General features: G+C 37.8%; 7 protein-coding genes across 7 annotated transcripts; 6 read left to right on the top strand and 1 right to left on the bottom strand.

The window, feature by feature from the left end:
• Positions 1-4,076: 4,076 nt before the first annotated feature.
• On the top strand, positions 4,077-12,539 carry LOC143881488 (binding protein). The gene is made up of 9 exons (XM_077384573.1): positions 4,077-5,712; positions 6,732-7,463; positions 8,439-8,933; positions 9,054-9,145; positions 9,568-9,655; positions 9,835-9,949; positions 10,038-10,164; positions 10,759-10,933; positions 11,676-12,539. Exons 1-9 carry the CDS (start codon positions 4,147-4,149, stop codon positions 12,405-12,407), a joined length of 4,122 nt encoding a protein of 1,373 aa, XP_077240688.1. The 5' UTR covers positions 4,077-4,146; the 3' UTR covers positions 12,408-12,539.
• Positions 12,540-18,220: 5,681 nt separating this feature from the next.
• EDA35 (temperature sensing protein-like protein) lies at positions 18,221-19,681 on the top strand. Its single transcript, XM_077384572.1, has one exon. It carries the CDS (start codon positions 18,325-18,327, stop codon positions 19,354-19,356), a length of 1,032 nt encoding a protein of 343 aa, XP_077240687.1. The 5' UTR covers positions 18,221-18,324; the 3' UTR covers positions 19,357-19,681.
• A 13,111-nt stretch (positions 19,682-32,792) lies between these two features.
• On the top strand, positions 32,793-73,633 carry LOC143881486 (zinc finger (CCCH type) helicase family protein). Its single transcript, XM_077384571.1, has 14 exons — positions 32,793-33,058; positions 38,058-38,235; positions 38,804-38,980; positions 39,231-39,378; positions 40,997-41,308; positions 54,200-54,346; positions 54,427-54,607; positions 63,465-63,748; positions 63,849-63,971; positions 67,288-67,432; positions 67,512-67,777; positions 68,172-68,366; positions 71,816-72,343; positions 73,056-73,633. Exons 1-14 carry the CDS (start codon positions 32,923-32,925, stop codon positions 73,275-73,277), a joined length of 3,042 nt encoding a protein of 1,013 aa, XP_077240686.1. The 5' UTR covers positions 32,793-32,922; the 3' UTR covers positions 73,278-73,633.
• A 1,033-nt stretch (positions 73,634-74,666) lies between these two features.
• LOC143880814 (mitochondrial zinc maintenance protein 1, mitochondrial-like) lies at positions 74,667-76,769 on the top strand. The gene is made up of 2 exons (XM_077383793.1): positions 74,667-74,956; positions 76,246-76,769. Exons 1-2 carry the CDS (start codon positions 74,713-74,715, stop codon positions 76,320-76,322), a joined length of 321 nt encoding a protein of 106 aa, XP_077239908.1. The 5' UTR covers positions 74,667-74,712; the 3' UTR covers positions 76,323-76,769.
• A 2,681-nt stretch (positions 76,770-79,450) lies between these two features.
• Positions 79,451-87,249, bottom strand: LOC143881485 (Small nuclear ribonucleoprotein family protein). The gene is made up of 6 exons (XM_077384570.1): positions 87,195-87,249; positions 87,007-87,084; positions 84,075-84,099; positions 80,522-80,599; positions 79,889-79,993; positions 79,451-79,806 (listed from the first exon to the last, which is right to left on the bottom strand). The coding sequence occupies exons 2-6, from the start codon at positions 87,009-87,011 to the stop codon at positions 79,690-79,692; spliced, it is 330 nt and encodes a 109-aa protein (XP_077240685.1). The 5' UTR covers positions 87,012-87,084; positions 87,195-87,249; the 3' UTR covers positions 79,451-79,689.
• A 2,775-nt stretch (positions 87,250-90,024) lies between these two features.
• LOC143881257 (protein FAR1-RELATED SEQUENCE 5-like) lies at positions 90,025-91,659 on the top strand. The gene has a single exon (XM_077384244.1). The coding sequence runs from the start codon at positions 90,025-90,027 to the stop codon at positions 91,657-91,659; it is 1,635 nt and encodes a 544-aa protein (XP_077240359.1).
• A 2,390-nt stretch (positions 91,660-94,049) lies between these two features.
• Positions 94,050-106,079, top strand: LOC143881484 (uncharacterized). Its single transcript, XM_077384568.1, has 9 exons — positions 94,050-94,194; positions 98,106-98,241; positions 100,914-100,975; positions 101,659-101,771; positions 101,857-101,959; positions 102,869-103,096; positions 103,204-103,422; positions 104,089-104,349; positions 105,393-106,079. Exons 2-9 carry the CDS (start codon positions 98,136-98,138, stop codon positions 105,693-105,695), a joined length of 1,395 nt encoding a protein of 464 aa, XP_077240683.1. The 5' UTR covers positions 94,050-94,194; positions 98,106-98,135; the 3' UTR covers positions 105,696-106,079.
• The last annotated feature ends 863 nt before the right edge of the window (positions 106,080-106,942 follow it).

Below are 106,942 nucleotides of genomic sequence, written 5' to 3'. Positions count from 1 at the left end.
TATCATGCTTCTTTTGTCGGATGTTATTCAGATCAAACCCTAAAAAGGTTCGGGGTGTAGTGCAGTAGGCCCAGGCACGGTTTTAAATTTAGGCCGAAATCCAAAATTTCGGATTTCCATGAGGACCGAAATAGAAATTTCAGAAATTTACCAAATTTCTTTCAAAATTTCGGAAATTTCATCGAATTCGTAAAAAAATATTTATTTTTTTCCGTTAAGGAATTTCAAACGAAATTAGTCTAGATTTCATCCAAACAAACAGAATTTTGTTAGCCATATGGAATTTCGCCCGAAATTTTGGGATTTTGGCTAAAATTTCGGTTTCGGATAAATCCCCAAACTGAAATTTAAAACCATGGCTCAGAGTACATTGGGAAGCTCATCCGCCCGTGACTTCTTAGCTTCCGCCAGTCACTTCTTGAAGCTCTGTAAGAGATTTTGTTTGTGAGTAACCATAAAAATCGATAGTAAACATTAGAATTTGAAAATTATAGACCAAGACTCTGTATTTCTAAGATTTCCAATTGCCATGATAAAAGTGTAGATTTACATGTTCCACTAGTAAAGAGGACTCTTGATTAAATTCCACATAGATCTAGATGAGTATTGCTAGCAACATGAAAAATCAACAAAATTGATGAATTTTGAAGGTAGTATCATACAGGGGCACATTATCAGTTTTTTAGTAACCTCTCTATATGAGTGATCACCCAAAAAAATGTAATCGAAGTGCTCCAGTAATTTTGTTCTCAAATTTCAAATATCTAATCCATTTTCACAACTGATGACTAAGCTTAAGAACGCAACAATACACTCAGTATGCAAGCTACTCTCCAGTAGTATAGATATGACCCATTCCCTTTTTATCATCCACTTAGAATTCTCTGACAATATAAAGTGAAATCAGATGTTATTCCTACCTCTCCTTCCTTCAAGATTATTGGTGACATTGTTTGGGATAAGCAAGGGATCACATTGCTCCTCGAGAAGGGATCAAATTTGTTCATGATAATGTTATTGAAGAGAGGAAGTCTCAACTGAAGGGAGCCCTTGCGAAAAAGAGGTGAAAGGGCTCCCCCATTGGCTGCACATCACCATCATGCATTAATGTGTAATGCAGACATGTAATAATGTATCAAAAATGAGGCAATGGGTATGCTACAGGCCTTTTGAGTTTTGAGATAACAGCAACTATTACAAACAAACCTAAGCATAACACAAAAATACCAACTTAGAGGTAATTCGATAGTTTATACAAAGAGACTCACTAACTCACCTGCGTTTGACCAGGTTGCTTTCCTCGTAGAGTCGTCACTGTCGCCGCTGCTGCCCGGAGTGGGGAGAACAAGATCATCCCTTGTCCCTCCTTCATGTCTCTCCCTTCAGTAGTTTATACGAAGAGACTCTCTAACTCGGGTGCATATTGAAGAATTATCTAGTGTAATAATTGAATTTTATACAGCAAAAAACAATAAAATTCCTCAAATTTGAAGGTAGAAGAAGGCTAGCGCTTTGTCATTTGTTCCTTAGATCGTCTTCACCGCTTCATTTTTTTAAAGAGGAATGAAATACACTTAGATTTATATTTATTCTCCCTCTATTATATGATGTTCAAATACCTCCTAGAAGGAAGGAGAAATTAAATTTTCTTGTATATTTTATTGTTTTGAATGCCTTATATAGGTCTCAAATTTCGAGATTGAGAGTTTTAGTCGACGTGGGACCTAACATTCCACCCATTTTTTAAAAATGAAGAAACTTGAAAAGTGACACAATTCCAACTCAATTTTTATTTTGTATAGTTTACTGTAACTTACGATTACAAATGCCCAGATTTTGCGAACGCGCGGGTGAGAGAGGGGCACGATCGTCGATTCTAGTATATTTGAATAAAAGGTTTTAAAGTTAGTTTGAAATTGTTGTGAAGTGGTTTGAAATGTCGACCTTAAAATTTCAGATATTGTATGTTTTCATAGACATACATTCTGAATCTCCAAGATTCAACCAGTGAGCTAAAAGTGTAGATTCACATGATCAGCTGACACTCAAAATGAACTCTCAAAATCCCCCCACTCCCCAGAAAAGAAGTTGAGCAGTGATGGCAATATGTTCAACAAATCTATGCATTGTCAAGGGAATATCAAACAGAGTCAAATTAATAGTCATTTAGTATCAACATCGCACATAAATGTGTCGTCTTAAGTAATCGATGATCACAGTTCATTTGATTGGTTCAAGGAACTTGAAAAATCAAATGAATACTCTATGCCACGAAATCACATAATTCAACTCAAATTGATCTCAAAAGTCCATGTCAAATGCCTTCATTTAGACCCATCTAGTTCAAAATAGCAAAATTCATGCATTATTAATGTCCAACAATGTATATTTTTTGTTGATGGTATATAAAAAATTGTACATAGACAAAACTTCACATTAAACATCACTAAAATTACATAATTTAATAGGAAACTCACCAAACAGCCTGCAGATTTATTTACTAAACCTCTCGGGGCTGCACAATCTTATAACTCCTTCGCAAGTTAGGTGTTCTTAACATTCACACTCCAACTCGAGGGGGAGTACTAGGAAATAATTAATATCACATATTCTGCCAATAAAAAATTAGGAAGGCTTGGATCAACATTATTGCCTAACTTTCCATGTATATTGTATTTCCTTTCTACCACCCAATTAGGATCCCAATCATCTTCTATTGGTATCCCAAAAATATACAGCTGTTTTCAATTACTACCCGAAACATGCGATATGTGTTCTTCTCTCTGTATATAAATGCACCATTAGAATCAATGTCAAATAAAAGGTTAATCAAATTAATATGGGAATTGCTAGCGTCCATCGCGAAAGGCATTTTGCGGCAGGTCTGTCACATGTCAAACCAACCACCTCATGAATGGAGACAACAGCCGAGCAAATCCCAATTAATATTATTACTATATCAAATGTTAATCAAATCAAAATTATTTCTGCAGCTTTGTCATAATTTGATGCCAGGAATTCAAAATTGGCGTATTTTTGTGCCATAGGTGATCCAAACCAAGGCCTATAATATGCACAATTCAGATCAATCTAAGGTGGGATCCACTATGCCATAGTATGCGTGTCTCGTTGTATTGCAATGAGGTCCCGCTCCACTTAAACACTAGTTGCTCTGTTTGGTTACAGGTATATTCCTTGTAGATCAGTGGTGTAAGCAGTCTACGGGGAGGAGACAATAACTTACCTCATATAATAGTAGTGAGTAGTGTTTGGTTATCAACTTTTGGGGTGTGGGTGTCATTACCAATATAGAGAGAATGAGAAAAGAGAGAATGCATCACTTCAAGAAATCCAAGCAAATTCAATATATATATATATATATATATATATATATATATATATATATATGAGGAAAAGGATTGTGAGCTTGAGCGTTGGAACATATTCGTGAGCTTGAGCTCAAAAACCATTGAGGCCCACATTGTTAGGATGATCCAAAGCATTAAGTAGAAAGGGCCTTACATAGATAGGGTGTGTACAAAAAACCACCTCCATAGGATCATCCTAACCCATCCATTTGTGGAGGTCAAAATGGACAGACCACAAATCTGCCCATTTTTGCCCTCCACTTTTGGAGGGGTTAGGATGATTCAATGGAGCTCATTTTTGGTACATACCCTATCTATGATAAGCCCTTGCAAATGAATGGTTTGGATCCTCACAGAAATTGTGGGACCCATGTGATTGGTGCACTCAAGCGCACCATTCCTTATTAGAGCTTGAGCGCACGAACATATTCCTCTATATATATATATATATATATATATTTTTTTTTTTTATTTTTTATTTTTGTAAATTTTGGCTTGGATTTCACAGGGCTATATGCCTGTATCGACTTTGGTCGTCCAAAGAGGCCTGTTTGACTGTTTGTTTTGGATTTGAGAATCAATTCTAAGTCCAAAACCGATTATACGACTTTACAAGATTTTAAACAATCGATTTCAAAATCTAAAACAAACAGGCCGACTACAAAACAAACCCTTGCGTTCTCAGAAGGCGGGACGCCCAATTCAAAAACCAGAGCGAGAGAGAGAGAGAGAGAGAGAGAGAGAGAGAGAGAGAGAGAGAGAGAGAGAGAGACAGGTCATGGAAGAACCTGTGTCGAGGATAATTTCCGAGCTTGAAACCCACACTCAAAATCCCCACCAACCCATTTCAGAATCCTCACTCCAAGATCTCCAAACCCTCTTCTCCAACCAAACCGATCCCGAAGACCTAAACCTTCTATGGGAAGAACTCTCCTCCAAAACCCTTTCCCATTCCACTCTTGTCAATTCCATCACTTCCTCCATTGATTCACCTATCCCTTCTCTCTCCCTCTTAGCTTCCCACATTTATCTCCTAATCCTCCTCTCCCCAACCTCCCCCATTTACACCCTCTTCAATCCCATCTCATTCCAATTCCTCCTCCGCTCTCTCCGCCGCTCTTTCAAACAAAATCCAACCTCTTCCCCACCTAGGGCATCCGAAAAGAACAAGAACAAGAAAAGAAAAGGCAATCTTAAGAAGAATTCTCGCAAAACCCATGACGAAGACGAGGAAGAGAACAAGAGAAGAAAAGGCGGTCTTAAGAAGAATTCTCGCGAAACCCATGATGAAGAAGAGGAGGTAGATGGAGATCTTGATGAGGAAAGTAATAGAGGTACTCAAATTGATGTTAAAATCCTTTTTTCTATATTGAAAAATTTAGAGTCTGTTTTAGGTCGAATCCGTTTAGATGGGTTTCCTGATAGTCTGAAATCTTTAGTAGAAACTGTTTCTGAAATTCCGGTCATAGCGGTTGAATCAATCCAGAATGTTGCCAATTACAATAGATTATGTGATATGTGTTTTTGTATACTGAAAGGAGTCTTAAAACCCGAGCATGGGGATCTTACAATTAGTACTGGTGAGGTTTTGAAGTCACTTACACCGGCGGTTCTTCAGATGAAGTCGCCGGTGAGAAACTCTGTATTGAAATTTGTAACTGATCAGATAATAGATTTGGCCAAGGAATGTGATGCGGTTAGGAAAGCGGTTGTTTACCTTCCTAGGTTTTTGGTTAGTAAGGCGCCCGAGAAATCTGACCATAGGGCTATGGTGGTTGATTCAATTATGAAGGTGGTTGGGGCAATGGAGTTTGATGATCAAATAGGTTTTGCTGATTATGTTGTGAAGATGAGTGGAGGGAAGGCGAGGTTCAGACTGATGGCGGTGGATCTGATTACAATGCTTTTGATATCATTACCCAATCCTTTAGGGTTAGATTTTGGTAGTGGAATTGGAGGGGAGGGTGAGAATTGGTGGGGTTTGAGATGTTTGGAAGCGATAATTCAGCGGTGTTCTGATGTGACTGGAGGGATCCGTGCGCGGGCTCTGTCGAACTTGGCTCAGGTGGTGGGATTTCTATCAGATGATGTTAATAACCAGGCCCAATTAATGGAGGTAATGGGGTTTGGGAATGTCAATGTGAAGGGAGGATTGAATGAGCTTTTGAGGAAGAGGTGTATGGATGAGAAGGCGGCTGTGAGAAAGGCGGCTCTTCATCTCATTATGAAATCAACAGCTCTTCTTGGTAGCACTGTTGATGAATCCATGCTTAAGACACTCGGGATTGCTTGCTCTGACCCGCTTGTAAGCATTCGGAAAGCTGGTCTCTTGGCTCTATCAGAGGTACTGTTTTCACTGTTCAGTTCTATTTGATTTCTTCACTGTTTGTCTTTCTATCTTAGATGTGGTTAATGCTGGGTTTTATATCAAACAACTGTTTGTTCTGATATGTGATTCTTGTGGTTCTCGGTGGAACTTCTGATTCTTTCTTTGTTTGTCAAGAATTTTCCACAATGCAATCTATATCTGGTTATAAGCTTTATACAAGGATTTAAATGCCTATTTCGGTGGAAATGTCAGCCAAAATCATGTAAAACCTAGATAAAAATTTTGGTTTTTTTTTTTAAATTTCAACTGAAATGTAAAAAATTTCTGCGGAAATCTTTAACATTTAGGTGGAAATTTTGTAAATAAGGGTGAAAAACGAAATTTTGGCAAATTTCGGAATTTCGAGGAAATGTTGGTGAAATCCTGTAGTTTTCCGATTCAGTGTACTTTTGGTTTCGGTCCGAACCGACACCTATGGTTTTACATGCCGGATATTATTTATTTGATGTACTCATTTATGTATGCACGTTAGGGTGCATTTTTTCGGTTGAATCTCCCTCTGGTTTGCAGGTTATCTTATTCTTCTCTTGAAACAACCAATTACTCCAAAAGCTAATGCAGTTAGAAAAGGTGTTATTTAATCATTTATACTTCAACACTCCCTCTCACGTGTGGCCCCTTTTTCCAGGCTGGCCGTACATGTGGATTTTTAATATCAAGGAGTTGTTGTGGATTTTGAACCCATGATCTGTCGTGAGGTAATAACTATGATGCCATGTGAAACAATCAATTACTCTAAAACCTTAAGCTGTTATAGTTGGTGCCGTGTTACTCAATCATTTATACTTCAGCATTCTCCTATTTTTCATTTCATTTTATTATAACAAAATCCGATTCTTTTCTTGCTATCAGAAACATTTCTTTATTTGTTACAAGTAATTCATTTGCTATCCCTTTTTTTTTGTTTCATCTGTCATGAGCTTCTCAGTTTGCAATTCTTGTCTTTATTGCTGGATTCTGCGTTGGATCTGCAGCTACTAAGAAAATTCCCAGATGGCAGAGTTGTCACTGAGTGGCTTCATGCTGTTCCACGGCTAATCACGGATAACGAGTCAAGCATTCAGGCGGAATGTGAGAATTTGTTTAAGGAATTGGTGTTGGATCATGTGTCTAGATCTGGATGCTTGAGCTCATTCAATATCACATCAAGTCATTTCAGTTTAGACACCTTTGAAACAGAGTTAGAGTCAGTTTTACCCAAAGGAGTGCTGGTTTTGTTGAAAGGGATCTGTGATGGAGAGGTTGCACCATGTGTGAGGAAAATTTGTGCAAGCCTTGGCAAAAAGCAGCAGCTCAAGCCTGCCATTGCTACCTCACTTCAAAACATAATAAGAACCTCTGAATCTCTCTGGTTGAGCCATTCCATGCCAATAGAAAAATGGACCGCTCCTCCTGGTGCTTGGTTTCTTCTTTCCGAGGTTTCTTCGTTTATGCCAAAAGTGGTGGGATGGAAATTCCTTCACCATCATTGGAAGCTTCTAGACAATACCAAGTCAGAGAGTGAGGTTCGTAGCCCCCTTGTGCAAGAAGAGATGGGTGGACGGGTCGATTGCAGTGAATCGAATTCCATTGCCTGGGCCGGAGATCGAGTTTTCCTTTTACAGACTATTTCCAATGTTTCAGTGGAGCTGCCCCCAGAGCCTGCTGCAGAGTTGGCTCACAACTTGCTTACACGGATCGGGGAGTTCAATATGCACCCAACTGAGGTATTCCTCCCACGGATAATTGAATTCTACCACATTTTTTTGGTAATTGAATTCTACCACATTCCACACCAATGCTACTGTTTTTCTGCCTTTCATATGCATCTTTTTTGTTGATTTCTGGCGATGTTAGTCAGTTAAGGTTTCAATTTGTAATGAGCTCAAGGGTACATGTAAATTATCGACATCCTGGAATATGCCAAGTATATATGAATGATCACTTTATCTAACATATTCACTAATAATAAATGCACCCTTAGGGCACCTTTGGTTAGCATTATTTTTTTCCTGGACTATTGGGTTACCCAATTGTGAGAGACGGTGGGAGAGGGATAGATATGAGAGGACTGAGTGGGGAGAGGGCAAGAAAAGCCTGAAAAACCATGAAACAAAAAACTCCACTCAAAATAGGATCCAATTTTTCCTGATTTTTAACCCACTTCTTACCCTCAACTCATTCGTGCCCTCTCAAGTCTCTCCTTCTCGCACCCGCCCTACCCCTCTCTCACCACTTGGAGACACCCATTTATCATGGACGAGTGTACACAATACACATGTCAAACATGCATGCGTGATCACCTAATCTCACATATTCACTAATAATAAATGCACCATTTAGTGGAGTGGAAGGCATTCACATTCATGGACAATGGTACAAGTTATGCATGCACAACATATGCCCAACTTTGAACAATTTTGAAGGGAACGTGATGCTTTAGAAGAATGAATGGTACTCTTCTCTTCTCAATTAACTAGTCCACCCTTTTTCATTTGCGAAGTTGATCCCATGCCCGGAATGATGAGATCCATCCATTTTTTGTGTATTGATATCCACCAATGGAAAGGTCTAACTAGTCATCTGAGGTGTACTAAACCGGAGCTGTATGCTCTATTCAGTACTTCTGATAACATCAAAATGCTACTTCTTTCAGCGTCATGCTTTCTATTTTGAACCTTATTTTTTGTATATGACGATAGGTGGATGCTCATGTGAAAGCTCTTAGAACTTTATGCAAGAGAAAAGCTATGACTTCTAAGGAGGGTGATGACCTTGTATCAGTATGGGTCCATCAGTTAGTCTCTAAAGCTCTGCGAATTCTCAACAACCATGTATTCGAGGTCCCAGAAACCAGCAAAAACAATAGCTTTCTGACACCACCTCAAAGTGGCAGTAGGAAGGGTAAGAGGGAAGCAACAATATATGAGTCATTGTCCCAAGCAGTGAACGCAGTCTTTACTGTTGGGTCTATGGTTCTGGTTTACCCTTCTGCAGATGTAAAGGACATTGTTCCTCTATTACACACTATCATCACTTCGGGGGGTTCTGAACCAAAGCCGAAAGAACTTTCTGGCTTGACACTTCCTATAAAAAAGGTGGGCCCTTCTTTGTATGTCCAATCCTGGCTAACAATGGGAAAGATTTGCCTTGCAGACGACAAACTAGCAAAGCGTTATATCCCTCTGTTTGTGCAGGTTTGAATCTTACTTATACCATGTGTGGTCCTCATCTTCTTTGACAGGCTTACATTAATTTTTTTTTGAATGGTAAATTGAAAACCCTTACATTAATTAACTTGTTGGGTGTCGCTTTAGGAGCTTGGAAGGAGTGACTTTGCTGCCCTTCGCAACAATATTGTACAATTGATAGCAGATTTTTGTGTTCGTTATACTGCTTTAGTTGATTGGTAAGGATCTTATGACTGCAACTAAGAATCCATCCCTTGCAACCTATGTCGCAATTATCTCCAATATTTTCAAAATATCTCATTTTTATCACGACATTCTGATACAACCACAAAATCTCGAAATAAGCCCGATAATTTAAAAATATAGCGATATTTTCATTTTTACCATAAATTGTCGCTATAATATCACGATATTATCCCGATATTTTTATTTTATATTTTTCTTAAATTTTATATATTTATATATTTTTAAAATAATTTTATTTTTACCTTTTTTCCGGACATAAACCCAAAAAATAAGAAATTAATACCCGAGATTTTCGCTTGCCAAGAAATTCCTGAGGATATTTGTGATATAGCTTGCAACTTCTTTTTAATTTAGTTCTTCATTCTTTCTGACTAGTTGTTGCTTGAATTCACAGTTATATTCCCAAGATCACCAATTCTTTGTGTGATCCCTGTGAGGTTGTGAGAAGGCAGACATTTATCTTGCTCTCAAGATTATTACAGGTGTGTTTCTGTGTTGCAACCATGACTAGGAGAAAAAGATTAAACATCTGAAGCAGGATAGTACTGTTGCATAAGATAATTCGTATATTTAGTGTGTAAAAGATTTGTGTGATGGAAAACTTCTATTCCTTTACTAGTATTTCATTATCATTCAACTTGGTTTTTTTACTTTGATCCAGAGGGACTATGTAAAGTGGAGAGGTGTGTTGTTCCTTCGATTTCTCTTATCTCTTGTTGATGAATCGGAAAAGATCAGACAATTAGCGGATTTCCTTTTCGGGAACATCTTAAAAGGTGAGGCTCTCTTGCATCATCAATGAGATAATTTTGAAGCTGAAGTAATCTGTTTGCTATTGGATTTGTGTTTGGCGGCATTTGACAGCCAAGGCACCACTTCTAGCATATAACAGTTTTGTGGAAGCCATTTTTGTTCTGAATGATTGCCATGCCCATGCTGGGCACAGCGAGTCGCATGCTTCGAAAACTGGGCGGCAGTTTTTCTCAATCAGGTAACTGTTTTTGTCACAAATATCATTCTTGGGAATTTCTCGGCAGGGGGAAATCTCGGAATATATTATTTTTTTTATTTTTTATTTTGGATTTAAATCGGGAAAATTATAAAAATAATATTATTTAAAAATATATAAATATATGAAATTCAAGAAAATAACTCAACTCAACAAAGCCTTTTTCCCAAACTAGTTGGGGTCGGCTAAACGAATCCTTTAGAAAAAATTCATGAAGAAGGTAAAAGGAATCTACCGGCTCTAATCCTGATTCTTGTTGGGTTCTTCTACGTGGATCATTTTCTTCCATGCTATCCTATCCAAGGTATGAAATCTAAGAAAATATATAAAATAAAAATGTAGGAATAATATCATGGTATTATCGCGACCTTTTATGACAAAAATGAAAATATCGCTACATTTTTAAAGTCCAGGATTATTTCGGGATTTTGTCGTTTTATCAAATGTTGCGATAAAAACGCTATATTTTGAAAATATCTGAGATGTTTTTGACATATCTGTTTAGAAGACACAAAGCTATATTGGAGAACTGCTAAGTAAATGTAACATTGATTATCCATATATTGTTTGTTGCAGAGGCACTGATGAAAAATCAAGGTCAAAGAGGATGCACATCTATGTTGCTTTACTTAAACAAATGGCACCAGAGCACCTTTTGGCCACTTCTGCAAAGCTTTGCGCGGAGATTTTGGCGGCCGCATCTGATGGCTTGCTCAATATTGATGATGTGACTGGGCAGTCTGTATTGCAGGTATGTATATTATATTCATTCTGTTCTATGTCACAAATATCGTTCTCATGAATTTCTCGGCAAGGGAAAATCTCGGGATATATTATTATTATTATTATTATTATTATTATTTTGGGTTTATATCGGGACAAAAATGATAAAAATAAAATTATTTAAAAATGTATTGAGGGAAATGATATCAAAACAACCATATTTTGATATATTTACAAACCATCTTGTCTTTTAGTATTTAAAGAGCTGTCAAAAGGTTTTTACATTTCCCAAAAAGCTCTCACGAGCCAATTACAGAAGAAAAGACAGCTGGGTTTGTGCAAATATCAAATGATGGTTGTGCTGATAGCCTTTCCCTATATAAATTAAGGAAAAAAATATTTAATAAAAAAATATCATGATATTATCACGACAAATGAAAGGGAAATGATATCACTCCCCCTCCCCCCCAACACACACACACACAGTGAGAATGGTTCACTACTTGAGAATAAATTCACACCCTTTAACGTTTTTCTTTGCCTATAAAACTTAACGAATAACATGTTTTTTTTTTTTGGGATATCATTTCCCTAAATGAAAATACCGCTATATTTTTTAAATTTTGTCGGTATTATTTCAGGTTTTTGGCGTTTTCTCAAAATATTGCAATAAAATCTCTATATTTTGAAAATATCAGAAATATTTGTGACATAGATCATGTTGCCATGGATTATCGTTTTTGGAACTTGAGAATAGTTGGCATTAACAGGATGCACTACAAATACTTGCCTGCAAAGAGATGCGAATCCAATCCAATCGTGGGGCGGCAGCAGCCGACGTGACAGAAATGGACGAAGAAGGTGGGGATGGTGGAGGAGGTCTCACGGCCGCTAGAGGGAGGGTGGTCAGTCATGTAGCTAAGAAGAACCTGATTCAAAACGCAGTTCCCATTTTTATAGAGTTAAAACGTTTGTTGGAGAGTAAGAACAGCCCTCTCACAGGTTCCCTTATGGAGTGTCTCCGTGTGCTACTTAAGGACTTTAAGAACGAGTTCGATGAAATATTGGTTGCAGACAAGCAGCTCCAAAAAGAGCTCATCTATGATATGCAAAAGTACGAAGCCGCGAAGGCAAAGTCGACAGTTAAGGAGGCTGTTGGTACTAAACAGACATCAGCGAACTATAGTTCTCCCCCACCCCATGGTGTTGGTGGTGGTTCTAGTGGGACTAGACTAGGTAGTGGTGCTAGTGTTCATCATCGGTTAGCGAAGTTGGGAACTGCTGATAGAATTGCATCTGCTGTAGCAGATGCCGCTGCTGCGGCCACTGTTAGATCAGTGCTCAAGGAAGTGAACAGAGGTACACCCACTCCACCACTTCAATCCATGGGTCTGCCCAAGCTCAAGTCTTCCACTGGTAATGTTTCTAGAAGTGATCGCCCACTAGAAGTATTGGAATCTTTAAGGAGAAGACAGTCTTTTGACTCTGATGATGAAAACTAGTTGTTTGGCTTGTATACGTCGAATGTCTTAATACAAAAGGATATGCAGCAATTTTTCACTATGCTTTTTATGAGCATCACTTGGACACTTCATTTTAGGCTATTGAAATCATTCTCCCTCCCCTTTTCACCATTTGAAATCTCTTGCTGTGGCCAAGTTAGTTGCAGGAGCATACTCAACAGCCAGGTGGTTATTCAACAAATAGGAGTAAAAATATGTGGTTACTCAGCAGTTACTTGTGGTTAGGTCCTGTTGTTTGAAAAGCAAAAGCCAAGAATTTATGAACCAGTTATTTCAGTAATTCTCTATGTAAGAGAACAGACTGGCAGTTAAATTCCGTTTAAAAAATCAGGAGACACTGGCATTCTCGAATTCGCCATTCCCCCTTCAATTTTCTCTTGCTATAATTACTTAAAATCCTTCAGTATTTCGATGTTTTCAAAGGAAAGGTCTATAGAATCACTGGTTCTATCATTTGGTATAGACCCATCCTTGTGAATCATCAACCCATCAGTGTTCTGCAAGGCATTGCGATCAAACAAAGGTTGTGTCTTCTCGCCAAACACTGACATCAACCATAATATACCACTGAATCTATACTTAACAATTTTCTTACCATCTTTACGATGACATCAGACGGTCAAAGCACTCAATTACAGAAAATAGATTCGGAGATCAAGATCCTCGAAGACACCCTTACACACATAACACAAGAATGTCAATAACTCATGTCAAAAGGTGTCTGCAACCAATGCCAAGTATGAGTATTTATCCAGAGCCATACATCAATTACTAGAAGGTACAATGGTAGCAGTGGCTGAGAACTGTGGGACAACCTTCATGGAAGGAATTTTTCGATGCACTATGTGCTTGGTTCGGTCCTCCGAATTTGAAGACGTTGCCGGCATTCTCTCTAAACTATGACATACCTCTACATTTCATTTTTTTTAATGAAAACCTCTATACTCAACTCAACTCAACTCAACAAAGCCTTCGCCCCAAACTAGTTGGGGTTGGCTAAATGAATCCTTTAGAAAAATTTCATGAAGAAGGTGAAAGGAATCTACCAGGCTCTAATCCCGGCTCTAGTTGGGTTCTTCTACATGGATCATTTTCTTTCATTCTATCCTATCCAAGGCCATGTTTCTGAGCTATCAAGTCGTTCCTCACTGTTTCTACGCAAGTTGTTTTCGGTCTGCCTCTACCTCCTTTTTACTCCATCAATTTGGCACGAGTGGCCTCTTCTCATCAGAGCATCCAAAGGCCTATGTTGGATATGTCCAAACCATCGTAAGCGGTGCTCTCTCATCTTCTCCTCAATTGACGCCACCCCCCACCTTTTTACGAATGTCTTCATTTTTAATTCTATCTAACCTTGTGTGGCCGCACATCCATCTAAGCATTCGCATCTCCGCTTCACTCATCTTATGCACATGCTGCTTCTTGGTGGCCCGAGCCAAACAACATGGCTGGCCTCACAGCTGTCTTATAAAACTTTCCCTTCAACTTGGTAGGGATTTTACAGTCGCACAGAACTCTTAAGGCAAGCTTTCACTTCAACCAGCCTGCTATTATTCTATGGTTAACATACTATTCAATCTCTCCTTCCTTATGTAGAATTGAACCAAGATATCGAAAGATATCCCTCTTAGGTACCTCATGTCCAGTCATGTTTACTACATCCTCGTCCCGCCTCCTTACATTACTAAAGTTGCACTCCATATACCGTCTTAGTCCTGCTTTTAATGACAACCTCTATATTTCATTAAAATCAAGAACAATTTGAAGGCTGGGATTACTGCACTATTAAACTTCCTGAAGGTTTATTATCAGCTTTTCGTATGCGGGCTTAAAAACGACCTCCGATTCAACATGCAAATGTTCCAGCTATGGGTCTGGCTTGTTTACAAGATGAGTGACTCATTACTTAGAAACAATACCAGGTTCATTCAACCCGAACTGATCACCTAACCCAACCACCCTTCTGCAACCCCAACATCCTCCATTTCCTCCAACCATTAAAATGGTTACCACAATGGAAATGAAAGAAAGAAGGTATATGGGAATATGCTACAATTGTTATGTGATGAGAAGTTTGCACCATAGAACCATTTTCGCATTCTTGTTTGATGGTGATTGGCCTGATCAAATCGATGATGCTGATCCTAATCTTGCGGATTATCCTTCACATGAGTTTCACCAAGATATGGAAGGTATAAATTCAAAAATTTCTATGTATGCTATACATGGCTTGTGAAACTACCAATTACTCCAAAAGCTTAAGCTGTTGGAGAAGGCGTTATTTATTCTTTTATACTTTAACACTCCCCCTCACATGTGGCCCCCTTCTTTCTTTGGGTTGGCCTACACGTGGCACATCTGGCCCCTCTTTTAGGAGTATGGCCATTGCATGTGGATTTTTCTATCAAGGAGATTTGAACTCAAGACCTTTTGCTCTGATACCATGTGAAACTACCAATTACTCCAAAAGCTTAAGCTGTTGGAGAAGGCGTTATTGATTCTTTTATACTAACATGGATCAGTAGCTCCCAAACTATGGGTATCCGTATTCCTGGATTCCTTATGCGTCAACCCGTTATTGTTCTGATCGATTCAGGTAGCACTCACGAGTTTATTGATCGGGCCATAGCCAAAAGAACCAGTTGCAGAATTGAATGTGATAAGGCGTTTGATGTTATGATGACTAATGGTGACCGGTTGTCTTCAAATGGGATGCTGCTGACTACCATGTTTTAATAATTGCACTAACTCATCTTGTCTTTTATTATTTAAACATTTGTCAAAAGTTACTCTAAGAAGCCAAAACAGAAAAGGCAAGCTGAATTTGTGCAATTATTAAAACAAAGAAGTGCCAGTATCAGTAGCCCTTTTGTTTTATTTTCTCTTTCTTATTGCCATGCCATTTTAGAGGTACTTCATCCAATGTAATGCAAATGGAGCCTTCTTCTTCGCCGTGTTTTGTCCAGTTAATTTGCTTTTTAAACAGCCCCACCCTCCACCCCCCAAGATGCATTAGTACGAAGATGAATCTCAAGGGCGAATATATGAGCTTAAATTACAAGTTACAACTAGATTTGCTAGGCAATTTTGCAAAAAGCCATTTCACAGCTAACTTTTGCATTAAATGAGTAAGACAAAATCTGCTACAAGGTGGCTGTTCATTTGTCTTATTCGTTTAACGCATCTGAGGTGGCTGTTCTCCCCTGCAAAAGTAATGCTCAAAATAGCATTTTGCAAAATTACATAGCAAATAACATGGGAATTTGCTATGCAATTTTGGGGAAAGCCATTTCGGGGCTCATTATTGTAGAGGAGAACAGCCACAGGGCTCACTTTTCTTCACCTCCGGTGGATGAACAACGCCTTTATATTTTCTTTCCTTTGCAACATAACAATTTTTACTACTGATACTGACACTGCTATATTTTAATAATTGCACTAACTCTTCTTGTCTTTTATTATTTAAACAGTTGCCAAAGGTTATTACCCATCCCAAAAAACTCCCGAAGCCAATTTAAACAGAAAATACAAGCTGAGTTTGTGCAATTATTGAACGTAGTACTGACATTATCAGTAGCCTTTTTATTTCATTTTCATTTTCACTTTCCTATTCACATGTCATTTTTTTGAGATATTTCATCCTGCTGGGACCCAGGTATAACTCGCCCTTAAAAGCTAGCCGCTAAGGGGAGGGTGCCCAAACCCTCATAAGCCCATCCACATCCTTTCACAATTCACATATCCGATGTGGGATTATTGCTTTCACATGGAACTGCCAACAATCTCCCCCTCTACGTGGAAGCAATGTGGACAATCTTGTCCATCCATGCGGGTGCAACATGGGAACACTACGAGATCTTCCCCGAGGGATTTTTCCGTCCCCGGAGGGTAATACGGCTCTGATACCATTTATTGGGACCTGGGTAGAACTGGCCCTTAAAAGCTAGCCATTAAGGGAGGGTGCCCAAATCCTTGTAAGCCCATCCACATCCTTTCACATATCCGATGTGGGATTATTGCTTTCACATGGAACCCCAACACATCCCACCCCCAAGATGCATAATTACGAGGATAAATCTTGGGAAAGCGATATCAACACACCCATGTTTTAATAATTGCAAGAACCAGCTCACCTTTTCTTTTTTAATTGCCTTTTGGGAGCTTTTTTTCATTTTTGAGAACTATAATATATTGATAACCTTTTTACAGCTCTTTAAATGCTAAAAGATAAGATATGTTAGTGAAAATATCAAAATATGGTTGTGCTGATACCACTTCCATAATGATAAGTTTAGAATATCCACTAATTCTTAAATGCTATTACAAGAGGATCATTGTGTGCTTTTATAGAGCACTAACATGATAAACATAGAATCAAATCAAGATAACTATAAAGGGAAAGAATCCTAATCAAATCTACTTTATAATCTCTCTTTCTTGTCTCTTATATCCGTTGCCTAATTCATCTAGTTGCTTCATTTAGCCAACTTACCTAATCTACCTCCAAGATGGTCAACGGTGAGATCTTAACCCAATCCAACTGTTGGATCCCACATATTCTAACACATAAATCTTGTGGGCGAATATACCAACTGAGCTTCCTTTATAACGGGATCTCTACTGCAAAAGTAGGGGTGTAACTCGGGTCAGGGTGGATCGGGTTGAGGCCAACCCTGACCTAACCCAAGATAGCATTCCCTCAACCCTAACCTAGCCCAAACCGAGCCTCGGGTTGAGGATGGTCAACCCTAACCCAACCCGCCTCTAAATCTCTCAAGCCTAACCCAACCCATCTAACTGAAATCGGGTTGGTTCAGGTTCACATTGGGCCAAACAAAAAAATACAATAATCCAAAAAAAATTGAGATAAATTTAGAGGACAGACATCGGGTTCCCTGGTGTCATGGATCCAGACGGTCCGATGGATCGTCCGAATCCGAATGTTAATGAACGGGATCTAAACATATGAATAGGATCCATGGGCATATTTCGGATCATCAAATCTGGGATCCGAAAAAATTCTGATTGGGTATGGGCACGCCACATATGCCCATTGGATAGTTACGATCCGAAATGTTTTACAAAAATACCCTTCAAATTTTGTTAATGCTAACCGTTCTATGAAGGGTATTTTGGTCAAAACCTCTCTTATCACTTAATGAATCAGATGAGAATGTAGTTTCACTCATTTCAGTCGTTTCACTCATTTCAGTCGTTTCATTTCATACTTTCACAAAGGAAAAGAGAGAGTGGTTTTAGGGTAATTTATTCTTTGATAATAGTTATACATTATACTCGTGTATGTAATTTTGATTAGTTTTATTGTTTACAAGCATTACTTTACACATACATTAAACATAGTTAAATTTTTAATTTAGTTGAAGAAAATGCATAGAGACATACTAATAGTGGACTGCCATTCTAATTTTTTTTTTAAAAAGTTAATTGTTTACTTAGCTTAGTGGGACATAATAGGACACTCCGATGGATGGTTCGAATTAAAATGGATCATGATCATAACGGGGAAAGTAGGATCCAAAGAACAATCCGACTGATAAGGAATTTGAATGGATCGCCCTACCAGGCATACCTGGGTTACCCTCAACAAAGATATTTTCATATGTATCCATGGAAAATACGTGCATCCATCGTATAGGAACCCATGCTTTGATTAGTTACCGAAATTTTGGTTTTTTGTGGGGTCCGAAACGGTTACCGAAACCGAAATTTTAAACCTTGACCATAACACAAAGGAAGTAAATTTATTACATTAACCACAGCATATTTTATGTTTTTAGCAGCTTAGAACTTTCTAGGAAAAACTTAATCCCGATTTGATCCCAATCTGGGCAGGGAAAGACTTGTAGAAGGAATTCAGTTCTACCAGAGACAGAAGATGAAGGAAGAAGAAGTAAAGCGGTGCCAAATCCAAGAATGGTACCCACGCTTTAAACCTCACTCCATTAAAACCCTAATCCACGAACTCCCTGAATCCTTCATCCAATACCTTCTCCAAGATTCCGGCCCATTCCTCCTCCCCCTTTCCATCTCCGGCGAAGACGCCCTCCCCCGCCGCAAAATCAACAACCTCGATTCCGATTCAATCATCCCATCAGACTCAGAATCAGAATCAAACTCAGACTCAGACTCAGACTCAGAATCTCCCACCGCCCCTTCCTTTCCCGATCTAGAATCTGAAATCAAATCGTCCATCGAAACCCTAGGCGGTGCAATCTTTCCCAAACTAAACTGGAGCGCTCCAAAAGATGCAGCTTGGATCTCCACCACCGGAACCCTCCGGTGTACTTCCTTCGCGGATATTTGCCTCCTTCTCCGATCCTCCGATAGCGCAGTTCATGATCTCTGCCACGCTTTCGATTCCTGCTCCGATAAATCCACCTCCCGTCCTTCTAAATTCTTCATCGCCCTTCGAAAATGGTACCCTTCCCTCCGCCCGGAAATGGAATTCCGCTGTTTTGTTCGCCTCCGCCGTCTAGTTGGAATATCCCAGCGCGAGGTCACCATATTCTACCCTGCCCTAATTGAAAAGAAGCTTGATCTTGAGTTGTCTATTGGGGAATTCTTTGAGGTGAATGTGAAGTCAGAGTTTGAATTGGAAGACTATGTGTTTGATGTTTATGTTACTAAGGACGGGCGGGTGAAGGTTATAGATTTTAATCCTTGGGGTGGGTTTACTTTGCCATTGATGTTCAGTTGGGAGGAATTGGAGGAAAATTTTAGGAATGGAGGAGAGGGGGGTGTTGAGTTTAGGATTGTTGAGAGCCGGTGTGGGGTTCGCCCTGGGTTGAAATCCGCGGTTCCTTATGATTACTTGGATATGAGCCCGGGGAGCGGATGGGATCAGTTCTTGAGGGGTGCTGATGAGGAATTCCGGAGGCAGGCAAAGTCTCCAGAAGCAGGAGGTTGAGGATTCATCTGTTCACTTTAGTGCTCTAGGTACGCTTTATGATTGATTTCTCATCTTTGTTTCCTTAAGCTGAAAACTGAAGAGAGTTAATTGTGCTTCAATGTGGAATTTGGACTTGTAATGTTATTATAAATGTTTTCCCTGTTCTCACATTTTCGAACTGAGATTGATTCAACAAAGAAATGGATGGGGCATGAGTAGGTTGATGGGGTTAAGTTTGGGAGAAGCCAAGGTGTGGTTATCTTTTCTTATGCTTAAACTGTAGAGCTCAATGATTGTGTAGAATGGTCCAAGTAAAGAGTATTAAACTTTTTGATTGCTATGATGCACGGAGAGATAAGGGTGAAAATTGAGTAGGAAATCAGGATTTTGGTTTGAGCTTTTACCATGTAATTGGGATGTGTTATAGTTGATCTAATTCACCTTTTGGCCATACCTTGGCCTTGCCCATCTAGAAGGGGTGCGAATTCATCATCTTCCCTATTTATAAGAGAAAAACGTGAATCTCTCTCTGTGTACGCAGCCTTTTCTTCTAGGTTTTTTCCTTACTGCTTCTTGCCTTTCTTCTTCTTCTTCCTAAGAGGAAGTCCTCCTTCACGTCCTTGATTTTATTAACGTGTGAAAACCTTAGGTTTTTACTGATTGATTCTACAAAGAACGAGAGATAGTCATTGTTAAGACTAACTGTCATTGATAAGACTAACCGAAGTAGTAGAAGTAGCAGGTTGAGAAGTGTTGCTTTGTCCGATGATGTGCTCATTGATATCATATCTCGATTGCCCAACACCTCTCTCCTTCTATTCCAATGCGTTTCCAAAGAATTTGCCGTCTCATTTCCGAAATCTCTCTCTCTTCGGAGAGGAAATCACTCCTACCCATGTCTGGCCTCTTCTATGAACGCAGATGTTACGCTCATGTGCAAGGCACATGTTTCCCTATAATAAATCCAACACTTAGTTTCTTGCCATGCCATTCTACTTGTAGGGTTAACCGCTCTTGCAACGGATTGCTCCTCAGCAGGGATGATTTTCAAACACAACTCTATGTCTGAAATCCCAGTACCAAACAATTCGTCACTCTTCCTCATGCTCATAAATTCCATTCTACCCGTGCCATTGCATTGGCTTTCGAACCCCTCCAGTCCCCTCAATGTAGAGTTTTTCACCCTGGAGGGGTTCGAAAGCCAATTCATTATACAATAATCAAATCGTGACCTACTTGGCAACCTATTGCTTTTGTGAGAATGGATGATTTGCATGATTTTTACGCTAGAGTAGATCCAAATCAAGGATTCTCAAAGTTATATCTATCAACGCACTCTAATATAATAGTCACGCTTTAGGGAAATGATATATTCACACTTTTTTTACTTCAATCAGCCCCTCTAGTGTAAAAGAGTAGTCATAAATACACTAGAGGGGTCTGACTCACAAGTAATAAAAGGGGGTGAATATATCACTTCCCACAAAAGCATTAGGTCGCCATGTATGTCACGATTTGATTATTGTATAATAAATTGACTTTCGAACCCCTCCAAGGTGAAAAACTCTACAGTGAGGGGATTGGAGGGGTTCGAAAGCCAATACAATGAAACAAGTAGAATGGAATTTAGGAGGGTGAGGAAGAGTGACAAATTGTTTGGTGATGTTGCGAAGGGTTTCAACCAAAAATATGGACTTGACTACAATGAGACATTCAACTCAGTTGTTTAAGGCATATATTCTTTTTGATTAATCGTTGCACTTGCAAATATCTATGAATGGCCTCTTCATCAATTGGATGTGAAAAATGCATTCTTGTTTTGGGACGTTGAAATAGAATTATTTATTAAGCAGCCGCTAGGTTTTTAGATAGTCGAGAATATGTTGGTAAATTGAAGAAAGGTTTCATTGGGTTGAAGCAAGTCTCAAAGTTTTGGTTTGGCTAATTTTGCAAAGACTAGTGTCAAGGAGACACTCTTTAGTAAAAATGGAACATCACAAATGGCTGCGTCTCATTTTGTCTTCAAAAGTATGTTGGGAGAGCACGTTTCATGGGCACTCCTGTCTAAGCGTTTGGTTGGTCCAATCCTTGGTGGTTTGCTCTCGTGGCATGCTACCAGGCCTAGCAAGCTATGGGTTGGAACCTTGGTGGTTTGCTGAAGGGTTGTACGAAGACCTTGCTTGTGCATGTGAGGCACATCGGGAAATCGACTTGCAGTTCGTAGGCTTTCTCTAATGTGCGGACTGTGAGTTTTCCAAAAGGATGCTCCAGTTTCTTTTGTTGAGGCACGGGGGCCAAAGAAACTGCGGGATGCAGATAGTAGGCCAAATAAGTGGCATGTTTGCCCATTAGTATTTATTTACATGTTTTTAGTTTTCCATTTTATTTAGTTTCTAGGATTTTATTTTTCATGTTATTTTTAGAGATTTTATTTTCCATGGAATTTTAGTTCCATTGCCTATATATAGGCCTTATGCAGTAGAGATTTTAAGTTTGGATGATTAATTGAATGGATTGGCTACTCCCCTCTACATGTTTCTTTTTCTTTCTCTTCCTCCCTCTCTTCTCTTCGTCTTCTCTTTTTCTCCCCTTTCTTCTATTTCTCTTCCTAGTCCTACATCAGTTGGGCCTTGCAAGGCCAAGATTAGTAGCTTGATGAATGGCTTGGTAGTCGTGATAAAGGTTTTTAATTTCGACCGAAATTTGAAATTTCGGGTTTCGGTCAACCCTGAAACCGAAATTGCGTAAACTCGAACGTTACAAAATTTCTTTTCCCTGAAATTTCTGTCTGAAATTTAAGGAAAATCTCCAAAAAAAACTGGATTTTATTCTTTATTTAATATTTTCCCAAAATTTCAGCCAAAATTACCGAAATTTCTCTGTAATTCTGTTCGAAATTTTGTACGAGATAAAATATTATTTTATTTGGTTTCGTTAGATTTCGTCCGAAATTTTGACTGAAATTTCGGTTTCGATGAGGAATGAAACGCATTCCGAAACCGAAATTTGAAACCTTGGCCGTGATCAAAGTATCAAAAGGTACATAGCAGGAACTAGCCTAGTAGCTTGTTGAACAGTTTGGAGATTGTTAGCACAAGTGAAGCATCAAGAGGTGTAGAGGGTGTAGGGCCTTTCGGGGGCCTTGCGTGGAGAAGCCTGGCCTTAGCATACGCTTATGTTGGGGCACCGCACGTGTTTGTCAGCATGAAAAAGAAAAGGCCCGTGACACTAGGTTACAAAAGAGTGCATCGAACAACTCCTTGTTTGTGAAGGTATCTAAGTTCATTGTGATGGACCTCATCTCGCTTCCTTTTTTTCTTGGGTTAGTTGTAAAGAACAACATGAGAAATGTTTTTTTATCCAGCAAAAGTATGCTTCCGATTTACTTGATAAAGTTAGGGGATTGATATCTCCACTCTCCGTCATCATTTGAGAGAAAAACTACATCTTGAACTTCCGTACTCATGCCAATACATGTTTTTTTCTATTATCCTGTGGTCTGGGATGGTAATAGTTGCCCTTGCTGGTTTTTGTTATCTATGACTGGCCTCTTCATCAATTGGATGTGAAAATTGCATTCCTACATTGGGACGTTGGAATAGAATTATTATTTTTTTTTTTTTGTTAATATTGAAATAGAATTATTTATTAAGCAGCCACCAGGTTTTTATACTGCAGATAGTCGAGAATATGTTGGTAAACTGAAGAAAGCTTTCTTTGGATTGATGCAAATCTCAAAGTTTTGGTTGGACCGATTTTCTAAAGCCTAGGTTTCAAAAGAGTGCATTGAACAACTCCTTGTTTGTGAAGATATCTAAGTCCATTGTGATGTAAAGAACATCACCATGGACAACTCCTTTTTTCTTGGGATAGATGTAAAGAACATCATGAGAAATGTCTTTTCATCCAGCAAAAGTATGCTTCTGATTTACTTGATAAATTTAGTTGATTGATATCTCCATTCTAGAAAAAAAGATATCTCCATGTTCAGTGCTCAATATTTGGCATGTGCCGAACATGTTTTTGTCTATTATCCTGTGGGCTGGGGAAGTAATAGTTGCCCTTGTTGGTTATATTGAAAAATCTTGGAAGAAAAAAGAAAGAAGACATAATATCACAAAAGGAATGGGGCCCACCTTTACTATTTCAAAAACTTGTGCAACGATGAGCAGAGAGGGGAGATGAAGAGGAGGAGAAGATCATCCTTGTACCTGTAGTCCTTTAATGGTGGCTATTACGAGTGATCAATGGTGAAGCTTCTTTGCCCATTTTGAGCTGCGATACCCTTCAATAGATTGGGACAAATGACATCTTTTGGAGCTCTTCACCTTTCAAGTCTCGCTTGATAGTTTTCCATCCATTGAATTTCTACCCTCTGTTTCCACGGTCAACTAAAGGCATGGGCTTTTCATCCGATCACAGGTTGTCGCTTATACAGTTATAAAAGCTCAGAGGTGGGCATGTGGATTGGCTGGTGTTAAAGTATAAAAGAAAAGGAGGGGCTACATGTTCCATGTGTACGACCAGCCCAAAAAAGAGGGGCCAGAGGTGAGGGGCGTGTTAAAGTATAAATGATTAAATAACACCATCTCTAACAGCTTAAGCTTTTAGAGTAATTGGTTGTTTCACAGCTGGTAACATTTAGATTGTGTTTCAATGGAACCCAAATGAAATTTGTATCAAGAATTCCAATGAGGCATAGGTGACGGCTATTTTAGATGGCATTAGGCTCACATGTAATGGTGACTTGGATTGTTTGATTGTGGAAGGAGACTATTTGAACGTGATTAGATGGATGGGTCATAGGAATCCATTTCCTTGGAGGTTTTCAAAAGCCATGGAAGAAATCCAGGATCGACTGACATAACTTTTCAACATGTTAGGAGGTTGGTTAATAGCGACACAGATCGGCTGGATCGGGTTGGAGTCGAGAGAACCCACTTTGAGTTGTTTGATTTCCTTTGTCCTTGACTTTTCTAGTGTTTGTTGTCAGTAGACAAGGCTTTTGATCTTGGTTTTCTCTTGTATTGACCACCTCGGTCCCTGGGGCTTTTCACTTTATTAATAAAATCTTTCACCTTTCTCATCAAAAGATAAGAGTCCATGTACGGGGAGAATAAGAGTCGTAATAGTAGGGTGTCAAATTAAAGGGGTTTGAGTTAGTCAATGCCATGTGATTTAATCTTTTATTTTTTTTGAATGGCAGCCATGTGATTTAATTTTTCACATTTAAAGATATTATTTAATCTTTTTTACTTTAACAGGGCTTTTATTATCATTAGACAATTAGGACTATGTTTTTACTCCCACTTAGAATTTCGTGGGAAGTACTTTGCCTATAAATTGTAAAGGCCTATGGCCTTAATTATGATGGTATGGTTGAACAAAATTGAGTTTATACTCCCATGTCTGGTTGCCAACCATTGCTCTCTGTATATCTATCTTCTCTCTTCCCTTGAGCATCAGTCCTCCGTTATCGTTCCCTTTCTTTCTTCCCATACAATTAATTTGTGAACCCCAAATTCACATCAGCATTGCAAAAGGGTATGGTTTTAGATACCCCAATGCCAAACCTGGTTATTTGTTTGTGGTTCAGAATGGACTTTTCAAATTCGTTTGGATGGAAAGTAGGGGCTCTCTTGACCGTACAGATGCTGGACCTGCAAGAGCTTATGAAGAAAAGCGAAAAAGAGCAAACAAGCTTGCAAATTCCACTGTAGGTACAAGGATGGTCCCTTCCTCTCCCTCTTATGTTCTCTGCTCTTCATTGTAGAGTTTTCGAAATAGGAAAGGTAGGCTCCTATCCATTTCTGATAGTATACTTTTTCTTCCAAGTATTGTTTTTTTTTTTCAAGAGAACTGGCTGGGGAAACTATATCGTCGCACCATGCAGGATATTAGACAATGACAAGTATTGGCATACGATATTAAAGGGGCATGGAGTTTCAATCCCCTAAATTTAATATGACTAATTATAATCTCATCACTACTCTTGCTAATATAAGGTTCAGTGAAAACAAACTTGCTTGGAAGAAGTGGCACATGAGGGTGTTCGATTGTAAGGCTAGACCCCGTAGGGCCATCTGTAGTTGGGGTTTTGGTCTCATCATCCGGTGGGCTCTAGGGCACAAGCCATTCATGTAAGTCTCTTGTTAGGATCTCAGGAGGTCTCGGGACATTTCTGGGCTGTCACATCATTAGAGAGTCAGCGATGATTTCCCCCTCCACTCGGTTCCATCAAATTCAACTTTGAAAGATCTAGTATTGTGAAACTGGGTTTGGTAGGTGTCAGTGGCATTATCCAGTGATCATGTTGGGATGGTTTCTTTGGCTTTCTTGGGTCCCATTGCCATATGGACTAGAATGAGGTAGAGTTGCTTGCTCTCATATGGGGCACTATGTTATGAGCTTAGAAGAAGATCACCCCATTTCTTTTCGAGGGAGATTTGAGGAACGTTATCAATTGGATGTTGGCCAAGGAATTCCTCTGTAGGTTTGCTGATGTGTTGGACTCTTTTGACCTTATTGGAGGATGTGTGCTTCCTTTTCAGAATGTTCAGAGGCTGGCCATTAACACTGTTGATGAGCTGACTAGGGCGAGCGTTGATAGAGCCTCCTTTGCAATTGTCAAATCCTTTTGCATCCCCTAATATTGAGTGATTATGTTTTGTTTTTTGTTGATCTTGCTTATAAAAACCACTCAGTCTTTCTCTTTTAATAAAGGTCATTATTAAAAAAAAAAAAAAAAAGGAAAGAGAGGGGGGCGGGGGGGTTGGAATTGTCATAGATTGTATGATATTGAAGCCTCTGGTTGGAGCCCGTCAACGCCCGACTTCCATTGGACTTGCCATTATGTTTGTTGTAAATTTGTAAGTTGTAACTCATGTCTGCCTGTTCTTGCATGATCCTTGGGAGGAACATTTTCAATTTGCCAAATATGTTGCCTTTTTTAAGAGGCGCTACATCTAATGGAACTGTATATGTGGTTGCTGTGTCATGAATGGTTGCCTCGTTTCATGGAGTAGCAAAATATAGAGAATTGTTACAAGGTCTGTTACAAAGGTCAAATATTGATCAAGGGTTGTTTTGTACTTCTGAGTTGACATGGATTCATCTTTTGATTAAAGCTTTCACTTCATTTACGCACTAATCATATTGAAATTGATTAGCAATTTGTGTGTGAAAGGATAGAGGTTGATGATTCAGTACCAAAATACATCTCGTCTTGATCAATAGGCTTATATTTTTACCAAATTTGATGAGATCATCCTTAGTTTTTAGTTGGAAGGCTACTTATGCTTCTAAAGAGTAATACCTTGAGGGGAGCTATTAGAAAGTAAATGCATTTTCTTAAATGGTGAGAATGTAGTATTCATGTGCGTGAGGGTATTTTAGTCATTTTATATATGACTTGATGGTTCTTAACTTCTTATACAATGCATCCGCATATTGTTTCCAAGGAAAAAATATGAGCAGACAAAGGTACAATTGGGGCTTTATCAATGATCGAAACCATTGATTTCCTAGGCCTTGCTATAGATGAGCCATGGAACAATGGATGTGGATTTTGTTCCATAGCTTATCCATAACTAGGCCTAGGAAATAAATGGTTTCGATCATTGAACAAGTTACCCCCACTTCTACTTCCGCCTACTCATATCTATCCATGGAAAATATGTGCATCCATCCTTTGATTAGTTATAGGCCCCCCCACTTAATAATCTACATGGTTTCTTGTTGCCTGGCCTTTTCATGTTTTTATCTCGATTGCTTCTGGTCTCTGCTTTCCTTTCAAGAGTTCTTATCCACCGGAAATGATAGTAAGCAACACATGAGGCAAGCCCTCACAAGGATTTTGGTTATGCTGTATTAAAGCTTCCCAAGACAAACATACCGTATGTTCAAAGCAGAGGGGGGCGGGGGTGTGTAAATGTAATTTTCCAAAATAAAAATAAAAATGGATATCAACCCCATTTATCACTTCTCTCAAAACGACACCAGTGACAGAAGATGAAGGAAGTGACAGAAGATCAAGGAAGAATAAGTAAAGCGGTGCCAAATCCAAGAATGGTATCCACGCTTTAAACCCCACTCTTCTTGTCTTTTATTATTTAAACAGTTGCCAAAGGTATTACAGTTCCCAAAAAACTCCCAGAAGCCGAGTTAAACAGAAAATACAAGCTGAGTTTGTGCAATTATTGAAACGTAGTACTGACAATATCAGTAGCCTTTTTATTTCATTTTCATTTTCACTTTCCCATTCCCATGTCATTTTTTTGAGATATTTCATCCTGCTGGGACCCAGGTATAACTCGCCCTTAAAAGCTAGCCGCTGAGGGGAGGGTGCCCAAACCCTTATAAGCCCATCCACATCCTTTCACAATTCACATATCCGATTTGGGATTATTGCTTTCACATGGAACACTGCGAGATCTTCCCCGAGGGATTTTTCCGTCCCCAAGCTCTGATACCATTTATTGGGACCTGGGTAGAACTGGCCCTTAAAAGCTAGCCATTAAGGGAGGGTGCCCAAATCCTTGTAAGCCCATCCACATCCTTTCACATATCCGATGTGGGATTATTGCTTTCACATGGAACCCCAACACATCCCACCCCCAAAATGCATAATTATGAGGATAAATCTTGGGAAAACGATATCAACACACCCATGTTTTAATAATTGCAAGGACCAGCTTGCCTTTTATTTTTTAATTGCCTTTTGGGAGCTTTTTTTCATTTTTGAGAACTATAATATATTGATAACCTTTTAACTCTTTAAATGCTAGTAGACAAGATATGTTAGTGAAAATATCAAATATGGTTGTGCTGATACCACTTCCATAATGATAAGTGATGAACACATTTATGTGAAAATGACAGTGATAGGAAATATGCATATTTTGTCATTTAAAGCGGTGCTATGAAGGTATTTTTCTTGTTTTTGGTGTTTCTGGTTATTTCTGGATTTTCAAGGTGATATAAGCTTAGAAATGGAATTGCAAAGAGAATTCAAGGATTTATATGGCTTGCAAAGACGAAGTGTGTGTGATTTGGATCTCTATCTTCTCACTGCCGGTTACAAATTTGGGAAAACAATTGATTTGTATTTTGGTATTAAAATGAATGGTTCGGATTACACCACACTGAAATTCCATGTTGCTGGAATCGAATTAAAGCTGCTGGAATCAAGTTGCTGAAATGGAATCAGGTTGCTGAAAAATTGCTGGAAAAGAAGCGGAATTGGAATTGGAAGTGTGCTGAAATCAGGGAATTGGAATCAGTTACTAGAATCAGGCTACTGGAATTAGCATTGCTGCTAGAATTGAAAAGAATCTGGAATGGAATGAAGAAGCTGGAATCAGTGGCTGGAATTAAAACTGCGGGAATAGAAAAAAAGCTGCTGGAATGGGAATTATGACTGGAATTGAAAATTGCTGAATTGTAGGACCCACCAATAGAAATAATATTTCGATGCAACTTCTGTGAATTCAACAAATGGACGGTTTGGATCAGCTTGTGAGAATGGATTAGAAGTGACGACCATTTGTATGGAATTAAATGAACGGTTTAGATCAGTCAAACAGGTTGCATTATGGCCAATTAAATGAACGGTTTAGATCAATCAAACAGGTTGCATTATGGCCAATACAATGAGTTGGATGCTTTGTTTTCTTTCTATTTAAAGTCCAACTTTCCAGAAAGCCACTCATATAAATTCAATATACAAACCCTCTGTGGCATAATTTTTGGCATGTTGGTAGAAGTGTTTTTCTTCGACTTAAATCAAGAACCGACCTTTGATTTCTCACCTTTGAAATTCTCGCCCAAGTCTTCAGAAGGAAGGCATTCCCATGTTAATAGTAACTATCTATGATGTACAGAAGGCAATGGCAAATTTTCTGGCGTCACTTGGCTGCAAAATTTTGGGCATGCGGATTCATCTCGAATCTATTTTGGAATGGTCTAATTCGGCAATGGAAAGATGTTGTGATTGAACAACTAAAAAGAGGATATATAGATGAAGATTTAGAAGGAGGTTGTGCATGTTTTGGAAACATGCCCCAATCAATTTTCTAAAAAAGAAAGAGTGGATAGAGATAGCAAGCGGGTAAAATTAGCAATACTCTCAATACAAGAGGGACAAAACACAACGGATCTCTCTCCCATTTTAATGCTCCCAACTCTTCTCTTCCCCAAGTCTCTTTTCGGCCATTACTTTTCTCTCTTTTTAATGTCCATTCGTTTATACATGAGTAGCTAAACTCCCTTACTTGGGGTTTAGATGAACCTATGGGAAAGGGGAAGGATATTGATTAAAAAATATTTTTTTGCAAATATAACGTACGTTGTACGTACACACAATATATATGTGTGTGTGTGTGTGTGTGTTATTTGCTCTGTCCCTATCAATCATGCCATCGGCTTTTCCCTTTCGTATGATTGATTGTTGATGGGTAAATTATATACCATATATATATAAGATACAATTTGATTGTATAATTAATGAACTCTCATGGGGAATGACATCCTTCGATCTCATCCTCTATCGACCATGTTTATTGGTTATATAACAAGCCAAAGCAATATTTTCAATTTAATCAACAATCTAACCCACAACCCATGGTGGATTCCAGCCCCTAAGTAAGTTTTTAATCTATCTTTTATCTCTTAAACAAATTTTGGTTTTAGTTGTCTTTTAATTCTAGGTTTCAAGTTTGATTTCAAATCTGATTTTTTCGTTTTAATGTTGTTAGTCAATTTTCGAAGACAATCTTGGACAGGTAAAGACCAAATCAGGAAAATCATAATCATAAAAGTTGTAGATCTTTCAAAATCCTTCAAAATGAGTACTTATGGGTTAAAATCCGAGTTCAAATGAGTGAGATATGACTATTCTGGTAAACAGTGTTTTTAATTCCAGATTATAAAATTTCGGTTCTAGTTTTTTATTTTCTAACTATAATAGTTTTAATTTGTTTGTTAATTATAACTGATTTCTCTCATTAATTAGAATTAATTTTCCTTATCTAATAGGTACTTAATAGAATCATTAAATCTCTGGTTCACTTTGCCCAGATATAGGATATAAAGTAATAATCAAATTAAAGTTAGTTTCTATCTTTGTTTTGTTTAATGAGTAAATTTATAGTAAGTTGTTGGCTCCAAGGTAAATCCACAGAAATTCTGAGACCCATGCCATGCAATAACTTATTATACTTTTATTTTCTAAATAATATAAAGATAGAAAGTCTACATCTTCTTTCCTGAGATCGACCCGCGACTGCATATGATCCGTGCACTTGCGGTTATTTAATATCACAATCAATAAATTTAGAATATCCACTAATTCTTAAATGCTATTACAAGAGGATCATTGTGTGCTTTTATAGAGCACTAACATGATAAATCAAGATAACTATGAAGGGAAAGAATCCTAATCAAATATTCTTTCTAATCTCTCTTGCTTGTCTCTTCTATCTGTTGCCTAATTCATCTAGTTGCTTCATTTAGCCAACTTACCCAATCTACCTCCAAGATGGTCAACGGTGAGATCTCAACCCAATCCAACTGTTGGATCTCACATATTCTAACACATAAATCTTGTGGGCAAATATACCAACTGAGCTTCCTTTATAACGGGATCTCTACTGCAAAAGTAAGGGTGTAACTCGGGTCGGGGTGGATCGGGTTGAGGCCAACCCTGACCCAACCCAAGATAGCATTCCCTCAACCCTAACCCAACCCAAACCGAGCCTCGGGTTGAGGATGGTCAACCCTAACCCAACCCGCCTCTAAATCTCTCAACCCAAACCCAACCCATCTAACTGAAATCGGCTTGGTTCAGGTCCACATTGGGCCAAACAGAAAAATACAATAATCCAAAAAAAAATCGAGATAAATTTAGAGGACAGACGTTGGGTTCCCTGGTGTCAATGGATCCAAACGATCCGATGGATCGTCCGAATCCGAACGTTAATGGACGGGAACTAAACATATGAATAGGATCCATGGGCATATTTCAGATCATCAAATTTGGGATCCGAAAAATTTCAGATTGGGCATGGGCACGCCACATATGCCCATTGGTTAGTCACGATCCGAAATGTTTTACAAAAATACCTTTCAAATTTTGTTATTGCTCACCGTTCTATGAAGGGTGTTTTGGTCAAAACCTCTCTTATCACTTAATGAATCAGATGGGAATGCGGTTTCACTCATTTCAATCGTTTCATTTCATACTTTGACGAAGGAAAAGAGAGAGTGGTTTTAGGGTAATTTATTCTTTGATAATAGTTATACATTATATTCGTGTATGTAATTTTGATTAGTTTTATTGTTTACAAGCATTATTTTACACATAGATTAAACGTAGATAATATTTTAATTTAGTTGAAGAAAATGCATAGAGACACACTAATAGTGGACTGGCATTCTAACCTTTTTTTTTAAAAAAATAAAATTGTTTACTTAGCTTAGTGGAACATAATAGGACACTCTGATGGACGGTTCGAATTAAAATGGATCGTGATCATAACAGGGAAAGTAGGATCCGAAGAACAATCCGACTTATAAGGAATTTGAATGGATCCCCCTACGAGGCATACCGGGGTTACCCCCAACAAAGATATTTTCATCCTCGGAGGCTAAACCGGGTTACTGAGATCTTCTTCGAGGGATATTTTCACCTTCGGAGGCTAAACCGGTGTTACCACGTGCCCGGCTCTGATACCACTGTTGGGACCCAGGTAGAACTTGCCCTCAAAAGCTAGCTGTTAAGGGGAGGGAACCCATTCCCTTATAAGCCCATCCACATCGTTACACTTTTCCAATGTGGGACTATTTTGCTTTCATGTGAAACCCCCAACAATTTGCACCCCTAACAAAAGTGAGGCGCGAAATGGGGTTGGATTGGTATTATTACGGCAAAAAAATTCTAGTAGATCTAATGTACTTATTCAATATAATAAGTACCTTGTGTCGAATTGAGAAATTATACGGCTCGAATCTTTAGTATCATCTTATTTATCATCTGTGTCTACTATTTAGGTAGATTACCTTCGCCACAGGATTATTAATAATTCGTTGGATTTCCTTGAGACATTTCTCGTTAAGTGATTTATATGAATCATTAATGTTCCTTTCGTAGAGTTTCTCCATTATTCATATGGTTCTTAAAGTGTGGAACCATAAAAACATGTGTCAACTAACGTTCATTCCCGGTCTTCGGTGGGAAAGTAAGAGAAGTAATACAGTCCCCACCTTTTCTTCCCTGGTACAGCCAGATATAATGTATTTAACTATTTATGACTACTCCTACTACACTACAAGGGTCTGTCCAGTGAGGAAAAGGGGGTGAATATATCATTCCCCTCTGAAAATAATAGAAAGCGGTGAGAAAGTGGAAAGTGGAAGTTCTCACGTCACACTCAACAACAAAAGGTATTCCTCAAACCCCAAAAGCGAAAAAATATAAGGAAAGAGTATTTTATATGACGAAAGGCCTTACCGTCCATTATATTTTTTCACGAAGAAGGGTTTCTTAATAAGGAAACATTCTCTAACCCTCTTCTTTTTTCTTCTTCAATGGCTTCTCCTTCTACCTCCTCTTACCCCCTTCCCAATCTCTCTACGATCCTTCCAGTAATGAAACTTCGAGACAAGATCGTCGAGAAAATACAAGAGAATCGCGTCACACTGATTGTTGGCGATACCGGATGCGGTAATTTTTATTCTCTTTCTTCATTTTTCATGGATTCCATACTTTTTTGGGTTTAAATTCGTGTAAATTAGTAATCTTACTCATTTCTGTTTCTAGTTTTATTTTTTCACACTTTCGAGTCGAATGCTGTGAAACAATCAATTAATCCAAAAGCTTAAGATTTTAGAATCGGTATTATTTAATCATTTTTATACTTCAACACTCCCCCCTCACCTGTGGCCCCTCTTTTGAGTTTTGAACCCAAGACCTGCCCTGAGGCAATAGCTCTAATACCATGCGAAAGAACCATTTTTTCAAAAAGCTTAAGCTGTTAGAGTTGGTGTTATTTAACTATTTATGCTTCAGCAGACGTTGCGTATGTGCAATGCTGTAAAAGGAATTATAGGGAATTTGTGTGATAATTCAATGTGAAGGAAGGGTTTTGAGATGGAAGCATGTAATCTACCAAATTGGTGAATTGGAGTGAAGAAAATGCATGAAATGGTTTTTTACTCTGTAGTATGTACTCTGTACACATGATGCTCTTTTTTTTTTTTTTTTTTTCCATGACAGGACTTTCGTCACTTTTGTCTTTGTCAGTAACTCCACTTGCTTCAAAGGAACTTTAGTTGCTGTGATTCGAGTCCATTGTTTGAGTTCTTCAAGAGCAATATCCTCTGATATGAATAATAATATACTATTGTACTTTTCAATAGAATCACATTCTTATTGCACCCGATGCGATTCTTGCAATTACGAGATTTTTAGTACAGGCTTCTAATGTTCGATCGAAGTTTGTTCTTGATATCGGGCTATTTCCTTGAGATAGTCCTCTTAGAATCCTTGGTAAATGTAACGTGGACCCTCTTTGTGATGTAGCACAAATCACAAAAATTGAAAGAAGAAGGTTGATCTTTTAAGAATGAAATATTCGAAAATTTTGCGATTGTTATTTGATACTTTGGAATATTTTTTGTCGGGATTTTGTTGGAAAGTTTCTATTTTAGAAATAGGTGAGCTATTAGAGGGTTTTAGATTTTCTATTCAAATTGAGGTGGTTTATGTAGAAATAGGAAGGTTGAATTAGGATTGGTATATGCTTAGAAACATTTTGAGTTAGGAATTTTATTTTTAGAGGAGATTTAGGTTAGCTTTATTTAGAAATTTTTTGTTTTTGTTCTAAGAGGATTTTGACTTATGTAAGGATTGTTTTAAAAGCATTTAAAGTTAGCAAGTGGGTAGGAAAGGTCTAGGTTGTTTATGTTTAGGGTGCAAGGTATGTTTAGGTAAAAAGATTCTATTTATATGAATCTGACTTATCCTTAAAAAAAGGATTATGACATATTGATTTAAGGGAAAACTACTAAAAACCTCCTAAATCAAGACGTATCTACAAAAAACCCCCAAAATTTTCTTAAGTACTAATAGAATATTCTCGTGCCTTAAAAAGGGCGGCCTAGTGCACGAGGCTCCCGCCATTGCGGGGTGTGGGGAGGGCTAGATGTACGCAGCCTTACACCTGCTTAGCAGAGAGGCTATTTCCATGACTCGAACCCGCCCTCTCGTGCCTTAAATATCTTTTAATTTTTCCTGTACCAATTTTACCCTTAATTATATTACTTTAGTTATAGATAATGTAAAAATCTCTCAAATTTCTCCCTTCATTAATTAAGGCAACATTAATAGTTTGAATTCTCTCTTCATCTTTCTCTGAATTTAATCCATCTCCCTCCAACTATAACCATACAAATCTCCTTTTTTGGTAACCCTCTCTCTCTCTCTCTTAATTGAATAGATCATATTTCCCACCCACCTAGTAAAATCTGGTATGAGATATGGTGTGAGTGAGATGGATTCAATTGAGAGAGAGAGAGAGAGAGAGAGAGAGAGAGAGAGAGAGAGAGAGAGAGAGAGAGAGAGAGGATGTATTTACGTAAATGTAGAGAGAGCCTTTTCAAACGATTAATGCTATCTTTATTGATGGAGTGAGAGATTTTAGGGGTTTGTCCATTGCAACCTTAATATCTCTTCTAATCAAAAGTAAACATTCTCCATAACGAAAGGAAATATAATTAAGGATAAAATGGGTGGAGAAAAAAATTAAAAGCAATTTAAGGCACAAGCCGATGCTATTGGTAATTAATATTTTCTTTGGGGCGGGGGTTGGGGGGGGGGGGGGGGGGGGGAGTGGGGTAGGTTTTCTTGTTGATACGTTTTGATTTAGTAGTTTTCCCTTAATTTAATGTAACAGTTAAAGGTTAAAGGGTGCCATACTGCCATGTGTCTATCTCTCATTAAAGGCGAGCACCCAAGTAGTCATACCCATATCTTTTCTTCTGTTGCTGTTTGTCATCTAAGTAGTTGTACTATACCTGTCTCTCATCTTTTGTTTCAATGTATCACCCAAGTAATTATACTCTTGTCTCCTCCTATTGCCATTTGTCACCTATTCTCTTGCCATGCGTCACCCAAGTAGTTATGCCCATATCTTCTCTTATATTGCGACTTGTCACCCAGGTAGTTATGCCCATCTTACTTCTTCTCTTGCTATGTGTCACCCAGGTATTTATACCTATCTCTCCTTTTTCCTTGCTTTGTTTTACTCAGGTAGTTATAACCATCTCTCCAATTATCTTAAAAGAGGGTTCTTTGTACATTATTATGGCAATAAACAAATGACTAATTGATGAATGAATAAAAAAAATTAAAGCCTTGTGCAAGTGGAAGTGATTTCCTCCCCTTCTGGTCGCGAGTGTGATGCTTTAGATCTAACCTCTGAGTGATTCTTTGGCAACAAATGGTGCGGTGCACTAGTGTCTATCCCTATCCGAAGTAAGATCATATTTCTCTCATTATTATCCTTCTTTTATCTTCTCTTCTTTCTTATACTTCTCTCCTCAAACCACAATTTTCGTCTTTCTTGAGTTCGTGAGGTTGAAACCCTAAGTTCTGGATTAATTTCAACTATTTTAGATACAATACCCTTGGTAGTGATTTCTAAAGAGTTTTGAACCCTAGATCTAGTCCTTAGATTAGTACCATTCCCTTTTCTTCTCCAATCTCCTCTCTCTTAGGTTGTTCTACATCAGATTGGTATCGGAGCTATGACGAGCATATTGTCTTATGGAAGTGGGATTTCTATGGAAGAAATCACGTGGGATTTCTATAGAAGAAATCATGAAGGACAATATTTGTTCAGAAGAATGAAACTTTGTTTCTGCTTCGACGATAATTCTGAGGTTTCATTTTTGGAGAAGTGTGACTCTTTTCTTGCTTGATATTGTGACTCCATTGAGTACCTATCTAGATTGGTGATACACTCTTCTAGTTGGGATTTAACTTGGGCTGTTTTGGGATGATAATACAAAGCATACGGATCTTTGAGGATCGGATGAGCAATTGTTCGAGGATACATTGTTCTTTTGCCATGTGTTATCTTTCCATGTGTCACGCAAGTATTTTTGCCCATATCTTCTCTTCTCTTGCCACATGTCACCCAGGTAGTTATGCCCATCTCACCCCTTCTCTTTCGATGTGTCACCTAGGTACTTGTACCCATCTCTCCTTTCCTCTTGCCAATTGTCACTCAGGTAGTTATACCCATCTCTCCCATTCTCTTAAAAGAGGGTACTTGGTACATTATTAGGGCAATAAACAAATGAGTAATTGATGAATGAATAAAAAATTGAAGCCTTGTTCAAGTGGAAATGAATTCCTCCCCTAAGGGTGATGCTTTAGATCTAACCTTTGAGTGATTTCTTGGCAACTAATGATGTGATGCCCTAGCATCTATCCCTATCCTAAGTAAGATCATATTAGTGGCTAGGTTTTAAATTTCCGGTTCGATCACCATGGAAACCGAAACATTTCAGTTTTGGTTAGAAATTTCGGTGGAAATCCTATAAATCATGGAAACGTATGGAAAAATATGCAGATGATAGAATATTAAGATTAAACTTCAGAAAATGCTAGAATAAGCACAAATACACAATTGGAAACTATCACATAAGCGAAACAACCATCCATAATAATTTAACACCTAGTGACATGCACTGTCACGAGTCTGATAAGCCAGTACGACTTACACATTTCATATGTAATTCATATAGATGTTTATACATAATACATACACCATATTTCAAATGCAATTCAATAAAAATAATTATATAACACATATCGTTATATACCACTACCATACTTACGGTTTTGATTTCGATATGCGCTTTGCTTTCGGTATCGTTTCGGTGGGGAGGGAAATGGAAATGGAAACATTTTGGTTTGTATTTAGACACGTGCGACTGCACATGTTACTTGGTGTTTGATATTGTTTGACCATTATGGGTATTTTTGTGATGATTGTGGAGTGTGTATTTATGCTTATTCTGACACTTCATGATGTTTTATCTTAAATTTCCATCATTTTTACATGTTTCCCTAATTTTACAAGATTTCCACCAAAATTTCCATCAAAATTTTGCATTTTCCATTTCCATCACTACCAAAACACATAATGAAACTGAAACCTAAAACCTTGTCTGCAATATGCGTGCAACATGTTGAGAAAGGCCATACTTCTATGTCTTTGCATTTTGAGTGGGTTGGTATTGGATATAAGTGTCCTCTTACTTTCTCATGTGATTGAAATCTTCCTTTTTTGGGTCACTAATGACAATTACTTTGAAAAAAACTCCTGAGCTGTTTAAACTATAGAGGTGGTGTCAGAAATAATCACATCTTCAAGGCTGGTTTATCCTTTTTATCTACAGCTTCAGACAAATAGAGATTTTTTTCCCTTGCTACTGGTCTTTGCTTCATATTCTCTCTGCCTTTTATTGCTCAAATATTCCATATGTTATGCAAGAAAACTTTTTTTTTTCTATTTATATATTTAGATCATCAGAGATGTAGTCTGAACACCTTCATGAACTATGATTTTTTCCCAACTATCTGTTATTTGCACACGTGTGTTTTGATTTACTGATACATATTGCCTTTTGTTTTCTGTTTTCTCACATGAAAGGGAAGAGCTCCCAAGTTCCGCAATTCCTTCTAGAAGAAAACATGGAACCCATATTATGTACACAACCTAGAAGATTTGCTGTGGTTTCTATTGCTAAGATGGTAGCTAAAGCTCGCAATTGTGAGGTAGGAGACGAGGTTGGATATCATATTGGTCATTCAAAGGTCTCAACAGAAAGGTATGTTGATGATTGTTCTCGGGCTTAGTTAGGGCCTTCAGAAAATTTTCTCCTTCTGACATGTTCATTGTTTCAGAAAGCTACACCTAGACTATTCCTCTCTTGGTTGTCCTTGATCTAACCCTCATCATCTAGGTTAAAATGAGTCCTGAGATCATTTCTTATCTCATTGGTGTAATTCTAATTACATTTTTTGTTATGTTGTGTTTTTCTGCTATGAAGTTCTTTTTGTTTCTATAAGTGCTTTTTGACGATACTTACCCATATGTTTCTCCTATGTTAGTTATGAAGCTCTTAATGTTTCTATTTATTCTTCGGGATTGTTAGCATTATATTTCTCTTATGCTGTTTTAATGCATTGGAATTTACATTGACTGCTTTATGCTTTTTTATTTTATCTTATATTAGTTATATCTTCCTTAGTCCCTGTATTTTGTCCATCTTTTCATAGTTTGCTTATTGTTCCATTGTCTTTTGCTGTAATTATTTGTTCAGCTTGTGTTTTTGTACAATTCACCGTATTGAACTGTCATCATACTTGAAAATTTTCATTTTTTTTTTGTCTCAGGTCAAGGATTGTATTCAAAACTGCTGGAGTTTTGTTTGAAGAAATGCTTGATAAGGGGGTCGCAGCACTACTTGCATATAAGGTTATCATTCTGGATGAAGTGCATGAAAGATCTGTTGAATCAGATCTTGTTCTTGCCTGTGTCAAGCAATTTATGTTGAGAAAGAACAATGTGAGGTTAGGACAAATCTTGATGTCCTATATTTTTGTGTCTTTCTGTTGGTCATTCATTAGTTTTCCGATATGAAATTTGTGTTTTCTCAGGTACCATTATTTCTACTTGATTTGTTGATTTTAAGTTTCATAGACATGAAGCAAATGCTATTTTATGTATTCTCATTTAAAATTAACTGCTTTCTCCTGCATATTTGAAATGAGTTTTTTGGCCGAATTTTCTTGAGGGATTGATGTTTCTATTTGCACCTAGGGTGGTATTGATGTCTGCTACAGCAGATATTGCAAGATACAGGGACTACTTCAAGGATCTTGGTAGGGATGAAAGGGTAGAGGTGCTTGCGATTCCTAGCTTAGCACAACAAACAATATTCCAACGGAAAGTTTTATATCTTGAGCAGGTAATCATATATATATATATATATATATATATATATATATATATATATATATATATATAATTGTAGTTGTAAATCCCATTTTCTTCTAGAGTGGAAAACACTGGAATTCAAGTGTTCTGATGTTCCATTTTGGAAAGGCACATTACATTTTTTCTAAACGTTAAAGAAAATCAGAAAATAGGAACGTTCTGAAGTTTAAACAGCCTAAAAACATATATGCATTCAGTTTACTATACAAACCATCCATTACTGTTTATAATTCCATTAAAAAGTTGAGTAATGTCAAGTTAGCATCCACCTAGTATCCAGAATCTAACTATTCCCAAAATTAGGGATTAGTACTTTAAGAGCCTAAGGCGTTAACAAACATAGAATATAGTTGTGCAGAACTCAAAGTTTTCAAATGTTCTCTCGTATTTACCATCTCAATCGCGGTATTCTCCTTTCTCTCTTTTAACAACAGCTTTCTATCATTCCAGATTTATTTTTTCAAATGTTAGACCCAAAAAAGAAAAGAAAAGGTGAAAATCGAAAAAAAAGAACTGGATGTGCCCTGCACAGATCTGATTCTAGAGGAAAGTGTAAGGGTGCTAATAGCTCCATATCGTTAGTAAAATAGAAACAACAAAAAAAATAATTCAGAAATGGATTGTCTTTAACCTTCAATTATTGTTCAGGCGAGGAAACTCTATTTTTGGCAAAAAAGATAGTTTTGACACGTTTCAACCCGCATTGGACTTCAGATGGTAAAATATCCTAAATGACCTTCAGTCACCTATTATGATTTACTAAATTGCTTAGAGCCAAAAAGATAAATTGCTTAAAGCTAAAAAGAAAAAGAAAAATGACGGAACAGTTGGTTAATTTTCCAATATGTTCCATCTGGAGCATCTTGTTTCCAGGTGGTTAATTTTCCAATATGTTCCATCTGGAGTATCTTGTTCCAGCCAGAATTGGCAAACAAAATATACCCGTTTTCTTGGAACAACAAAATTTGACTTGTAAATTGGTTGGTTGATTTTGAAAGGCTGGCAACTTCTTCCTGGCTTGAATGTTGTATTCTGCTCATTCTGTTTGGAATGGAATGGAATTGACAACTTTTTTTGGAATGGAATGGAATTTCAATACGGTTTGGAATTCATGTCAATGACAATTGTTATTTCATTTGGTTCACTTATTAATAAATTGTTTACATGATCAACCTATTATTTATCAAATTTTTGGATATGTAACATATTACTCTGTTTAATGCACCTATTGGATTATATATCGCAAGCTTTAGTCGATCTGAATGATTTGATTATGAGTGCTGCTACAGAAACCGAGAATGGAACCGGACAAATCCCTCCACGCCACATGGCATAGGAGGGTTAGTTTTTGCCATTTTAAGGAAACAAAAAAGCCAAAAAGGAAAAATTGCTAACGTGGGAAAATGCGATTTGTTCGGTTCCACTCTCAGTTACCATATCATTATTCATTGTTTGTTATTACTCAACTCAACTCAACTCAACAAAGCCTTTGTCCCAAACTAGTTGGGGTCGGCTAAATGAATCCTTTAGAAAATTTTCTTGAAGAATGTGATATTGTTTGTTATTATAACCGATTAATTTTCATCCAGGTTACTGATCTTCTTGGAAGTAATACCGAATCCTTCTCGGCCGGATACTGTTATGGGATGAGCCCCTCTTCTGTTGATGCTGATATCAGTCATGAAGTGCACAAGCTTATTCATGATTTGGTGTTGCACATTCATGAAAATGAACCTGATATTGAAAAGAGTATTTTGGTTTTCCTTCCAACATACTCTGCATTGGAGCAACAATGGACGCTTCTAAAGCCCCTGTTTCCTTTCAAAGTTTATATATTGCATAGCAGCATTGACACCGAAAAGGCACTCGCGGCCTTGAAAATCTGGAAGTCTCACCGTAAGGTACTCCGCTGTTTGATTTTTTATGTGCCTGGGTTCATGATTTAGTTGTAAATTCATGGATTATTGCGATCTTTAGTTTTTTATTTATCTACTGTCAGATGTTTCTTCATTTTCTAATAGAATGTGCAATTTGGCATTTGTGAGGCTTCAGAAACCACAGTAGAGAACCTCAACAGAAACCGATCTAATGGAATATGGAATCTGGATAGCTCCAACTAGGAATAGATAAGGACCTCTCACAATTTGGAGGACAAGTCCTGTGAGAAAGAAGTTTAGTACATGTATCGCTTAAGGGACATTGTAAATGAACCTCACATATATTTTTTAGTTTTTACTATTACTAGGCAGAGTGAAGGTGCATTGTTCTTCTGCAATGGGAAGCCTAAAGGCTGACACACTTATGTGAAGTGAGGAAATTGAAAGCTATAAAAATGGAGCATGATAATTGTAAATTCTCACTACCTATTTGGGAATAAAAAAAATTGATGTTAGGTGTGATTGTTGAACATATTTAGGAAATCGTTCGGAGGTCTAATTGCCCTTATAGACGCCGAACAGAAATGCAGTTTCATTAGAAATGACAGCAATTCCAAACGCTATCTATAATCTTCTTGAATTAGACTTAGGAAAAAAGCATGGGAACACTGTACACAAGCATTTGAATTCACAATTGGTGGCTTAAAAAGTGTGAAAGCTTGTAAAATTGAATCTGCTTGAGCTTCCATGTGGACTTCATGAAACCAGTTCATTTCACGTCTTGGCCATGCCCATTCCACTTTCCTTCTCAGCATTCAAACTGGTTCCGACTGGAATTCTAAAAATTGTTTGGTAACCTTTATGAGAAGCGAGATCTTGTATCATTTTCGATGTTGGCCCCATTATAGCAATCCATTTGATCACTCTATCACCACCCTATTCTACCCATATTTCATCTTTTGACAATCAAACTAATTGTAAGACATTGAAAAGAATTGGTTTCCAGAATTTGCATTCGAATTTACCATTCAAAAAAAAAAAAGGATTTTGGGTTCGGATTTATGTGCATTTCTGTTCTGATGAACAGAAGCGGTGATTTGTAATTTCTTCCTTTTGTGCACTTTCAATCTTTCTGTGTGTTTGATGTGTATGAAAGTTTTCCCATGCCGACGCAGTTCAAGAACTCAAAGCATCAACAGGATCTTCCAATCCAAAGGGAGTTCATTCTAAGTGTTGAGGTACATAAACGAGGAAAGCAAATTGAACAGAAGAGATGCAGAGTTTTTTTTTTTTTTAAATTTGTGAGTTCCCCTTGGTTATTCGGCAATTTGCTGGAAGTCGAACACGATTTACTGCCACTCTTAGTTGATGTGCTTCATTGGTTGGCATGAAGGCTTAACTTCCAATCAAATCAAAGATGTGTATCAAGATGATGAGCTTTTTCAGCTCATTTTGGCCATCAAATCATGCAAGACCACAAGATGCATACATATTGCAATGGTTATCTCTTTTAATTGTAATCATTTGCTTATACCTGATTGTTCCCTGCAAGAGACCATTTCTTTGGAGATGCATGACAGGTTTAGATTGACATGTTGGATATAATTAGACAATTGCTCCGATCGAAGCAATACTGTGGCCAAATCGTTATTTTGTTGTTATTCAAATCATTGAAAAGTGTTGGATTTGTCACACTCAAGGGCCATGGCAGAATACTGGGTTTTGTATTTCTTTGCTTATACCACAAAGATTATGGGATGATGTTAGATGGACTTTGTGTGGGGGCTGCCTGAAATCCAATGGAGGTGCAGGTTCCATTTTGCCATTGGTTATAGTTTTGGTATCTGCCCCAAATCCAATGAGGTGTAGATTCCATCTTTTCCATTAGTTATAAATTTTCTAAGTTGGTTTACTTCTTCTTGCATTATGACTATGGATGCCATCAGCATTACCACAATTAGGTGAGTGCCAAAATCAATTATTTTGAACTAAAAGGCCAAAATTTTGGGCCACTTTTGGAAGACTTTGTGGAAGTGGCTTTCTAGGAACAAACAACATAGTATTAATTACAATGCATAAATGGACGAGTAAAATGAAGTATTCAATCAAAGGCAATTTTCAGGAAATCTCTTGCAAAGCTTATTGGTCAACAATGAGGCACAATAGGTCATAATCCTTCTCAAACTGAGTTTGTATACAAGAATTCCAAGAATTCTTCAGTATTTGATATTGCTTCAAGGTACACTCCTGATCGATCATTTGATTTGGTACCGTAGCCAAGTATCAAGAAAGTCGGTGATGATGCCAATGTTATGGTCAAATGATTAGTGATATTATATTATGCAATTTTAAAGAATCGTAAGGAAAACAACACCTAATACAAGGAAAGTTCTGCCTCAAAACTGTATAATGTAGTGGTTATGATGTATTTATTCAGTAGAGGTTTTGCATGGGACATAGAATTGGATGGGAAGGAAGAAGATTGATCCTTGCTGAAGAAAGTTAATAATAATGCTTATGAAGTTGACCTTTGAGAGTGGCTTGATATCGTGACTACATTCAACTTCTCAATACTTGTATGATTATCACAGTGGTGGCGATAGTGATCTAGAGTATGGGTCGATGAATGTCTAATGAAACAAGTTGAACAAGTGGGTAAAATATTGGATAAATAGACAAGTACTACTTCTAATGGATTTCCATTTCACTATCAAGCAGAGTGGATTAATAAACTGATTGTTGGGAGGACATGGTTTTCGAAGAGAAATGTGGAATCTTGATGAATTGAAGATGATGGAGTTTGGCGGTTCTAACTCAAGGATTAGGGTTTCGTAATTACTCCTGATGGCATGATTATAAATCCCGACCGAAATTGACATGAAACGACTTACATAACCGAAGCAAAATCCTTCGGTTGACATGTATAGATTTCGGTAATGTTTCCCTACCTCTCTAGCATGTAAATTATAGAACTTCGGTTGACATGACAAAATTTTGTCCAAAGGTCATCGAGTAGCTTGGGTTTTCACATTTTTGCTTGGTAACTGGTAAGTACTTATTTTATGTTTTTTTGCCTGTCTTCAGTTATGGTACAGATGCACCAACTACTTGTTGATTTGATGCATTTGCACATGGGAGGACATGGTTTTCGAAGAGAAACGTGGAAGATTGATGAATCCAAGATGGTGGAGTTTGACGGTTCCAATAGAAGGACAAGGGCCTCCTAATTCCACATGATGGCATGGTTTTAAATGTCGGCTGAAACCGACATGTCTTCGTTTCTATCCCCAATATTACGAAATCCTTTGGTAGACTTGTATAGATTTTGGTAATGTTCCGGGCTTGTAGACCAAAGAACTACCACTTTAGCATGGAAATTACAAAACTTCGGCTGACATGTCAAAATTTCGACCAAAGTTCATAGTGAAGCTTGGGAACATTTTTGCTTGGTAAGTGTTTATTTTATGTTGTCATTGAAAAGACGATTATTTATGTCGTTGCTTTTCTTCAAATATGGTGCAAATGCTTCAATTAATTGTTGATTTGGTGCATTTGCACATGGATTAGTGTATGAATTTTCATTTTTCATGGATTTTTGATTTTAAAAATTGGTAAAAAGTACATTTTCAATTTTTTTTTTGTGAAAAACCGAAAAAGTATATTCAAATAGAGATTCATCATATATGCATGTTAGCTTTTAATTTATATTTTTATTATATGAGTTCTTGCTACATTTACTAATTGACGGAGTTGTTTTTTTTTTCATTTCAAAAATATAATATATATATATATATATATATATATATATATATATATATATATATATATAGAGAGAGAGAGAGAGAGAGAGAGAGAGAGAGAGAGAGAGAGAGAGAGAGAGAAACACTTCCTACACATGTGTAGAGAGTTCTCTACACACTAGCTTAAAATACAGTTGGGGCCCACATTGTTTGGGTGATCCAAGCCATCCATTTTAAAGGCCCTCACATAGATAGGGTGTCTACAAAAAATCAGATCCATAGGATCATCCCAACCCTACGATTTGTGGAGGTAAAATGGATGTCTTTAAACCTTCACAAATTAGTCCATTTTTTGCCTCCACAGTTCGAATGGTTAGGATGATCCTATGGATCTGATTTTTTGTGGACACCCTATCTATGTGGGGGCCTTAAAAATGAATGGTTTGGATCACCCAAATAATGTGGCCCCCATTGTATTTTAAGGTAGTGCGTAGGTAACTTACCTGCACAAGTGTGTAGGAAATGTTCTCTCTCTCTCTCTCTCTCTCTCTCTATATATATATATATATATATATATATATATGAGAAAACGGTTCCTACACATATGTGTAGATAAGTTATCTACACACTAGCTTAAAATACAGTGGGGGCCCACATTGTTTGGGTGATCCAAACAATTCATTTGAATGGTCCTCACATAGATAGGGTGTCCACAAAAAATCAAATCCATAGGATCATCCCAACCCTACGATTTGTGGAGGTAAAATGGACGTGTATAAACCTTCACAAATTAGTCCATTTTTTGCCTCCATAGTTTGAATGGTTAGGATGATCCTATGGATCTGATTTTTTGTGGACACCCTATCTATGTGAGGGCCATTCAAATGAATTGTTTGGATCACCCAAACAATGTGGGCCCCCACTGTATTTTAAGGTAGTGCATAGGTAACTTACCTACACAAGTGTGTAGGAAATGTTCTCTCATATATATATATATATATATATATGAGTTAAGTGAAGCTACACATACGTGTAGCTAACTTAGCTACACCGACGGCTTAAAATACAGTGGGCCCACATTGTTTAGGTGATCCAAACCATTCATTTGATAGGCCCTCACATTGATAGGGTGTGCCCAAAAAATCAGCTCCATTGAATGATCCCAACCCTTCAAACTATGGAGTAAAAAATGGACAGATTTGTGAAGGTTTTTACACGTCCATTTTTGCCTCAACAAATCGTAGGGTTGGGATGATCCTATGGAGCTGATTTTTTAGGCGCACCCTATCTATGTGAGGGCCAATCAAATGAATGGGTTGCATCACCGAAACAATGTGGGGCCCATTGTATTTTAAGGCGTCGGTGTAGCTAAGTTAGCTACACGTATGTGTAGCTACACTTTTCTCTCTCTCTCTCTCTCTCTCTCTATATATATATATATAATTTTTTTTTTTTTTGTTATAGGGATTTACTAGGGACCATCGCTGAAGGCATTTCTCAGAACGGCTGTTGCATGAGAGAGCAGCCACATTGCCTCAGATTTTGGCTTATTCATCTAATTCATCTGATGTGGCTGCTCTCTCATGCAACAACTGTTCCGAGAAATGCCTTCTGCGACGGTCCCTAGCAAATCCCTTTGTTATAACATCTTTTAAAACAAAAAGGAACTATATTTCCAAGAAAATTATTTTCAATGCATGTCAACTTCTATTTTTTTATATGCAAGTCATTCTTGCATGATCTACCAATTAACGGAGTTAATTATTTCTATTTTGAAAATTAATTAATTAACTAATTATTTTCCTATATTATATGTTTTTAAGCTTGCACACACACACACACACACACACACACACACACACACACACACACACATATATATATATATATATATATATATATATATATATGTCGTTGTATACAATTTCAATTTAGAATAGACCTTACTGTTTCAGGCATGTGCGGCAACACATGTCATTAGGTGTTTGATCTTGTTAAACCATTATGAGTTGTTTTCTTATGCAATGGTTTATAATTGTGTATGTGTGTCTTTGTACTTATTTTAGCGCTTCCTAAAGTTTCATCTTAAATTTTCATCATTTGCATGCATTTTCATAAACTTCTATGATTTAAAGGATATTCACCAAACAATGGCCGAAACTGACATGTTGCCATTTTCGTGGCAACTGACATGGGTACAAAATTGACATTTAAAACTTTGCCTGATGATTCTCCACTTACCCTATCTGGTAGATCAAAGACTACCGAGCTTAGATTGGTTTCCTAAGAAGAGAATGCAAAATCTTGATAAGTCAAAGATGGTGGAGTTTGATAATTGCAACTCAAGAATGAGTGTTCTCATGTAGGAGGATCTAATGCGACAAACGAGTCTTTTTAACTAGGAGGTATTGATGCTGTCGAAGAACTCAAGCAACAACAAGAGTTCAACCTAGAAGGCTGAACAGAATCATCGAAAGGGATCAAAAGGAGGCCTACAATGATGTCAGAATAATATTAGTAAAAGAGGTGTGGAGCATTGTTTTAAGAGGTGGATGTGTAGGCCATGGTTACCGGAAATGCCACCGGAAGGTGGGTTCGCTTTTGGGGAATCACGTTTGGAAGCAGAAAAGGGTGTGTTCTTTAACCATTCTCGTGATTCTCATTCTGGAAGCTAGAATCGATTCTTATTCTTTGGAGTGCTTCCAGAATTAGAATCACCTTTTTTAACTCAAAAAAAAGAAAAAAAAGAATCACTTTTTCTATTTATTTGGAATATAAGTTCTCCTGTCGTATAAAAAATTAATTCTAAAGTCCTAATTTGTGTGATAATACATGACAAAATACCTACCTAATACACATGTGAGGCCTATTTAAATTACTTATTAGGATGATCCAAACCGTTTATTTGACACCCCGTAAATGGACCGTGGTAACCTGTACATCATTTCCATGAGATGATTCTAACTCTCCCATCTGAAAAGGGACTGCACATAATAGAAACATCTACACATTGGAGCGGTAGGATCTTCTTGTAGGAGCATCCCATAGATATGATTTTACGGGGTGCAGGGTATCCCCACCAAAGCTCTGTCTGGTTGCCTCGTAGATTAAAGAACATGGTACTGAAAATGCCGTGGGATGCAGGAGCATCTCATACATTGTCCTATTGGGAGAGAACAGATGATGCTCTGATACCATCTTATTTTAGATAAAATCAAATGTGTACAGTTCTGTAAGTGCTATTATGGAATGAAGGCTCAGAAACAAACTCTACTTCACTTACAATTTAGACTAGAACTAGTTCGATTGAAGAGCCTTCTATCTATGATAATAAAATTTGCAATTGCATTTTATTTGGTCTGAAAAGAGAATGGAATCTGGTTGTTTGCTATCTATGAGGTTGAAATCCCCAAAACCAATGCATATTATGTGAGCTATAGCATGTAATCTGTTGGATATAGTTGGATATATGTAATAAGCCTGAGGGCATAAATGTAATTATGCTTCTTCATTATCAATAAATATATTAGTGAGAGGGAGATTATCTCTCTAACTCACTTTCTCTTTTCTAATTCTTTCTCTCAACATGGTATCAGAGCCAAAGGTCTCGAGTTCAAACCTCCGGGATAGCAAAAATCCACATGAGATGGTCGGCCCAAAGTGGGACCACATGTGCCACGTGTTTGCCAAGTGGGCCACACGTGCAGGGGAGTGTTAAAAGTATAAAAGATAAATAATGCATTTCTTTAACAGCTTAAGCTTTTGGAGAAGTTGGTAAGTTAACATGGTATCAGAGCCAGGTTCGATCCTGGGACCTGTGGGTTATTGTACCCACCACGCTTCCGTTCCGCCGACGTAACATTATTTGAATCAGAACCCTTTTTTGGGCCTTCGACTCCTCCTGCTCCTAGTTCCGTCCCGGATGAGATACCATTGTTTCTTCCTTCCCTTGCTGACCCTGTATAGGTACCACTCCAGCTTGCGCCACACTTAGAACCGGCACCCTCTTCTTCAGTTTCAGTGGTTCGCCCACGCATTACAAAAGAATATCAGCGACGAGTGCATAAGACCAGGCCTCCACCTCCTTCTCATCATCCATCGTCTGCTACAGTCGAGGTCCCACTCATGCCTACTGAGGTATCTTCTTTACCATCATCTGCCATTACTTCTGATTCTTCCATTGTTTCTCGTACTAGGTCTCATGCTACAACCCATCCTATTTCTCAGTTTGTTTCTTATGATAGACTAACGCCTTCTTTTCAACCCTTTGTTTCTTCCTTGTCTTCTGTAGAGTTACCAAAATCATTACAGGAGGCTCTTGAACATCCTGGCTGGCGAGCTTCTATGGATCTGAAAATGGGGGCACTTCGATCCAACCAAACATGGGAACTTGTTTCTCTTCCAGCTGGGGCTCGACCAGTTGGTTTTCGTTGGGTCTTCTCCATTAAGTATTTACCTGATGGAAAGGTTGAACGGTTAAAAGCTCGTCTGGTTGCTAAGGGGTACACTCATACCTGTGGGGTTGACTATCATGAGACTTTCTCCCCTGTAGCCAAGATTCCTTCAGTTCGTGTCATTTTATCCATGGCAGCTAATCATGGTTGGCCTCTACATCAACTTGATGTGAAGAATGCCTTTCTGCATGGCTATCTACAGGAGGAGGTTTACATGGAGCAGCCTTCAGGGTATGTTGCTTAGGGGGAGATGTCCTCCTTTGTTTGTCGCCTTAAGAAATCCTTATATGGCTTGAAACAATCTCCAAGAGCATGGTTTGGTCGATTCAGTGAGGCCGTTATTCGCTTTGGTCTTAGACAGTATGCAGTAGACCATTCAGTATTCAGTCATAAATCCTTTGCAGGGTGCATCCTTCTGATTGTGTATGTTGATGACATCATTATTACAGGAAACAACTCAAGAGGAATTCAAAGGTTGAAGAGTTTCTTACAGACAGAGTTTGCTACAAAGGATTTGGGTCGACTTAGATACTTTCTAGGGATAGAGGTGGCCGATTCCTCTCAAGGAATATCTCTATCACAGAGAAAGTATGTGTTAGACCTACTGGAAGAAACAAGAAATCTTAGAGTAAAGCCTATATCTGTGCCTATGGATCCTAGTGTGAAGCTTATTCCAGAGGAAGGAGATCTGTTGGAAGACCCTGGCAGATATATACGACTAGTTGGCAAGCTCATATATCTCAAAGTTACTCGCCCAGATATCTCCTATGCAGTTGGAGTAGTCAATCAGTTCATGAGTGCTCTTCGTACTTCTCACTGGGCTGCGGTAGTTTAGATTCTCCGTTATTTGAAAGGAGCACCAGAGAAAGGACTACTATTCAAGAAAAATGGACATGTCAGAATAGAAGGCTATTGTGATGCAGATTGGGCAGGATCTCCAGCAGATAGGAGATCAACCACTGGTTACTGTACATTTGTTGGGGGTAATCTGGTGTCTTGGAAAAGTAAAAAGCAAGAAGTTGTTTCGAAGTCAAGTGTTGAGGCAGAATATCGAGCTATGTTCTATACTGGTGGGGAGCTCCTTTGGTTACGTTCCCTCATGGCGGAGATTGATTTTTCTTGTTCTTCTTCAGCTCAACTTTATTGTGATAATAAAGCTGCAATTCACATAGCCACCAATCCTGTTTTCCATGAGAGAACCAAGCATATAGAGGTGGATTGCCACTTTTTTCGTCAGAAAATTCATAAAGGAGAGATACAGGTTTCTTTTACTCGATCTGTGGACCAGTTAGCTGACATATTTACAAAACCCTTGCCTAAGCCGGCGGAGGGATCCTTATTTCTTTCGTTTTTCGTTTCGAATTTCTCATCGGACAAATATGGGAATTTCAATTACTTCAACTAGTATCGATTGATGGGGGAGAGACATATGTAGAGTGATCGGCGGTATCGTATCACCCTATTCAGGATTCCAAGAATAGAGACCATACCGGTCTTAGGTTCAGCCACTATAGCTGTTCGGAACCCACAAACCATTCCAACTAACAGTCAGAATTTCTTCGAATATGTACTTGAATTCATTCGAGACTTGAGCAAAACTCAGATTGGAGAAGATTATGGTCCTTGGGTTCCTTTTATTGGAACTATGTTCCTATTTATTTTTGTTTCTAACTGGTCAGGTGCTCTTTTACCTCGGAAAATCATACAGTTACCTCATGGGGAGTTAGCTGCACCCACGAATGATATAAATACTACTGTTGCTTTAGCTTTACCAGAGCCTATTACTCACTACATCAAACAATTTCCATTAATGAAAGATGTAAATTCATTGGAAAATAAAAAAGACGCATGTCCGATGAAATGGTTCTTGCTATCTGCTCCAATAACGAATCATTGGTTTAACTGAATAACTAAATAAAATAGATAGACCTTTCTCTTCGTCTCAGGTCGATGGATCTTCTCAATTGGAAGATCTCCTATATGGAGAATACACATTCCAGTTGACCGAGCCTAATTCGAATTGTTTTGTTCCGAAGCAAAGATATCCACGGGGGCCGGTTCGTCCTAAGTTGAATGATATTTGTAGCAAGCTAGGAATGTACAATATCTACATTCCAGCTTGAGGGGGAGTGTTGGATATAGTTGGATATATGTAATAAGCCTGAGGGCATAGATGTAATTATGCTTCTTCATTATTAATAAATATGAGTGAGGTGGAGATTATCTCTCTAACTCACTTTCTCTTTTCTAATTCTTTCTCTCAACATAATCAAAAGGAACAATAAGTGCTTTCATATTGAGATTTGGAATCTGTGCTCCAATTCGTGTGAACCATAGGAGGCCAAATAGGGATCAATGAAATTGCAACATCTATTCCTAGAACTAAAATTCAGCACTTGGCCTCTGCTACTTCGAAAGAAATGGATCTGACAAAAAAGAAAGGGTTAGGGTTTTATCCTGTGATGCTGTAGAAAAATAAATTTCAAGGCCGACGATCTAGCGTTAGGCCTTCTCCTTCTCTGAAACGTCTACCATGTTTTGCAATCTGGAGCCTCTGAATCTCAGATTCTAGGGTTTCAACTTCCTGAAAAGGGTTTTTGAAAGCTTCAGAGAGAGAGAGAGAGAGAGAGAGTTATTGTAAAACTACAGGAATGGTGCGGGAGGGCAAGAGTGGCCCCTACAAATGCTTTCAGGCCACCAATAGTTTGGAGGGAGTCATCTTCTTTGGAGTAAGAGCACTGGAGAAGAAAACGAGAAAGGAGTGGGAAGATAGTTTTTTTTTTTTTTTTTTTGCAGGGAGGATGTGCGAGTGTGAACCCGACGAATGCTTTCTTTTTTTTGGAAGCGACAAAAAGTCGCTCCAAATATAAGTGCCGAAAAATTAGTTTGTATCTTTAAGAATGGTGGACATGTGGTTAAAAGAACATGATTCTTTTTTCTTTTAATTTCTTTAGAGTGAAAAATTGAAAAAATCATTCCATTGGTAGGTTAAAGAACGCACCCTTAGCTTCCCAAAAACTAGGGAAGCGTGTTTCCTATTCGGAGGAAGCACGTTTTCCAATTTTGGGAAGTGAATTACCTGTTTTTGGGAAGCACGTTTCCCGATTTCGGAAGCATTTTTCCCAATATTTTATTTTCATTTTTTGTCTGTGTGGAATATTACTTCTTTTCTTCTCTTTTCTGCCTTTTCTTTTCTCTTCATTTTCCCCTATTCTCTTTTTAAAATTTTACAAAATCATAAATATTCATTTGTGGAAATTATTTAATTATAAGAGGAAGAAGAAAAAGTGTGTATTTAAAGTTTCCTTTTGTATTTTCCTCATATTCTCTATTTTTTTCTAATTATCCAATTCAGTAAAAGCTTATCCATTTGTCCCACTTCGTTTTAGTGTACGAGTAATGTTGATTTGTATATTTAGTTATACTCAATTGACAAAAAAGTGATGTCAGTTAGTTTCTCCATTGAAGCGATTAATCATTTGAATGGATTAATCATTTAATTGTTCATTACATACTTGATAGAATTTTGTATTAACTTTGATACTTGCTATTTTAATTAATGGTTGGGAATTGGTTTGCATGTAAATTGGTTATTTTGATTGGAATTAATATTTAATGTTGGTTGAAATTTTGATTCGTTTATGGCAGTTGGATTTTATTTGCTTATCTTGCTTGGAAACTTAATTTCAATTGTATTTAAATTTTATAAATATTTATTTTTTCTTATTGTCACTATTTTTATAATTATTTTATTTTTTATTATTTTGTTATCTGCGCTTCCTGTTCGCTTTCCTACACTTCCCTTTATGCTTATGTGTCGTTTCCCATGACACTTCCTCAAACCCTGACGTTTCCCGCTTCTTCCCTTAGAGCCCTCACTTTCCGCTTTGGCTTCCTGCTTCGGCTTTACGCATTGGCAACTAAGGTGTAGGCCCCATTTACCTTTTTTTTTAAAATAAAAATTTAAAATAATCACTAATAGAAAAATATAAAAATACTAAAAGTTTTTTGTAAATCATCATTCAATCATCCACTCAAGTAAGCAAAGAAAGGTTAAATCTCATATAAAAGATTTTGTAATTTCAGATAATCTATTAATGGCTTAGGGGCCTTGGTTTTGTAAATAGCTAACAGCCTAACACTATCAAAGAATGCTGTACTTAATATTGTGTGGGTTGTGATCTAGTGAGCTTAACTGTTACCATTAAAAAATTGCTAAAGATGTGCTCTCTCTCTCTCTCTCTCTCTCTCTCTCTCTCTCTCTCTCTCTGTCTATTTCTTTCACTGGCTAAGCTATTTTTTTTTTCTCTTCAAGGTCCTCTATGGTATATTAGATATATCTTGTTGATTGGGATTTTAATGATCTTATAAACTTGGCATCCTTATGGTAACATTTTTATTTTAACAATGATTACAAGGTTTTGTTGTTTTTGACAGATAAAATGGGTGGGATCTATTACCTCAAGGTTGAGGTACAAAGCCTCAAAAAATTGAGCTACAGGCCCAACCCCATGATTGCAAGGGATGCTATTAATTTTTCCAATTGTTATGTAGTAATACCTGTAATATACTTATTATTGAACTTTACATTTGTTTAGTATTATTTTGGCAGTGTGAATGATAATTAATGTTGGAGACATTTCAGATGTTGTTGAATGCTTACACTGAATTCTATATCTTAAGAATTATTGTGGTTGTTTGAAACTTTGTTTGTATTGTAGGTGATATTGGCTACAAATATTGCAGAATCATCCGTCACGATACCTGGAGTAGCCTTTGTCATCGATTCATGCCGATCATTACAGGTCTTTTGGGACTACGATAGGAAAAAAGACACATCAGAGCTTGTGTGGGTGTCCAAGTCCCAGGTACTACTGGGTGATTTATTGGTTGGATTTAACTTTTGCTACTAAGATCTGATTTAATCTTTTGCAAGGATTGGTTGTAGGCTGAGCAACGTAAAGGAAGGACAGGCCGGACCTGTGATGGTCAGATCTATCGATTGGTTACAAGGTCATTTTTCAATAGCTTGAGCGAGCACGAGCGCCCTTCTATATTGAGATTATCACTCTGGCAGCAAGTTCTAATGATTTGTTGTGCTGAATCTAAAGCCATTAATGATCCAAAAGGTACGGTGTCTTTTTTTATACTGATTAGAATTATTCTTGTAACCTTTTCACTTCATGTCTGCCTCTTTTTTTCTGTTATACTTTTTTCTTTGAATGGTAACTAGTATCATTATAAAAGACCAAGATGGTCAAAATACAAGGAGAACTTACAAGAAAGCATAAAATACAGAAAAATAAAGAGATAATCAAGGAGGCATAAAATCAAAAAGCTCTGAATCATTCTTCTCAACTCCTACTTTAGCAAGCCTATCTGCCACTCCATCAGCAGATTGTCTCACATGTTGAAAGACAATTGATGTGGCCCCGTGATGGCTTTTAAGCCAATGGATCACATTAAGGGAGTCTCCTTCAACGATCACTTTATCAAGTCTAGTTTTTTTCTATTATACTGCATTGAATGTATACTCTAAAATTCTACATAGACGACATCCTATGCATAAATTGTATCAGCTAAATTTTCTTTGGTCCACAGAGCATCAAGTACGTTTACGCCCAAAAGATGGCTAGCACATACTTATAATAACACACTCGGCCTTTTGAATTATTTACATCTGGCATTGCTCTTTTGATATTAATTGTTGACAATCTATTGAACATTATTGATGGCTGCTGCGCTTTTAAGCTTAAAGTTTAGCTCTGGGGTGAAATGTGCATCTTCTAAAGCAAGTTTTTTTTTTTTTTTTTTTTTTTTTTTTGAAAAATGACAATTTATTTTAATATGGTTGGGACAAGGCGTCCCCATAAGCTTCCAAATACTATTTATAGTCATTGCCCTGAATCGGGCTTACAAAAAAGTAACAATTTCTATTTCTTCCCTTTGAGCTCCGGCCTTTGCTAGGCTATCAGCCACTTCATTCGCCGATCTCCTACGGTGTTCAATCCTTGGATCAAGACACCTTATCAAGTCCAGTGTTTCCGCAATCAATTCTTGCAATTTCCAAGGTCCTTTTGAGAAACCAGAGGCCCATGCCACGACATTTGTAGAGTCACCCTCAACAATTAAGGGACGCTGACTGTTTTCGTATGCCCACCACAATCCGAAAAGGAGTGCCCTGATTTCTGCTTCGTTTGAGTCACAGATGCCAGCCGGGCCGGAGAATGTCATAACTGAGGATGCGCTATCATTTCTAATGATTCCCCCTATACCAGCCTTTACTGGGTTATCGAGAGAGCAGCCGTCAAAGTTAAGTTTCAACCACCCAAGTGGTGGTGCTGCCCATTTGGGTTTGGGCTTGGTTTTGATTGTTCTGTCCAATATAACTGACTACCAATTCCTTATGAGATCTCCCATCCCATAAGGAATTTGTTTCTTAACCTTTGCCCATGAGACTAATTCCACCTTAATATCTGATGCCAGCCGACCACAAGTTTTGCTTTTTTCCTCAAATATCCGTCTATTTCGTTCTTTCCAAATGTTCCAAATTATGGCGTAGGGAAAGGTCGACCATAATGCTCTGCATGTATCACTAAAGGGCCCACGTTGCCATCCAAGAAGAAGAGAGCTGATGGAATCAGGAAATACCCAGCATATGCCAAAGACTGCTACCGCTCTTACCCACAAATGGTATGAATATGGGTAGTGCTGCATAAGATGGTCCAACGTTTCCTCATGCTGCCGGCAAAGGACACACATGCTTGCTAAACTGAAGTGTCTTTTCTCCAGACGATCACAAGTATTAATTTTCCTGTGAACCAACGTGCACCCAAAGGCAACCACTCTCGAAGGGGCTAGGGATTTCCAAATTCGATGAATCGGTGTTGGTTGGCCAGCATTTAAAACCGCAAAGAACTTGCTTTGAATTCTCCGTTGGATTCCGGAGCACATATCTGCTCATCTTCCCTAAACTGTGAGCAATATGTTGACTCCAATACAGATAGGAGCCTCTGAAATTCATGAATTTCCTGGTCCTTGAGATTCCAGCGTAAGCGTATATCTCAGAAGCCTCTACCTCCTTGCCTTTCTCTAACTAAATAGTCTGATACCGTAGCGTCAGATCTTACTGCAATTTTGAATATTCGTGGGAATTCCGTACTCAGTAGTGTTTTACCGCACCAGAGATCTAACCAGAATCTCACATTTGTGCGTTTGCCCACTTTGTAATGTATTTCCTTTTCAATTCCTTAACCGAACAGATAGATTTCCATGTTCCCGATCCCTTCCCTCCCGATGGTTTTTTAATGTTCCAATCCCCCTATTCCGATCCATATTTCGACCCAGCTACCCGATGCCACAGTGGCATTTTCTCCAGACCATATCTCCATAACCACTAACCACTTCTCAAGTAAGGATTTATTTCATAGTCTTAGCTTCCCAATCCCCAGGCCTCCTTGTCTTTTGGATTTGGTCACCTTTTCCCAGTTGATTAGATGTCTTAGCTTCTTTGATTGGCCATCTCCACCCCACAAAAAATTCCGCTGTAGTCTTTCAATTGTCAATGCGACCTTCACCTGGATTTTGAAGAGAGACATAAAATATACCGACATGTTTGAGAGTGCTGCTTTTATTAATGTGATTCTTCCCCCAAGAGATATGTACCTTTTCTTCCATGTTGCTAATCTCCTTTCTATTCTCCACCACCGGATCCCATTGAGCAACCAATTGTATACCAAACACCAAAGGTAAACCCAAATAGGTCACAGGGAAGGTCCTGCTACTGCAACCAATTATCTGTGCCAAACTTTGAACCTCTCGTTGATCCGTGTTGATTCCCAAAAGCATACTTTTGCTGAAATTGATTTTAAGACCAGATGTGACCTCAAACCATTTAAATATCTTCATGATGTTAGGGATGGCTTGAGCATTGTTTTGCAAGAAGAGTAGCGTATCGTCAGCAAATTGGAGATGTGTTATTTCTTCACAAGAGAGCCCAACTTGCAGTCCACGAATCAAGCCCGACCTATTCGCCTTCATCATCATCTGACTGAGAGCCTCAACCACCATTATGAATAGGTAAGGGGCTGAAGGGTCCTCCTGTAGGATACCCCTTCTGACCTTGAAAAAACCTTCCGTTGAACCATTGATGATAACCAAGGAAGAGTTGAAAGATATGAGCGACCAAGGCCACATCCTCCATTTTGGGCCAAAGCCCATCCTGTCTTATATAAAGTCAAGGACATCCCAGTCTACATGATTGTAGGCTTTCTCAATGTCTATCTTAAACACTAAGCCTGGACGTCCACTTCTTCTCACCAAGTCAATAAGTTCATTAGCAATGAGGACCCCATCCAGGATTTGCCTTGATTCAACGAAGGCTCCTTGAAACTGAGATATGATACCCCCCATAGTATTTTTCACTCTTCTAGCCAGCAGCTTAGATTTGATCTTTGGAATGCTGTGCATGAGGCTAATTGGGCGGAAATCCTTGATCCCAATAACCCCTTCTTTTTTAGGGATTAGTGCAATGAAGGTGGCTTTTGCTGCCTCACTAGTGATTCCCCTCTCCTGGAATTCTTGAAGAAGGCCATAATGTCTCTTTTTAGGATGCTCCAAAATTGTTGAAAAAAGGCCATTAGGAAACCATCCGGACCCAGGGCCTTGTCCCCAGCCATTGAGAAGATGGTCTGTTCGACCTCTTCTTCAGAGAAATTTCGATCCAGCGTTAATCTTTTATCAAGAGTAAGGCTTCTGAACTGAATTTCAGCCAACTTCGATCGCCATTCCCGTAGACCCGGAGTATAACACCGAGTAGAATTACACAATTTTTGCTTTAATCAGATTTTGATATTCAATTACTGAATCCACATCCTTCAAGTAATTGATTGAGTTCATTCGCCTTCTTGAATTTGCAACTCAGTGAAAGAACTTTGAATTCATAATCTCCTGCTCAACGCAAGGCTCAAGATTTTTGTCTCCACCGGATTTCTTCTCTTTGTAAAATTGCCTCATTTTCCTCTAGAAATTTTAGACGATCCATTCTTTCCTCGACTGAAAGCGGGCCACCACCCTCTCTACTTTCTAAAAGAGCCAAGCTGGTAGAGATCTCCTTTTTCCTTCGTGTGGTCTCTTTCATCAACAACCTTTTGCCACTCTTTAATTTCCAGTTTTAATACCTTCAAATTTTTATAGAGGGCATACCCTTTCTAGCCTCTGATCTCAATTTCTTCCCACCACTGCTTGACCTTGTCGCCAAACCCCGTAACCTCCAGAAGATCCAGATTAAACCTGAAAGGCCGGGGTCCCCCAGTGAAATTAGAGAGTTCTAGCACAATGGCATTATGATCGGACACAGATCTTGGGTATGCCTTTTGAGAGATTAGGGGGAAACACTCCTCTCATTCTCGTGTTATAAGAATCCGATCTATTCTGCTCATTATAAATCGTTCCTGATTGTTGGACCAGGTAAACCTTGCTCATTCAATGGGAGATCAATCAATTCGTGATCTTGGATAAATTTTGAGAAGTTTCTCATGCTGGTTGTGATTCTGGTGTGTGTGTGTGTGTTCTTTTCTGATGGGAATCGAATTGTGTTAAAATCACCACTGAGGAGCCATGCACCCTGCCAGGATTCTCGAATATTCATCAAGTCAAGCCATAATTCTCGTTTCTATGCGGCCTTGACCGGTCCATAAATAACCGTAAGCATCCATTTTTCAGTCCAATCAATGGAGGAGAAGATGATCGATATCGAGAACCTCCCCATGCGAACTTCCTCTCTATGAAATCTTCCTTCTTTCCAAATTACAATGATCCCTCCTGTTGTACCCACTGCATCTTTTGCGACCCATTCTCGATGATTTCTACCGCATGTTTTATTAATGATCTTGTCTGTTATCCCCATTAGCTTGGATTCGATGACAGCCATCAAATATAGCTTACGTTGATAAATAAAATCCTTCACCGCATGTGTCTTTCTATCTTCCCTCAATCCCCTAATGTTCCAAAAACCTAGCTTCATTGGGAGCAAGGATTGGAACTCCCAATGGCTTCTCTGTCCTCTCAGGCGAGGACTCCATGCAGACGGTAGTTCGTGAGAGGGGGACCCTCCTCCCCAAGGGTATAGGCAGCCTCATTATATTTCCAGGTTGTGGCTGACCTTCCTTCGTTGTAGCGTACCTTCGTTTGTTTGTTTTTTCCCCCTAGAACTTCCTTCAAGTGATCCTCCCCAAAGGCTTGACTGAGTAATTTCCCCCGTTTTGCAGTATTCCAGCTGATACTTCGGTCCTTCACAATCAATCCTAAGGTTACATATTGTTTCGACCCTTTTTTTAGAACGCCTAGGGCCTTGGCGACTTTTTCCTGTAATCTTGACGAGATGAGGGGCAAATGGGTCTTTTTTCGTCCCCTTAGGTTACACGCTGAATCATCACGTGCTTCAGCAAGGACGTCCATCGGATGTCCACTAGGGGTGGGCCTGCCAGCTTGGCTGGGAAGGACAGCTCTGAACTGTCGGAAGCCTTTGAAATTTGAAATTTGAATTCTCCCTCTGGATCCTTCTTTGAGTCTTGGGACTAAGGTCGCACCGTTCCCGAACACGTGGTTGCCACGTGGTAGAAGGGCCAACGGTCATCCCACCGGCAATCATTGTGTTGCCGGAAAAAAACCGACCCAGGCTCAGGTATCTTCCCTCATCTTCTCCCGGCTAGACCTTGTTCAGAAAGAAGCCCCTCCGACCACCGGTCAGTTGCCATTTTTCTTTCCAGTAAAGGACATGAGGTTTGAGGTATTTCTTCGGGAGTCCTAATGAACCCTCAATCCGCCGCCCTTCCCGCTATCTGGGGATCAAAGACTTCAACACTTATTCTGAGGTAGCTATTTTGGATTCGTAGATCAACGTGAGGTCCTGAAAGTTTCCACTCTGGAGCAAAAAATTTTGCCGAAGCAAAACTCATGCAATCTTTATGATTCCCTTGGGGCACCATCATTGTTATGAACTCTAACGCTTAAAAGGTCGAGGTTTTCAGACACCTTTGCCAATTGAAAAGCATGAAATGTAATGATAGAGTTGTCTGAGTTGGTCATAAAGTTATACTTAATTATTCAAAATCAACATATATTGTCAATATTAAACAAACTAATAATGAAAATATACACGCATTCTAGATTGCTTAATATTTCCTTGAAGTGATAGTTTGTAACTAACTTATACATGCATTGGATGGAAAGGTTACGAAACCGATTAGAACAAAACCATATGTAATTATGTATATCCATATATGATATATGCTTATCTCCTTGTGCGTGTGTATTGTTCGAGGTTTCATGCGAAAAAGAGAAAGATGAGAGAAGTATCCTGTCCCCCTCACATAATATTGTTTTTTGAATGGTAGCCAAATTTTATTGCAAAGGGAAGACCGAGATGGCCAATACAGGAAAAAATGGAAATAAAAGAAAGCGAGGCTAAAACAACAATAAAACGACAAGATCTCAAGGCGGAAGAGTCAAACAACGCCAAAGCTTACTTAGAGACTCATTCTCTAGCTAGACTATTCGCCTCCTTATTTGCAGAATGACGCACATGTTGAAACACCATAGAAGAAGAGCCAATCCAATCAAATATCTCATCAAAAAGCCTATCAAACCTCCGAGGGGGTCTTTGCGAGCCTTTGAGCTAACGGATGACATTCATTGAGTCCCCTTCAATCACCACGTTCTCCAGGCAATCTCTAACCAACCACTTTATCCCTTGGTGCACTACACACACCTTTGCTTCCATGGCATCTGCCACACCAATGGGACCGGCGAAGGCCCAGATCACTTCCCCGAGCGTGTTTCTCAGGATCCTACTAACCCCGCAGGGCCGCGATTCCCCAAGCTAGAACCGTCAAAATCGAGCTTCATGAAGCCCCACGCAGGGGGCACCCACCCTTGCACGACTTTTTGTTTAATCTCCATACTACAACATACTTCCCATAGGTTGTAGGAGGATACAAATTTGAAGCTAGAGAGAGACTTAACCCATGAGATCGTCAAAGCGATTACTTTGATAAAAAGTAAAGCCGGGCTTTTTTAGACCTCTTTAAAAACTCTTGCATTTCTTTCTTTCCAAAGCACCCAAATGGTTGCTAAAAAGGTATCTGTCCATAATATATAGTAAGCAGCTTTCTTTCTATTTGTCATTTGCTTTCTTTCCAGGAATTTTTTATAAATATTTCTCTTGAAAAGTCAGCTGGCTCTACTTTTGCAACACATTTACACCTTCATGAAAGAGAGGGGGTGGTTTTAGAGAGAGAGAGAGATGTGGTGTGTTGAGGTAACGGTTTTAGAGATGGGTAAATTTAGAGAGAGAGAGAGAGAGAGAGAGAGAAAGAGAGAGAGAGAGAGAGGTGGTGTCATAATTTCACTCGTCTCTTGCTGCATGGGTCCCACCATCTCCACCCAAACCATGCATAAGCTAAGTCCTACCGTTTTACACCTAATTTTTTTATGGAGAGGGGCCCATCAGTTCACAACTCATATTTGAGTGGGTGGGGGCTACCATTTTGCATGTCAAATATTGACCGTATGGGCCCACCATTTTACATCCATGCATAGCATGGGTCAGGAATGCTATATATATATATATATATATATATATATATATATATATATATATATATATATGAGTCACTGGGGTTATACATGAAAGGACTAGAATACCCTAGTTGGGTATATAAATTACACTACTCCTCTAACACCCCCAAGCTGAAGTGTATATATCATGCAACCCCAGCTTGTTGCACATTTCATTCAACTTTGCTCTTCCTAGTGGTTTTATAAATATATCCGCTACCTGGTCTCCTGATATAGTAAAAAACAGTAAGTATTTCCCCTTTCTGAATCTTTCACGAATAAAATGTCAATCCACCTCAATGTGCTTTGTCCTCTCATGGAAGATTGGGTTTGAAGCGATCTGAACCACACCTTTATTTTCACAATACAATGTTGCTGGAGACGAGGAAGGGAAGCCAATCTCAGACAGAAAAGACCTCATCTAGGTGAACTCCCCACACTTATAAGCTATAGCTCGATACTCCTGCACTAGATCTAGCCACCACATCCTGCTTCTTGCTTCTCCATGACACTAAATTTCCTCCAACAAAGGTACAATACCCTATAGTCGACCTTCTATCTGCAGGAGATCCGGCCCAGTTTGCATCAGTGAACCCTTCCTAGTTCATGTGATTATGCCTTTTGAAGAATAAGCCTTTACCAGGGGCCCTCTTCAAGTACCTAATTATTTGGGTAACTGTTGCCCAATGAGAGGTACGTGGGGAGCTCATGAATTGACTCACCACACCCATTGCAAAGGAAATATCCAAACAGGTCACCGTCATGTAAATCAATTTGCCAACTAATCTTCTGCACGTGTCTGGTCCTCTAATAAATCCCCTTTATCGGGATAAAGCTTGACATTAGGGTCCATGGAAACCTCAGCCGATTTCACTCCCAAAGATCTTGTCTCTTTCAATATGTCCAGTACATATTTCCTTAGGCTACCTAAACTACAAGGAAGTATTTGAGGTGACCAAGGTCATTGGTGCAGAATTCTATATGAAGGAAGACCTTTAGTTTTTGTATATCTTCTGTATTACTTGCAGTGATAACAATCAAGAAAATGTACCCACCAGCATACTGTGAGATTAAAACTGAATGGTCAACTGTGCACTGCTTCATGCCGAAGCGCCTAACCGCCTCACTAAATATTCCAAACCGAGCTCTAGGAGACTGTTTAAGTCCATAGAGTGCTTTACGCAGATGGCGTACAGATACCATTCATTTTGAGCAATATTTATGTGTTGAACTAGTTTTGGATAATATTTTCACTTTCTGCTCCAAAATTAATTCGTTTCATACATTGGTGATGACTGATGGTTGTTTTTTTTATGTGTAATCAAAATTTGATGCTGTGCCTAACTTTTGGAAATTTATGTTCACAAGTCCTGTTGCAGAAGGCTCTGGATCCACCAGATGCTGGAATTGTTGAAGATGCATTGAGTTTACTCGTCCAAATTCATGCCTTGGACAAACCAGTCTCTCACCGGGGTCGGTATGAGCCAACATTTTATGGCCGGCTACTCACCACTCTGAGATTGTCTTTTGACGCGTCAGTTCTTATACTCAAATTTGGTGAAGTTGGACTACTTCGGGATGGCATTCTGATCGGTATCTTAGCAGATATACAACCCCTACCTATTCTTCATCCTTTCGGCCAGCAAATTTTGGTATTGCCTATTGCACTATTAACTTTGCAGTTTTTGACACACAAATGCGTAGTCCACTTCCCTTCTGTTTCTGTTTCTGATGTTTTTCTGTCTCCCACAGTTTATGCAGTACCTAGACAACTACTTTGAAGGAAATTCTGACAGCATAGAGCATATTGGCAGAAAGGAAGGGATATTAATGGGAAATCTATGTGCTTTTCAGTTTTGGCAACGTGTTTTTAAGGTAAAGTTTTAAGGACATCTCTAGCTAGGTCATCATCACCTAAGAGAAATATCTCAATTTTAGTTGAATAATAATACTCTCAGTGAAGGATAGTTGTTAAAGTATAAAAGATTAAATAACGCCATCTCCAACAGCTTAAGCTTTGGAGTAACTGGTCGTTTCACAATAGTATTCTACCCTTTGCACCTGCTGTTCAAGCTCTGAGTAATTATGATTGTTCTGTAACAGATTTTACCGATTCCTTTTCATTGCAAAATGTTCGTCTGAAATATTAGTTCGAGGCACCCAAAATGTTAATTTGCCATTGAAAAAAAAATCTGAAATATTTATCTTTCAAAAGGCTTATTTTTTGTTAGGATCAGCCTGACTAATTTGACGGTGGCTTGCTATTAATTTCACTAGCTGGCAAATATTCCAGTGATTTGGAAGCTCATCTTTTCTTTCAATTGTGTATGTGATGTTGCATTCTTTTGAGACTTTGTTTACTCCTGATGCCATTTTAAGTGGTGCTGCCCACATTTCTGTGCCCTTCTGAGTTCATTTAAGTCAAATCATCATGGCTTTTGGGTGTGCTATGATCATTTTGAGAGTGCATTTAAAAAGATATTTATACACCCAGAATAATTGTGATTGTTATTGTAGTGAATTAATGTGTCAGTATTCTAGCTTGGCAATATAAAACCACTCAGACCTGGCGGATTCAATTTATGTAGAACACTTGCAAACACATTGAACAATCAATATTCCGCAGTTGGAAGTGAGTCTCTTACATGTTGCTAACAGTGAAGAAACTTTGGAAGTGAGTCTCTTACTGGTTCTAGTTGGGAAGGGATAGTTGGCCTAGTACATGTGTGAAAATTGCTAATGAATGCGTAATTTTATTGTAGAGTTTGAACCCATTGTATTATCTACTGCAAGAATTTGATACAGTTATTGTCTTCAGGTCTGGTTTTTCAGAATGCCTTGACTGTTTTTTTCAGAATGTTTCAGCTTTCTTCGTCATTTATCTATTCATTTTGGTCAGACAAACTGGACTTTACTTTTTATTTTGTCTGAATTACTTTTTTCAAATATTATTTATACTTCATGAGAAAAAGCTATAGTAGGGTCTGATAAGATTTGAGTAGGCTATTTTAGCTAAAATAATCATTTTAGGTTAGAAGGAAGATATGACTGAATCGAACACTGAATTTACTATTTATGTCTTTTTTGGGTTGTTGAAATAATTTATGTTGCTTTGAGGATGAATATAGTATATTCAAGGGCCCTTTAATTGAAAAACGTAAGTGTGCCAAAATGTTTATCAATTCTCAGTCTTATTGCCAACTGCTATGTAATTTAGATAAAGCATGCAGTATGAATTTTTTGTAAACGTTCTTTTGTTTATTTAGCTGCTAAGTATGAAAAAAATGACAGGAAATGACACTCAAAAACAGTAGAAACAGCTAAAATGAATTAAGATGCATTTGGATGCAAAGGGAGATGATTTAGGATGCACTTCAGCCAATGAGATCATTGATTCAGTTAGATCCTCTGGTTAGAAGGGATGATACTCAAAATGGTCCCAGAGAAAGCTTAGGTTAGGTCACCATTCAAAAAAAAAGAAGCTTAGGTTAGGTTGGACTGGTCCACTCTTATGTGGACCCTCCAAAAAATGGGATTTGGGCTGAAAAGGAGAAAATGGATCATTTGCTGCATTTCATTGGTCATTTTTTCCATCCTTATAAATGGCAGCCAAGTTGCTCACTTCTCGCCATCCATAGGGTTGAAAAAGGAGGATCCTATTGCTGTCATGTGTCATATGTACAATTATTATGCGTGAGTTATGTATTTGTATTCTTCTTCTTTATTCTTTGCCCCTCATTAAGGGTATTTTAGTCATTGTAACAATGCATCCTATGTGGGTTAATTTAGGCTAAGAGGCACCTATTTTCCATCTACTTCTCCTTGGAGGAAAGCAACCAGATGGAGCCATATTGAAAATCGCCTACGTGTGGCAATCCTAACCTCGTATTTGCGTATATTGTTTTTGTATTGTTGTTGAAGTTTCTGAACTTTCCATTTGCATGCCGCAAGTTAAGAGTAAGGACAACCAATGAGGATGATTTTAAAGCATGGTTTATCTACCTTGTCTAGTATCGGGCACCTTTGTGTTGATACATAGCATGTGACCTTCTGCAGGTTACATGGCTCCAACCCTCAAACCTATGACTGATACAAGATAGAACACCATTGCTATCTTCATTGTTCACCTTGTAAGATAAAAATGGCATAGTTTTGCTAACAATAGTTATTATGGTTGTATTTTGTATGGGTAATTGCCAAAACTTCTAAAAGTTAAAAAAAAAAATTAGTGATACTCAAAGTTCAAGTTATTCGTATTTTCCTGTAAATGAGTCAAGGATACTATGTTGTCGTTCTTTGATATATGATCAATTCTTCTGGTCAGAAACTGAAATTAGTAGTTGCACCAATTAGTTACCAACTTACCATAGTGGGAAGTGAGTGTGAGAAGTGATGCAGGAAACAATAGTGGGAAGTGAAGGGTCTAGAAAAGAGACAATGCAGGAAGTGAAAATCTCTAAAGAAATCTCTAAAGAAAGTCAAGAGGAAACTCGTGGGAAGCGTCATTGAAAGTCAACATGAAGCATGTCATAAGCCTCAGTAGAAGCGAACAAGAAGTGTATAGAGAGAGTAGGGTTATAGTAGGTTAGGGAGGAAGGGTTACAAGTAGTAAAGAAGTCTTTGTTGTTGAATAGAGTTACAAGTTTTTCGTCATTAAAAAAAAGCGTTACAAGTTTTAGGGATCTATAGATTCACATTTTTTATTCATATAGATTTAACGTTATGTTTTTGGAACAAAGATACCCTTCCAAAAACAAAAACAAAAAGATCTACCAGTTCCATTTGGAACTTAAGATGAGTTTTTAAGTTTTGAATACACTTTTTTTTTAAAAAGGCTCCTTTGGCATTATCAAAAGGTGAAAACACTCTTATAGGGAAAATAATCACTCATATACAAAGTATACTCTTATGCCCTGTTCGTTTAAGATTATGCCAACTAATTGTAAGTGCACTTCCCCTAAATGTGGGAGGCGTGAACAACTTTACTTCAGAGGCGAGCTTCTGTAGAAGTGAGATTCCCATCCAATTAGTAAGTTTCTGGTAACTATGTCCAAGACTCTAGCAAGGCAGGGGACATATCATTAATTTTGAGCGTTCTCTTTTTTTTTCATAAGCTGATTAAAAACATTTTGAATAATAGATTATCTGACATATTTTGATTACCTTACCTTCTTGCATATTGTGTGTGAAGGATAAGCAACGTCTAGAACGGCTAAAACAAGTTGTTAAGGTTGATGATCCAGACACTACTAAATCTTTGATCCCTATGCTTGAAGAGGAGTGGTGCCATTTTCATAATCTTATGGAGACATCACTAAATCGTGTCTCTGAAATATGTAAGGTTTCTCAACATTATCAAATATAAAATATTCTTGTTATAGTTAATCTGCAACATTTCATTGTCTTGCTGGGCAGATGACGAAGTACTCAATGCAATGCACCGGTTCCGACCCAAATTTTTGGTTAAAACAGATGCACTGCCCTCTTACTATGAACCTTATGAATTTAAGCACACATGCCTCCTTCAATCTCTCCCGGCTGGGGATATCAATTCCCTTTCTACAGATGAGCACCTCGATCCCGATATTGAAACAAGACAATGTCTTGCTTCACCATTTGTTTCTTCCAAAGACTTCCAAGCTGATAATGTGGTTGCAAACTTGGTTTCAGTTGTCAAAGAGGTATTATTTTTCTGTCACAAATATCTCTGATATTTTGAAAATATCACATTTTTACCGTGCCATTTTGATAAAACGACAAAATCCCGAAATAATCCCGAGATTTAAAAACAATAGTGATATTTTTATTTTTTTTATCATAAAATATCGCGATAAAATCACGATATTATCCCGATATTTTTATTTTATATATTTTCTTAAATTTTATTTATTTATATAGTTTTTAAATAAATTTTTTATCTACATAAACCCTATATATATATATATATATATATATCCTGAGATGTTCCCTTGCTGAGAAATTCCCGAGAATGATATTTGTGACTGTTATTTTTTGTGCATGTGTTGTGCGTTATTTTCACCGTCAGTGATCCATTTCTCTTATCTTGTTTGACAGATAAGAATTCAATGTACAAAAGACAATTCTTTGGATCAGGATCAATCTGCAAATGAAGTTGTTTCTCATGTCGTGCCGGATGCGGCTCTATGCAAATTCTTCATGAATGGGACATGCAACAAAGGCAGCCAATGCTGCTTTTCCCATTCCCTTGAAGCCAAAAGGCCTGTATGCAAGTTCTTCTTTTCATTTCAGGTATCTCATTTGTCTGATTATTCAATATATTATAGTTGATGTGTTATCTGTAGAAGTAAGCCTCAGTTACTTTCCATAGTTTAACATCACTGCAAACTATTTTAAAATTGTTCTTATCATATGATTGGAAATATCATAGTACTCTTACTAATGGTCAATTGGCAAGACAAAGTTCACACAAGGAATTTTGTCAGACAATTGGTTCACATGAACTGACTTGCAAACAACACTGTCCACACATTTGCACACAACAATTCGCACTCAATGAGAAATCCATACACATGTCACAACACAGGATGGCACTAACATATCACCAATCAGAAAACATACTTCCAACCAAGATTGATATCGCAAATCACAATACCACGAATAGAATGTGTTGCAAGATCCAAAAAAACATCCCAGACGAGCGCCAATCTCTATTCACCACATAAAGATGATAAAACACAAAGACAATACCCACACACTGTCTGCACAGCTTAAGGAGGGCATAGAACATGCTGTAAATACAACAGCTTACAGATTGTGGTTCTAATGAACTGCCACAAACAAGAAGCTCATAAACCCTAGGCTGCGATTAGCACTTAGGAATTTCTATTTAACTTGTGGATTTGGATGAAGATAAAAAGAAGAAAAGGAGAGAGAAACCTAGACTATTTCCTCCGATTTCATGTTTGAGCCTAGGGTGCAAAGGAGAGAAGAGAAGAGAGGTGGAACTCGTAAGAGGAGAGAGAATCTTGTCTCTCCTTCTCTCACAAAAACAATATATGTGTGTGTGTGTGTGTGTGTGTGTGTGTGTATTTATATTAATTACATGTGAAGTGTGGTGTATGTATTATGTATAAATATTTATATGAATTAAATGTGAAATATTGCGTACTGAATTATTTGACATATTTGACCGTGCACTAGTTGTTCGATGTTGTTAAACCACTATGGTGGGTTTTTTTTACTTATGTGATGTTTTTTTTTGTGTATATTTTTTTCTTGTTCCAGCACTTGCTGAAGTTTCATATTAAATGTCTATCATTTGCCTAAGTTTCCATGTGTTTCCATAATTTTATAGGATTTCCACCAAAATTTCCATCCAAAACTCACATGTTTCCATTTCCGTCATGACCCATTCACATACTGAAACCTGAAATCTTGGATAGCTATCTCTGGAATAGTTGATGACCGCCAGTTGTCAATTGATTACAGAGATTGAAACCCACAGGAGCTTGGGGAGTTGAATTATGTGCTCATCTTGGGAGATTTGTGGTCATTGAATCCGGATCTTCCCACACGATGTCTTCTCGGACATTTATTGTATTGTTTTCATGATGCGATGATTTAAAATATGAGCTTAATATGGATCAGTGTTGGGAATCAGAAATTTCTCCCAACAATACGAACTTACTACGAGACAAAGCTTTCCAAGAAATACGACATGAGCTATTTGCAAATGTTGCATCTCAGGAGATTTATGGTCGTGCTATCTCTTGTCCATCTCTGTCAGTTTTTCGGTCACACGAGGAGTAGTAGTAGTAGTAGTAGTAGTAGTAGGAGGAGGAGGAGGAGGAGGAGGAGGAGGAGGAGGAGCAGCAGCAGCAGTAGGAGTAGGAGTAGGAGTAGCAGTGGCAGTAGTAGTAGGAGGAGGAGTAGTAGTAGTAGCGGCCACATTGGTTGAAACTCACCACAGAGCATTTATAATGGCACTGAAAATGTAAAAGTCAAACTACTACTACTACTACTAGTAGTAGTAGTAAGCACTCACCACAGAGCATTTATAATGGCACTGAAAATGTAAATGTCAAGAGGCATTAAATGCACTCTGACAACTTTCAACCAATGGGGGCACCCTTTCACCTTATTTATGCATGGGCGCCCTTCAGTTTAGACTTTCTCTTATTATTATTATTAATATTATTATTATTATTTGTGTGTGTGTGTGTGTGTGTGTGTGTGTGTGTGTGTGAGAGAGAGAGAGAGAGAGAGAGAGAGAGAGAGAGAGAGAGAGAGGGGTGTTCTAACATCCTTTAGGAGCTAAGTAGAAAATTGTAACTTGAAGAGAGGAGTGTCATTATCAAATATAGGAGTGCAGATATCATCATGGTTTCAAATTTCGACGGATTTCGGTGAAGTCCAAAACCGAAATGTACCAAAACTGAAATTCCCCAAATTTGGCAAATGTCGGGGCTGAAATTTCGATCAAATGCTTATTATTTATTTTTTTACCGAATTTCGGACGAAATTTCGGTAATTTCTGCCGAAATTTTCAGCCTAAAAAACTGAAATTCTGAATCTTTGTACAAAATTTTGGTATTTCGGCCGAAATTTCAGTTTCTGATGAGTCCAAAACTGAAACCGAAACCAAAATTTAAAACCATGGATATCATTTCCATACTTGATTATGTTTCTCTTCCATACAAGCATTGTGCATCACAGTATAGTATTATAGTATTCATACATATTTTAATTGATGCAAGGGAAACTGCATCTTTGCTCTCAAAAATTTCCAAGATGAATCCATCATTCAAAAAAAAAAAAACCCATACTTAGAAAGGTCTGAGTTTTAAATCAAATAAATACGGAATACCCCTCTGATTGATGTTAAATCCAGCGGAGGATGATGTGGATTCTTTCTTATAAAAACTTCTATAAAGGAAATCTCTGTAATATTGGAGGCTTCATTTGGATTTGTTTGTACTATTTCTTTTCATTTTCCTTTGTTCTTTTTCTTTTTTTCAGGCTTTTTTTTTCTATTTTACTTGACATATTCCAGGGGCATATTATGTTTTTTGTGCTGCTCCTTGATGTGGCTTCTGTTTGTGGGCCGGAAGAAGAGATGTTCGCTTCTTTGGTAGCCGTTGATTAAAAGCCTTAGCAGAAAATTTCTCTAACTTGACAGGAATCGCTGTAGTGTAGAGACTGGATTTCCCAAACTCGGTTGGCAAAATTATGGCGAATGAGGAATTCTATGGTATTGTGAGCGAGTTAATTGTTGTACTCGTCTATAGCGCAGTCATAGCTGTGGAAAGAGGAGGATTTGTGCTTTTTATCTGTTATTATCATCATTGTTATTAGTATTTGTATTATTGATAGGCAGGATCATTGTTAACTTGAGAAATTTCAAGCAATGATTCAAAGGACTGAAAACCTCATCAAGAGATACAAACCTCTAAAGTTGTGGATAACAACTGCATCTAAGTTGCTTTTTAACTTTTTATGACTGGATTTAGACTATGATGCTGTATTCGTGTATTTTTCTCTTTGCTATTTTTATGATGTATTCTTCTCTTTTCTTTGTACTTTGACCATCTCGGGCCTTCTTTTCTATATAATTGGTTGCCATTTCAAAAAAAAAAAAAGACTGGATTTAGACTACTTGTCATATGGGAGAAATTGTTGTCTTATTTTTCACAGAATGGACATATTTCCTCTAATATGTGATGGATATTGGTGAACAGGGATGTCGTAATGGAGAATCATGTTTCTTCTCACATGACCATGAGCCAATTGTTGCTACATTTAACGGTCCAAGCTTTTGTTCGCCGGAAGATGAAATTGCCGATGCCACTTCTCTTTTGAACTTGTTACCGACAACAGCAGATGAAAGCATTCTTTTGTTAGACGATACCAATCTGCATTTTTCATCCAACATCTCTCTTCATTGTAATCCAACTGAGATAATTGCCACCACATCTCAGCCATATGGCTCTATATCTGATGCTTCATCCACCGGTGTTACGGTAGTGTGGGACGTGAGTCACCCCGACCAGTCAATCATCCCCAATGCAGGAAAACCTTCCATCTGTTGGAAGAAAGTCAAGTGTGTATTATGGTTTGTTGAGTTCAGAAACAATGATGAAGATTTCAATGTAAAAAACCGCCTTCAGAAATTTTTCGAGTTACTTGCGATCAGGATTTTGGCCGATGCCTTGTATGATGTGCGGGTGATCCTAACCATGAACAATATCATATTTGCCAAGCTAGAGGTACGAAACTATTGATATTCTTCTTCCTACTATATTATGCATTGTAAATACATGTGTTATCCATGGCCTATGTTGCATGAGTACGGGTCTGAGTGTCGGAACCCGACATGGTACTGTGTTGGATTCAGCTAACCTAAAAAAAAAGGATCCATGGATTCACTAATATATTTTAATCTATTATAATTTTATTTCTTCACATGATAATACGGTTATAATAGGTAATATATTTCAAATTTTAGTAGGTTAAGTAAATGTAATGTTTTATTCCCTATAAAAAGCATACTTATTAAAGTAGATAAAGGCTACTGATATTTGCACTACCATGTTTTGATAATGAGACAAATTTACCTTGTCTTTTCATTTAAATTGGTTTCTGATAGCTTTTTGGGAATTGTAATAGCTTCTGATAAGTGTTTAAATAATAAAAGACAAGGTGAGTTTGTCTCGTTATCAAAACATGGTAGCGGGAATATCAGTCGTCTAGATACAACTCAAAACATGTGATAATTATAAATTTGTTATAGTAGTATTATGGGGAAAAAAAGGTAAAAGAGATCTAGAAGCGCCACAGTGAATCCTAAAGTATTGGAATCCGACATGTATCCTGACACGAGTACCTCACCTATTAACATAGTCCATCACAGTTCAACTCCATGATAAAGGCATGCTATTGGTAGACCATCATACTATGTCAATGTTTCGCTTGTTTCAGGTGGAAAGATTGGGAAGGGAGTGCTTCTTCTTCCTTTCAGAGTCATTTCCTTATGATGAATATACTTTTGGAGAGTTCAATGACAGAAAAATCTCGACGAAGCCTATGGGGGTGTCGAGGCCCATCTCTTATGTTTTTTATCTGCACCCACCAAGTGACAGAGAGTTTGGAGATTACTCAGTTGCATTTTCTGAGGGTCTAAACAATTACAGTGACATATAGAGAACATTTTCACCTCTCTATATTGGAAGTTAGAAATGCATGGAAGTATAGAAGACCATTGGTGAAGTAGCCTTCTCCAAAAAGCAAAGTATTATATATAGTGAAATAGTGGCAGAACACTAGTTGTAAAGCTTGATGGTAAAGGTGGCTAGAACACAGTCTGATTTTTGGCATGGGTAGACAAACTAATGGGCATATGTTGGTATGACAAACTAATGGAAATATTTAAGTATGAAATACAGGGGTCTTGAAGGACTGTTGGGATATCAGTTTCCTGTCATTTGTGGTTCTCCAAAGTTACAGGAAAGGGTTCATAAACTTGCAAGAAAAGTAAATCTCATCTTTTTTTTCTCTAATATTTTTTTATATTGAGCACACTACCTTATTTTGATATTAGCACTTTTTTTTAACTTCTCTGATTATCTGTTGGTAACTTTCTAGCAACTGTGATAGGGTAGGGGTGCAACTCGGGTCGAGTTGAGGCCAACTTGAACCCGACCCGAGGAACCCTTTTTGCCAACCCGAACCCGACCCAACCGGAGATTTTAGGCTTAAAAAATTTAAAAAAATTATTAAAATTGTCGGGTTGACTTGGTCGGGTTGCCCAAGCCCTCAACCCGAACTCAACCCAACCCAACCCGACTTTTTTCCAGGTTGAATAATCATCTTAGGGAAATGATTTCTGAGCTCTGTTTTGATAGTGACACCCCTCTTTATTAATAACTTCTCTGATTGTCTATTGAGAGCATCTCTGGAATTAAAAGGGCTTTTAAAAGCAAATTAGAAAAGTGTAAGGTAAAGATTAGAGTGCGAATATTGAATTAAGGGAGGGCCGATATCAATTCCTTAAACATATAATACTACAAGAATAATACTAAATTACTGTTCAAATATCTTATAGGGAAATGATATCACCACTACCCCATTTTGATGATTGCACTCCTCACATTATTAAAAAAGTTCGGTATGGCCCGCACCATAGGATGATCCAAACCGCCCATTAAATGGGCCACAACCTAAATAGGTTGTGCCCCAAAAATCATTTCCATAGGTTGATCTGTATGTTAGATCGGACTACATACAGATCAACCTCTACCCCATTTTGATGATTGCACTCCTCACTTTATTAAAAAGTACGGTATGGCCGCACCATAGGATGATCCAAACTGTCCATTAAATGGGCCACAGTCCTAACATACAGCTCAACCTATGGAAATGCTTTTTGGGGCCACAACCTATTTAGGCTGTGGCCCATTGATAGACGGTTTGGATCATCCTATGTTGGGGGGGCCATACCGTACTTTAATAAAGTGAGGAGTGTCCCCATCAAAATACAGTAGTGCAGATCACATTTCCCTAAATCAACATCCAAACAAATGACCAAATGACTAGTCCTTCGAGAGAGAGAGAACACAATAGAGAGAGAGAGAGAGAAATGGGGAGAGAAGCGGTTTTGGGTGCGTACAGAGCCCTGCTGAGAGCGAGTCGGAAATCGTTCGCGGGCGATAATCTGATGGTAACGGGATCGGCCTCCGAGATACGCAGAAAATTCGAGGAGAACCGAAACATTTCTCCTGATACCACCGATATCCAAAAGCTCATAGACGAAGCCCTTGAAGCTTCTCATTTCATCTCCACCATGATCGTTCAAGCCAAACTCAGCCCTAGTGGTGGATACGGTATAACTATCCTTCATTAATTTGACAAAAAAAGGCAATTGAGTTTGTTACACCTTCGGAGTGGTGAATTCTATGTTAGTTTATTTGGCTAATTTGAGATCTGATCACCCTGTCATCTAAATTTCGGCCGAAACATTTCGTTTCGGACGAAATATTTCGATTTTGGTAGAAAATTCAGGATTTCATCCGAGATATTCGAGACATGAAAATTTTCTAATAAAAAAAAAAAGCAAAATTTTTGTCGACATTTCGATAGAAACCCTGACAAAAATCAACTTCACTTGCAGAAAAGAGAAGAACAACGAGATCCCTTCAAGATATTTATAAAAAATAACATTAAATAGAAAGAAAAACAAATCATGAAGAATCTTACCTGGACCTCGGCCGTGATTTCGTACCGAAATGCTTACGTGATTTTACGAGATTTTGGCTGAAATTTCGTACCGAAGCCGAATTGTTTCTATTTCGTTGATGACAGAAACTGAAGTCTGAAACCTTGCTCGTCTTAGGATTTTAGAAGCAACCGAGTTTGTTATTGCTCAAAACGCTACTGTGAAAAATCCCGCAACAGGTATCTCAATCCAAATGCAGTTATTAGAGGTGAATTCTATGTCAGGTTATTTGGCTAATTTGGGATCTGATCGCCTTGTGATCTTTTCCCAATCCAAATGTATAATGGCTTGAGCTCAGAAGCTCGAATGATAATACTCTACCATTTACACAAACAGGTAGGACTGCAGTATTTTACATCTGTTATCATCATTTATACTAATCTCGTGGTGGGATTTAGAAGCAATCGAACTTGTTATTGCTTGGGTTATGATTGTCCTAATCTATCACACCTTCAGAGAGATGAATTCTGTCTGATTATTTGGCTAATTTGGAATATGATCGCCTTGTATCTTGTTTCTTTGCAATATCTTGTTTGATTTATAATACCACAAATAGTAAAAGGTATGCTGGGACTACGAAATTGAGCATCTCTCAGCAAGTGTGTTTGCCAGAGAAGAAATCAGGCATAGCCCACAGTTACAAGAACAAATGCCATATTAAGTAGCAACAGTTTACGTGTTTCTCTTTGTGTTTGAGGAGAAAAACCTATTTCCTAAATCGATATTAGCTTGAAATTGACTGGTCTAGCAGCATGACTTATTTTGTCAACAACTAGCCTCGATGTTTATATCTATCTGCGTGATTTCTTTGCTCCTGTATTTTTTCGTTCAATTTGAACATTTTTATGGCTGTATCTCTTCCTTTCCCATATAACTGTGAGCCCATCCATGTTGCAGAAGTGAAGCCCAGCAAAGAGCACGCGGGAGCAACACTTGAGATTCCCTCTGAAGAGATTCTTCCAAAGTCCGTATAGGGAGAGAGTGCATGGTTGCTCACTGCAATCAGACAGTTGCTCAGCATTGATCATTGAGGTGTGGAAGTTTTAACAGTTTGGTATTTTTAGTAGGCTGTTGTATGGGTTTTGTTCTGTTGAGAAGCTTCTTGGAGTATTGACTCGTGCATTTTGAATTTTAGTAGGAACATCCGTGGCAGAAGAATATTGTTAGGAAGTAAAATTATCTCATTCATAAGTGATGGAAGTGCCTAATAAGGGTTGTACTACAATTTTTTAAAGTGGTTAGTATTGCAAAGAAGTTCTGGTTAGGACAATGGAGTTTCAGAGCTGTACTTTGTCAGAATTGTAAGCCATCAGTTGTTTTTTTATTTTTTAAAAAAGAATAAGCCATTAGTTGTTTGAAAGAAACAGTTAGCATCTGTTTCATTTTCCAATAGAATTCCATCACGAACTGTTATGCTAAAACTTAAGGTTGATATTTATTAATTTTTAAATTAGAAGATACCAGTTACACAATAGACAGAAGTAAAATGGTTTAAATGGTGAGAAAACAAGAATTTATTATTTATGTATTTGCCCTTGTTAAGTTCATGTGAGCAGATGAAATTCATGTCAAATACCCAACGCAGTTGAAAGATGAGTAATCCAACATGTAGTTCTTTCATTATGTTGCATGACCAAGTGGATCATGCTCATGGTTTGTTGGTGCTGAAATGATAGCACTACATGTCTAAGCTACGCCTTTCTTTACATAAAGTACCTAAGTTTCCAGGTGACTGATTGGTTATTTGCGGTGGACCTAGTTAGATATTGGCGATGGGTACAACAGCCAAAAGAAGGTCATATTTAGGATACCATCATGATGTCATCCTGACATCAGTAGATGCCACTTAGATCCCGATCGCCAGGAAACTTAGGCTTATTTGCCATTTTAGTATATGAATATTTATTAGAGATCATTTCAATATGAAGACAATGTTTGAGTTGGCTGTTAGGTTGCTTTTTTCTGTTTCATTGTCCATGATCATCTCAGTTGGGGCTTTCTTGTTCTTTGCCTTTCAATATAGTTTCACATCATTAAGGAAAAAGATGTATCGATTCTAACCCTTAAATATTGGATATGTGCCTAAAAGACTGTGATTGATATAGCTCTACTCAACAAAGACTGTGATGGCAATAGCAACAGCTGGTATCCAAACATTTCTTTTTTTGAATGATAGTGGCCAAATATTTCTAGGACACATAAATTTACAGTCAAGGTGTAAAATGGTTGCACATTGCATGTTAGGGGGATTATGAGTTTGAGCTAGAGGGTCATTGATGCCATGGTTCCAATCTTTCTTGTCTTTCTTACCTTTAATAAGGTTGATTCTTTGGATCGAGGGGCTATGATCATTACCATTCAAACTAGCTTTCCTACTTTTCTTGTTTATTTCCCATTCAGGTTGATTCACCAGTGAAGTTGTTATCTGTGCTCTCCATATGGTGTAAGTAGCTCACATGGCTCATTACTTATGAGGCAGAAGACAACTGCAATGTGAGCAGAAGAATCCATAGTCAGACTAGAAACCCATCCACTCTACTTCAACCACCTAAAATTTCCTACATATTTTCTTTTTTCATTTCCTTTTGAAAGGTAAAACATGAAAATTAAATCTCTGACATCTATCTTATACACTTAGGCTCATCACCACTGGGGAAATGCCCAACACAAGGCATCCCCCATCATAAACAACAGTGCAGGATTATCCTCTATTTTATTTTGTTTTCACTGTTGGAAGCTTGTAACTTGTAAAAGAGAAGTGAAGAACAGGAACTTATGCTATGAGTCTTTCAGAGGAAAATTCATAAAGTAATATGTTGTGTGAAATACATTGCTCTTTTATATTTACCTCTGCAGTACAGTTACATGGTCCCAGTTCTGCAACATTCCAATGTACCATTGTGATTAACTTATTTGGAAAAGAAAACCTTTACCATGGATTTTGCTTTCTATGCTAGCTGACGCTATTTAAATGAAGGTATGAATTGATCGAGTGCAAAATTGATCATTAGGCTCAAAATTAAATGCAATCTTGAGTCTAATAATCAGTTTTGGACTCAAAAATCAATTCTCAAAATCTAAATCAAACGGGGCCTGATTGATTAGTGTGGAGATGGATTGCCCCCACCCTATTACAGCTTTGGTTGTTAACAGATGATTTCATTTTTAGAAATTCTTCTGATGCTAAAAAGTAAACCTGTGTCTATTCTCACATGCAAAAACCGTCCGTGTTGCCTAGCAAATCCTTATTTATATTTATTGTTTCTGTAATCTGCATTTTTTTTTCTTGGGCATTGAAGACACTGCTCCCTCAATTTCCCTGCCATGAATGCCTTAGCAGTGCTCTTTTTTCGTTTGCTTTCTACATTTCTCATCCTCCTCAAGGCAATTGATGCTAATAATTTTCTCTGTGGATCGGTGAATCCTCTTTTACGTGTGTTGGAAAGAAGCCACACAGGATGAGGTAAAAGGGTTCAGTACAAAAAAAGGATGGATGAGGCTTGGGACATGCTTCCCATTTCAGATAAGTCCAGAGTTTGGATTGCCATAATCAGAATCGGCATCCCATAATGGACAAAAAATTAATTAAAATTCCAATAAAAATTTCATTCTAGACAGGCAGAATCGGAATACTTTTGGGCTGGGAAACAGATTCCAGTATCCTGATTTCATAATTTCATTCCTTTTTTCCAACCAAATGTCGGAATCAGGTAGAATCAGAATAAGATGTTGTTCCAACACTTCATTCTGGCAATACAAGTCATGGTTTGCAAATGGATCTAAAAAATTCATTCCAACCGGGGTGGAATCAGAACACCACCTATTGGAGTGGGAAACAGATCTCAACATTTTTTCCCCATTTAATTCCGCTCCAGTGCCATTTCCGCCCCTTAGTTTCGTTACTGATTCCAGCTCTGAATCCTGCAATCCAAATACACCACACCCTGAATGTTGGTGTATTTCTACAACCCTGGAAACCCAAACCTCAAGACTTGGATAAGATCCTGGCCATAGAAGCAAAGAGAAGTGGAATCCCAATCACACCGCAAACAAAAAAGTCGACCTAATCTGCATTTTCTTTTTTATCGACACATTTATCATCTATCAAAAAACACACTCTATATTATCACCTGTGCTATATCTAGCTTTCAATAAAATATGTAAAGGAAAAACAATTTCTAAATTAAGCTGATCACTATAAAACAGATCAAAACAAGCTTAAGAGACTCAGGGTATCAGTATCTATGGTGATCAGACTAGATGATTGACAACTGAAAGCAAATCCATGCAGTCCTAACAGGAAAATCCCTTTAGTTGATGAATGCCACAAAATCTTAAGGCTCACTTCGGATTCCTCAGAACAATGATAACAGAGTCTCCGCGAAGGAACATCTTACTTATGAATCTGTCCTTGTTAACCGGATGAGCTTTCTTCTTGCCCTTTCCCGTTTTGGGTACCTGAACATAGTAAAATGTTAATTAAAATGGAATAGTATGGACTGAAGAAATAGAGGAAAAGTTTCTATTTAAAGGAACAGACCTCAGTCCACATCTCCCTGACATTCTCAAGAACCATGTTGCAGTGTCGATCGAAGGCTCTCACACGGCCGAGAAGCTTCTTGTTGTTGCGGCAATTGATGAGCACCTACGATGGCAAAAGTTAGTAAGATGGAATTGTCTTGAAGTTCCGTCAGTTTCTGAAGTGGCAATTATTTTGCTCCGAAATTTAAAACAACAATTATTTCACTGCAAAATTAAAAACAGCCTCCACAGACAAATCCATGAACATATAAATTAACAGTTTCCAATCAAGACATTTTGCTTGATTTGACAAAGAACCAGGAAACTATAGCAAAAACAATTGTGCTAGCATCACCAGCCTTTTGGATTTTCAGTTTTTCTTAGAACCAATTAAACTATAGAAGCTAAGAGAAGGATTCCAGAACTCAGATGCCACTCTGGATTTTCAGTTTTTCTTGGATCCAATTAAACTATAGCAGCTCAGAGAAACAAAGGATTAGAACTCACACGCCACTCTTTCAAGATCTCAATCTTAAAACCTGAACGCTCATCAGAAAAACAAAGAATGAAGTTCTTGCCATTTTTCATTCGGTTTTTCTATTACCTTTCTAACTCCTCTTTGAAAAATGAGAACAAAGAAAAGGCATCTTACCTGAGTGTTATTTTTAACGCTCATCATCAAAACAGAAAGTGGGCCTGTGTTAAATTCCTCCTCTTCATTCTTGCCACCCTGTCACAAAGAGAGGCATCATTTTTAAGCTGTTTGAATTTTAATATTTTGACAAGAATGTTGTACAAGTTCCACTTTGAAATTAATAGAAGCAAGTACAGAACTCCCACACAAATTCCATCAACAACCAAATTACGTTCCCATATTGATAGAAAGAGAAAATATAGGTATAAACCAAGAATTGAAACAACATGTTCAAACAAGATCAAATATTGGAAAAGCAGATATTCAAGTGGGCTGAGACTAACTAGTTGTGCCAGTTTGAGTCAAAATATCACAATAAAGCAAAGAAAAGTACAGTCGATTTACAAATACTAAGATACATGTGCAAGCTACTCAATGGAAGAATATACCTTTTGAAAAGTATGAGGTAGGCACAATGGAAGAATCAAATAGCACGAGCTAATTACCATTCAAATAAAATACGACAAACTAATTTATGAACACAAGGATGGGTTACTGTGCCATCTGGTTTTTGAAGGAGAGGCTCATGAAGTAAACCAACTCAAGTCTTACTCAGGATTAATAACAATAAACATTATTAAGAATGAACAGTAACTGGAGAACTATAACAACTAGTTATCATCCCCCACTTGTATGGATACAATGCCACATGGATGTATCATATTCCTATCCTTCTAGTGTTATCATGCACTTGGGGCCTACCTTGATTGATATGAACCACTCACGTGGCGGGTTCCACCATGGCCCATGGTCCAAAAAAATCAACCCCAACAGCAGCTAACCTAGTCATCCTATGACTTTGACCGGCAGGGATAATTCTCTAGTTCCATTGAATGTATATGCCTATTGTGAAACAACCAATTACTCCAAAAGCTTAAGCTGTTGGAGTTGGTGTTTATTTAATCTTTTACACTTTAACACTCCCCCTCACGTGTGGCCCCTCTTTTTTAGGGTTGGCCTACACGTGGCACATATGGCCCCTCTTTTTTGGGTTTGGCCATTACATGTGTAATTTTAATATCACGGAGTTTTGAACCCAAGGCAATTGCTCTGATACCATGTGAAGCAACCAATTACTCCAAAAGCTTAAGCCATTGGAGTTGGCGTTATTTAATCTTTTATACCTTAACACCTATTAACTGAAAAAACTTCTAACACTCGCCAACACCATAAATTGACAAACGACAATTGCCTCTAGAATTAGTTTCAAGTATCTGACAGTTATTGCAAGCAAAAACTAAAAAACCTCCCCATAAATAGTTAGAAACAACATCCATGCAAATCTAGCTATGCTGTGAAACTAAGGAAACAGAAAATGAAAAAGACATGCATACTCATAGCAACTCTAAAGCTTTATGCAATAGTAAAGATAATGAATGACAGTAATAGGACACTAAACTACGCTACATATATAATGAAACTATGAGGCTTGAGGGAATGTGAAGTCAAGTTGACATAAAATAGGTTAAGGGGTTTCAAGAGCACTTGAAATTGCATATGGTCCATTATGAGAGTTCAATTTTGTGGAAATACCGATGGCAGCAAATAACGGGAACAGTTAAAACAAACTATTACTGCACAATGAAAAGGAAATGCCTATGTGCAGGAAATTATACCTACCCATAGCCTTGTCCAAAATTGTTGAAGATGATATGCCTATGTGCAGGAAATTATACCTACCCATAGCCTTGTCCACTAATCCTCATTCAGTTCAGTTATATACTATAGAAACAAAACAGTATATAACAAGAACGCCCCAACTAGACACATACAAGACAAGATGGAAAAATTCTCTCTTGAGTCTTGACAGATAACAAAAGTTTATTATAGGAGAAGAAGAAAGCTGATATTGCCCCCACATACAAGGAAGGTCTATTTAAGCAGTCTGGGGTAAGGAATTGGTCATCTTATTGGCTTCCGTTACAACATACAAGAATGAGATATCCTATCAAAATACATAGGTCTTTTTTTGTTTTGCTTTTTGAACAGATAAGGGAAATTTTATTAAGACAGAAAAGGAAGCAAATTTACAACGGGGCTAGAGTTTGCCCTGAACATGATTCTAAATTTCCACCAAAACTGACACGAAAAGACCAAACTATTTCTATTTCCATCCCCACCGAAATGCATACTGAAACCAAAACTCACAGCAAAACCAAAACCATAAGTGTATTAGTGGTATACTAAATCAGTATGTGTTAAATAATTATATTTATACGAATTGTAAGTGAAATGTGGTGTATTATGTATAAATATTTTGATGAATTACATGAGAAAAGTGATATATACTGAATTATCAAATATGCACGATAGTGCATGTCATTGAACGATCGATGGTGTTAAATCATTATGGATGGCTATATTGCTTTTGTGATGGTTTCTAAGTGTGTATTTGTACTTATTCTAGCATTTCCTGAAGTTTCACTATAAAGGTCTATCATTCGCCGATGTTTCCATATGTTTAAGTGATTTTACATTCCACCGAAATTTCCAACCAAATCCGAAACATTTCCATTTTTGTGGTGATAGAAACCGAAACCAAAATTTAAAACCACGGTCCCTTCTCAACACCATCCCCCCCCCCCCCGCCCCAAAATAAATAAAATCTCTCTAGATTATCATTAGGTCTGCAATCTCTTCGTGATGGAGTTCGAGGAATCATCCTCTACGGCTCTACCCACAATTTCCCATCAAGATCCATGAGGAAGGTGTGAATGGCAACAAAAAAGCACTTGCATCCACTTCATTGAATCCCCTGACACCTAAAGATCTATAAAAGGCTAAAAAAAATTTCCATTTATCATTTCTAAAGACACCCCTTACCCCTATGAGTCACAAATTACTTAATAAGATACCATCGAATTTAGTTTAGTCATACCTAACAGGGGGAGATCCACAAAGCCAACCTTTTCTCCTTACATGTCCTGTCAAAAATACCATTTCCTCAAATGGTATGCCTTTCCTCCCAGACATTCCATAGAAATTGTTTTTGAATGCTTTACATTCGATCCAATATAGGGAAGAAAAAACAAGTAGTAGATGGGGAGACTTGCAAGTGTTGATGTTATCAATGCTATTCTTCCCCTTCCAAGTGTTGACTTGCAAATGAGATCCCTTTCCTCCCATGGTGACCAAACAAGGTAACCTTGATAACAAACCACCAGATTATTTTGACTTATCAATCCTCAGCTACTTTTCTTGCGAATGGACCAAATGAAAATCATAAATAGCGAGTAATTTGTGATATAATTATGATAAGCATTTCATACATAGTTTGCCTTGAATGCAACTGACAGAGGGAATACAAATTGAAAATGATTAAACTGCCAAATCATTATTACAACTCATGAAACACAGCGGAGAGATGATACGAACAACATAGCATCAAGATGAAAAAAATATCAAAATAAATTATGAGAAAAATCCAATAAAAGATAAGAAAACTGTTGTTGAATTAGTAGGGAGCTTCAAAACATATCAACTTAAAAAGTAAAATGCTAAGATAACTTACATTGGCCTCCTCCTCCATAGGCCTACTGCAAAAAGAGAATAGACACTCACATTAGTACTATTCTTCATTAAAACTAAATGATGTCCAAAAAAAATTGTCATGAGAGTAAATCACATGAAACAGTACAGAGTCCTGCTATTGCATTAGTATTGAATTTCCAAATCACATACCATCGAATGAGAAATAAATGTTGAAGAGCAGAACCTAAACCAATTGAGCTAGAGGCTCAAACCCTAGTAGTTGGGATTTGAACTCAAAGGTTGTCGCAGTATGTAATGGGGTCAAACAGCAAGACCAAAACCAATGAGAATTTTTGGATGGCTTGATTAGAAAATCAAGCAGATAATTAGAGACACAACAAAGGTAGTGGTCAAGAACACAAATAAGGAGGAAGAGCTCTCAATTCTTCAATTCTTAAAGCATAACGATACAACAACTAGAACTCCCTCTAAACACAACACAGATACTCTCTAAGCAGTAGTGACCCCACTTTTAATCTTAACCCTTCATTCATATCCATACCTACCTCTTCATTATAAACCTAATAATCCTTCCCTAAAAACACAAGGACTTCTAGAACTGAAATTAGATAACTAAAACATTTAAAACTCTAATTTGAGGACTAATCATGTCCCTATATTCTGGGTTAGTTTTTAAGATTCTCTATGGTTCAAGCACAGGGAATCTTCGACCCAGGGGAATTGGAGGCAATGCATTATACAGGATAATGAAAGAGTATAATTAGGTTGTGATAGTGTGGACAGATGGTGAGGACTCAAACAAAGTAGAAATGTTAGCTTTAAGGGAAAGGTCGGTATTCTCTGGACACTTTTCGTTTTTTTTTTTTCATGCTAACACTTTGGGACACTTGGACATGAAAAGACATGTGTGGGTAAATTGTCTTGGTGACATACTGAAAAAACTTATGTATTTATTGACAAGGTAAAATGAAATGATTATTTCTTAATTTATTTATTTTCAATTGGAAACAATGGAATTGAATTGATGTTTTCAAAAGGCTATTGATATTCCCACTACCATGCTTTTCATCTCAATTCACACCCACAATTCCGTACAAGATTACCCATAATTTGGTAATATAAAAGGAGCGGCCCAGGGCAAGATGCTCCCGCCATAATATTCCCGATAGATGTGCATGAAGGAGATCTTCCGATAGTCGTCTAGCATCCTTTTTATGTCACTTGAGGACACTTGGCAGTGGCACCCATGTCAAATGTCTACGTAACACTGTATGAAATGATAGTATCTTGGAAAATATGTAAAAATAGCAATCGCATGTATTGAATAGATCTTCAAAACAAGATACAAATCGTTTAAAATTGATGTTCAATCTCAAAAGTATGCCCTATACTCAGAAGGTCGGGATATCTAAACTCATCTTGACTTGTGCTTTGCCCTGTATCCCTTCAATGCATATATAAACTCAGCTTGACGTGTATTATACCTGTATCCATTCAAGTAATGTTTAGGATCAAGCATAACTTGCTTAACATCGTCAGGTGTCCCAAAGGTACTATCCTCCATTGTGGTAGCTAGAATCTAGGTTTTCAAAAGCCTGTAGATTTTTTTTTTTTTGAAAGATAGTCAATTTTATTGCAATCAAGGGGGACGGAGATGGTCGAAATACAGACAGAAACATATAGAACGAAAGCTAAAATCTAGTACAGGAAGGAGAAATCACGGTGGAAGAGAATCGAACAAGGCCAGAGCTACCTTAGATACTCCTTCTCTAGCGAGGCTATCTGCCACCTTGATGGCGGAACGGCGAACATGCTTGAATACAATGGAAGAGGATGCCACCCAATCTAACATCTCATCAAATAACCTATCAAATCTCCAAGGGTGATTCTGCGAACCTATCAAAAGCCCATAGATTCTTAATTTTATTTTTTGAAAAGGCTATGACATATCTACCAAGGGCCCATTTGGTTGAACAATCGAATTGAAACTTCTGTATATGAAACACACCCAAAGAAACCAACATCAAAGGCGATAAACTTATAAACCCCTTGGATGGGAGCGGAAGCAGCAACACGAAAGGTAAAAAAATACCCAAATTGCAATCTGGGTGTACATCATCAACGAACCCACATTAACAATGACAAACTTGTAAGCTTCAACCAATAGTTGGGGTAGAGAGAAAGAGAGGCAGCCGCAGCAAAAGAAAAGGTAGAAAATGCACTATTTTATGACTCGTGTTTGGTTGCACAGAAGACTGAATAGCTTAGGGGTTTTGCTTGGCATTTGGGTGCCATGTTAGCAAAACCCCTTGTTTGGTTGCCAATATAGCATTGACATCCCAGGAGACTGCCGAGGATGTCTCGTGGTTAATCATTACATGTCTACTGATGTATTACCCCTGTCTCGTCCCTATGAAATTCATGCCAAAATCCACAAAAAAGGTGGAATTTTGCATGGATTACTTGGGAAAGATGTTTTTTCTCTCGTTCTCTTTCTTCTTTCTCTATATTGGTAATGACACCCTATACCACAACTCTACAAGGTTGACAACCAACCACTACTTACCACTATTCTACAAGGTAAGTTCCAGGTAAATCCAATGCTTGTCTACTCCTGTTGACTACTTACACCACTAATTTGCAACGTAAATACTTGCAAACAAACAGAGAAGAGGTTGTAGGAATTGCAAACACACTACTTAGAAGATTCCTTTAACCAATTTAGCTCCCTAATAGCTTGTCTTTAGGGCATGTTTGAAAAAGTTTGGAAAATAAAATTATTTCTAAAATTTCTTACTTTTTAATACTTATGAAAGAAGATAACTTCAACCAACCCTAATCAATTTTTACTTAGAGGAACCTTCAAGTTATGAGAATATTCCTCTAAATTAACCATAATCATATCAATTCCCTCTAAATTGTGTAGCTATGCTTGTAATAATAATGCATACCTCATCTCGGAGAATGAAGAAAATGGGTGAAATGCAAAGGAGTCGAGCTCTTCTTTTTAATCTTTCCGCCGAACAAATCTGCATAAAAGGGAAACAAAAGGGGGGAAAACGAGATTGTGTGTCAAAAATAGATAAAATCAAAGCAAAAACAAACCCTAAAATGTTGGTTATTTGAATTTTGCTCGTACCCGCTTCTCTTCAAGTACTGGAGGTTTGGCCTCTCTTTACCCTTTCTTCTACACTGCTTGGGAGCGGTAGTTTATATAATGGGTACAAAAGTAGAGCGAGGGGATATTAGTATTAACACGCCCTAGGTTCTGTTATGTACACCCCTCTTTATTTTAAGAACACTCATTAATCATTATAATCAGCACCATATGCACTCATTTTACCAAGGAGCCGATATGGTGGATTTTATATGGTGTAAGCCCTTATAGTCGCTTATTTTTCAAAAAGTACTATACGGACCATACTATAGGATGATCCAAACCGTCAATATGATGGGCCATAACATAAATAGATTGTGCCCAAAAAATCATTTCCATAGGATGATGATCCTAGCCCTCCGATCTATAGATGAACTGCATATTATGGAAACCTCTATAGATCGGAGGTCTAGGATCATCCTATGGAAATGATTTTTTGGGCACAACCTATTTACTTTTTGGCCCAACATATTGACGGTTTGGATCATCCTATAGTGTGGTCCGTACAGTACTTTTTGAAAAATAAGGACTATAAGGGCTTACGCCGATATGATATTTTGTGGTATGCATCATTAATGTTTTCTTAAGGTGTTTTGGAAGTGAAGTTTGAGTTCCGCTTTCACAGTTGAAGATAACCAGTTGCGCTAAAGGCCCAACCCCTATGTGATGAATGTGTAATGTATCGAAACCGATTGTGGAGTCCCCAAACGATTTATTGGGCTCAAATTTAGTGCAATTTTCAGTCCAATAATCAGTTGGGGCTCCACAATGGGTTGTCATAATCTAAAACAAACAGGGCCTTAGTGGTTGCAGCATGAGCAAATGGTTGGATTGCGTGGAAATGGCTCTTACTGATACACCTTGCATGAGACGATTAATTTTCAAGGGGATATCTGTGTTGGGGCTGCCACGATGTCATGAAAGTAATTTAGGTTGTGTTTGGCAACTATTCTCAACCCTATTTAAAAACTCTTCTTTAAGACAGTTTATTTAGAAGTAATATGAGCATAGAAGAAATTTTACACCTATTTAAGTTAAAATTTGGGCGCTGATATTCTCGATCCCCCTACAGTCGCTATTCGCTCCCCTTGACGCTGCTTTAACGTAAAACGTTAAAGAGTACAGTAGATAGCACGTTTCCATTCCTTTTAACAGGCATCTCTCTTGGTATTTTACCTAATGCCCTAAATGGCCTCTCTCTCTCTCTCTCTCTCTCTCTCTCTCTCTCTCTTTATTTTACCTAATGCCCTAAATAGCCTCTCTCTCTCTCTCTCTCTCTCTCTCTCTCTCGCCCTCCTGCTCTCTCTCTTTTCCCCGCCATAGATAGCAGCTTTCTCTTCTTTTATCACCTACTGGCAGATTTAGGGATTTTAAGAGATTTGTTAGGGTTGTTTGGGTTTTGGAAAAGAAAGAGCCTGGAAAAAGGGGGAAAAGGAAAGGAGAAGAAATTGTTTGGTCCCTTGTGAAGAGACTCTTCTGGATTTGTTCCTGTGCTGGATTTGCATCTAAATCCCTCATAGAAGAAGGTCGCCGCAAGACTTAATATTCCTTTGCTAGCTATTGTTGCCGACTCGTTAGGGTTTGTTTCCTTCTTTCTGATTTCTTAATTTCTAATAAGGTCTGCTAGCTCTAATTTGTATTCTTATATAGCATTCATGGTATTTATCTCATCTGGCATTCTTTTGCTATTTTTTCAATTCATGAAAGCATGAGTATTTAATCGATCACAAAAAGGAGGCTGACATTTATATTCTCCACTTACTGAATTAAATTGTAAGAAGCATATTACATAATAAGAATGTGAGTTCACTTACAGATCTGTAATAAACATAGGAAATGCTTTAGATTGGTGAAATAAATGAATGCCACACTAAGTGTATCAACCTATGTAACTTCCTTCAATAATTTATACCACACCAAGTGTATTAGACTTAACCGAAAGATGTTAGTTGGCTTTGAAAATATTAGGTGCTGCAGAATTTTATCTTACAGAAAACATTAGACAAATGCAATAAATCCTCTAGGAAGGATCTTATGGTACGCAAATTTGATTGTTTTTATACATTTGAGAACTAGAGGAAGATGGGAAGCTAGATGGGCTGTCATTTTTCTTGCAGGAAAGTTACTAAAATTCCTTTTGTTCTTTTGTTTCAAGTGAAATACATTTCATTTGTAGGAAATGCTCTAGTAGATCTTTTGACTAGTCATGATGATCGTATTTCTTGTTTTGGTTTGTTAAACAATTCACATTTATGTATCTAATATGGATCTTTGAGGAACATCTTTCAGGGAATATATTAGTTTGAACTTTGTGTTCACATTTTCTTGATGGATTCTTGGTTAACAATTATAATCTGACATTTTTGTGTCTTTCGATGGGTCATGCAGTTTTACACCTCTAATGGACATCCAAAGTCAAGAAGAATTCCTTGAGCAAGAGAAAATGCTTCCACCGCCAATTACTCATTTTCAAAGTCGAGAAGAGCTTATTGAGCAGGTTAGTGGCTTTGCAAGGTCCCAAGGATACATAATAAATATTAGGAAATCAGAAAAAGACAGGAAAGTTATCCTTAAGTGTGACAGGGGAGGTGTTTACAAAGATACTCGTAAGGCCACCACCAGTCATGGTAAGAAGGAAACATGCTCACGTCTTATAAATTGTCCATTTAGAATTGACGGTAAAATGAAAGTTAGTGGTTCATGGATATTGAAGATAAAAAATCTAGACCACAATCATAAAGCTTCCGAAGACATATCTGGTCATCCCTCTAGTCGCCGTTTTTCAAAGGAAGATATTTTACGGATTAAAGAAATGACTATTGCTGGTATACAACCACATCAAATTCTTACTTCTCTGAGGCAAGGCAACCCTCAACTTTTAGCTATATCGAGAGATGTCTACAATTGCATATCCAAGATTCGTAGAGACATCCTTGCAGGTCGCACCGCAATCCAAGCTTTATTAGATGAACTTGCTGATGGTGGATTCCACTATAATGCTAAAAATGATGAAGAAGGTCGTTTGACACATCTATTCTTCGCTCATCCTAAGTCGATCACATTAAGCAAGAACTATTCGAATGTTTTTGTGATGGATTGCACTTATAAGACTAATAAGTACAAGATGCCATTACTTGATATTGTTGGAGTGACAAGCTTTAACTCTTCTTTCTATTCATGCTTTGCTTTTTTACAAAAAGAGGAAAGAGAAGATTATGTATGGGCATTGACAATGTTCAATGACATGTTGGACAATGTTTCCAGACCTACAGTAATCGTAACTGACAGAGAGCTGGCCCTAATGGGAGCTATAAAGATTGTCTTTCCAGGGGCCATGAATCTTTTGTGTGTATGGCATATTGAGAAGAATATTTTATCCAAATGCAAATGTCATTTTCAAGATGAGGACGATTGGCATAGATTCTTTTCTACTTGGAGTACTTTGATAGAATCTCCAACTGAAATGGCATATCATAAAGCTTGGCAAGATTTCAATGATGAGTTTGAAGAGAAGGGGATTGCTCTTAATTACATCTTCAATACTTGGCTTTCTTTTAAAGAACGCTTCATAAAGGCATGGACAGAGAAGTATCTTCACTTTGGGAATCGTGTTACATCAAGAGCAGAAGGTGCGCATTCCAATCTTAAAATATACTTGCAACTTTCAACTGGTGATTTTTATTTGGTTAAAAACAAAATATGCCTGGCAATTGAAAACCAATTTGAAGAAATCAAGACCAAGCTTTCTGCTGAAAAAATCAAGGTTCCTTCCGACTTGCGTATCTCCTTCTTTGATAAACTTATTAATCGCATATCAGTTTTTGCATTAAAAGAGCTTTTCAAGCAATATAACTTGGCCACAAGCAATCCAAATTTAACTACTTGCAAGAGTCACTTTACTGCAACTATGGGACTTCCGTGTGCACACAAGATGAGATGTTTGTTGGATGAAGGCAAGGTGTTGCATTTAGGTGATGTTCACTCACAATGGAGGATCGATGATCGAATGATTGGTGATATTGGAATTGTGAAAAACAATCAAGATAAAATGAAAGAGATACTTGGTGACTTTCATAAGGAATATACAAAATGGCCTCCTTCTCAACAAGAAGTTGCTTTAAATCAACTTTCTCATCTAGTGGGAACTTCGACGCCTATGCTTCGTGAACCTAGTGTTCAAAATCCTAGAGGACGTCCACCAACATCCAAGAATAAAAAATCAAAGAGTAGCACATCAAGAGAACCTTCAGAATTTGAGATTGTGGAAGCAACAAGAAGGTGTAGTACATGCAATGGCGTCGGCCACAATAGGCGAACTTGTCCACGAAAAGATGTTGTCACCATGTCAACATCTCAAATTTCTCCTCTCATCCCCACTGGTGTTAGTGATGAAATTGACATTTCAGACTTATATGTTTATCGTAATGGTGCTAATAGCTTTTGGTAGAGCTAGCAAAACACTGATGTGCATTGTTTGTGGCTGACATAGTTTTTTGCAAGTATAGGTGGCAAGTGAGACTTCTGATATGACTTTTTGTTGGTATAGAAGGAAAGTGAGACTTCTGACACTTTTGATATCCTCCTAAATTTTTGTTATATCGTGTTCTTTATGATGTTTCCAGCTAGTATAGTTGTGAAAGGTAAGAATTTGTTATCGTGAACTTTCATCGAGTTTTATTTCCAATTCTTCTCAAGCCCTATTCTTCATAAGATATTGATTTGCTTCTCTTGATTTCTTTTACAGGAATGGTTCGTCAAAGTTATCATTCGCACCATAGGACTCCTTCGTATATGTCATTTGTTTTTTGTTATGAAGTAACAAGACACATTTTGGACCATTAGAATGAAACTTTTGTACTGAAAGTCTTACTCACAAATAGAATGGAATTTCCGATCAATTAGATTGACTAATTTTGTTCACTGAACGTTGGAAGTTCAAAGTGACATCTATTTCAAGGAAGCAACTTAAGCTCTGTTTTTATGTTGGAAGAAAATATCTCACTGATCAATGCTTGCTTTGTTTTTATGTTTCTCAAATTTCCTTTTACATAGAAGGTACATATTTGAAATGCAGGCACTTGATTCACATATAGGACTTGATTCATCTAATGGCATGGTCATCATTAGCTTGCCTTTAACACCATTTGCCCAACATCTTATGAGACATCGAATTTAGGGTTTTAGGGTATTATGGTCACTATAAGTTTTATTAAAAATTGCTTGGGTACCTCAGTGTAGCAGAATGCAATTTTGTTGTAATTGCAATGGGTAATAAAAAAATCCCAACCGAACAGTGCCTAATGGCTTTGGAACTAACTTCAGATTAAAGGGCATTTATGTAATTTAATAATATTAGATCATCCAACAGGAGGCTTTTTTGGGGAGCTTTTGGTAATATTCTTTGACAAGGAGTGTAGTTGTTGGGGTGTCTTTTTGGCAGAGAGAGAGAGAGAGAGAGAGAGAGAGAGAGAGAGGGCTTTTGGTAAATATTCCAGCCAGTTAGGGCCTTTGGTAAATACCCCAGCCGGTAAAGCAACCTACTGTACTCTTTAACGTTTTACGTTAAAGCAGCGTCAAGGGGAGCGAATAGCGACTGTAGGGGGAGCGAGAATATCAGCGCCCTAAAAATTTGGCCTAAAGTATGTTTTACAATCATTTTTCATCGACATAAAAGAGATTTCATATGCATCATCCTACGGACGTACAATACTTCTTGAAAGTAAGGACTATACTGCCACACACAGCATAAGATCCCTGACCAATTGTTGGGCAACAACATAAATAGCTGGGGCCCCAAAAATCATCACCACATGATGATCCTATCCCTCCAATCTATAGAGAGACTGCACATTATGGAAGCCTCTATATAGATCATAAGGTTAGGATCATCCTATGGAAATGATTTTGGGGCACAGCCTATTTACATTGTAGCCCATCAAATGCATGGTTTGGACTATACGGCCACTACCATATAAAATCTCCGAAAGAGAGTGCCTTAGCTCGGAGCACAAGGCTAAAGATAGTTATAAATAAATTCTGCCGCCATTAAAAAAAATCATTTATAAAATCTCGAAGAAAGAAACATATGAAAAATGGGAAAGAAGGCGACCTTACTGTGGACCCCGATCCGAGTCAAAATGGGGTGTCTACACTTACCAACTTTAATTGCAAAAACAAATAGGGATAAATACATTTACACCCCCTCTAATTTTTGACACATCCACTTCGACCCCTGTAGTTTAAAAAGTGACAAAGAGATCCCCTTTAGTTTCAATCTGTTTAAGGTTTGCCCCCTCGGCTGAAGGTTCGTCCATGGATTGAAGGGTTAGGATGATCCAATGGAGCTGATTTTTTAGGCATACCCCTATCTATGTCAGGACCCATCAAATGAACGCTTTGGATCATCCAAATAATGTGGGCCCATACTCGAATCCAAACACTACCAAACGCTTTGGATTCGGGTATGGGCTCATTTGATGGGTCCTGACATAGATAGGGTGTGCCTAAAAAATTAGCTCCATCGGATCATCCTAACCCTTTAATCTATGGATGAACCTTCAGCTGAGGGGGCAAACCTTAAACAAATTGAAACTACATGGGATGTCTTTGTCACTTTTTAAACTACAGGGGTCGAAGTGGATGTGCCAGAAACTAGAAGGAGTGTAAATGTATTTATCCCAAACAAATAAGACCGGGTCATCAAAACCGTTCAATCGCTAATTTTAATACAAGAGTTTTTAACGGTGTAAGTGTAAGCCCGTATAATTCAGGGGGGTTATATATTAGTCCCCCTTTCTTAGCCCAGGCCACCCCCTTTAGTGTAAAAAGGATAATTAAAAGCGGAGTGGCACGTGCGAGAGAAGCTTCTGATAAAAGGAGAGCCTCCGCTTCTTATTTTCTCTCACTCTCGCCTCTTCATTCTCTTCGTTTTGCAGGTCTAAGAAGAGCTCCAAAAATCGCCCCTCTCTTGCCCTAGGTTTTGGTATGTTGATTTCTTCAACTAATATTTCAATACCTATGTGGATTTGTTTCTGTATTTTCATAATCTCGTCGATTAATCTCAGACAAAGCTTGAATTTATTTTTTCTTTTTGAAATGCATTTGGATTTCTCTTCTTGCGAGAACAATCCTATCAATCTTATTCTAGTTCTCATTGTTTGATTTTTTTAGATTGGAGAATGTTGTCGATTTCAACTTAATTTTCAATCCTTACGCGATCTCTATTTTTTATTTTCTTTCTTAGGCTCCTGTAGTTTTTTATTTTCTTGTTTTTCTATGTTTAGGTGTTTTTTTTTTCATTTTTTCTCGAGTCCTATTCGGTCTTGGTGTATCTCTTGCTGTTTAAATGGGTATTTATCTGTCATTCAAAAAAAGATGATGGATCTCATTATGTCTGTAGATGTCTTAAACCCTTGAGATTTTTTCATGAATGTCAATTTGTTAAAATTGAGAAAAGGCCCTCTACAAGCCATACAAAAGAGAAACTACAAGATTACAAATGAATAGTGACCAAGAGCTCTATCCCCAGACTATCTACTCCAATGTGAGCCAATCTATTTGCCTCGCTATTAGATGTTCTCCTTATGTGTTGGAACATTACGGGGCTGTTTGGATACGTGGATTTTAGAATCTTGGATTTCCTCAAAATCCTGGATGGGAGACGAGAAGGAGACTGTATTGTCCGTTTCTCTTTTCTTTAAAATCTTGGATTTTAAGTAAGAAATCCGGGTTTTAGAAATCTCTCCCCCATCCTTAGATTTCTAAAACCTGGAAACATGGGAACACTCCTACTCCCTTGCTGACAGAAAGAAGGGCGATAAATCAGAAAACGAGGGCTGGTCTCCTCTCGTATCCCATCTACAATGTTGAGGAAATCCAAGATTATAAAATCCGCGTATCCAAACGGCCCCTACAAGATATCCTGAACCCGGACTAAAATTTTCCTCTAGAATCTCTAAGCATACCCACTCCTCGAGTGTTCCAAACAAATCTAAGATTTTCATCTAGAATCCCTAAGGATACCTAGTCCTTTAGTGTTCCAAATGAATCATGTTTCGTGAGTCTCCTTACACAATAAGTTATCTATATCTCTCATCTCTACAATGCAAATGCTCTTCAAAAGAGCTTGCACATCAGCATCTGTCTCATCTGTTACTCATAACAGTCCGTAGTAGGCTTTCTTTGTGATGCCTTTCAATGTATGTTGTACGAAAAGACCTCCCAGTCATGTTGGCCCTGGGTTTCTGAACATGGTTCCATCAGAGTAAAGGTTAATAATGCTTGGTGGGGGGATTCCACTTGGGTGTGGTCTTGCTCCTGTGCATGAAGCTCTTCGCGACCTCCGTCCAAGATCTTGGCATAGTGTATTCAGAAACCTCTCTGAATTCAGGGACGACCCTTGCCCAGTGAACAATTAGGGAGAAGATTTAATGCTGGAGGGATTTTGATTTCCTAGACCTGCCTTCGAATATGTGATTGTTTCTATCTTTCCATAGCACTCATATCATTGCCAATATGGATATGGACCACAAGATATGGCCTATCTTAGTCCACGGTCTGAAAGACCACACCTTGAACAACGCTAGAACAAATGAACAGAGCCACCATGCGGTGAATGAAAACATGCTTAACTGTCTCACCTGTCTCCAAGGCACAGGGCACAATGATCAACGATTATTCTCCCCCGACTACGTAAATGATCATCTGTTTGGATTTTGTCGAGGCAAGCCGTCCATGCAGAGGGGCTGAATTCTACCATATTATACCCGGTTACTTGTGTAAGCTCAATTTATTGTATCTAACACAGTCGAAAAGTAATATTCATATGGGATACTTAATGTCTACTTCTGTTGGTCCAAATAACTATCATGTTTCAAGCATATGTCATTGCCTCCGAGTCAATTATCATGTTTTTTTTTTCTTTTTAATGTAGCACTTTTGTTTGTCCAAATAACTGTCACTTTGCAACAATATGTCACTGCCTCCGAATCAATTATCATGCGCTTTTCTTTTTAGTGCAGCATATATTCAATTATAATTTTGAGTATGGGATTTATCTCAACTCAACTCAACAAAGCCTTTGTCCCAAACTAGTTGGGGTCGGCTAGATGAATCCTTTAGAAAAATTTCATGAAGAAGGAATCTGAGTATGGGATTTATATAGTTGCTAATCTAATATTCCATCTTTTAAGATAAATATAGTTTAATTTTATGGTGGTTTACTTAAATTTGTCTTGTTTCTTGTGGTAACGAGATACCCGTATCCGTTTCCAAGATTTTGGAAAACATTGTCTCTATAACTGTAAAAAAAAAAAAAACTGTGTATGTGTCTTTAGGTTACAATATTTATTGTGCTGGTCACAAGCGAGCACCTAGTGATGCATTTTTCTTGGTATAATGGAATACTATTTGGGAGCGTTTAAGCTAATCTGGTCATGTCATGCTTTTTATGATAAATAACCCACCCTTGGTGTTGATACAACTTGTTTGGCCCTGTGATTACTCTTAAATATGACATATCCTATGCATTTAGTATATCTATAACATTTTTATAGAAACCTACTTCCTAGTAGGATCATATAATATTGGTGTTATGGATTATGTAGATCTTTTGCTAATTATCATGCTTGGCATTAGTTCAATAGATTTGTAAATGTGTAGAGATATCATGGCAAATGCTTGGTTATCGCATAATCTTAGTAATTTACTTGATGACCATATATTACAATAAATTTAGGGAAATGTTATCAGCACTACTGTATTTTGATGAGGGCACTCCTCGCTTTATTAAAAGTACTGTATGGCCCACACCATAGGATGATCCAAACCGTCCATTAGTTGGGCCACAACCTAAATAGGCTGTGCCCCAAAAATCATTTCCATAGATTGATCCTAACCCTCTTATCTGAATGTTAGAGGGTTGATCCTAGGCCTCTATAGATCTGAGGGTTAGGATCAACCTATGGAAATGATTTTTGGGCACAACCTATTTACTTATTTAGGCTGTGACCCATCTAATGGACAATTTGGATCATCCTATGGTGCTGGCCATACCGTACTTTTAATAAAGTGAGGAGTGCCCTCATCAAAATACAGTAGGGCTGAAAACATTTCCCTAAATTTAATCATATGTGCTTGTAGAAAAATAGAATATTGAACTAGAAGATTGAATAGTGATCTTGTTGCTAGAACTAGAAGATGTTTATCAAATCATGATTGTGATGGGTGGTCAAAATTTGAAACTAGTCTTGATGATGTGATTCAACTATGTTAGTTAGGATGTAATAGGGATGTTTCTCATAGCAATGTCAAGATTGTGTTGTGTGTCACTAGAATCATTTTCCTTAAACTCACAAAGTCAAATCATTGTCAAAATTTGAAGCTAGTCTTGATGATGTGATTCAACTACTTTAGTTAGGTTGTAATAGGCATTTTTCTCATGGAAATGTCTAGATTTGATGTAGTGTTATTAGAATCATTTTCCTAAAAACTCACAAAGTAAATCATTGAACTTTTCCATGTCGACTCGATTTTGTCCCTACAAAGTCAATCAAAACCTCTTTTGACTCAACCTTGTTAATAAAACCTTGTTGTGTTAGTCTAAGACTCTCCCTAGTCGTCTCAATTTTACCTTTAGCGAGTTCTTGTCCAAGTATGGGTTTCTAAACATCTTTATTCATACGTTTATATATGTTTGTCAGCCGGGCTTTGTACAAGGTTACAATGATTTTTATTCCAACTATTCTTATTTTTGACAAAGCGTGAATTTTGAAACATATAATATATGTCAAAGTTTATTAAACAAGATTGTGAAGATTTGTTCTCATGCAATACTATATTTTTGAATGTTCAATACATATGTTATAACAGCAAATATTTTTTCATTTATGGCAGGATTAACAGTGCCTAGTAGCTAAGATAAAAATGTCTCGAAAAGGTTTAATGGAGCAAGACCTAAATAAACTAGATGTAGCAAAGCTACATCCACTCTCTCCAGAAGTCATTTCTCGTCAGGCTACAATTAATATTGGTAAGTTTTTTTATTTTTTTGAGTTTTTTTATGTTCATTTTAATTTGAAGTTTACATGATATCACTAATTATATTGTTTTTAGCACCATTGTTTTTGGATTACATAACAACTTTGGTTCTAGTGCAAGTAAGATTCAAAGGTGTGAAAATCTTATATTCTCTTTTATTGGAGAGGAAGATTTGTGGGAGAGTTGGTGGTGGAATAAGGACTGCGGATAGTCAACAGAGAATTAGGCTAGCAAAGGGGGTTTTCGTTCATTTAGAGAGGAGGTACTTTCATAGTTACATTCAGTGGGGGGAATTGTATGGAAAAGATAGAATGTGTAATAAAGGGACAAGAGGAGGGACTTTGCGATTTCAGATTGCCAAAATGATGAGAATCATTGTAAAGAATGCTAGTTCTTGATGAAAATTCATAAAACTGAATTAGCAGTATGGTGGACGAAGCGACACACAACAAGGAGAGTGCATTGCTATTGCATTGGGTGAAACATTCAAAGTGAAATTGAAAGGTAAAATGAAGGTTGGCTAAAGCCTCACCACACAATGGTGTTGTATCTTTAAGCCCATGATCCCTTTTTCTTTTCTCTCTGTTGTTGTATTAGTGGTGCATAGTACAGTTATCAATATGGCAGTTGTTCTGCACGCTGGGTGGGGGGGATATTACAAAAAATTCTTGCGAGTTTGATTTACAAGAAAGTGTGATTCTTCGTCTCCTATCTTGCTTCCTCCTTAATCATGCAATTTGAAGAAGTCCATATAGAACCCTATGGGTGATACTTGAAATATAAGTAGGAAGACTTGCCCATTGGAAAGCATCTCTCTCCTAGTGGTCGTATCACTCACAGTCTCACGCCATAGCCACTCTTTCAAGCATCTCATTTACTTCATTTATTTTTCACATTCCAACAGCAACAATGAAGATGTTGGAGGATATCCTCCATAGAGATGTTCATTGAATTGGTAAGGTGATGAGAGTAGGTTCCATTTGGTTAGTGCATGTATTAAAAACGCTTGATGCTCACAAGTAGCGCTTGATAATAATGTGTTGGTTTTTTTTTAAATTAATACTACAAAAGGTTGTGTATAATTTCATCACCTTGTCATTTGCAGATTATTGTATGGACATCTTGTGCAAATTATTATAGTCAATAGACACTTTTTAGGATGGATCTTTGGGTTGTAAGGTCAGGATTGCCATTTGCGGTATAATATAGCGTTTTCACTTATTTGTGGCTCCTTGGCTCATTGTAGCCATATAATTGTTACATGGGTTGTGCGGTTGTGCATGTGATTGAATATGATTTAGTTTTACCATTAAAGAACAACCAATCTAGATGGTGCAGGATCCTGTTGTGTCTTCCATATCGCATAATTCTGCGACCAAGTAATCATGATTCATGAGCAGCTTTCTTATGAAGCCTAACTTACATGAAGTTAAAGCTATCCCTGCAACTTGCTCAGTGGGTTCTCCCACAACGAGTCATTTTTTTTTTGACAGATAAACACAACGAGTCATTGTAAAAAGGTAATTAATCTGGATGGCCATTGCATTCTAAAAATTAGAACCCAAGGTGGTTTAAGTGCTTGCTTATGCTTCCGGCCATGGAATATGGGTTTGACGCATGGACGACTTGGGTTTGTGGGGGTGGCGTTGGGGCCAGGGTGGGGGGGGGGGAGGGTTGTTTACAAGGAAACAAGACTAGTATTGCACTATTGCCGTTGGAGTCAAACACACACACACACACACACACATATTACTTCAGTTACACAATGGGAGTTTTTTTTTTTTTGAAAGGATTTACACAATGGGAGTTGATATTGGCACTTCATTGTTTTGATATTTTCAGCCCTGATAAATTTTAAACTCTTCTCGTTGGTTGTTACAATACTCAACAAGCTATCAACAGCCAATCAGAGAAGTCTAAAATAAAGAGGGGACTTCCAATATCAAAGCAAGGGAGTGAGAATATATTCTCCTTTTACAATGTATAGTTGTAAATATGGCATAAACTACCAGACATGGTTTTTTTTAGTTGCACTAATGCAAATAGACTACATAAAATTACATACTATGGTTATATTATATAGAAATACAAAAATAAATGTAACTTTTTTGCCCGAATCTGTCTGGTCAGTTGCCTTTTGCATCTGGGGGTGCCTTTCCTCTTCCACTATTATTATTATTATTATTATTATTATTTTGATTGATTTTTCTCCTTTGGCTCTTGGTTTGTCTTTATGCACAATACTCCTGACAAAGCACAATGTTGTATAGAACTAAACAATACTCAGTAATCTACTTGTACCATCCTCATAGGATTAATCCTTTTTTGCTGGAGGAATAGCCAATCAACAGAACAATTGTTGTCTTGTTACAATATATCTAATAATTCTTGTTCCCAGAAAAAGTGAAGAAATGTTGTACCTTTTCCTTTTGAAAAGTTAAACTTCTCATCCAAGTTTTCATATTATATCTTTCACATCTTAGTTTAGTCTTCGATCACCAGATGCAAGTATTCTGCAGTTATTATCGTTTAGTATATTCTTCACATCTTCATTCAGACATTGGCATCCGAGTAAATATTTTCCGTTTAATGCTTTGAACAAAATTCCTTTCCTTACATTACGGTTGAAATTTTGATGTGCTTCTGATAAATTATTTGTCCCAGGTACTATTGGTCATGTGGCACATGGGAAATCAACTGTTGTAAAAGCAATATCTGGTGTTCAGGTAACTGACACCGACACCTGTATGTGTGGAGTCCGTAATTTCAATATAGATAGTCAAAGGCTTTCTTATTAGCTGAATCTTATGAAGCTAATAATGATGGTATTTCAAAGAACTGAAAAAAGAGAAGCAAGATAGAGAGGGCCAGTTTAAGCTTGTTTCTAAATTAGTTGAATATCTATAACCAATGCTTGAACATGTTTAATGAAGAAATTATTATTTTTTCACATAGTCATGGTTTTAAATTTCAGCCGAAATACTGAAATTTCGGATTTCAGTTAGGACCGACACCAAAATGTCAAAATTTCAGATTTAGGTTGTGATCGACATCGAAATCACCTAAATCCGAAATTTCGTCCCAAATCCAAAATTTCAGCCGAATTAATATCTGCTGGAATTTTCTGAAATTTACTTCTTTTTTTTCCAAAATTTCAGCACAAGTTTGTATTTTTTTTCTTAACGAATTTCAGCCAAAATTTCGAGGCCGAAACCGAAATTTCGAGGCCGAAACCGAAATTTCGAGGCCTGGTAACAATAATGTGTTCACTGTAGCTCGAGTGTAGGAACTAGAAAGCAGACGCCCTACCGTACTGGTATCTTGACCAGTACATACTAGTGGTTCCTAACATTGATTGAAATACAAAAAAACTAAAACATATGCTTCATCTTCTTTTCCTTTTCTGCAGACGGTCCGTTTTAAGAATGAGTTGGAGCGTAACATTACTATCAAGCTGGGGTATGCTAATGCAAAAATATACAAATGTGAAGATGAACGATGCCCTAGACCATTGTGCTACAAGTATGGTGATATCATAGAAATTCTGTTCTTGTTTTTCATTCTCATGTGGAACTTTATGTGACTTCTCTTCAAATTATGTGTGCAGGGCCTATGGAAGTGGAAAAGAAGACAGTCCTCTATGTGATGTTCCAGGATTTGAGAATGCTCGGATGAAGCTCTTGAGGCATGTTTCTTTTGTGGACTGCCCGGTGAGATGACCTCTCTCTCTCTCTCTCTCTGCAGAGAAATTTCCTATTTTGCTTAACAATGTTGCAACTCCATTCTAATTTGTCAAGGTAAAGAAAAAGAAATAATGGACCGATTTGTGTGCTTAATCGCAAATGTTGGCCTAAAAAAGCTGTGGGTGGGTGTTAGAGATTCTGTATTGTTTTATGCCGGTCCACTAAAATTTCATGCTACTGGTCTTATCAGAACCACTGATGTGGTTCTGATAAAACAGTGCTATGATTATGATTCTGTGATAAAATTCATTAACCTCTAATCGTAATTTATTCTATATCAGATAAAGATCACATAGCAGTTCACTTTCAAAAAAAATAAAAAAAAATCACATAGCAGTTCTCTAGGATGAATGGATTGTAGCAGTTATGACAATAATTCGTTGAAACCATGGTTGCATGTCTGGCGAACAGATATGGGTGACCATTAGGCAAACAGAGACAAGAAACACTCCTTTTTCCGAGGAGTGCAAATGGGAAATGGGGAATGAGTCAGAGGAAACAATTTTCATTTATGAGAATTTGCCTCCCATAAAAGGAAACACATCTTGGAAAAAGGAGGTCCATGATCCTTAAATATCTCATTTATTGTCTATTTAGCAGCAACCTGCCAGTCTGTAGTGCTTGGTAGTAGTAAAAGTCAGAAGCTGTCCTACGTGAGTATTAGTTGCTGTTTGTTTTTACCTATTTAGTAGAAATACTCTTGTTTGAATTGACAACTAGACTTTGTAATGGGGACTCCTGTTTGGAAGTTGACTGCTATCAATTAGAGGAAGAATCGAATATTTTCATTTTATCATGATATTAACGTGTCAAGGTCGGCTGCATTTGTTTCTTTTTTCTCCTCTGACCTTTGTTGTTTTGTTTCCTCCTCCAAAGGGTCATGATATTCTTATGGCTACAATGCTTAACGGAGCAGCAATCATGGATGGAGCATTGCTTTTGATAGCTAGTAATGAAAGCTGCCCCCAACCTCAGACTTCTGAGCATCTTGCTGCGGTTGAAATTATGCGTCTCCAGCATATAATTATTTTACAAAATAAAATTGATCTTGTTCAAGAAAGTGTAGCTATCAACCAGCATGAAGCAATTCAAAAGTTTATTCAGGTCATTTTATTTCACCTTATCATGCATAATTCTTTTGAGTGTTTCACAAAGCCGATTCCTGTGTCAACTTCATTTAGGTGGATTTAATTCTGAACTTTACTATGCAGGGAACAATAGCTGATGGAGCACCAGTGGTACCTATATCTGCACAGTTGAAATATAATATTGATGTCGCATGCGAGTATATTGTTAAAAAAATCCCCATCCCGGAGAGGAACTTTGTATCGCCACCAAACATGATAGTTATTCGGTCATTTGATGTGAATAAGCCTGGTTCAGAGGTCGATGAGATAAAGGGTGGTGTTGCTGGTGGAAGCATCCTCAGGGTAAGTTACTGTCTGGTGCCTTTTGAGTCTAATTCATATCAGTTCTCCCTATGAATCTCCTGAGCCTCATTCATTTTAAAACTTAATGAGGGTGAATATTAAATGTAAAATTTGTATCCATGCTCTACCTCTGTATACTTGGGTGGTATCTGGGTAACTCGGATCTTATAAATTATGTCTTTGTTCTTCTTGGAAGCTCTTCATGAATTCTGTAATAGTACTTCTTGAGCCATGAATGCACGAGCCTATATTATGCAAATACTTTGGCTATCAAGGTTTAAATGTTGGATTCGGTGGAAATTTTGGCCGAAATCATGTAAAATTGTGACAAACAAAAATTTCGTTTTTTTTTTAAATTTCCACCGAAATATATTAAATTTTGGGTGGAAATTTCGGCCATTTTTGGTGGAAATTTTGGTGGAAATCTTTAACATTTCGGCCGAAATTTAAAGCTATGCTGGCGGACTGCTTGACAGTATTTGCACACACGATTTTTGTCTGTCTATGTGCATGCATTCCTAAATGCTTGCCGATATTTCAATTAATTCCCTTCACAAGCACATCTAATCATTTTGCATCAATTCATATTGTTGTACATGTTTCCATGTAGAGATTTGTGCTGCTCTATTGAACTTTTTCCATTGTCCGACCACAATGTTATTGCAGGGTGTTTTGAAAGTGAATCAATACATCGAAGTCCGCCCCGGCATTGTTGTAAAAGATGAGGCTGGTAACATTAAGTGCACCCCGATATATTCGAGAATAGTTTCGCTATATGCCGAGCAGAATGAGCTGCAATTTGCTGTTCCTGGCGGCCTCATCGGAGTTGGCACTACAATGGACCCCACATTGACCAGAGCTGACAGGCTGGTGGGCCAGGTCCTTGGGGAGGTTGGGACGCTGCCTGATATTTTTGTGGAGCTTGAGGTAAATTGTGTTTGAGTATCTTTTGCTGTAATTTCTGTTTCTAGTATGCCATCTAGCTGGGTTGATTCTAATTAAGAACTGTGGGGAGGTAAGAATTAAGAGTTACATGGTGTCTGTATGCATGTAGCAAAAGTATCAAGTGGTGTCAACCAGTTTTTTATCCAAACCATTCATGTGTTGGAACCTACGATTGATGGACCATGTACCAAAAAATCTCCTGCATCAAACATCCTTAACCATCATCCGAGATGTGGAAATTTGACGCTATTAGTTTTTTATTTTCTGGACCATTACAATCTGAAGGTTTTCCGTCATCATGTCGAGCCCAACAAACACTTGATTTAGGTTTTTGGATCATTGAACAAGTAGTGCACACCTCTATTTCTGGTGCCCTTATTTTTTTCTTTGGAAATATAGGGATGCACACCATATAATTCTTATTTAAGTTTTAACTCATTGTGAGCATTCTGATCTCATAAATTTGAAAGAAACTGAAATATACATGACTACCATTTTATATGATTTATTTCAAGCTGTTAGATTTGTATTCTCTTGACCAACACAATTTGAAGGGTTACCATCATCCCGAAGATTTTAATCGGGCCCCAACAAACACTTGATTTGGACTTTGGATCATTGAACAAGTACTACGCACCTCTATTTCCGCTGCCCTTATTTTTTCTTTGGAAATATGGGGAAGTACACCATATAATTCTTATTTAATTTTAAACATATTGTGGGTAATCTGATCTCATAAATTTGAAAGAAGCTGGGGCTGTTTGGAAATATGGATTTTATAATCCAGGATTGTAAAATCCAGCTAAAACCTGGATTTTGTAATCCCAAAAATGTACAATCCAGGTTTTAGCTTATAAACTCCAGGTTTTAGCTTGTAAAATCCAGGATTATAAAATCCTTGTATCCAAATGGCCTGAAATGTACAAGACTACCATTCTATATGATCGTCTTGTGCTTTTCATTGTGAGGGAAGGTCCCTTGTACATTATCCTTGCTATACCATTCATCCCCACTCTATTTTGCAGGTCAATTTCTTCCTACTCCGACGGCTTCTCGGGGTCAGGACAAAGGGTTCAGAGAAGCAGGGGAAGGTCTCAAAGCTGACAAAAGCCGAAATCCTAATGCTCAACATTGGGTCCATGTCAACAGGAGCTCGAGTTATTGCAGTGAGGAATGATCTTGCCAAGCTGCAGCTCACCTCCCCCGTGTGCACCAGCAGAGGGGAGAAGGTTGCCCTCAGCCGGCGAGTCGAGAAACACTGGCGCCTTATTGGTTGGGGCCAGATTCAAGCCGGAGTCACACTTGATGTCCCACCTTCGCCCATCTAAATCGTCACATACACATTTAAGAATCCAAAACACTTGATTCACACAACACACTCGGCATATAACAGAGAAAGAGAATGAGAATGTGGGAGGGAAGACAACTTTTAGGAACAATTTTCGTGAGGTGGAGAAGAAAACACAGTTGAATTCATATTAATTTGGTTTCATTTTAGTTTCTATGTAGTTGTGGAGTTGGAATTTTTGTGATTGCCTTGGCCCAGTGATCTTTCAGTTTTCTTCTTGTTGTTGTTGACTTGATTCTAATTGTTAGACGATCTTGTATTTTGAAGCGAAGGTAAGTCGATATCCTCATGTTTTGACCGCAGATTGATTCTGTAGAGAGATTAAGATTTATATTTTTACTGCGTCTTTGAGATTCTGATCTTATATTCCCCATGATAGGTTTCAAAGTAAATCAAACTCAAATTTTTTGGAACCAATTTTTAGTGATGAGTTTCGGTTAGGAGATTAATTCTTCAGTAGAAAACGAACACAAGTTTACTATGTAATGTTTCTGCTTCACTCCATGCTGCTGTTTCTTTGTTCTTGTCATGGGTGCTGTCATGGGCGCTCTTTGGTTTTCAAGTACCAGAGCCAGAATAGGAATCCTGGGAATTGGGTTCACCGGTTTTAAATGTATCATCAGACAGTGGATAATGCCAGATTGCGGAATCACCGATTTTCCCACTCTACCGTTTACATGCCAAGTAGCCTCTCTCATGAGCCGGTCCTCGACTTGTACTTCTCAGTTTGGTTCAAGGTAGTTATCTCATAGAGTAGCGGTATAAGTAGTCAACAGGGACAGGCCTTGTAGTTACCTTGCAGTGGTAAGTAGTGTTTGTAGAGTAGCAGTAGGGGGTGTCATTACTAAGATAGAGAGAGAGGGGAGAGAAAGCATTGATCCGAAGAAAATCCAAGGGAAAAAAAATCACTTTTTTGCTAGTATTTTGATAGGAGTTTGGTAGCATGTCACATCACCTGACAAGTGGGAAACAACTAGGAGTAGGGGTGTCAATGGATCCAGATTCCAGACAACAAATAAAAGCCCATGGGACAGTCCGAAATCCAATATTCTTATATTATTTTATGAACACACCCTTAAATTTTTTATACCATTAAGTATTATTTCATGGGTATTTTAGTAAAAATAAGTCATATCTTTATTTCGAACAATTTCTATTTTTAGTATTTTGTCATTCATCTATCTCAAATCTTGAGTCAGGCTCTTCTTTCCCTTCTCTAACCATTGA

Source organism: Tasmannia lanceolata, unplaced genomic scaffold (assembly GCF_043159265.1).
Source record: "Tasmannia lanceolata isolate RefF3 unplaced genomic scaffold, GAP_Taslan_0.1 ptg000007l, whole genome shotgun sequence".
In the NCBI taxonomy this organism is placed as follows: Eukaryota; Viridiplantae; Streptophyta; class Magnoliopsida; order Canellales; family Winteraceae; genus Tasmannia; species Tasmannia lanceolata.
Note: the sequence above shows the minus strand (reverse complement) of the source record. Positions and strands in the feature narration are given on the sequence as shown.

Bases quoted from the DNA above. Each gene is read 5' to 3' on its own strand.
- LOC143881488 (XM_077384573.1), top strand. From the start codon at position 4,147: ATGGAAGAACCTGTGTCGAGGATAATTTCCGAGCTTGAAACCCACACT. The intron at 7,464-8,438 runs GTATTCCTCCCA...ATATGACGATAG, and splicing joins TCAATATGCACCCAACTGAG to GTGGATGCTCATGTGAAAGC. The intron at 9,146-9,567 runs GTAAGGATCTTA...TTGAATTCACAG, and splicing joins TATACTGCTTTAGTTGATTG to TTATATTCCCAAGATCACCA.
- EDA35 (XM_077384572.1), top strand. From the start codon at position 18,325: ATGAAGGAAGAAGAAGTAAAGCGGTGCCAAATCCAAGAATGGTACCCA.
- LOC143881486 (XM_077384571.1), top strand. From the start codon at position 32,923: ATGGCTTCTCCTTCTACCTCCTCTTACCCCCTTCCCAATCTCTCTACG. The intron at 54,347-54,426 runs GTACTACTGGGT...GATTGGTTGTAG, and splicing joins TGTGGGTGTCCAAGTCCCAG to GCTGAGCAACGTAAAGGAAG. The intron at 68,367-71,815 runs GTATCTCATTTG...ATTGGTGAACAG, and splicing joins AGTTCTTCTTTTCATTTCAG to GGATGTCGTAATGGAGAATC.
- LOC143880814 (XM_077383793.1), top strand. From the start codon at position 74,713: ATGGGGAGAGAAGCGGTTTTGGGTGCGTACAGAGCCCTGCTGAGAGCG. The intron at 74,957-76,245 runs GTATAACTATCC...TCCATGTTGCAG, and splicing joins CAGCCCTAGTGGTGGATACG to AAGTGAAGCCCAGCAAAGAG.
- LOC143881485 (XM_077384570.1), bottom strand. The intron at 79,994-80,521 runs GTAAGATGCCTT...TTGCCATCGTAG, and splicing joins GCGTTAAAAATAACACTCAG to GTGCTCATCAATTGCCGCAA. The intron at 79,807-79,888 runs GTCTGTTCCTTT...TACTATGTTCAG, and splicing joins TCAGGGAGATGTGGACTGAG to GTACCCAAAACGGGAAAGGG.
- LOC143881257 (XM_077384244.1), top strand. From the start codon at position 90,025: ATGACTATTGCTGGTATACAACCACATCAAATTCTTACTTCTCTGAGG.
- LOC143881484 (XM_077384568.1), top strand. From the start codon at position 98,136: ATGTCTCGAAAAGGTTTAATGGAGCAAGACCTAAATAAACTAGATGTA. The intron at 100,976-101,658 runs GTAACTGACACC...CCTTTTCTGCAG, and splicing joins AAGCAATATCTGGTGTTCAG to ACGGTCCGTTTTAAGAATGA. The intron at 101,960-102,868 runs GTGAGATGACCT...CCTCCTCCAAAG, and splicing joins TTTCTTTTGTGGACTGCCCG to GGTCATGATATTCTTATGGC.